General features: G+C 41.0%; 1 protein-coding gene and 1 long non-coding RNA gene across 4 annotated transcripts; one reads left to right on the top strand and one right to left on the bottom strand.

Moving 5' to 3' along the window:
- Positions 1-7,732: 7,732 nt before the first annotated feature.
- LOC132830110 (eyes absent homolog 3-like) lies at positions 7,733-82,349 on the bottom strand. 3 transcript variants are annotated; one of them, XM_060847595.1, is made up of 19 exons: positions 82,264-82,349; positions 44,028-44,087; positions 42,742-42,791; positions 40,424-40,539; positions 39,776-39,853; positions 37,983-38,049; positions 36,728-36,864; positions 35,890-36,012; positions 32,353-32,444; positions 32,089-32,269; positions 30,211-30,350; positions 29,337-29,420; positions 24,039-24,128; positions 23,364-23,422; positions 22,761-22,921; positions 22,534-22,648; positions 21,828-21,949; positions 13,526-13,626; positions 7,733-9,848 (listed from the first exon to the last, which is right to left on the bottom strand). In XM_060847595.1, the coding sequence occupies exons 1-19, from the start codon at positions 82,279-82,281 to the stop codon at positions 9,768-9,770; spliced, it is 1,875 nt and encodes a 624-aa protein (XP_060703578.1). In that variant the 5' UTR covers positions 82,282-82,349; the 3' UTR covers positions 7,733-9,767. The 3 variants fall into 3 exon arrangements, with proteins under 3 accessions (XP_060703578.1, XP_060703580.1, XP_060703579.1); XM_060847597.1 differs by having other exon boundaries at positions 40,475-40,539; XM_060847596.1 differs by having other exon boundaries at positions 82,088-82,348.
- LOC132830111 (uncharacterized) lies at positions 82,102-91,060 on the top strand. Its single transcript, XR_009646327.1, has 3 exons — positions 82,102-82,497; positions 89,175-89,230; positions 89,954-91,060. It is a non-coding gene; the product is annotated as an uncharacterized LOC132830111 (long non-coding RNA).
- Positions 91,061-128,231: the final 37,171 nt, after the last annotated feature.

The following is a 128,231-nucleotide window of genomic DNA, read 5'->3' as shown; positions in this document are numbered from 1 at the left end:
GCCCACTTCACTCATGATGTCACTTCCTCCCTGTGGACGCCACTATAAGTCCATCTGTCCCCTTTGTGAGCGTCACTTCCATTGGTGACGTCACTCCTGACCCTATAATCACACCCAATCAAGGAATTGTCTCCGCCTCCAGCTCCAATCCAGGTCCTAGCTGCCAGCCCTGTCACGTGTGCATCATTCCCCCAGACCTCCCCTTCACTGAGAATGAACGCTTAGTCCTCAGTAAAGGCCTCAACCTTCATTTCAAACTGCCACTGTGACATCGACCTCCTCAATCTGTCCACCCCCTTCACCCCCTCCAACCTCACGCTCTCAGAATGCGCATCCCTCCACTCCAACCCCAACCTCACCATCAAACCCGCAGACAAGGTGGGGGGGGGGGGGTGCAGTAGTAGCGTGGTGCACTGACCTCTATACTGCTGAAGCCAGATGCCAACTCGCACATACCTGCTCCTACTGCCCCCTTTGATCATGACCTCACCTCCCATCACCAAACCATCATCTTCCAGACCATCCACAACCTCATCACCACTAGGGATCTCCCATCCACAGCCTCCAACTTCATTGTCCGTGAACCCCACACTGCCCGATTCGACCTCCTTCCTAAGATTCACAAACCTGACTGCCCTGGTCAACTTACCAAACTCATCTCTTCCTACCTTGACACCATCCTATCCCACTTAGTCCAGGAACTACCCACCTATGTTTGTGACACCACCCACGCCCTTCACTCCTCCAAGATTTTCACTTCCCTGGCCCCCAACGCCTCATCTTTACTGTGGATATCCAGTCCTTGTACACATCAATCTGCCATGATGAAGGTGTCCAAGCCCTCCATTTCTTCCTCTAATACTGTCCCAACCAGTACCTTTCCACTGACACCCTCATCTGCCAGGCTGAACTGGTCCTCACCCTCAACAACTCCTTCCAATCCTCCCACTTCCTCCAAACCAAAGGGGTAGCCATGGGCACCCGCATGGGACCCAGCTATGCCTTCCTATTTGTCGGGTATGTGGAACAGTCCATCTTCTGCAGTTACACCGGCACCACCCCCAACCTGTTCCTCCGCTACATTGATGACTGTACCGGCACCACCTTGTGCTCCCACGAGGAGGTTGAACAGTTCATAAACTTTACCAACACCTTCCATCTCAACCTCAAATTCACCTGGACCATCTCGGACACCTCCCTTCCCCTTCTCCAGCTCCATCTCCAGCGACTGACTAACCACCGACACCTACTACAAGTCCGCCAACTCCCACAGCTACCTAGAATACACTTCCTCCATCCTACCTCTGTAAAAATGTACCTCTTGTTCCCAATTCCTCTATTTCTGCCACACCTGTTCCAGGATGACCAATTCAACCCGAGAACGTACCAAGTGGCCTCCTTCCAAGATGGCAACTTACCTTCCCACGTGGATGACGATGACCTCCAATGCATCTCCTCCACTTCATGCACCACTGCCCTTGAACCCCACTCCTCCATACACAACAAAGACAGACCCCCCCGACCTCACCTTCCACCCCACCAACCTCCACATACATCACATCATCTTCCACCAACTCTGCCACCTCCAAACGGACACCACCACCAAAGATATATTTCCCTCCCCACCCCTTTCAGCATTCTGGACAGACCATTCCCTCCGTGACTCTCTTGTCAGGTCCACGCACCTCCACCAGTCCACACTCCACTCCTGGCACTTTTCTCTGCCACCACAGGAGGTGCAAAACCTGTGCTCATACCACTCCCCTCACCTCTGTCTAAAGCCCCACGGGATCCTTCCACATCCATCAAAAATTACCTGTACCTCCACTATTGTCATCCGTTGCACCTGGTGTGGTGTCCTCTACATTGGGAAGACAGGACACCATCTTGCAGATAATTTCAGAGAAGATCTCTGGGACATCCGCACCCACCAACCCCACCGCCCTGTGGCTGAACATTTCAACTCCCCCTCTCACTCCATCAAGGACATGTAGGTCCTGGGCCACCTCCACTGCCAAACTGATACCACCCAATGCCTGAAAAAGGAACGTCTCATATTCCCCCCTCCCATTTATCTCTCAGCACCCAGCCACAAGCCTCATTCCTGATGAAGGGCTTATGCCCGCAATGTCGATTCTCCTGCTTTGCGGATGCTGCCTGACCTGCTGTGCTTTCCCAGCAACACACTCTCGACTCTGATCTCTAGCATCTGCCATCCTCACTTTCTCCAGGTTTAATTGAAAGTTTGGATTTCTGCACGACACAACACATAGCATGTCTGGCAAAAAGCAAGGCAATTTATATAATCCTGATCAATAAAAATGACAACATTTTAGCCTGTTTTCTTAATCTGCATATTACCTGCCATTGAAATTTCATGAGTCACTTGTAAAATCTCATTATAATACTCAGATGGAAATACTACTAGATGGACCACAACCCCAAAGGATCCTTCCACATCCATCAGAAATTTACCTGCATCTCCACCAATGTACTGCATCCATTGCACCCTATTTGGTCTCCTCTACAGATGTGCTGGTCAGGTGGACTGTTCCACAAATCTGCCATGCTGTACTCTTTCTCCCTTCTTTGTATATTCTCAGAAAGCATGTTCTGTTTCTATCCCTTCTACTATTTTAGTACCTATTATCTCATTTTCCAAAGTCCTCAGACTGTTTCTCCAGTTGGTCTTCCATTTAACTTCCAGCAATTTGATTTGGTATGTCCACTCTTATTACAATGAAGCATGTCCATTTATGGACGTAGGTTTGCTTGCTGAGCTGGAAGGCTCATTTTCAGACATTTTGTCACCGTACTAGGCAATATCTTCAGTGAGCTTCCGAATGAAGCACTAGTAGTGTAGCCTGCTTTCTGTTTATATGTTTGGGTTTCCTTGGGCTGGTGATGTCATTTCCTGTGGTGACATTTCCTATGGTGATGTCATTTCCTGTACTTTTTCTCAGACGGTGGTAAATGGGATCCAAGTCAATGTGTGTATTGATAGAGTTCCGGTTGGGATGCCATGCTTCTAGGAGTTCTCGTGCTACAAATCTTCTCAAAACTCACTAACAGCTATGGGCAAAATGTCTGAAAATGAACCTTCCAGCTCAGTGAGCAAACCTACATCCAGAAATGGACATGGTTCATTGTAAGAAGAGTGGAGGTACCAAATCAAATTGCTGTTATTGATGATAAAAACCTTGTGTCTGCCAACATTGTTATTGGTTCTCAGATAACTGAGCAGCTTGGGACTGAGGACAAGACAGAAATGCTTTGATCTCCACCAACACAAAAGCTGTCTCTGTTCTCTGCGGTCAAAACCCACTTTAAAGTTTAAGTAAACAGTTCCTCTTTTCTTCAGCAGTTGTTGTAAGCTGTGACTTTTAGCTCCTAAGTCAGAGACTTTTAATAAGTAGATCAGTCACCCGGTGTCCCCTACAAACTGGTGAAAGCACTGGAAGTCAGACAACTGAAAAACATTGACCAGCATTAAAATCATTTCAGCATGACAGCTGTGCTGAGGGAGGATATTCCTGGAAATACATCCGGGGAAGTTATTTGGGTGGAACTGAGAAATAAGAAAGGGATGATAACCTTATTGGGATTGTATTATAGAGCCCCCCCCCCCAATAGTCAGAGGAAAATTGAGAAACAAATTTGTAAGGAGATCTCAACTATCTGTAAGAATAATAGGGTGTTTATGGTAGAGGATTTTAACTTTCCAAACATAGACTGGGACTGCCATAGTGTTAAAGGTTTAGATGGAAAGGAATTTGTTAAGTGTGTACAAGACAATTTTCTGATTCAGTATGTGGATGTACCTGCCAGAGAAGGTGCAAAACTTGACCTACCCTTGGGAAATAAGGCAGGGCAGGTGACTGAGGTGTTAGTGGGGGGGAGCACGTTGGGGGTCAGCGATTATAATTCTATTAGATTTAAAATAATGGTGGAAAACGATAGACCAGATCTAAAAGTTGAAGTTCTAAATTGGAGAAAGGCCAATTTTGACGGTATTAGACAAGAACTTTCGAAAGCTGATTGGGAGCAGATGTTTGCAGGTAAAGGGACGGCTGGAAAATGGGAAGCCTTCAGAAACAAGATAACGAGAATCCAGAGAAAGTATATTCCTGTCAGGGTGAAAGGAAAGGCTGGTAGATATAGGGAATGCTGGATGACTAAAGAAATTGAGGGTTTGGTTAAGAAAAAGAAGGAAACATATGTAAGGTATAGACAGGATAGATCGAATGAATCCTTAGCAGAGTATGAAAGCATTAGGAGTATAATAAGAGGGAAATCAGGAGGGCAAAAAGGGGATATGAGATAGCTTCAGCAAATAGAATTAAGGAGAATCTAAAGAGTTTTTACAAATACATAAAGGCCAAAAGGGTAACTAGGGAGAGAATAGGGCCCCTGAAGAAGGGCTCATGCCTGAAACGTCGATTCTCCTGCTCCTTGGATGCTGCCAGACCTGCTGCGCTTTTCCAGCAACACATTTTCAGCTCTGATCTCCAGCATCTGCAGACCTCATTTTCTCCTAGAGATTAGGGCCCCTCAAACATCAGCAAGGCGGCCTTTGTGTGGAGCCGCAGAAAATGGGGGAAGATACTAAATGAGTATTTTGCATCAGTATTTACTGTGGAAAAGGATATACCAGATGTAGATTGTAGGGATTACATCTTGAAAAATGTCCATACTACAGAGGAGGAAGTGCTGGATGTCTTGAAACACATAAAAGTGGATAAATCCCCAGGACCTGATCAGGTGTACCCGAGAACTCTGTGGGAAGCTAGAGAAGTGATTGCTGGGCTTCTTAGTGAGATATTTGTATCATCGATAGTCACAGGTGAGGTGCCAGAAGACTGGAGGTTGGCTAATGTGGTTCCACTGTGTAAAGGTGGTAAGGAGAAGCCAGGAAACTATAGATCAGTGAGCCTGATGTCGGTGGTGGGCAAGTTGTTGGAGGGAATCCTGAGGGACTGGATGTATAGGTTTTTGGAAAGGCAAGGACTGATGAGGTATAGTCAACATGGTTTTGTGCGTGGGAAATCATGTCTCACAAACTTGATTGAGTTTTTTGAGGAAGTAACAAAGATTGATGAGGGCAGAACGGTAGATGTGATCTATATGGACTTCAGTAAGGCGTTTGACAAGGTTCCCCATGGGATACTGATTAGCAAGGTTAGATCTCATGCAATACAGGGAGAACTAGCCATTTGGATACAGAACTGACTCAAAGGTAGAAGACAGAGGGTGGTGGTGGTGGAAGGTTGTTTTTCAGACTGGAGGCCTGTGATCAGTGGAGTGCCACAAGGATCGGTGCTGGGTCCTCTACTTTTTGCCACTTACATAATTGATTTGGATGTTAACATAAGAGGTACAGTTAGTAAGTTTGCAGATGACACCAAAATTGGAGGTGTAGTGGACAGCAAAGAGGGTTACCTCAGATTACAACAGGATTTTGACCAGATGGGCCAATGGGCTGAGAAGTGGCAGATGGAGTTGAATTCTGATAAATGCGAGGTGCTGCATTTTGGGAAAGCTGGACCTATACACTTAATGGTAAGGTCCTAGGGAGTGTTGCTGAAGAGAGACCTTGGAGTAAAGTCATAAGTGGTTATGATAGTGAAGGCGGCGTTTGGTATGCTTTCCTTTATTGGTCAGAGTATGGAGTACAGGAGTTGGGAGGTCATGTTGTGGCTGTACAGGACATTGGTTAGGCCATTGTTGGAAAACTATGTGCAATTCTGGTCTCCTTCCTATCGGAAAGACGTGGTGAAACTTGAAAGTTCTTTGAAAGATTTTGAAAGATTTACAAGGATGTTGCCAGGGTTGGAGGATTTGAGCTATAGGGAGAAGCTGAACAGGCTGGGGCTGTTTTCCCTGGAGCATCGGAGGCTGAGGGGTGACCTTATAGAGGTTTACAAAATTGTGAGGGGCACGGATAGGGTAAATAGGCAAAGCCTTTTTCCTGGGGTGGGGGAGTCCAGAACTAGTGGGCATACGTTTAGGGTTAGAGGAGAAAGATGTAAAAGAGACCTATGGGGCAACGTTTTCACACAGAGGGTGGTACGTGTATGGAATGAGCTGCCAGAGGAAGTGGTGGAGTTTGGTAAATTGCAACATTTAAGAGGCATTTGAATGGGTATATGAATAGGAAGGGTTTGGAGGGATATGGGCCGGGTGCTGGCAGGTGGGACTAGATTGATTTGGGATATCTAGTCGGCATGGACAGGTTGGACTGAAGAGTCTGTTTCCATGCTGTACATTTCTATGACTAACCCATGAGCAGAAGCCACTGAACTGCCTCCCAGTTTCAGTCTACCCATAATCCACATTTCACCATTTATTTGTCCATGTGGGTCAGGAGTTTTTAGTAGGATTAAAGTTTTAATTTGTGCTATTGTATGCTAACAGTTTATAACTGTTTACTTGTTGTAATAAATAATGAGTTTTATTAAATACAGAATCCTGGTTTGCATTTTCTGGCAACCTGGATCTGAAAATCAGGTAAATGAGAGAACTTGTAAATTTTAAAATCTTCAACTTTTATGACAACTGCGAAAAAATTGCAAGGCTTGATTTCCAGTGCACTGCCCTAATGAGTCATGACAAGTTGAAGTATTTAATCCTTGTGATATTCTGCTGTTACTTCAACCTTTCATTTATCTACTAAATCCCTCATCTTAATCTTAGTCAAAGATTCAAAATAACCTACATCTTACACTGCCAAGAAAACTCTGGCCTCAATCTTGGGTTCATGTCACACTACAGGTGATCCCATTACACTACACTGTCTGTCACACACATACACACACACACACACACACCCTTTGACAGGTTTATACTATCTCACACACACTCTCACCCAATGTCTATGGGGTGAATTTGCATTTGCAGACACATTGTATTTGGCTCAAAAAGCATACAGGCGTTCAACCCATGTAACATTTCATAAATTCCTACTCTGGAAATAGAACCAGTCGGACTCAAGCCTGGGATACAGACAGACTCTAACCTCACACATTTTAATGCATTGTCTGTGTTGATGTGTCACTTATTTTTATTACATTTTCTAAAGAATGTGACTTAAAAGTAGTTCTGGGATATAAGTATTAATGAACTGAAACCTGCAACCCATTCAAAAAGATTAAATGTTTAATAGCAATCTACGTTTGTTCAATATATCGCTTTAGTTGCTTGACACCATGATCTTTTGCTAACATTCTGTGTCTTATGATCCTGCTCCATGGCTATTTGAAGGAGTAGCGCTCTGAAAGCTAGTGATTGCGAATAAACCTGTTGGACTATAACTTGGTGTTGTGTGATTTTTAACTTTGTCCACCCCAGTCCAACACCATCACTTTCACATTAAAAAAAACTCTTAGCAATCTTCAGAGCTACCTTCAAATATCATGTAATAAACTTGCTTATAATATAACTGCTTTACATCTCAAACCACTTCACAGTTCCTAAACCAAATATCCTAGACAATGATACCCGAGTAACGATGAACTAATAGCTCCAGTCATTATGGGGAAACCTAGTTGATGTTAGTAACAGAAAAGTCAGATCCCCAAAAGTAACCTGACTGGATAGATCATAATTTTGTTTTGTCACCAAAACAACCTTTTACTAAAATATAAGCATGCACTGTTGCAGTCTTTGTTCTAGTAATAAAACAAAAGTTTATTAACTGAAACAAACATAAACAAGAAATAATAACACTATTCCCATTTAACAGTGATTCAAAGTTTTTGTTTAAACACAGTAGAAATAACTCAAGCACTCTATAAATTGAACAGAAACAATAGCCTTGTAAATCAAGATACCTTTCTACATCGCATTTTGCAGTTCTAAGAACGTCTAGTGCTCTATCTAGTGCAAAGACCCATTCCAGCTCATTTCCAAGGAGAAGAGTTTTTTTTAAATACTCTAATGGACTTGAAGCAATTAAAATCTTAACTGATGGAATTCTAAATAGGTCTCAATTATTATGAAGCTCCTGACTTAGTATAGGACTGGAGAAAAGCTATCACTGTTGCAGCCTTAATTCCTTCTCTTTTTAACTACAAAAGCTTTACCTCATTTAATTTCCACTGACTGTATAGCAACATTGTGGTCTGGGATTAATGATAACTTGTCATAAAAAAAATTTCAATGCTTTAAACTCCTTTTAAGGAATGCTACTTCACAGATGTTTCTCCATCAAACATTTCTCAGCACTTTGGAACATGATCTTCTTTCAAACAACGTCCCAGCACACAGTAAACATGTAAGTCAGTCTGGAAAGTTTTCCCCCTAAACCCTTTGGGTAGTTCCTAGGAAATTTGGATTTATGGCCATTGTAGTTTTAAAAGCTAATGGTTAACTCCAAACACACAGGGGTAAACATATCTTTAATTCAAAAAACCCAAACTTTCAGTAAATCATATTAAAATACACATATATGAATCTTACAGTTTTACTACAATTATCCATAAAGGTTCTGGTTTGGTCCCACTGCATGCATTGAACTTAGGCTGCAGAATATGGATCACTCATCTCAGGAGTAGTCCCAAGATATGCAATTCTCTTCCTGAAAAAGGGCAGCATTGCAACTTCACACGTAATATTTGTGGTATTTAACATGACCTGATTTATCCTCAACTTGTGTTGCAGTTACTTTGAAATGTGAAATGCACAGAACACACATTGAATTGGACAGATAGACAATTCATTTTCAAAAACTTCAATTGCATTCTACAGTTTGGAATAAATAATTTGTAAACGTGTCATGAGAGTAGTAGGCACAGCCAACTATAGTTTTTCTTTGTCTCTTTATTCATTCAGAGATGAACTAATACACATTATTATCAGCATCTTAAATATCCAAATTACTCAAACCAGATATTTTCTACAGGGTGTTTGGCTATAAAAAGAGTAATAGCAAAGTCCACTTCTAAATATTGTAAAAATATTCCTGAAAAAACAATTAAGTGGAGTTGGTAACAACAGAAAATCACTAATATAGTGATTCTGTTGCTGATGCAAGAAAAATTAGAAAGAACTGACTTAATTTCTGAGGGACAGAGTAAGAGAAGGAGATAACGCAATACTGAGATCAGCACATTGTCTTCCTCTCTGACCATCAAGTGGTGTTAAACTGGAAAGGATCATGACTGTGTTTGACGAGGCTCCTTCTGGTACTGAATGGCCCTCCATCACCATGAAAACATTCAGAATTATCTTCAACCAAGGGTGTTTATTAAAAACAAACGATAGAAAATTACAATTAAAAAGACCCCCAACTGAAATCATGGTCCATTTGAAACAAAAAGATAAAACTTCTATTTATACTTCTTATCAAGTACCAATGTGTTTTTCAGCTGAACCTCCCAGTGTAACACACTGCTGGACTAGGGTTGATGGTGTAGGCAATGCTGACATATGTATATTCAGGAACATTTATACAGCGGAGTTTCCAAAAAATGTTTTACATAAAGCCTCAATATTAATGCCAGAGATTTCAGATATAATTTCTCTTTTACACAAAAGGGCAGTAGTTTAACTTCCTAGTGTTCCTGCAGATGTGTATATTTGTACATATTTGCTTTTAAATTAATACCTGACATTAAACAAGCAGATTGCTCACGTAGTTCGACTACCCACAGTCCTAACTGGTTTGGCCATGGTTAAACAAGAATTACAATGAATAAAACTAGTGGTCCAATCTCAAACAGTATGTAAGGCATCTATTGTAATAGCTTAGCTCGTTCCTTTCCAGTTGCTCACAGATAGTCCAATTCCAGAGCTTGATACAACGACATCAGATCACCATTATCCAATATTCTCCAAAATGGCATGTTGTGCTGGAATTAAGAGTATGCATTTAATTAAGTATGTGCAACAGGTAAATCCTAGCTCAAACAATTTTAGAAAATTTTTTAGATCAAATATTACAAATAGAAAAAAGTCCACTCTGAGAATGGATTAAAGTGCAGAACAAAATTACATGTGAAAATTGGCAAAACACATTATGTAAAACTGGAAATTCAACCTGTGTAATAAAACAAAGAACTACAGATGCTGGAAATGTGTAACAAAAACAAATTGCAGAAATCCAGTAGGTCTGGCAGCATTTGTGGAAAGAGAAACAGAGTTAACGTTGAGCCCAGCGATCCATGTTTGGAACACTGCCAGACCGAATGAATTTCTCCAGCAATTTCTGTTTTTGTTTCAACCTAATTTAGGATTGCAAAGCTCAGATACTCAGAGAGTCAGTCAGTCTTCAGACAGAGGGTTACATGTACTAAAGAAGGACATTTTAAACGGTAATATTACTCATGAGGTCACAGATTTGTCAAAGTGAGATACACAAGGGTTAGCTGCAGACACATTTCATAATAAATTAGAGGACACTGTACAAACTTTGTCAAAATGAAATTCTTATTCTTTATTGATAGTCCAGATGAATTAATTCAAGAGTCCTTTATCAATGGATGCGTGAGAGTTGTAACATGGATATCCACCATGTGTGTGTGGGGCAGGGGGGAGTCCAAGGATCGAGTGATCGTTAATGATCACGGAAACAGTTTTCAATAGTCATGACCAGCAAAAATACCAGACGCAAAAGAAAAAAACTGTATAGCAGATTTTTAGGTGCATAAAATGCAATAAGGAGAAGATTTTGAATATATCTCCACAGAAACAGATACCTACTCAGCTACTTAGTCATCAATAGGATATTTTTTTGCAATCCATTCAGAGTCACAGAGCTCAAACCCTCCAATCCTGCAGCGTCCTTGTAAATCTTTTCTGAACCCTTTCAACTTTCACAATAAGTTTAACAACTAAAGCTGGGAGACCAGAACTGAACACAATCTTCCAATAAAGGCCTAACCAATGTCTTGTTACAGCCGTAACACGACCGTCCTATACGTCCTAACACTCCTATACTCAATGCACTGACCAGCAAAGACAAGCATTCCAAACACCTTTACTATCTACCTGCAACCCCATTTTCAAGGAGCTATGAACCTGTACTCCAAGGTATCTATGTTCAGCAACACTCCACAGGTCCTTACCATTAAGTGTATATGTCCTGCCCTGACTTGCCTTTCCAAAATGCAGCACCTCACATTTATCTGCCACTCCTCTGCCCACTGGCCCATCTGATCAAGATCCCATTGTATTCTGGGGTAACCTTATTTGCCATCAACTATACCTCCAATTTTGGTGTCATCTACAAACTCAAGGCAAAATATCTATAGATGTATACAATATAACATCTGTGAGATCAAGCTATTTTCAACAACACAGAAAAGTGCATAATTACATTACAACAAAGTCCACTGTGTTTAACTTGGCAATAATTTCATTCCAATGTGCTTCTTCTGAAGGACTAGATTATGACCAGAGATATCGGCTTGGATTTTCTGATGATCAGAGTCATTCCTGCAGCTTAATTTGGAATTGCACACTGGGAACTGCCTGGGAAATTGAAGATCCTCATAGGCAACTCTGCCATGCTGGGAACCTTCAGAAAGTATCTAAGCCAGAGAATTCAGAGGGTTCTGCTGCATCTAATAGCTCCTCGGGAAATGTTGTTAAAAACAGTGTAACTGCTGAGAAACTATTAAACTTACCATACAATTCCACATCCATACCTCCCTTACACGCCTAGCTCGTGAACCAACAACACCCTCAGTTTCCAGCCCCCACACCATGGGGACCGGACAACCCTCCACCAGTAAAAAATGAGGTCTGCAGATGCTGGAGATCAGAGCTGAAAATGTGTTGCTGGTCAAAGCACAGCAGGCCAAGCAGCATCTCAGGAATAGAGAATTCGACGTTTCGAGCATAAGCCCTTCATCAGGAAATCTTCCCAACCATGCCCCATCCTGGACCAGACACCCACACCACTTCCAATACCTGGAATCAACACCTACCCCCCCCCACCTCCCACCTCCCCTACCACTGGATCCAACATCAGTTTCCATTGGACTCGATATCTTCCACCCCCAATCCCCCACCCACAACATAGACTCATTTAGCTGGCCTCCTTCCCACCTTGCCATCTGGTGCCCTAATGTTATACTTACATAATTATTCTCTCACAGAAGCTGTCAAAGTGGCTGTCTTTGATGACGGACACAAATCAAAGAATAAGGCAAGTGAAAAAGGGGGTGGCTTGCCTTCCACTAGCTATCCAGTACTGCCAGAACTGTAAGGCGTAAGGTTCTGTTCTGCATTTCTGAAAGAGCTCTGGTGGTCAGAATCTGTCAGAAATTTGAAGTTCTTTTCTAACTTAAAAAAAATTAGAATAAATGCAACTCCTTGGAAAATCCAGCCTACGTTTGCAATGCAAGTTGAAACATTGAAAGGAAACGTAAACAAAGATCACCTAGTAATAGATTTGGAAAGATATGTTCTTTTACTCTTTGAACTAGAACAACTTTCTCCAAGAAACATGAGACTTCGACACTAGTTTTTGTTTTACCATTCTTTGTGTTGTTTATGGCTTCTGGCTACGTGTGTACCTGGAACACTAAAGAGGTTTCAAGCGCTGTTGACAGAGAGGTCATCAATATGAATGGAAGTGTGTCCTTTTTCATCGATTGATGTATTCTAATAAAAATATATTCTAAGAAATTCAGCAAACTACCATCTTGTTTAAGAAATGCATCTTTGCTAATGTATCTCAGGGAAGAGAACCTTTTTTATAAAGCTTAAATTTCAAGCACACTTGTTAACATGCATGAAAACAGACAGGAACTCAACAATTTATACAAATGAAAGTAAGTAGCCAGAGAATGTAAAGGATAAGATTAAAAAATCTGTTTGAAAATGATAAGAAAATAAACAATACAATACAAGAAAATTGGGCTGAAAACTTGAATAACAACTGGTCTAATTTTGGAAAAAATAAATCCTGGAAAAAACTAAGAAACAAAGCAAAAAAAAAGATAAAATGCTTGATCAAGTTTCAGACTCCATTTCACAGGTCAATATGACAGTTTAGTGTGATCATTTCAGGTATGCAACGTACACTCCGATGTTAGCATTAAGCTCATACCTATTGCGCAACAATGAGGGGGTGATTGATTCAAGGAAGGTTATACAGCAAACTTCAGCTAAATTTCAAACGAAACAAATGAAGGAAGGTGAAACTAGGATTTTCAAGAAATGGATGTTTAAAATGCATTTTCCAGACAACTGGATTTGACCCTGTTTCAAGTATAAGAAAGCAGTTTACCCTGCATTGATCTGTTAGGCTCAAACCAATGCGAAAAAGTTAGTTATGCAATAATTATCAAAACTTAGAGAAATACCACTTTCTATAAAAAATATACATTATGACAATTTAAAACTATCATAGCTCATATTTTGCTAACCCTCAACCCTGATCAGCTACGCATCCTTTTGCAATTTTTGATACTTCACTTTAATTGTGCTGTTGCCCATCATGTCTGCTACTTTTGTATAAAACCTTTGCCAAATGTGCACAATTTATATTCACTGAAAACCATTTTAAAATTAAGCCTACCTGTTTGGCTGCGTATTCCTCATCCCGACCATCCCCAATGACTACATACGTAACTTTCTTCCCAAATCTGGACACAATCCGTTCAAAACAACTTTCTTTGCCTGAAAGAACAAAGAATTCATTGACTTTTGCAGCTTAGACAAGAGGAAGTTGTGCTTATTAAGGCTTTATGCACTTTTCCATGTCCCCTTAAAGGCCCGATAATAATGGCTAGCATCAAAACAAACTTTGCTGAAAAGACTCTCGGGAGCAAAGTGAAGTGTACTTCATGTAGCTTAAATGTTGTGATGTTAAATTAAGGCTCTTTCTCTATTCAGAAGGTTTTAAAAGATCTCCCCTTCACCCTCAGGATAACTTGATGAAAAGGAGGAAATTAACCATTAAGTATTTGTCTGTAAAGTGCATCCATAGAATAGAATCCCTACAGTGTAGAAACAGGACCTTCGGTGTCCACAAGTCTACACTGACCCTCTGAAGAGCAACCCACCCAGACCCAAACCCCTATCCCATTACTCCGACGAATGCACGTAATCTAAACTCCCTGAACACTGTGGGCAATTTTTTAGCTTGGCCAATCCACCTAGCCTGTACATATTTGGACTGTGGAAGGAAACCCACGAAGACACGGAGAGAATGTGCAAACTCCACGCCCGAGGCTGGAATCGAACCCGGGGTCCCTTGCACTGTGAAGCAGCAGTGCTAACCACTGAACCACTTTAAAAGTAGAATCACCAAAATCGGATGTGTGTCTGTGGGACTCAGTTGGAAATAAACAGCTACCTCATTTTCCCACCCCAGCCAAGATTAATCACTGAAAATCGAATAGTTTGACAACACAATGTTTCTTCTTCTCGAGAAATGATTTTTATATTAAACTACCTTCAGGTGGTGATTGCGCAGCTCTTTCAAGAAAATGTTCTAAGCAGCTGGAACCTGTACTGTGTCAGTCTAAACTGGCAAGCAGAAGAATAGATTGAATGAAGACATCAGCTGGAAGTCAACATTCAACACAGGCAGACTGTATATTGTTTAAAATCAACTAGTAAATAAAGGCTCACAATGCACTACACGAGCATAAAAGACATCTTTTCTTCAATGCGGCAAACTCATTCATATTTGGATACAATCCATATATATTTAAGAAAACAGTGTTGTGAAGTGGGCAGGTTCAAAGCTCCTTGAAAGGAGAATTGCTGGTAGATAAGATAGTGAAGGCGGCGTTTGGTATGCTTTCCTTTATTGGTCAGACCATTGAGTATAGGAGTTGGGAGATCATGTTGCATCGTTGGTGAGGCCACATTTGGAATATTGCGTGCAATTCTGGTCCCCTTCCTATCAGAAGGATGTTGTGAAACTTGAAAGGGTTCAGAAAAGATTTACAAGGATGTTGCCAGGTTTGGAGGATTTGAGCTATAGGGAGAGGCTGGGGCTGTTTTCCCTGGAGTGTCGAAGGCTGAGGGGTGACCTCAGGAGGTTTATAAAATCAGGAGGATTTTATAATGAAGTCTTTTCCCTGGGGTGGGGGAGTCCAGAACTAGAGCATGTAAGTTTAGGGTGACAGGGGAAAGATATAAGAGGAACCCAACAGGCAACTTTTTCACACAGAGGGTGGTGTGTGTATGGAATAAGTTGCCAGAAGAGGTGGAGGAGGCTGGTGCAATTGCAACATTTAAAAGGCATCTGGATGGGTATATGAATAGGAAGGGTTTAGAGAGATTATGAGCCAAGTGCTGGCAAATAGGACTAGATTAGATTGGGATATCTGGTCAGCATGGATGAGTTAGACCAAAGGGTCTATTTCTGTGCCGTACATCTCTATGACTCTGTGACTCTAGGTGGAAAAATCAATGATCCAAGGTGAGAACAAGAATACATTCATTTCTACCAGCCAACGCCAGCATGAAGTACAAATTGAATACTGAATATTGCTTCATTTACCATGATAACTAGTTTTAACAACTGTTTAATGTCCCCATTGCACAGAGTTCTATACTGTTGATGTTATTCAATGGTTAAATTGCACAAAAAAAACTGACACCAAACTTCATTTTAATTCAAAACCTGTTCATAATTACAGCCCAATCACAACTTTCTAGAATCCAGCATGCAGCACATTCTAAAAATGTGAACATGGAGATACAAATGCAGACACTTAAAAAAGCAGGAATAGGCCATTCAGCCCTTCAAGCCTGTTTGCCATTCAAATATGATCATGGCTGATCATTCAACTCATTACCCTGTCCCCACTTTTTCCACATCTGCAAACACGGAGACGTTACATTTACATTTAGTTCCTTCATCTAAATTGTTAATATACATCACAAATAGCTGGGGTACTAGCACTGACCGCTGAATACCCCACTAATCATTGCCACTTGGAAGACGACTGTCTGTATCAAATTTTTACTTCCTGCACGCCAACCAATTCTCTATCCATAGACGAAAGGATCCCAATGAAGGGCTCCTGCCCGTAACGCTGATTTTCCTGCTCCTTGGATGCTGCCCAACCTGCTGTGCATTTCCAGCACCAGTCTAATCTTGACTCAATTCTCTACCCATATCAATACACTAATCTGAATCCCAAGCACTTTAATTTTACATGTTAACCTCTTACGTGACATCTTACTGAAAGCTTTCTGGAAAGTCTAAGTAAATGATATCCACTCTTTTATAAACTCCACCAGCTACATCCTCAAAATTCCAGTCAGTTTGTCAAGCATGATTTCCCTTTCATAAATCCATGGCAACTCTGTACGATCCTATCACTATTATTCCAAGTTCTCTGCTACTTTAATAGATTCCAGCATTTTCCCCATTATAGTTGCCAGGCTAATAGATCTACAAATTCTCTTTTCTGCTTCCTTTAAATAGTGGGACTGCATTAAATAGCCATCAATCCAAAGGAACTGTTTCAAAATATATAGAATTTTGAAAGATTATGACAGATATAGATTATTGGGCTTTATTCCTAATTTTCCCCAGCACCTTTTTTCTATTAACAATATTATTCAGTTCCTCTCTCTTACCAGACCTCCTGTGTTACCAACATTTAGAGTCATAGAGATGACTCCTGTGTTACCAACATTTAGAGTCACAGACTCGGTCCAACCCGTCCATGCTGACCAGATATCCCAACCCAATCTAGTCCCAACTGCCAGCGCCCGGCCCATATCCCTCCAAACCCTTCCTATTCATATACCCATCCAAATGCTTCTTCAATATTGCAATTATATCAGCCTCCACCACTTCCTTTGGCAGCTCATTCCATACACGTACCACCCTCTGCGTGAAAACGTTGCCCCTTGGGTCTCTTTTATATCTTTCCCCTCTCACCCTAAACCTATGCCCTCTAGTTCTGGACTCCCCGACCTCAGAGAAAAGACTTTGTCTATTTATCCTATCCATGCCCCTCAATTTTTTAGGCATTATTTGTGCCCTACTTTGTTAAAACAGAACCAAAATAGGCATGTAATTCATCTGCTATCTTTTTGTCCCCCATTATAAGTGATTTTATTGAAATGCAGGCAAAACAATATTTACATTCTTGTTTCTGACTGACGGTCTATTTTTGTCATCAGTAATCTTTATTTTTGCCTTCATTTATAAAATATTTTACAAATCAGTTTGTATGTTCACCATAAGTTTACCTTCATATGTATTTCTCCCCCTCCTAATCAATCCCTTTGTTCTCCTTTGCTGAAATCCAAACTGCTCCCAATCCTCAAGTCTATGCTTTTATGGGCCAATTTGTATGCCACTTTCTTAGATGTAATATTATCCATAATAATCCTAGATGGACAAGATAGCCCAATCATGGCTATATTATTTTTTTGCCACAAAGGAATGAAGAATTGTTCCAATTCCTCCATGTGCTCTTTAAATGCTTGCCATTTCTTATCCACTGTAATGAAGTGGGAGATGGCACGGGGCAGGGTGACACTAGGCACACTGACACACAAGATGGCCGCTGAGCCATCAGTTGACCACTTGACACATAGCCGCCGGACCACAATATGGAGAGACAGACAACAGAGCAAATACTGACACTGCCTGGGGCCACCAGAATGCCAGCACAATGCTCTCTCAACTGAGTTGATTAGTTTAAAGCGGATGGGGGAGAGAATACACGAGTAGTGTATACTGCCTGCCGACGTGTCTGGGTCCAGCCAACACCTTTGATAGAAATACTAACAGTTTGATACGGACTCAATACAGAGTGATAATGGCCAGGGCTGCAGTAATTGTCCTTCTCAGGAAGAGTGATTAGCGCCATTCTTACAGCAACAGACTTCCACACAGATATTGAAACTGACAATGTCTGTGCTGAAACAGACAATGACCACGCTGAAACTGACAATGACTGCACCAAAACTATTAACGATTCTGCAATATTTACCATAAACAAATCTTATCACAAAGACAATAACCTCATCACTGGCCTATTATTACAAAACATATAAAAATATCTTCATTTGCTCCGGGTTGAGAGAAGAATCACAGCTGATCATTGAGTAGTTGGTGTCCGTCTCTCCCCGGAGCTCCAGTATTTCCTTGTAGAATAAGCTCTGTCATTGAACCCTGGCTCTGACTCAGAAGTTGGTGATTTTCCCCACAACAATAATCCCTTTAAGTAATGCTCCTGAATTTATCATAGCATCATAGTTTCCTTCATTTAGTCTTAGAACCAACTGTATAACATCATAATGAGAAATTCTGTCATATTAAGGTCACTCTCAAGACACCCTTAACCTCAATTATTGCTTCCTCATTATGCAATACTCAGTGCTGGTGGCCTGTTTCCTAATTTGTTTTTCAACTTATTGATCCAGCAAACCATCCCATATACACTCCAAAAATTCCTCCTCTATGTCACTGATTTGATTCGCCCAATATATATGCAGATTAAAATCACTCATATTTACAGATGTATCTTTGTTGCTTGTGTCTCTAATGAGATACACTATACCTGGCTACTGAATTAATGCCAATGCACCAGGAGATGTAATGTGCAATCCTCCAGTATCATGTATTGTACATGGTAGTGTGGAATAGTCTTCAATAATGAGTGGCGAAAATAGCCTATTTATTGAGCATCCGCAGTAGCACAATTTGAGGCGACAATAGAATCTGTAGTTTTTACAGTAGCCTCTTTATACACAGTTCTTACAGACATTAAAACATTTGGCATTATGATTGTACATAGTTGTATCTATTGTACACAAAGATTTGCATGGAATCTGTTCTGAAGAGGCAGGAGATGGTTTAAAGGGGGTAGCGGCCCTATTTAATGTGCATTTAGAAAGTACATGCTAGTGGAGGAAATTGTTTGACGTTCTGTAATCTATTCAGGTGCCAAGAGACTATTATTAAGGGCTGATTAATGTTATAATCTTTGTATAGTTTTGAGTGAGTTGTGGAGACATGCTGGTAAGGTGGGATTGTTCTGAGTAGGTTACAGTATTAACATTTATTCACGGGTAGCTTTTTTTAAATAAAGACAGGTCTAAACACTGTTTGCAGTTTGGGGGAGAAAAGAACTGGAAAGGCGTAAAGTAGTAGTAAAGGGTTAGAAGGGAGGTTTTAATTTGTCTTGTTATAGTAAAATCTCCTACTTCATTACAGTGGATAAGAAATTTATAAAAGCATGGTTTTATGCATGAATGAATGGAAACACAGTTTGGTAAATATAGTGCGCTTGCGAGTGAGTTGGTAAAAGAGAATACAATATCTCACAATCTGCACTTTGGCTTCCTCGGACACTTAAGACAATGGTGCATACAGAATTCATATGCACCTTGGAATCAGAGAACCAACTGCATGCACCCATGAGAATTTGATTGGCAGAATTACTAAGTAATTCACCTTAGCTTAGCTAATGTAAGGCATAATAATAGAAAACATTACCATGAATTCAAGCCCATATGAGGCCACATTAAGATTAGCCAAACTTACAATGCTGAGGTTTCTGGCAGCTGTCCAATGCAACCAATAGCTTGAACTAAAGTCATAACAGGCCCAGATGTGAACCGTGTTCTGATTGTCCTATTCAATGCAGTTCTCTCTGCTTATTTATTTAATATGCACAGAGTCTCATTTTAATGGTGAAATTTTGAACACAATACACTCGAAACAAACTGACATTGAAAATGTCAGTTGTGGCTTATTTAAATAATTATTTGCCTGCATTTTAATAAAATCACATTCCAATACACTCAAAACTTCAGAACTAACAATGACAAAAGCAGAGAAGGCTCCAATGATCAATATGTGCTGGAACTGCATCTGGATCTCATCAGAATTACCTGATGGAAAATTACATAAATCTATAATACTTTGGAACATTCAATACATAACAACAGATGAGAGAAAGTTAGGACTGCAGATGCTGGAGACCAGAGTTGACAGTGTGGTGCTGGAAAAGCACAGCAGGTCAGGCAGCATCTGAGGAGTAGGAGAATCAACATTTTAGGCATAAGCCCTGATGAAGGGTTGATGCCCGAAACATCGATTCTCCTATAACAACAGATGGTCAAAATGTGGGGCTATATGGAATATTACGATGGAATTCACTAATCATAGGATAAGGTACTGGGAAACAACGAAAAACACATTTTCAAACTTTGCTTTTTTTCCCTTCAAATCTACACTATTTTAGACAAATTATGTTTTCAGGTCTTTACCCAAATTACATGATGAGAAGTTGCAAGAATTTTCACAACAGCCTATTGCAATTCTCACCATTGCACAACAGTGAGAGAGGACCTAAAGACAGAGACCAGCACCAAACCAAGCAGGAGAGAAAAGAACCATGTCAGTCACCAGCACCTAAAAGAGCAAGAGGGGATGCAGACTTCAGATAAAATAACACTGAAGAGTCATGTGTAGGCCAGGCCAGGATGTCCCTGAAGGACATTACTGAGCCAGATGGATTTTTCAGACAATGGGTTCATGGTCATCAGTAGATTCTTAATTTCAGTTATTTTTTAATTCAATGTAAATTACACCATTTGCTGTGATGGCATTCAAACCCCAGATCCCCAATACACTAGCTGCATTTTTGGATTAACAGTATAGCGATAATACCACTAGGCCATGAAGAAAGATTGGAGAAGATGGCATTGTCTTCTCCTTTTCAAAGAAAACAAAGTAGTTTGGTGAAAGGTTTCAAAATAACAAGGAGGCTGGACAGAGTGGGCATGAAGAAACTGTTTCCACTCACAAATGGATCAGGAACAAGACGGCACAGTTTTTAAATGATTTGCAGAAGAAGCAACTGCAAGGCGAGAAAAACAAATGGACATAATGGGTAGTTGGGGTATGGAATTCACAGCTTGGGAAGTGTGGAGGAGAAAAATTCAAACATTTGAAAAGGCACTGTATGATTATGTAACAGAAAAAATAGAGAGTATTCAAGGTTCCAGGGAAAAAGGTAGGAAATTGGCATTAAATTAAATGCTCAGAGAACCAGTGCAGATGTGATTGACTAAATATTGTCCTTCATACACTAATCAGAAACACAAAATTGTTACAATCACAAAACATGAATTTCCACTTTACATTGACCAGGCTGATTTGTAATGCAATGTTAGAAGTTTGAAGACGACTACCCAATTAGTTGTGCCAATGAAGTGGTGTTTAATTATTCAAAGGAAACCATCCAAAGACAATAACTGAAAGCAAATTTGAGAAGATTTGTAGCTCAGGTTGAGGTTCTGGATGTAGGTTTGCTTGCTGAGTTAGAAGGATCGTTTTCAGATGTTTCACCACCATACTAGGTAATATCTTCAGTGAGCCTGCTGGTAGTGTAGCCCACTTTCTATTTACATGTTTGAGTTTCCTTGGATCAGTGATGTCATTTCCTGTTCTTTTTTTCCTCAGGGGTGGTAAATGGGATCCAAGTCAGTGTGTTTGTTGATAGAGTTCCAGTTGGAATACCATGCTTCTAGGAATTCTCATGCATGTCTCTGTTTGGCTTGTCCTAGAATGGATGTGTTGTCCCAGTCAAAATGGTGTCCTTCCTCATCCATATGTAAGGATATTAATGAGAGTGGGTCATGTCATTTTGTGGTGAGTTGATGTATCCTGGTGGCTAGTTTTCTTCCTGTTTGTCCAATGTAGTGTTTGTTACAGTTCTTGCAAGGTATTTTGTAAATGACATTAGTTTTGCTTGTTGTCTGTGTAGGGTCTTTCAAGTTCATTAGCTGTTGTTTTAGTGTGTTGATGGGTTTGTGGGCTACCATGATTCAGCAAGCAAACCTACATCCACAATAACTGAAAATAAATTTGAAACCAAATCCCTTACCTATTTTTGTGGCACTGTAAATATTTTCAATAGGGAAAATTTCTCCTAGCCCATACAGCAACACTTTAGCCAGAGCTGGAACAAGTTGTGTTGTTGTGACCAGAATGTTAACACAGTTTCTTCTGGAATTAAAAAAACAAGATTTCAAACAGTCTATTATTTTTCCAGATATTCATTATTTTCTTTTTCTTCCCATTCTTTTCCATTTAATTATTTATGAGATTACTAAACTGATGTTTGTCACTTTAGCTGTCAGCTTCAAAATCTCATACAACTTAGAATTCTTCCACTTTTCATATTAACCATCCTTAAGCTCTTTCCAAGCAAGATTATTTGTGCTTATGTGCAGTTTTATATAGGAGTCCACTGCCTCTAGCAGACTAGATTGAAAACTTCAATTTAACTTTACGTACAACGAACAGACGATTTCAAACATGGTTCAGTTAAAAAAATAGGAAAACAATACACAGCATGTACTCAAATTCATTATTTGCATTTGAGAGACAAGACTCCCAAGAATGTAAAGACATGAAATTGTAATTTAAAAAGTGCAACCACAAAGTTTGTACAAATCTTAACCAGAAAAGGCTTTTATTTGAAATACCAGAGCATTGTCTAGATGAAAATGCATTAGAATGATGAAATAAACAAATATTGTCAACAGAATCCAAAAACATACTTTTTATATAGTAGTGAATTCTGGTACCTTGACTGAATTAGCAACAGTGATTTCAATGCAGTTGCTAGCCAGGAGTCAGTTAAAACTTCAACATCAGCTCTTAACTGCTTTAAGGAATCCCTCTTGGCTGGACTGAGCAGCTCTGTTGTCAAAAGATGATACTTGTTAATTTTGCTTCGCCCTTTTACCAATAATGAATGGAAAAATAATTCTTAAAGTGGCCTACTTACAACTTTGCTATAAAAGAAGCTTACCCCCAACATTTGTACAGTATGTGTTGTATATTTCTTTTACACGCCGATATCGAAAGGCCAGCTTTCTCATCCAATCAATGCCTCCCTGTACACCACCACCTGTGCAAAGGCTCGATCCAGACACTGATCCATGAAATCCATCAGTAGTAAAGTTGTAGTTACTGAAATCAAAAATTAAAATATCTTCTTACAAGAGATTGTTCAAATGTAAAAGAAGTTGCTTTCATCAACAAAGCATAGACAAAGCTACATAAATGTGCAGGATCGGGTATAGGGCATTTAGCTCCTTGAGCCTGTTCCACCATTCATCTAGATCAAAACTCATTTGTATCTTAACTTCACTGACTTGCTTGGGTTCTTTAATTGTTAATATCCTTGCCAACAAACAAAAAAATGACTAGTTAAAGTTTCACTACAGTTATACACAAGGAGAGAGTTCCAGATTTCCAATATCGTGTGAAGAAGTTTTAAATAAAAGAAACACGTGTATAAAACAAAGAGACAAAATGCAAACAACCAATCTCTGACTTATCAATTTCAACCAGAACTTGTTTCATAGCACAATGAATTAAGAGTATAAGGCTTTGAAATTAAGATCATTACGTTAAGTCTTGTCCATTATCATCAGCTGCAACATCTTCCACATGAACTTGATCACACTCCTGTTGAGTAATCAAGGCAAAAATATGAATTAGGCATGTTCCAGCCACCATGTTAATATTAGAGACCTAACATAGGAACAGCGATACAATCATATGGACTGTGAATTACATAGCACCAACAATCCATGGGTTTCTGTATCAAACTTCATGATCATGCACATTTGTGCAGTTTGTCAGTGAATAATGTTCCATTTCAGCCTCCCAAGAACTAGATTATAGAGACAGACGAAAGAAAAAGCTAAATGATTACTGCTTAATGTTGAATTATCTGCAACACAGTAGATATCTCAGCCTACCAGTCCTGAAAATGGATGAAGTCTTGGTTTGAATTAACATTCAGTGTCCATTTTTTATCTGCTGTAAAAATGCAGTCTTTGTTCAGCAATACCTGAACAATAAAGATTTTTAAAGACCAATACCAATCCACAAACTACTGCTCTGTAGGAGGCATCAACACTTAACAGAACTGCAATTTGTTTTGCCTGAATAAAGTTAGGTTTTGATGTAATTAATGGTCAAGTATTGGTTCTAATGGTTACAGTGAGTTCAAAGCTTATATGGAGAATGTTAAATCTTTTGACATGCTAATACTTAGTCACTAATCAATGTTCATTACCTCCAAATCATTGAAGAACAGGTGTGTGTCAGCAAGATCAAAAATCATTTCCTCCATTTGCAGTCCTAGTGTCAATGCTGATGTTGGATCCTGTAAAATAATCACAAGTCAATAAAGTCAGTATACACATAATATAAAAGCTGAAAATGTGTTGCTGGAAAAGCGCAGCAGGTCAGGCAGCATCCAACGAATAGGAAATTCGACGTTTCGGGCATAAGCCCTTCATCAGGAATGCCCGAAACGTGGAATTTCCTGTTCCTTGGATGCTGCCTGACCTGCTGCGCTTTTCCAGCAACACATTTTCAGCTCTGATCTCCAGCATCTGCAGACCTCACTTTCTCCACATAATATAAAAGCCCTATTTTGAGAAACTTTTAAACAAAATGTATGGGCCAATTAGTAGACGTAGAGTCAACATATAATTTCAGAACCAAAGATAGCTTACTGAGAGTCTGGAGTGTAATAGAAGGACTGAAATGAAAGAAATAGATGCTTTAAAGCTTCCTTTCCTGATCAGCATCCACTGTCATTTGAACAGGAATGTGTTACGTAACATATAGAACAGTACAACACAGGAACAAGCCTTTCAGTCTGCCATGTCTGTGCCAAACATGATGCGATTCAAAACTAATCTCATTTGCCTTCGAATGATCCATAGCCCACTGTTCACCTCCTGTCCATGTGTCTGTTTAAATGTTTTTTTAAACATTGCTATTGTATCTGCTTTGAGCACCTTCCCTGGCAATTGTTCCAGGCACACAGCACTCTCTGCATAAAAGACTTACAGAATCATGGCTCAAGGATGGGCAGGACTGGCAGCTTAATGTCCCAGGATACAAATGCTACAGGAAGGATAGAAAGGGAGGCAAGAGAGGAGGGAGAGTGGCATTTTTGATAAGGGATAGCACTACAGCTGTGCTGAGGGAGGATATTCCCGGAAATACACGCAGGGAATTTATTGGGTGGAACTGAGAAATAAGAAAGGGATGATAACCTTATTGGGATTGTATAATAGACCCTCCAATAGTCAGAAGCAAATTGAGAAACAAACCTGTAAGGAGATCTCAGCTATCTGTAAGAATAATAGGGTAGTTATGGTAGGGGATTTTGACTTTCCAAACATCGACTGGGACTGCCATAGTGTCAAAGATTTAGATGGAGAGGAATTTCTTAAGTGTGTACAAGACAACTTTCTGACACAGTATGTGGATGTACCTTCTAGAGAAGGTGCAAAATTTGACCTACTCTTGGGAAAATAAGGCAGGGCAGGTGACTGACGTGCCAGTGGGGGAGCACTTTGGGACCAGCGACCATAATTCTATATGTTTTAAAATAGCGATGGAAAAGGATAGACCAGATCTAAAAGTTGAAGTCCTAAATTGAAGAAAGGCCAATTTTGACGGTATTAGGCAAGAACTTTCGAAAGCTGATTGGAGGCAGATGTTCACAGGTAAAGGGACGGCTGGAAAATGGGAAGCCTTCAGAAATGAGTTAACAAGAATCCAGAGAAAGTATATTCCTGTCAGGGTGAAAGGGAAAGCTGGTAGGTATAGGGAATGCTGGATGACTAGAGAAATTGAGGGTTTGGTTAAGGAAAAGAAGGAAGAATTGTCAGGTATAGACAGGATAGATCAAGTGAATCCTTAGAAGAGTATAAAGAAAGTAGGAGTATACTTAAAAGGGAAATCAGGAGGGCAAAACGGGGACATGAGATAGCTTTGGCAAATAGAATTAAGGAGAATCCAAAGGGTTTTTACAAATATATTAAGGACAAAGGGTAACTAGGGAGCGAATCGGGCCCTTCAAAGATCAGCAAGGCAGCCTTTGTGTGGAGCCACAGAAAATGGGGGAGATACGAAATGAGTATTTTGCATCAGTATTTACTGTGGAAAAGGATATGGAAGATATAGACTGTAGGGAAATAGATGGTGACATCTTGCAAAATGTCCAGATTACAGAGGAGGAAGTGCTGGATGTCTTGAAACGGTTAAAAGTGGATATATCTCCAGGACCTGATCAGGTGTACATGAGAACTCTGTGGGAAGCTAGAGAAGTGGTCGCTGACCCTCTTGCTGAGATATTTATATCATCGATAGTCACAGGTGAGGTGTCGGAAGACTGGAGGTTGGCAAACGTGGTGCCACTGTTTAAGGGCGGTAAAGACAAGCCAGGGAACCATAGACCGGTGAGCCTGACCTTGGTGGTGGGCAAGTTGTTGGAGGGAATCCTGAGGGAAAGGATGTACATGTATTTGGAAAGGCAAGGATTGATTCAGGTTTGTCAATATGGCTTTATGCGTGGGAAATCATGTCTCACAATCTTGATTTGAGTTTTTTGAAGAAGTAACAAAGAAGATTGATGAGTGCAGAGCAGTAGATGTGATCTATATGGACTTCAGTAAGGCATTCGACAATGTTCCCCATGGGAAACTGATTAGCAAGGTTAGATCTCATGCAATACAGGGAGAACTAGTCATTTGGATACAGGACTGACTCATAGGTAGAAGACAGAGGGTGGGAGTGAAGGTTTGTTTTTCAGACTGGAGGCCTGTGACCAGTGGGGTGCCACAGGATCGGTGCTGGGCCCTCTACTTTTTGTCATTTACATAAATGATTTGGATACGAGCATAAGAGGTACAGTTAGTAAATTTGCAGATAACACCAAAATTGGAGGTGTAGTGGACAGCGAAGAGGGTTATCTCAGATTACAACAGGATCTGGGCCAACGGGCTGAGAAGTGGCAGGTGGAGTTTAATTCAGATAAATGCGAGGTGCTGCATTTTGGAAAAGCAAATCTTAGCAGGACTTATACATTTTATGGTAAGGTCCTAGGGAGTGTTGCTGAACAAACAGACCTTGGAGTGCAGGTTCATAGCTCCTTGAAAGTGGAGTCGCAGGTAGATAGGACAGTGAAGAAGGTGTTTGGTATGCTTTCCTTTATTGGTCAGAGTATTGAATGCAGGAGTTGGGAGGTCTTGTTGCGGCTGTACAGGACACTGATTAGGCCACTGTTGGAATATTGCGTGCAATTCTGGTCTCCTTCCTATCGGAAGGATGTGAAACTTGAAAGGGTTCAGAAAAGATTTCCAAGAATGTTGCCAGAGTTGGAGGATCTGAGCTACAGGGAGAGGCTGTACAGGCTGGGGCTGTTTCTCCAGGAGCGTCAAAGGCTGAGGGGTGACCTTATAGAGGTTTACAAAATTATGAGGGGCAAGGATAGGATAAATAGACAAAGTCTTTTCCCTGGGTTGGGGAGTCCAGGACTAGAGGGCATAGGTTTAGGGTGAGAGGGAAAAGATATAAAAGAGACCTAAGGGGCAACTTTTTCACGCAGAGGGTGCAGTGTGTATGGAATGAATTGCCACAGGATGTGATGGAGGCTGATACAATTGCAACATTTAAGAGGCATTTGGATGGGTATATTAATAGGAAGGGTTTGGAGGGATATGGGCCAGGTGCTGGCAGGTGGCTCTAGATTGGGTTGGGATATTGGTTGGCATGGACGGGTTAGACCGAAGGGTGTTTCCATGCTGTACATCTCTATGACTCGCCCTCTGATAAACATACCTGACTCACCGTAAACTTTAGACCCCTACTATTTGACATTATCAGACTGTAGAAAAAAAACCTCTAACTATCCACCCTATACCTCATATTTCTATATAGTTCGATCAGGTCACCTCTCAGTCTCCAATGCTCTAATGAAAACAATCCAAGTTTGTCCAACCTCTCTTTATACCTAATACACTCCAATCCAGGCAACATCCTGGTAAATCTCTTCTTCCCCTTTCTAAACCCATCTCAGTGTGATAACCAGAACTACCTCAAATGTGGCCTAAGTATTAAACAGCTGAAATTTTATTTGACAACTTTTATACTCAGTGCCCAAATCAACGATGGTAAGTATACCATACACCTTCTTTACCATCTTATCCATCTCGAGAGTGTGGTGCTGAAAAAGCACAGCAGGTTAGGCAGCATCCGAGGAGCAGGAGAATCGATGTTTCGGGCAAAAGCCCTTCATCAGGAGTGGGTTTTAAATTTTAGATTTCATCATCTGCTGTGGTGAGATTTGAAGCCATCCACAAAACATTATCCAGGTATTTTATATTATTAGCCCAATGACACTGCTGTTATGCCACCATCTCCCCTTTTTTCCCCTCTCATTCCTGATGAAGGGCTTATGACCAAAATGTCGATTCCCTGCTCCTTGAATGCTGCCTGATCTGCTGTGCTTTTCCAGCACCACACTCTCAACTATGTTCTTCAGCATCTGCAGTCCTCAATTTCTCCCAGTTTATCCGTCAGTTTTACCACTTCCAGGGAGCTATGGAATTTCTGGTAAATGACCAATACTAAAACTTTATGAACATTGCATCTAGATTTATAAATAGTAAATAAATTGCCCCAGGTTTCCAAATAACATAAATTACAAAGCAAAACTACACAATTGTGCAAGGAGGAAGTTAGAGATGGCATTTTAAAAAAAAACTTGTGGAATGAGAAAATAGCGACATTCTGTAAAACCAAGAACAGCATCAGGTGCACTTTATAAGACCAGTGTTTAAACATGACACATGAATCATGTAAAAGGAAATTAACAGCTATAATAGACTACTGCATGCTTCTTTCTTACAGCCATTTTGAAGGTAACATGGCTTGAAAGAGCAATCATGTCTATTTTTGCTAATTAATACAATAGCTGGCAACTGGCACACGAATCAACAATTCTTAGCTATTATTAATTCAGTTCTGCTGCATTCTTTTAGTGCTGAGTGTTGAAATGACAGAGCTGAAAATTAGGACACTTACTAATTTCACCATCATTTTGTAAACTTCCAGTTCAGATTCTGATAAATTTATGAAAAAAATTATCAAACTAGAAGGTCACCTGGTGTCCTGATCACAGAATGTTAGAGGAAATTTTTTTAAACAGTTAGAAAGGAATATCACAAAGTATTATTTTACTGAAGTGTTTCTGTATATAAAACTTAATATGTACTCCAACAGTACAAGTTGCAATTGATCTGGCTTCATTTGATCAGTTGAAGGCTGTGAGACTAAAGGAATTCAGGTTAATTAGCAGTTTTTTTATTTAAAGGTTCATGCTGAAACCTGTACAAGTGTTTTGTGTTATTGAGTTAGCATGCATGTATTATGCAATTGCTTTTTTTATTTAAAGCAGCAAAAATTGTTATGCAGATTTGAAAAATAGATGTCTTAAAACTAATTCATTACTATTGTTCTGTTTCCAATTCTTTGCTCTACATGAGGCCTTTCAAATCATTGCTGTACCTACCTTTCCAAATTTTTGTGCATATGATCCAGTAAGTAGTGAATGAAAGATGATAATGGTTTCATCCAAGTCCCACACAAACACACGCTGTAAAGGAATACGTGGAAAGATTATTATACACAAGGGATAAGTTGCCTTTCCAAATCTTCCAAGCTATATGTGAAATACCAATTTTTTAAAAATCATTTCTTCACACTCAATGCAATTTTGTTGCATTAAACTTCTTGCTTTGCATTTTATCAGAGTGTTCAATAATTTCATTCTCAATGATCATTACTAAGACAAACAGCAAGTTCAAAGCAGGTGATGATAACAAAGATATATAAATCAGGAAGTTTAAATAAATGAAATTGGTAATGTCCAATTAACTCAGACTGTAGAGAATTAATTACAATATTTTTTGGTTAAAAAATGAACATATACCCAAGACAAAATACCTAATTTATTATCTCTTGTAGAATTCAAAATAATGCCCCTGGGTTTAAATGTCTGATTATTATCCAACCAAGCTGGCTGGGCTTTGAACAGCTCTCGATGTAAAACCTCAACATGACAGGAGGGAAAACAGTATTTAAATAAACTCAATACCTTAATAAGTTCCAAGGCCTATTTTATTATGGGTTCTGGCAAGATAACTGGTGTTCTATCTGGGGTTGGTTTTATCGCTTTGATGTCGCAGTAGTTTCTATACCTTATTATCATTGCAAAGATTTGATGATATATCAATGTTCGCTGACAGCAATGACATGGTGATGTCAACAGGCAAATTCACAAATCTTTCCACATTTCCAGTCAGTGGTAGGAGTTATAGTAAAGAGCTTGCCCATTCTAACCTCACCCTCCTACACAAGAAGTTTGATTAAAAGCTAAAACATACCTCCAGTTCATTATCAGGCAGTGGGGAAAAACAATTCCTCTTTCCTTTCCCCTTGGACTTGCCACTTGGAGTTTTACGAGATCGCTCCTCAAGTTCCTTCACTATTGTGCGTGTTAGACTTTGACTTGCACCAGAATCTCCTGAAGAAAAAAGGAAAATTAAGCCAGTGCTTTGAAGAGTGATTATTGAATTTTAACACACACTATATCTTGACATTTTGCATGACTGCAAAAACTAAAGTGATGTCTTTTAAGGTTTTTCTCTTTTAACCCATATTTATTTTTGTTCCAATTAAATTTCTGATCCACAGCCACCACATATACGGAGGAGCTGAAATTTTCCAAACATCACTTTTGACAGCTTTGTCCTCCTTTTATACTACCAACCATTTTTCAGCAGACAGAGCAACATAAATCCTTTTCTAGCTTATACTCTTCCACTGTCAGTTCTAAAGTCTACTTGTCAGTTTTCTACTACCTCAAATGAAATAACATCATCAAGATTTTGACAATGAACAATAACGTTCAGTATGGCAAAAATAGTGCAGCTTTTGATTTGGGAAAATATCAGTTTTCTGCTTTCTAAGTTGTTTCTCTACTTTTTGTATAATTTATTTATCTGCCACTGTAGGATCTGCAGCAAGAGTAATGCATCTAGTTCTGGGCCCAGCACTTTTGAAATAATGTGGAGGCACTGGGTTCTGCATTCGAATGCAGAAAAGATTCATAAGAATTGTTCCAAGGAGGAGGAATGCTGGCTAGGCTGGAGAGGTTATGACAGTTTTCCTTGGAAAAAAGGAAAAGAGATCTGATGTCAGTATTCAAAATCACGAGGGGCTAAAAAGAATAGATAAACTGCTCCCATGCTCGAAAATAGTGAGAAAGATTTAAAACAATTGCAAAGGAAACAAAAGGTGACATGAGAATAATAGTTTTCACACATAAAAGTGGCTAATGTTTGGAATTTACTGAGGGTCTGGCTGTGGCAAATTCAATCGAGGCATTCAGGAGGGATTTAAACCATCACAATAGGCAGTGTGCAGCGGAATGGAGAGAAAGCAGGGGAATGGCACCGCATGGACTGCTCATCAAAGAAATGATGGATCAAATAGTCTCCTCCTGCACTGTTACAATTCTGAGAAGTCAACCTTTGAACGATGACTTCTGTCAACTGTGAAGTACTAGCATGGTAACTATATCAGTGCCCTTCTGTCCTTGTTTCACTCTGAATGAATTTTCTAATATATTATGAAACAAAATCCTCACGATATTATGTAAAGTTGATTCAGGTCATTGTGAAATTCCAAACTGTACTTCTTCCCTTTGTCTGCTAAAAATTGGGAATGCAGATACAGTATTCAAGATTTCCCATATGACATAAATACATGGCCTGCCTTAACCTTTTAAGGGTCTTACTGTTATTAAACGTGAGAGGAAAATCATTTTTCAACTAGTTCATTACTCCATAGTCAATAAAAAAAGCAAAAAATCAATTGCAATATTAATTAACGGAGTCATTAAAATTGGCTTTAAAAGGTACCAACATATGCTAATAATTTATTTAATAGAAACTTTACTTTTAGCAGGAGGGCATGACACCGGAGTAAAGGAAAGGCTGATCTTAATGCAAGTGTCCCCTGGGTTTCAACAGCAGTTTTCTTCAGAGAAGCCAGAAGTGTTCAATACTTAATCTTATTTACCTTATCATCAGACTGAGATTTAACATGTCCCTGGATTACTTAGTGCAGTGACTTTTCTTTGTCCGTATCGCTTTGCGTTACACTATCACAAACCTCAATATAAAAAGCATCATTGTTCCATGGCAATACAGATTTTCATCAGGCTAGTTCATAAACAGAATGCTACGAAAATGCATTACCAGATTGGTAGTCCTGGTTTGATGAACTGGAAATATTTGTTTGCATTTTACGCATCTGGAAAGTAACAGTTGTTGAGGTGTTACTGGCAGGCAGAGAGTTTGGAGTTGTGGTTCCATAATTTGAATTGGGAACATATGGCACAAACTGGCTTTGTCCAAGAGATGTATAGGAAGGATAATCCTATGGAAACAAATGGTGGTTAATAATATTACATAAATAAAGTGGTTTCATATATGACACGAAAAAGATTACATATTATCTACCTGATTAGAACTGCTGAGGCTTGCAGCACTGGTGACAACAAAAGCAGCAGCAGTTCCGCCAGAGTAACTACTGGCTCTTGGGAAACAGGTACCTGTCAAAAATAAAAGCCAAAGCATTTTCAAAAATAAACAAAATGTTTATATGCACACAACATGACCGACAGGCGTTTCTGCAGTTGTCAGTGAAACATCAGGATGGTTGTTGCTTCCCTGGTGCCAGGGTCAAGGATGTCTTGGAGCGGATGCAGAATATTATGATGTGACCAGCATTGGTACCAACAACATAGGTAAGGAAAGGTATGAGGTTCTGCAGAGAGAACATAAGAAGCTAGGCAGGAGGTTAAAAAGCAGGCCTCAAGGACAGTAATAGCTGGACTACTACCAGTGCCATGAGATAGTGAGAGTAGGAATAAGAGGATACGGTAGATGCATGCGAAGTTGAGGAGCTGGTACAGGGGCAAGGATTCACCTTGTTGGATGATTGGGATTTCTTCGGGATAGACATTATCTGTGTAAGGGGAACCAGATCCTCAGCTAGTGTTATGCAGAAAGCTTTAGATTAGTTTTTGTTGGGGGGTGGGGGGGAGAATTGTCAGAAAACAGGAAAGACTGAGACTGCGACAGTGGGTAAGGGGAGCAAGTCTAATAATCAAGACAGACAAGAGCTTGGCAGAAAACAAAGAAAGACTGATAAATTAAACTGCATTTACTTCAATGCAAGAGGTCTGACAGATAAGGTAGATGAACTCAGGGCATGGTTAGGAACATGGGACTGGGATATCATAGTTATTACAATAACCATGGCTTAGGGATGGTCAGGACTGGTAGCAAATGTTCTGGGGTGCAGATGCTACAGGAGGGATAGAAAGGAAGGCGAGAGGATGGGGAATGTCATTTTTGATTAGGGAGAACATTACAGCTGTACTTAGGGAGGATATTCCTGGGAGATCACAAGGTGAAGTTCTATGGGTGGAACTTAAAAATAGAAATGAGAAGATGACTTTACTGGGATTTTGTTATAGGTCACCCAAGAGTTACAAAGTCATAGAAATGTACGGCACAATTGAGAAGCAAATTTGTAAGACGATCTCAGATATCTGCAAGAAAAATAGGTTTGTAATGGTATGGGATTTTAACTTTCCAAACATAGACTGGGACTGTCATAGTGTTAAGGGCTTGGATGGGAGGAATTTGTTAACTGCGTATAAGAAAACTTTCTTATTCATGTTGTGGATGCATTAGAGAAAGAGCAATACTTGACCTTCTGTTAAGAAACAAGGTGGGGAGGGGGCAAGTGACTGAGGTGTCAGTGGGAGAGCACTTTAGGGCAAGTGATCATAATTGTATTCATTTTAAAATAGTTATGGAAAAGGATGGAACTAATCAAAAAGTAAAATCAGAGTAAGGCCTATTGTGACAGTATTGGACAGGAACTTTCAGAAGTTTATTGGGAGTGGCTATTCACAGGTCAAGGAACAATTCGGAAATGGGAGGCCTTTAATTTTGAGATAGTGCGTGTTCAGAGACAGTATGTTCCTGTTTGTGTGAAGGACAAAGCTGGAAGGTGTAAGGAATGCTGGATGACTAGAGAATTGAGGCGCTGGTGAAGAAAATGGGGACATTTATCAGATATAAATAGCTGGAACTGAGTCAATCCCTAGAAGAATATAAGGGCAGTAGGAACATGCTTAAGAGAGAAGTCAGGAAGGCAAAGGAGTACATGAAACAGCTTCAGCAAATGGAGTTAGCTTCAGCAAAGAGATTCTATAAATACATAAAGGGCAAAACAGTAACTAAGAGGAGAATAGGGCCCCTTAAAGATCAACATCTATGTGTGGAACAACAGGAGATAAATTAGATACTCAACAAATGTTTTGTGTTATACTTACCATAGAGGAGGGTATGGAAGTTATACAACTTGGGGAAATAAATAGTGATATTTTGAAAAGCATCCATTTATTGAAGGTGGTGCTGGAGGTCTTCAAGTACATAAAGTTAGATTAATCCCAGGATCTGATCAGGTGCTTCCCAGAATGGAGATTGCTGGGTCCCTTGATTTTTGTATCATCAACAGCCATGGGTGAGGTTCCGGAATACTGGCTGATATGGGGCCATTATTTAAGAAAGGCTGTAAGGAGAAGCTGGGAAATACAGACCGGTGACCATCAGTGGTGGGCAAGTTGTTGGAGGGGATTCCGAGGCTCAGGATTAACATGTATTTGGAAAAGCAAGTTGATGAAGGATAATCAACATGGCTTTTTACGTGGAGATTGTGTCTAACTTGATTGAGGTGAAAAAGATTGATGAAGACAGAGCATAAGATATTGTTCATATGGACTTCAAGTAACGTATTTGACAAGGTTCCTCATGGTCGACTGTGTAGTAAAGTTAGATCACATGAGATCGAGGGGAAGGTAGCCAACTGGATACAAAAATAGCTTGAAGGTAGGAGACAGAGGCTGTTGGTGGAGGGATGTTTTTCAAACTGGAGGCCTGTGATCAGTGGTGTGCCACAAGGATCACTGCTGTGGGTCAATTATTTTTCGCTTTATATATATTTGGATGTGAATATAGAAGGTATGGTTAGTAAGTGTTCAGATGTGAAAAATAGCTGGTGAAGTAGACAATGAAGAAAGTTATCTCAGAGTAAAACAGGTCGGTGATCAATGCATTGAGGAATGGCAGAAGGAGTTTAATTTAGAAAAATTTGAGATGTTGCATTTTGGTAAGGCAAATCAGGGTATGATGTATACAGTAAATGATGGGACACTGGAGACCTAGGGGTGCAGATGGATAATTCTTTGAAAATGGATCATAGGTAGACAGGGTAGCAAAGATGGCTTTTAGCATACTTGCCTTTATTGGTTATAACACTGATGATAGGAGTTGGGATGTCTTATTGCACCTGTACAGGACATTGGCACGGCCACTTTGGGAATACTGTTTACAATTCTGGTTGCCCTTCTTTAGGAAGAATGTTGTTAAACTTGAGAAAATATTTAGAAGGACATTGCCAGGAATGGAGAGTTTGAGATATAAAAATAAGCTGGAAAAACTGGGACATTTTTCCCTGGAGCATAGGAGGTTGATGGGTGACCTTTTTAAGATTTATAAAATCATGAGGAGCATAGATAAGGTAAATGATAAGGATCTTTCCCCTATGGTGGGGAAATTCAAAACTAGGGACATATTTTTAGGTGAGAGGAGAAAGATTTAAAAAGGTCACGAAGGGCAACTTTAAAACAAAATGGAATGGTGTGTATTTGCAATGAATTGCCAGAGAAAGTGTGGGATGCAGGTACAGTTACAACGTTTAAATAACATTTGGGTAATTTCATGAATAGGAAAGGTTTTTGAGGGATATGTGCCAAGTGCAGGCAGGTGGGACAAGATTCGTTTGGGAACTTGGTTGGCCTGAACTGACTGGACGAAAGGGTCTGTTTCCATGCAGTATGACTATGACATGCACAATGTGGAGGGGAGCACAGTGGCAGGTTCAAATGGGGGTTAATATTGAGGCCCATGTTATAAATTTACCTTGTGCTGGATATGTGTAATGTGCTGGGCTGGTTTGATTTGAGCTAAACCCTGTATCATAACTGAGGTATCCAGGCTGACTGGGTGATCCACATTCTGTTTTCACACCAGGCCACAATGCACCTGTGATAAAAATAATTATTAATTAATGGCACTTTTACATAACCAGATGATCAAAACCAAATTGCAAGAATGGAAATATTGGATGCAAACTTATTTTTCTCTCAAACTATTAAGGAGGCTGTTCTGCAACAGATTAAGGTTTAATTGCATCACAGTATCATTAAAACAAATCAAACATTTGTATACCATTGAATCAGGAGAATTTGTATACATCAAAAGGTGTTTTTTTTTCCAAGTTGAAATATGCAACATATTGAACAGCTACCACTTATTACTTCTTCAGGAAAGGACTATTATGGGAATGGAGACAAGGATAAGCGAGAATTTGAGACCTGGTTGTAAAACTAGAGCAGGTGGAGAGGATGCAAGTTTCCTCTTCGCCTTTTCCCTAAAAGGATAAAACCAAATGACTCTCAGTTATCAATCTGCTGACTGCCTGATTGTTCAAAGAAAGATGCCAAACATAATCAACTGTCATTTTATCCAAGCAAATTGCAGCTTTGCTGAGAAATGCATGATAACTGATGTTCACTGATCCACTCTTAACTTTTGCCCCCACAGTCTTTTTTAAAACTTTGTAGCTAGGAGGATCTTTAAGCTTAGTGCAGGCCATGTCAAGACCTAATAAAGCAATTTCAAGAAAAGCCAATAAATTAAGCACTTTGAAAAATTATTTGATCTATTTATACACAAGGAAAATGTAAAATAAGCTCACCAAAAGGAGGTAGTCCATAAGGCTGATTTGGTTCTGGGTATGACGTGTAAGATGCGGATGGCTGCGCTGCTGGGTATCGAGCCTGTTCGGAATAAGCAGCTTGAACTATTGGCGGAGAAAATAAATGTGGATATGGCCTATGAAAAGAGGATGAAAACAAATTAGTCTAAAGCGTCTTTAAGTAAATTTAAAAGATGTTTTTACTAAAACCCAAGATGATCGGATTCTCATGACATGTTGATAAGCTGCAGTAATTTCTAGTTAAACAGAATGGGGTAAATGCTGGAGCATTACCACAACAACTAAGCAAAGGACCAGCAATTCATGAATTCTCATCTGTGAAGAAACAACATATATGATGTAGCTATCAAGTGCAGTGAATGCAAGGTATAATACTGGCATCGATACCAACAGATGATAGATCACCAAGACATAGAAAACTTTCTATTAGTATTTCAGAGTTCAAAAATTTGCAAGAACTTACAATATGATGAACATATATGAAAAGAACTCTGCCCATTAATGTGCCATAAGTGTAAAGCAAGTGCGCTTTCCAAAATAATAAATTTATTGAAATAATTCACATAGAAAAATACACTGGGGATCACAAAGCCAAAGAAAAAAGGTGGTCCACCATCCATGATACAAGTATAAATGAATAAATGACAAACCAACTGGAGTGCAAATTATTGTGCAATTAGTTAAAAAATGCTTTTCTAAACAAAACACAAACTAGCAAGTGCTTTTTTTTTTGCCTTGTGCAGGTACTAATTTGCCTAATTTTCCATTCTCTGTTAAACTTGCTGCATCCATGCTCAATCATGTTTTTTAAATGAGCTGTGTAACTATAGAAACTACTACTCCTTATTCGATTCAACAAAAGAAACTTATCTGGTCCAATTATTCAATACAGGACAGGGCTCATGTAAACGGCATAAATTTATACATAGCAAAAGGAAAATCTAATGAAAAATTTCAAGCAGCAAAAGTCATATGCAATAAGTTGCCAGGAAAGGCCTCTGAAATAGACAGAATGAATGGATTTGAAAGACAAGAGACAGGGAGGATAGAGTGAGTGAAATGGGAAAAAGAAAATGCTGGTGAGATGGCTTGATCTATGTGTCTACTGGTCTTCTCTATTACTTAAAAAAAATTTACATATTCTTTGTCTCCACAATCTTAAAAATATTGTTTCATCTACTTGAAAGATTGATTGTAACCTAAAACCAATATCATTCAAACAGCTGGAACTTACTTTGTAGGAAACATTACCAAGTTATCTTGATTTGGCATACGTGGACTAGAACCTGTGCAGGTTATAACTGTAAAAAGAAACAGGAGGAGATTTTCATTTCAATCACCTGGAAATCGAAACCGAACAGGCAAAAATCATTTTGTCCTACTTGACAAGATTAAAATTGTTCATGTATATTTGCAAGGCCATACCACCAGTCCTTCACCTGGAGGCTCACTGATGATGTTACCTAGTATGGTGATGAAACATCTGAAAATGAACCTTCCAGCTCAGCGAGCAAACCTACATCTACTGACATCTCAGCATAGCCCCATTCTGCCCTCTTGATTCCCAATTTTAAACCATTCCACCACACGTAGCTGTCTTCAGCTGCTAGGCCATAAGCTATAAAATTCTCTTTCTGAACATCTTGACCTCCGTTAAGAGGCTTTTTAAATCTTAACCCTTTAGTCAAACTTGTCATCTGTCTTAATACTGGCCTATGAGATTCAGTGGTTTGATCATGCTCCTGTCACATGTCTTGTGATGTTTTACTGGAAAAGAGTTCTATATAAACACAAGCTGTTGCTTGCACTGGCAGTAGGTTTTGGCAAATCACATGGTATACTGGCCAGGATTTCCAAGTTGGCATTTAATCCATCATCATCTAAGCCTTGATCTGCTAGAGTATACTTCTTCTGATCTAGGGCTCATTACAGGATGGGAGTGTTTGTTTGAATGGATGGTATGTGCTCTTGTGGGGTCAGAGGTTTCAGTTTGATAGTTAGAGCAGATGTTAATTCCTTCAACGTTTCCTGGCTAACCATTAAGCAAGTCTGAATATTTCATAGTCTCCACCTCAGAACTAGGGACATTTTGATACATTCTAGATCATAGATAGTTGCCGATTGGAAGTCTCAAATTCCCTGGTAATTGCCAGTCAACTGCATGAGGAATTCTGCATGATCCTGACAACTCTAGTTTAAGCTTCAGCAACAATAATTGTCCTGTTAAAAAAAAATCAAGATCTATATCTTTTCTCAAATCCCCATTTAGCTGCAGATTTCTTCCTCCACCTCACTTCCATTTGTGTGGTCTGTAGGTTGTAAATGTGATGGGTTCCGGATTATCTTTTATCACTATCCATATGGATTCTATTTGTGTCTTTCAGAAAGTTGTCCTTGTTCTATTGCAATATGTTATCCTAAATTAGTATAGCTGCTCCATTGTTCATCTTCCCTCTATCTTTTTATTATACCTTGTAATATTTAACTTCTAGTCCTGCTTTCTCAGCAATCCATGTCTCATCTCTCCTAAAACATGACTGCTTCCAACTCCTGATTTATGACACAGAGACTTTTGCATTGTTGCAAAGATGTATTAACTGAATTTTACTAGGACTTCCTCTATGATTCTCATTTCAGTTTTCTGATTTCCTCGATAATTGTCATTCAAGTCTTCTGGTTCTGTAATGAAATTCATCTCCTTACCAAAGTCCTCCCTATGCTTTCTTGCCCTGGTTACACTTAGACTGCTTACATTTCTTGTAATGTTGTTCTCCTGACTGCTTACTGACTTTGCCCTCTCCCTGTTTATCTTCTCCAATAGGCCATACCTTAGTTTGGATGAAACCAATCACACTGGTATGAATCATTTTTGGCTCAAAACTCATGCCAATATCCCAAGATCTGCAAAAGATCTTGTGTTAATCATCTTCCTTGGGTCCAATCCATAAATTGTTTTAACTTCTTTGGCAAAGTAAACACTGTAAACAAGGCAACGGAAAATAGCGATATCCACTTCTAAGATTTTACCTGAACTTGGATATGCACGAGCAGATCTTTTCCTTGTCAGAGTTTCAGAGTCACTGCTTTGTATCATTTCATTTTTAACTATGGAAAGATTGAAGATTAAAAATAAAGAATGGTTCCATGTTCTAATACATAAAAGCCTTGTTCTAAAATGGAGAAATAATTCACAAGTAGTGAGACTGCAAACTACAGATGAAAAAGAAACTAAGAAAATAAAACCTGCAAGAATTAACAAAGGTAAGAGAAGAGTTTTGATAAATACAGCACATTAAAGAAAAGTAAATGGCAAATGACGAGTTACTTGCCACAGAATTCGTTAGCCTCTGACCTGCCCTTGCAGTCAGTAGCAGTATTTCTACAGCTGCCCCAGTTCAGTTTCTTTGACCTCCTATCAAAATGCTGACTGTGGGAGACTCAGTGTCGGCAATGCCATTGAGTGTCAAGGGTAGATAGTTATAATCACTCTCGCTGGCAATGGTCATCTTTGAGAACATAGAACATTACAGCGCAGTACAGGCCCTTCGGTCCTCGATGTTGCGTCGACCTGTCATACCAATCTGAAGCCCATCCCACCTACACTATTGGATTAACTGATATTGAACTTCGTAGCAATGCTCCTCAGTGGTCAACGTAGCCATGAATTTAACTCACCTTCTGCTTCATTCAGCACAGTTAAGTTACTAGACAGACAGTCAGACCTACACTTTTGCTCATCATTTCTGTTTGTTTGACTCTGCAGTTGGATTATATTGTGCAGTTCCTCAGTCCTGGGGAAATAAGAGAGAGGAGAATTTAATTTTCTTAAGGATTGTCATTATTCAATCATAAAATATTAATTGAAGTGCAGTTGATGAAATCCTCTTTCTATCAACTAGATCACTTTAAGAGGAAGAATAGTGGACTGTATCTGATGTCCACTCCTAGCATTCACATAATTGAAAGCAGGGTGATGCAGCCAATGAAATTTAACCGAACCTTCCAAATACTAGTTTACATTAGGCAGCAGTGCGTATTTTCCCAATTTTGTCTAAATGTAGGTGAAAATGGAAAAGAGAGATTTGAAAATTACCTTTCTGATAAAATTTCTAATACTAAAAACAAACTCAGCATTTATAAAGGCGGATTGAGAGATAGAAGGATTAATTGTCCCTATCAATACATGAACATGGTGTTCTTCTTTGAACCATCAGTTGTTTTATTTTTCATCAGTGACCTCTGAACAATATATTCTATTTGACTACGCTTCTACTGCAAAAATGCTTTTATTAAAATGTTCAGTAGTTTTTGTCCATTTTGGCTATATTGTATTTGCTCAACTCAGATCACTCTGCAGATTCACATTACTGTATTAATCAAACTTGCCCACAACAGGAGTTTTTAAAAAATCGCATGCAAATTAATAGTGTAAAGTGCACATTGGAGCCCATCAATTTTTCCCAACTAAAATCACTGTTGATTGCTTGGGTCTTTCAAGTTTTTCATAAGCCACAACTGTATGAAATGTTCTCTGAGCAATGATTTACCTTAATGCCCACAGATGAGAGGCAACCCAATTCTTCCAAAATTTCCTATCCCCCAGAGTGCTCTGGGTTGTCTCTGTAGCAATGACTCTTTATTTGTAAGGATTCCCCCACACAACCCAGATCGCTCAGTTGGTAGATGATAGGACTCAATAACAGGGTCATGTTGCAAGCCCCATATTAGGTGATTTTAATATTTTCAAGAAATGTTTGTTTTAATTAGATTTTTAAATCGGATTAAATCAGAAAGTACAAGGAAGGAAGGTTAACCACAAGTAGGACCATAATGTATTACGTGCATAAAAAAAATCCAAAAGTACAATTTGGAATGTTTGGAAAATTCGCAATAAGGGAGATGAACTAACATCGCAAATATTTTTAAATGCATACAATATGATTACAATGTGATTGCAATCTGAAAAGCACAGCTGCTAAATGATCCAAGCCTGTGAACGGAACAAAAAAAGTTGGTGTCATTACTGAAAAGTGAGATCAGTACATTTACAGCAAATTTCATACTAATATTTAAAAATGGTGGAAGGGAGAAAAAGCTGGAGTTTATTAAAAAGTATGAGATAAGGGGACATTTACGTAATACTGTTGGTATTTTCTAAAGTCACAATGGGCTTAGAAAAGGGAAATCACTTTTGATAAATTTACTGGAGCTTTTTTTAAAAGGACATAGCTCGCAAAATAGATGAGCAAGTGTGAATCGATGGAATTAAGAGTGGTGAGGAAGATGTAAATGGTCTTTGAGCAGGTTTTGCGAAGTTGTGAGTGGGCAAATGCAAAGCAGGTACATAGATAAGCACAAAGTTAGCCATTTCAGTTGGAAAAACTGAAGGGTCCTAGGTTTTCTTGTACACTGGTCACTGAAAGCAAGCACGTTATTGCAGCAAACAGTTCAAAAGGGTAAATAAAAGTGCATGGGGCGAGATCGGCACTATCACAGAGGATAAAGATCAATCATGATCATGCTAAATGCCAGAGCGGACTTGACAGGCTGAATCGCCCCCTCCTGCTCCTATTTTCTATATTGTCAGAGCACCAACTGTTAACATCTGGAGAGTGTATCAGATCGACTGGGTTTTCCAGCACTTTGAATTTATTGCTTTATTTAATAATTTAAAAGCCTTCATCTTGAGTGAAACTCTCCATCATAAACAAAACTCCAAAATATACTGATAGAATGCAGTTAATAAGGAAACACATTTACGTTTGTCCACTGACAGTGTGCCTGCATTGGAAGTGCGCCCTCTAATGCACCAATAAATGTAACTTCATTTGTTGTACATTCATTCATTCAGAAGTTTCTGGTTAATATTATAATCTCAACTTAGTGGCTCAGTATTGGAAGGTCACAAGATAGGTGAAGACAAGCTGTGAATTTTCTTCCTGTCTTATATAAAAAAAACTAAAGATTTCAATTACATAACAATACCGACAAACCTTAAAGCTTGCTCATCTGTGGAATCTAAATCACGGCGTGATTTCTTTGCCTGCCAAGGAAAGATATTAACATTTTAATCTTTAAAAATAACAGAATTTCAAAACTTAAGCAAGCTAATTAAAGATTTTTAAAAAGGTTTGGGAATGACCCAGGCTGCAGTTTGTAATTCAAGCAACAAACAGATGTATCTTGCTAGACATCTCTATTATACACAATCTTAGCATGGATCAAAAGAAAGTTAATCCTGAAAATTTCAGCAGTCCATCCCATATTCCGATGAGTGTAGATGGTACAAAACAATACATTGACAAAGAAAATGGACAAAGTATCAACTATTGACACTGGGGGAGCTTTACTACAATAACAAGGATTAGAGAGTTGTACATTGCTATATTAGCAGCTCAAGGTTTTAAGCAGGACGGAGGAAAGAGGAAGGTTGTGAAAGGGGCAAATGCAAAAAGTGGGTGGGTGAAATAAAAGCACTGGGATGGATACGAGAATGTTCAGAAATGTTTGTAAAGTCATTACAACGAAGGAGCATAGAACTGCATGCAGAGGGAGAGGTGAGGTCAGGATTGAGGGAGAACGATGTTGCCAGGCTTGGAGACTTTGACCTATAGCTGGGGCTGTTTTCCCTGGAGCAGCAGAGGCTGAGGGGTGACATTAATAAAATCATGAGGGGCACAGATAGGAGAAATAGACAAGGTTTTTTCCCTGGGGTAGGGGTGTCCAGAACTAGAGGGCAAATGTTTAGTGAGACAGGGGAAAAATTTAAAAGGGACCTAAGGAGGAACTTTTTCCTGCACAGGGTGGTGCGTGCATGGAATGAGCTGCCAGAGGAAGTGGTGGAGGCTGGTACAATTACAACAGGTCAGGTATATGAATAGAAAGGGTTTAGAGGGATATGGGCCTAGTGCTGGCAAATGGGACTAGATTAGGTTAGGATATGTAGTCAGCATGGATGAGTTGGACCAAAGGGTCTTTTTCCGTGCTGTACATCTCCATGACTATGACTCCATAACTGGAGGTTGGTTAGATGGAGGGAGACAAGGGAGGGAGGCAGGCACGGTGGAAGAGAAACGATGTCAGAGAGAGAGTGGGAGATGAAGCTGGAGAGGAAATGCTTCTGTAGCATCTTCACCTCTACAACAGAGCTGAAACTACATGGAAATATCTGCTCCACATTCAGATCAAAAGTACTTCAGTGAAAACCATGATTTAATATTACAGAAAAATACACAGTAAAATTCTTATTTTTATCTGAAGTGAGCATCATATAACTTACAACTTGCTCCCGAGAGTCCTGTGGATCTTCCATGGATGTGAAGTGTTGTGGTTCTCTCCCCTTTGAGGAATGGAACAATGATGATTGTTTACCTTCAAAGGCAATAATGTCTAAAAGAGTTTTCTCAGCCTTATATACTCTAATCATAATAGACTGCCTGATGTCAAACGCTCTCAAGTAACTGATTTATTTCAATGTGACACGAAACCCGACCTGCAGCAAGACAACTGTGATAAATGAAAATATGAAGTACACCTGCACTCTTAATCTCAAACAGATCAATTAGCTGGTCATAAAGGATAAAATGTTCAACACACAAGGACACCATGCAGAATTATCAGGGCAACAGCCACGTGTAGTTGCTATCCTACCAGGTGAAAGACATACTCACATGGATTTGCCAACGAGGGGTCAAGTAATCTAAAATCCAATTGGTAGAAGAATACTCTTTTCTGAATGCATGTGAGCTACAAGAATGGTGTCCTTAGAGAGCTTTTGTTGCAAACAAATATAGAATCACAAATTCACCGCAGGAGGTTGGACAAATGCAGTGTCACACATATACAGGCTAATCTCATTATGGCATACTGTACAGTGCAGCCCAGGAAATGTTACCAAACTCATCCAATTCAGCCACTTTTTAAATTCTGATACCAATATGTTTTGAAAAAAATATTTTTGTTGCAGTATTCAAATTATCTGCAAAGACGTAACATTTACAGAAAATATCAGAAATCTGTTGAATTGTTGAAATGTGTTAAATTTGACGCTCCCCCAACAAACTTCCATTTGAAAATCCAAGGTGTAAATGAAGGACAATCACAGCAAGGAGCAGTCATCCATATTTGAAGTCATAGTTTTGTTAAGTACTAAATATTGTTATTACAAATATTAACTGTGTTGAATTTTTCAAAATATTTTTCCACTGCATTATCTATTATATAAACACAAAAATTAAAATAAAATTCAGAGCTTGACTCTTCTATCTTTTAGCAATGTGAAACCACCAATATCAGAAATTATGCACTAAAAGCTTCAATAAATTAGATTTTCTTTGGCTGCGGAAATTTCCACAGAGAATACAATGGCCATTTTGAAAATAAGGATAACAGCAAAAATAAAGACAGTTGATGTCACAGTTAAATGGATCCATGATCAGATGAAGTACAAACAAGACAAATCTGGCACACTAAGTTTATTCACAGAAAATAGCATTATAGATCTCTGCCTAACAACTAACCCCATGTCACAGCACATGTACTTCATGGCATATAAAGATCTTTTCCAATCAACTTGCTCAGAGATGTTATTGCACATCTTTGGAGCAAATGGAACTTGAATCCAGGCATTCTGGCCCAGGCACGCTACCATGCCACCATCATGTGCTCTCAATCCTTAATTAATGTCTATCAACTGTGCTTCTATAACAGTCATCCAATCATGAATAAATTACCCTTTCTTTAAATAATTGCTTTATAATAAATTTGATCAAAACCTTTGCAATCAAAAGATGAAATGAGAGTTTACCATATTTTTTGCATTTCATTAAAACAGGGCCTCTCACTTCCAGATCTCCAATAATTACTTGGAGTAAACATTCCTCTTTACAAGAGGGTTTGGTAACTAGTGATTTCAAATGACCTATTTTCTTTTTTTAAAAAAAAAGACCCCTTCCCTTTCAAAGCCTTCCTTTACATTAAAATATAACAATCCTCAACCTTCTTGCAGTGACCTTTGTTAAATTATTATCCAAGCAATGGATGTTCATATCTTCAACAGCTCTATTGATGACTCCCTCCATCATAATATCAGACGTGGAGATTTTGCTGATGATTGCAAAATGGTCAGCACCATTTGCAACCCCACAAATACTGAAGCAGTCCATGTTCAAATTCAGCAAGACTTGGACAATATCCAGTTTTGGGTTGACAAAGTGCCAAGTAACATCGTGCCATACAAGTATGCAACAATGACGATCTCCAGTCCCCCACTATCAACATCCTGGGGGTTACCACTGAAGAGAAGCTCGACTGGACTAGCCAGATAAATACTGGCGAGGATTCCTACAGCAAATAATTTACCTCCTGACGACCAAAGCCTGTCCACCATCTACAAAGCACAAGTCAGGAGTGGGGTAGGATGGAATAATCACTACCTGCACGGATGAGTGTAGTTTGACAAAGCCAATTGGTACCACATCAACAAACAGTGACCCCCACATTAATGACCAATGTCAGTAGCAATAGCCTATTCCATATCCAACATGCACTGCAAAAATTCACCAAGGCTCCTTATACAGCACATTCCAAACCCACAACAACTACCATTTAGAAGGTCAAGGGAGCAAACACACCAGCACCTGCAAGCTCTCCTCCAACCCATTCACCATCCATACTTGGGGAATATATCGCTGTTCCTTCACTGTCGCCAGATCAAAATTCTGGAATTCTGACGAACACATCGCAAGTTTACCTAGAACAAATGGATTCCAGTGATTCAAACCAGCAGCTCAGCACAACCTTCTCAAGTTCAAGCAGGGATGGAAAATTAATGCTAGCCTAGACAATGATCCTTATATCCCATGAATGAGAATCCTTAGAGGAGTATAGGAAGTACAGGGTGAGGTTAAAAAAAGGAAATTTAGGAGAATAAATAATTGAGAAGATATGAAAAATAAAATTAATGCAAATCCAAAAATGTTTTATCTGAAAGTGTACACTAAGAGCAAGAGAGTGATTAAGGAATGGGGAAGGTCTATCAGCTATATAAGGACAACTTTTGCATGAATGCAGGAGGGAAAAAGTGGATACTCTGAGGAACATTTTGATTAAAACCTCACTAGATACAGACAAGATTTCCATAGGGCTGGAGTTCTGCAAACACTTTACCATTAGTCAAAATGCATGCAAGAAATTGGCCAAATAATTATAGGCTGGTCAATCTGACCTTGCGAGTGAACAAATTACTTGAATCAATATGGAGAGACGATTAACCATTACTTAGAAAGTGGCAGATAACATCAGGAATAGTCAGAGTGGTTTTACGTGAAGATCATGTCTTACTAATAACTAAAATTTGAGGAAATAAGAAGGATTGATGAAAGGTGATATAGTGCATTTTGTGTATTTGGATTTTACTAAGGCCAAAGATTCCACATGGCAAACTGATCAGAAAAAAATAAAGACCATGAGATACAAGGTAATAAGGTAAGTCGGACCCAAAATTGGCAGGAGGAAATCGATGACATTTTTTCTTCAACTGAGAAGCTTTTCAGAGAGGTTTTACACAGGACTGGGTTAGATCCTTGACGTTTGCAATGATATTAATTTAAACTTAAATGTAGAAGGCATGAATGGGAACTTTGTAGACAACACAAAATTTGGCCATGTTGTTGACAGTAAAGATAATAGCTGTCAACTGAAGGATGATATTAATGGTTTGGTTAAGTGGAAAAGTGACAACTGAAGATCAAATCTGCAAAAGTGCAAAGTTATGCTCTTTGGAAGACAAACACTGCAATGGAACATACATGAAACAGGTAATGTTCTGAGAGGGCACTCAGAGATGTCTCAATTCCTCCACCCGGGTCCACAGCTGGAATTGTACACCATTCTGGTCTCCACATTAGAGGAAGGATATAATTGCTCTCGATAGTGAGCAGACATTTTCAATAAATTTTCCAGGCATTGAAAATCATAAGTATGAGGAAACGTTGGGTAGGCCAGTCCTGTTTTTCTGAGAAGAAGCAGCTGAGAGATGACTTAATTGAGTTGTACAAAACAATGAGGTTAAAAGTCACATAATACCAAATTATAATCCAACAGATTTAATTGGAGGCACTAGCTTTCGGAGCGCTGCTCCTTCATCAGGTGGTTGTAACCACTTGATGAAGGTGCAGCACTCCGAAAGGTGGTGCTTCGAATTAAACCTTTTGGATTATAACCTAGTGTTGTGTGATTTTTAACTTTGTACACCCCAGTCCAACACTGGCATCTCCAAATAAAAACAATGAGGGGCTTTGATAGAGTGGATAAGGAAGATATTGAAGAGCTAAATTACCAGCAGACAGAGATTTAAAACAAATTGCAGAAGTATTGTAAGGAACATAAGAAAAATGGTGGAAGTATGGAATTCAATGTCGGTTTGATGGTCGAAATAGAAGCATTCAGCTGATCAAAAGAACTGGCAAATAGATGTATAGCAAGGGAAAAATGTGAAATTTTGCATCTTGGCAGGAGAACAGAAAGAAGCATTTTAGCCAAATCTGCAGATCTCTGAGATGCACAGGGATTTGGGTTTCCTGGCACATGAAGTGCAAAAGATTAATGTGCAGGTACAACAAGTAGTTAGGAAATCTAACAGATGTTATTGTTTACTTCAAGGTGTCTGAATATAGAGGAAGAAGGTTATGCTTTAATCATACAGAAAACTGGTGAAACTACATTCAGAGTAGCATACAGTATCAATCTACTTATTTAAGGAAGCACGTTGGAAACAGTTTAGCGGAGGTTTACTGCACTAACATTTGGAATAGACAGATCAACTTATGAGAAAATGTTGAAGAGACTAAGCTTGAATCCTCTGGAGTCCAGAGAATCGGAAGAAACTTGAATGAAACATTATGCAAGGTCTTGACAAGGTAGATGTGGAAATGGCATTTCCTCTTGTCGAATAATGAAAGACCAGGGATCATTGTTGGAACAGCCCACTTATGACAGAGATAAGACAAAAATATTTCTGTTTTGAATTGTTAGAACACTCCTCCTCAAAGGAACTGAAATTGATGTACTTGAATATGCAAGTAAAATGGTAAGTAGTAAGTAAATATTTTAAATAAACCCACTCTGCTTTCCAATACAGGTGGATCATGAAAGGTAAGTGGGAAGCAAATGGGTGAAAGTGTTTGGAAATATGGAGCAAGTCAGATTAGCCATGATCTTACTGAATGCCACAGTCAATTAGAGAGGTCCAGCTGTCTAATCCAGCGCCATGTTGTAGGAGCAATGCAGAATGTTCCAAAACCTTCTCATTGCTCAGATTCTGTAAGTTTGCAATCCTAATTAATTGGGATTAATGTAATCTAATATCTTTACTAGGCCACTGGACAATAATTTTATTTTCATCAAACCCTATTGCTTCACCTGGACCTTCCACACTTTGACTGTTTTAAGGTATACTAAATCCCAAGATTAAAGTTTATCTCTAAATGTCCGATATAATTTCAAAAAACTTGACAAATTTGAGAGACTTTTGCCTCGATGAGTGCCCCTCTCGCTGCATGCAGAGGATTCAAATGTGCAGAAATCATGCATATCACTGCAGTCCATTTTGAGACCACGGAATGATCACACATCACCAAACGCAATTTTGAATTTGCCCAAGACAGAGTCACACAGCCTTATGTTCTGATATGAACTCTTCAATTGTAATGCCCAGACAGACTTTAGCTTTCAATTTGTTTATTCAACTCAGATCTAAGGAGCACCTCTTTCATAGTGCCATGATTTATTTTCATGTAGCCCAATTGACTTTCATCCGTAGTATTTGTCACTAGAAGGTTTATATATTTGCACATATAAATTCATCATTAGCAATTTGAACTTAGCTAGTGCTCCCATCCCAGTTCCTGCACTTTGCCAAGGTTTTATATACAATCACTTTTACCTTTTCCATGTATTACCGGAAAGACTGAATTTGTCATGTCTTTGAAATGTGGATTGAAAAGGTTTCAGATCTTGTCCTACATCTTTAATGAAATAGTAGCAATGGGTTTAAAATCTTGTGCTGATGGGAGATTAGCAATAGGCCATCACATATCCTTGAATACTTTTTAATCAAACAGTACATGGATGTACCTACAACAGAAGGTGCAAATCTTGACCTACTCTTGGGAAATAAGGCAGGGCAGGTCACTGAGGTGTCAGTGGGGGAGCACTTTGGGGCCAGCGACCATAATTCGATTAGATTTAAAATAGTGATGGAAAAGGATAGACCAGATCTAAAAGTGGAAGTTCTAAACTGAAGAAAGGCCATTTTCGATATATTAGGCAAGAACTTTCAAAATTGAAAATGTGTTGCTGGTTAAAGCACAGCAGGTTAGGAAGCATCCAAGGAACAGGAAATTCGACGTTTCGGGCATAAGCCCTTCATCAGGAATGAGGAGAGAGTGCAAAGCAGGCTAAGATAAAAGGTAGGGAGGAGGGACTTGGGGGAAGGGCGATGGAGATGTGATAGGTGGAAGGAGGTCAAGGTGAGGGTGATAGGCCGGAGTGGGGTGGGGGCGGAGAGGTCAGGAAGAAGATTGCAGGTTAGGAGGGCGGTGCTGAGTTGAGGGAACCGATTGAGACAAGGTGGGGGGAGGGGAAATGAGGAAACTGGAGAAATCTGAGTTCATCCCTTGTGGTTGGAGGATTCCCAGGCGGAAAATGAGGCGCTCCTCCTCCAGCCGTCGTGTTGTTATGTTCTGCCAGTGGAGGAGTCCAAGGACCTGCATGTCCTTGGTGGAGTGGGAGGGAGAGTTAAAGTGTTGAGCCATGGGGTGGTTGGGTTGTTTGGTCCGGGCGTCCCTGAGGTGTTCTCTGAAGCGTTCTGCAAGTAAGCGGCCCGTCTCCCCAATATAGAGGAGGCCACATCGGGTGCAGCGGATGCAATAGATGATGTGTGTGGAGGTACAGGTGAACTTGTGGCGGATATGGAAGGATCCCTTGGGGCCTTGGAGGGAAGTGAGGGAGGAGGCGTGGGCGCAAGTTTTACATTTCCTGCGGTTGCAGGGGAAGGTGCCAGGAGTGGAGGTTGGGTTGGTGGGGGGTGTGGACCTGATGAGGGAGTCAGGAAGGGACTGGTCTTTGCGGAACACTGATAGGGGAGGGGAGGGAAATATATCCCTGGTGGTGGGGTCCGTTTGGAGGTGGCGGAAATGACGGCGGATGATACGCTGTATACGGAGGTTGGTGGGGTGGTAGGTGAGAACCAGTGGGGTTCTGTCTTGGTGGCGGTTGGAGGAGCGGGGCTCAAGGGCGGAGGAGCGGGAAGTGGAGGAGATGCGGTGGAGGGCATCGTCGATCACGTTTGGGGGGAATCTGCGGTCCTTGAAGAAGGAGGCCATCTGGGCTGTGCGGTGTTGGAACTGGTCCTCCTGGGAGCAGATGTGGCGGAGATGAAGGAATTGGGAATATGGGATGGAGTTTTTACAGGGGGCAGGGTGGGAGGAGGTGTAGTCCAGATAGCTGTGGGAGTCAGTCGGTTTATTGTAGATGTCTGTGTTGAGTCGGTCGCCTGAGATAGAAATGGAAAGGTCTAGGAAGGGGAGGGAGGAGTCTGAGACAGTCCAGGTGAATTTGAGGTCGGGATGGAAGGTGTTAGTAAAGTTGATGAACTGTTCAACCTCCTCGTGGGAGCACGAGGCAGCGCCGATACAGTCATCGATGTAGCGGAGGAAAAGGTGGGGGGTGGTGCCAGTGTAGTTGCGGAAGATGGACTGTTCCACATATCCTACGAAGAGACAGGCATAGCTGGGGCCCATGCGGGTGCCCATGGCAACTCCTTTAGTTTGGAGGAAGTGGGAGGATTGAAAAGAGAAGTTATTCAGGATGAGGACCAGTTCAGTCAGTCAAAGGAGGGTGTCAGTGGAAGGGTACTGGTTGGTGCGACGGGAAAGGAAGAAGCGGAGGGCTTTGAGTCCTTCGTGATGGGGGATGGAGGTGTACAGGGACTGGATGTCCATCGTGAAAATAAGGCGTTGGGGACCAGGGAAGCGAAAATCCTGGAGGAGGTGGAGGGCGTGGGTGGTGTCCCGAACGTAGGTGGGGAGTTCTTGGACTAAAGGGGACAGAACCGTGTCAAGGTATGCGGAGATGAGTTCGGTGGGGCAGGAGCAGGCTGAGACAATGGGTCGGCCGGGGCATTCAGGTTTGTGGATTTTGGGCAGGAGGTAGAAATGGGCGGTGCGGGGTTGTGGGACTATGAGGTTGGAGGCGGTGGATGGGAGATCCCCTGAGGTGATGTTGGAGGCGTTGGATGGGAGATCCCCTGAGGTGATGTTGGAGGCGGTGGATGGGAGATCCCCTGAGGTGATGGAGGCGGTGGATGGGAGCATCTGCAGACCTCATTTTTTACCCGAAGAACTTTCAAAAGCTGATTGGGGGCAGATGTTCACAGGTAAAGGGACGGCTGGAAAATGGGAAGCCTTCTGAAATGAGATAACGAGAATCCAGAGAAAGTATATTCCTGTTAGAGTGAAAGGAAAGGCTTGTAGGGAATGCTGGATGACTAAAGAAATTGAGGTAAAAAGCAATGACTGCAGGAAACCAGATTCTGGATTAGTGGTGCTGGAAGAGCACAGCAGTTCAGGCAGCACCTGAGGAGCTGTAAAATTGACGTTTCGGGCTTTTTCCAAAATGTCAATTTTACTGCCCCTCAGATGCTGCCTGAACTGCTGTGCCCTTCCAGCACCACTAATCCAGAATAAAGAAATTGAGGGTTTGGTTAAGAAAAAGAAAGAAGCACATGTCTGGTAAAGACAGGATAGATTGAGTGAATCCTTAGAAGAGTATAAAGGCATTCGGAGTATACTTAAGAGGGAAGTCAGAAGGGCAAAAAGGAGACATGAGATAGCTTTAGCCAATAGAATTAAGGAGAATCCAAAGGGTTTTTACAAATACATTAAGGACAAAAGGTTAACTAGGGAGAGAATAGGGCGCCCTCAAAGATCAGCAAGGCAGCCTTTGTGTAGAGTTGCAGAAAATGAGGGAGATACTAAACAAATATTTTGCATCAGTACTTATTGTGGAAAAGGATATGAAAGACATTGAAAGTAGCTAAATACATGGTGACACTTTGCAAAATGTCCACGTTACAGAGGAGGAAGTGCTGAATGTCTTGAAACACAAAGGTGGATAAATCCCCAGGACTTGACCAGGTGTACCCTAGAACCCTGTGTGAAGCTAGAGAAGTGATTGCTGGGCCTCTTGTTGAGAGATTTGCATCATCGATAGTCACAGGTGAGGTGCTGGAAGACCGGAGGTTGGCTAATGTGGTGCCACTGTTTAAGAAGGGTAGTAAGGACAAGCCAGGGAACTATAGACCAGTGAGCCTGACAGCGACGGTGGGCAAGTTGTTGGAGGGAATCCTGAGGGACAGGTTTTTTTTAGATTAGATTACTTACAGTGTGAAAACAGGCCCTTCGGCCCAACATGTCCACACCGACCCGCCGAAGCGCAACCCACCCATACCCCTACATATACCCCTTACCTAACACTACGGACAATTTAGCATGGCCAATTCACCTGACCCGCACATCTTTTGACTGTGGGAGGAAACCGGAGCACCCGGAGGAAACCCACGCAGACACGGGGAGAACGTGCAAACTCCACACAGTCAGTCGCCTGAGGTGGGAATTGAACCCAGGTCCCTGGCGCTGTGAGGCAGCAGTGCTAACCACTGTACCACCGTGCCGCCCTTGTACGTGTATTTGGAAAGGCAAGGACTGATTAGGGATAGTCAACATGGCTTTGTACGTGGGAAATCATGTCTCACAAACTTGATTAATCGAGTTTTTGAAGAAGTAACAAAGAGGATTGATCAGGGCAGAGCAGTAGATGTGATCCACATGGACTCCACTAAGGCGTGCGACAAGGTTCTCCATGGGAGACTAGTTAGCAAAGTTAGGTCTCACGGAATACAGGGAGAACTAGCCATTTGGATACAGAACTGGCTCAAAGGTAGAAGACAGAGGGTAGTGGTGGAGGGCTGTTTTTCAGACTCCAGGCCTGTGAACAGTGAAGTGCCACAAGGATCGGTGCTGGGCCCTCTACTTTTTGTCATTTACATGAATGATTTGGATGCGAGCATAAGAGGTACAGTTAGTAAGTTAGCAAATGACACCAAAATTGGAGGTGTCGTGGACAGCGAAGAAGATTACCTCAGATTACAACAGGATCTTGATCAGCTGGGCCAATGGGATGAGAAGAGTTAGATGGAGTTTAATTCGGATAAATGCAAGGTGCTACATTTTGGGAAAACAAATCTTAGCAGGAGTTATACACTTAATGGTAAGGTCCTAGAGAGTGCTGCTGAACAAAGAGACCTTGGAGTGCAGGTTCATAGCTCCTTGAAAGTGGAGTCGCAGGTAGATGGGATAGTGAAGGCAGCGTTTGGAATGCTTTCCTTTATTGGTCAGAGTATTGAGTACATGAGTTGGGAGGTCATGTTGCGGCTGTACAGAGCATTGGTTAGACCACTGTTGGAATATTGCGTACAAATTCTGATCTCCTTCCTATCGGAAGGATGTTGTGAAACTTGAAAGGGTTCAGAAAAGATTTACAAGGATGTTGGAGGATTTGAGCTATAAGGAGAGGCTGAACAGGCTGGGGCTGTTTTCCCTGGAGCATCGGAGGCTGACAGGTCACCTTATAGAGGTTTACAAAATTATGAGGGGCATGGTTAGGATAAATAGACAAAGTCTTTTTCCTGGGGTGGGGGGAGTCCAGAATTAGAGGACATAGGGTGAGAGGGGAAAGACATAAAAGGGACCTAAGAGGCAACCTTTTCACGCAGAGGGTGGTGCATGTATGGAATGAGCTGCCAAAGGAAGTGGTGGAGGCTAGTACAATTGCAACATTTAAAAGGCATTTGGATGGGTATATGAATAGGAAGGGTTTGGAGGAATATGGGCCGGGTGCTGGCAGGTGGGATTAGATTGGGTTGGGATATCTGGTTGGCATGGACGGGTTAGACCAAAGGGTGTGTTTCTGTGCTGTACATCTCTATGACTCATAACATATTTCAGTAATTCCTTCAATAAGCTTTACAAGTTCATTACTATTAACTAACCTTGTAACCTTTAGTAGGATTTTAAATCTATGATGAGAAATGAACAAATTGTTAGTGCCATTTTCAGACAAAATTCTTTTCTTTTTTCAGGTTCCTATCACCTGGTACCATTCAAACTTTACATTCTGATGACAAATGCCAGAGTTTACTGAAGGGATGCAATCATATCCTGATTGTGTAAATTGCAGACATGCTGATTTTGCACAAATAACTACTTTACCAAGTCTTACGTCCAATTTAGTTTGTGCCTTTTCCAGGAATGGCTTGCTCTTAAAGAAAGGGATTTACATTTGCACTAAGTGGCGATTTATCCCAGCTAATCAGTAGGAATCACCACACCATATAGTAAGCTCAAAAAGGTATCCCTGAACCTGAAGCACACCTTCCACCTTTGTTAGCCTTACTTTGATCCTGACTACTGATTCTAAATGACATTTCAATTATTCCATCCCATATACTGAGGACATGTAAACAGTCAAAAATGGCACAATTAAATAAATCCACTCATTATGTATTACTGCAGAGCCATTTCTTGTGACCATACAATTTTCTCAGACTGATGAACATTGCTCCTTTTCACTTTTGAACCTCCAATGTCATGCATCACCATGAAAACCTTGGTATTATTTCAGTAATATTTTTTTCCAAAATAGAACTAGTCATATTTGGAAACACAATTCCCATAAGTTCTTCCAGCTCTACAAAAACAAATAAAAGGTCATCACCCTTATTCCTCTTGACTATAATTCTTTAATGTTCTTGACACCTATGCCCCATATCTGACCCATGCCCCAGGCCAGAACCCCTCAAAAGATTATGGTAGTCCAGACCCTCACCTTTTTTTAGTTTAAAGGCAGGTGTGGTGTGGATATTTCAGGAGCTGGTTAAACCACTCAGCTTTAAGCAAAACAGAACTAACAAAACACTACGATTGAAACATGAACAAAAGAGTACAGAATTTAGAACAACAGCTTGTTTGAAAACCCAACCAACTCAATATCACAATAACGAAGGAGCTGTTCCAATCCCCACAACATCTTGCAAACACACCCTTCAGGAAAAGGTAAAATCAAATACAGGCTCTTATGAGCAGGAGATGTTTCAGAGAGAAAGTTCAGGCAAGAAACATCTGCTGAAGCATGAAACCTCTGTTCACTGTAGTCAGTTCTCTTGGTCACCAGCAGTTTCTGCCTGCCTGTTAAAGCTAAACCAAACTAGAAAAAACATGAACTGAGAACTAGACATCCCCTTTCATTGACAACTGATTTAACAAAAACCTAAAGGCCTCCTCTGACTGTTGATTTAGGCAGTTTCTATTCGCCATTTCAGTACCACTGTCTTTACAACCCCTCTTGAAAAATCCAAAGACAAAATAATCTTCTTAAAATGACTATCACCTGATGAAGGAGCATCGCTCTGAAAGCTAGTGTGCTTCCAATTAAACCTGTTGGACTATAACCTGGTGTTGTGTGATTTTTAACTTTAAAAGGACAGCATCGTCATATTGCGCACTGAATTGGGAAAAGGACTACAATTCAACATAGGACTGGGGAAGGAGTTGCTGCACTTCTAAATAACCAATGACTGAAACTAAGTGTGTGTGATGTTTACATTGCTGTTTTGGTCATGCAATGGCAGAAACATTTCTAAACTGGCCAGCTGCAGGGACCGGTGTACAAAAATGAAACCAGAGTACAAAATGAGACCGGGGTGACAACAGGTTGTGCAGATGTGACTAGTTGCGAATACCAAAGGGCATCAGCACATCAAAACTGTCTGACTGGTTCATAGGTAGCTAAGCAGCTTGTAGTCATGAACCATACAGTAAAAAGACCTCAGACCTCTGGAAGGAGAGGTGATGACTCCCTCCAGTAAAACACTGGAAGTCAAAAAAAAAAGTCCATTGCTTACTTCCCACCAGTCGCTATGAGTTATTGTTTTTAACCAGCAAGTCGGATTTTATATTTTGTGATGTTCCCAATGATAAGGGAGTCCAGAACAAGGGGTCACAATTTAAGGATCTGGGGTAGACCATTTAGAACTGAGATGAGGAGAGATTTATTATTTAAACCAGAGAGTGGTGAGCTGGTGTCTTGTTTCTGTCACAGAAAGCACTTGAAACCAGAACACTAAATATTTGAGGAATTATATGCAACTTTTAAGGCTAAAGGGATCAATGGTGATAGGGAGAAAGTGGGAACAAAACACTGAAGTGGATGATCATCCATGATCATATTGAACAGCAGGTTCAAAATGGCTGAATGATCTACTTTTACTCCTATGTAAACCAATCACTTTGTGCCACTGGTTAAATGAAAGGAAATGAAGTAAATGATAGGGAAAGGAAGGATTGGGGGAAAAAAAGCAACACTCGATCAAATTCTGAGAACTCATGATTTGAATCACAAGTTTTTTTTTCATTCCCTCTACCCATAATGTCCACATTCTTCTGTCTGTGAGAGAGGGGATTTTAGACTGGGATTAGAGTTTTAACTATATTAGAGTTGTATGCCACAACTCAGTTGTTTACCTGTAGTTAGATTTTATTTGTAATAATCAAGGAATCTTAAGGACAGAACCATTGACTGAGGTTACAAAATACATGGACGATCAGTCAATGGGGACATTGCATACTGTGAAAAACATTTTTAACTCTAATGACTCCAGGAATAGCAGGGCTTGACTTCCAACACATTATCCCAATAAGGCATAGCCAAATATTAAATGAATTCAAGCCATATGGTAAGAAGTACAAAACACTGGTCTTTTCCTTTATAGCAAGTTTATTCACACTAGATCTCTGCCTCCTCACTATAAATCCAGTGTACGAGTATGATATGAAAGAGTTAATTTGCTCTGCTGACCTGCAGGAAATTGGATGTCCCAATGCTAGGATGGGATGCCTCTGACTTACAGGTAAGTTATAAGAAATTACCTTATCTATTATCCAGAGCTTTTTACATGGCCATTTCCTTGCCAATCAAAAGCCTATTTACATTTTCATCCCCTATTCAGAAATCAATAAGAATATTATAATTGGAATTCTGACTATTCCCTGTAGTTTAAAAAAAATACAATTTACTTACACCAGATCTGGCCATTAAGGGATGAAAAGAAATTACAATATTTCTGGAGATGAAGTGGTCACTGCATTGTGTTTTGAGTAGTATGTGACTGTGAGGGAGCAGCTGGGGGTTATCTTGTGAGCATTATTAATTATGATGTAAAGATTTTGTATAAAGGAAGTACTGGTTCCCTTGTTCAGAGAGAGCTTTTGCTACGACCTCGTAAGCCCTGCGAGGTATGTGTTAAAGGTTCCTCCAGAAAGCTTGTAACTGTGCTGTATTTAATAAATTTAGTTGTTGTTCACAGAAGTTGGTGTCTGCAGTTGCATCAATGTAAGAATCTCAGGATAAAAAGAACCTAATACCAGCTGACATTTTCACACAGGTAGCCCTTGATCAACACAGCAGTTAGGTTCCTGAAAATCACTGTGATAAGCAAAACTGCATTATTTGAAACATATTCTCACAGAACCTCATGCACATGTTCCCAGAACATCATATTAAGTATAACTTTAGTACAAAATAGCAAAACAAACTTAATACATAAAAAGAACACATGTATCTCACTTTATATACAAGATTTCTTATCCAGAGGTGGAAGGCTATGGACATATCCAGCATTAGTGGAGGCAGACAATCAGCAAAATGAGCTGAGTGAACAGGAACCTACCCATAAATGTGGAATTTTGGCGTGCATTTATTCCTCTGCACTGCTGGATGTTGGGCAAGAAATATATTATTGTAAATCAGGGACATTTATTTGAATCATAGGTAGAAAATATTGTGGTACCAAATTTAACAACAACATTGAAAATGAAATTAAGTAAATAATTATGAAGGAAAAGATTGCTGGCTACAGGACAGGAACGGAGTGGAATAAATTGTTTGCCTCCAACAAACTGACATGAGGGCTAAATGGTCTTGTATGCTTTACCACTAACATTTTATTCATGAAGGGTTTCCATATGTGCTTATTGATGGAATATTGCCAGATTAAAAATTTATCAAAAAATTATCACAGTACAATTGTTATTGAATTTTTAAAAATTGCATGTTTTTCAAACTTTCACTACCATACAGGGAAGTTTGATACTTGACATTATATTTAATGCGATCTTTGAGAAGATTGTAGCTCAGGTTGAGGTTCAGGTTGTAAGTTTGCTCGCTGACATCTTCTCAGACCTTTTGTCACCATGCTAGGTAACATCATCAGCGAGCCTCCAGTGAAGTGCTGGTGTTCTGTCCTGCTTTCTATTTGTGTGTCTTGGTTGGTTGTGGTGGGTGATATCAGTTTTGGTTCTTTTTCTTAGGGGTTGGTAAATGGGGTCCAAATCGATGTGTTTATTAATGGAGTTCTGGTCTGAATGCTAGGCATCTAGGAATTCCCGTGCGTGTCTCTGTTTAGCCTGTCCTAGGATAGATGCGTTATCCCAGTCAAAGTGGTTTCCTTCTTCATCTATATGTAAGTGTACTAGTGATAGTGGCTCATGTCTTTTGGTGGCTAGTTGGTGTTAGTGAATCCTGGTGGCCAGTTTCCTGCCTGTTTGATGTAGGGTATTTTGTATATGACATGCTTTTTGCTGACTGTTGATACATGGTTCTTTGGGTTCATAAGTAGCTGTTTCAGCATGTTAGTAGGTTTGTGGACTACCATGACATCAAGGGGTCAGAGTAATCTGGTAGTCATCTCCAAGATATCTTTGATGTATGTTAGTGTGACTAGAGTGTCTGGACATATTGTGTCTTCTTCTTTGGGTTTGTTGTTTGAGAATCAGTGGACTGTGCTCATCGGCTACCTGCTGTTCTTGAATATGCTGTATCGGTATTTTTCTTTTGCTGCTCATAGTTCCTGGGTGATGCAGTGTGTTGAGGTCCACTTAAATGATGTCCTGATGCAACTCCACTTGTGGGTGTTGGGATGATTGCTCCTGAAGTGAAGTATCTGGTCAATGAGTGTTGCTTACCTGCAGTCGCTGATCTGCAGTTCTCCATTGACTGTTAGTTCCACTGTGACATTTAGGAAGGCGAGTCTTGTTGTTCGCTTCCTCTTTAATGAAATTTATGCCAGTAAGGATGTTGTTGATGATATTGTAGTTTCCTCTAATTTGTTCCATTTCATGATGACAAAGGTGTCATCCATATAGAGAAGTGGGGTGTGTTGGATCCATCAGGTTTAATTCTTTGGGGATTTCTTGTTAATTTCACCTGATTTATGGAGTTTCTTCAGTGTTGTTGTGATACAGCTTTCTAGCTGTGGAGTTGGATCTATCGCCACCTGTTGGTACATGTCGGTGAGTATGGAGTTTGCCTTTTCAATGTACTGTGCTCTGTTTAAGATGATGGCCTTGTGCCCTTTGTCTGCAGGTAGGGCTTTCCTTTCCTGTGTGTTGAGGGTGTTTCCATCTTTCTTCCTGCTTAGTGTTGATGCTACTGTTTGTTGGATGGTCTGATGGTCTGCTTGGTTTCTTCCGTGAGTCCATTATCTTTCAGGATTGATTCCAATGCTGCTAGGAAGTCCTTTTTGTCTACGTCTAAGTAGTTGTAGTTCATCCCTCTTACTAGGATGGCTTTCTCAGTGTCTGTTAGTGGACCGATTGTTAAAACAACAAACCGAAACAAGTAGACACAACATGCTCAGAGATCCTAGCCACATGACCATACATCAAAATCTTCTCGGAGATGACAACCAAACTACTCCAACCCTTTGGCATCAAGGTAGCCCACATATCTACCAACACACAAACAGCTACTGATGAACCTAAAAGGACCCTGTACCAACAACTAGCAAAACAAATGTCATATACAAAATAGTCTGCAAGGTGTAACAAAAACTACATTGGACAGACAGGTGAGAACCTGGCCACCAGGACACATGAATACCAACCAGCCACCTTACTAGTATCCTTACACCAATAACAAAAGAATGATACCACTTCGACTGGGACAACACTTTCATCCTAGGACAGGCTAAACAGAGACATGCACAGGAATTCCTAGAGACCCTGCATTCAAACCGAAACTCCATCAATAAACACATGGGGTCCGGACCCCATTTACCAACCTCTGAGAAAAAGAACTGGAGTTAATATCATCCACCTTAACAGACCAAGACACACACATAGCAAGCGGGACAGAACACCAGCACTTGTCCGGAGGCTCATTGATGATGTTACCTAGCATGAATTAAATTGAATCGAATTGACTTTATTGTCACATGCACCGAGGCATCGATAAGTGCACAATAAGTAAACAGCAACGAAAACAAAAACACAGGTACATGTGAATGTTAAGAGTTTGAGAGTCCATTCAGTATTCTAACAACAGTAGGGTAGAAACTGTTGCGAAACCAGCTTGTGCATGTGTTCAGCTTTCTGTATCTTCTCCCCGATGGTAGAAGTTGCAGAAAAATATTGCTAGGGTGGGATGGATCTTTAAGAATTTTGGCAGCCTTTCCTTGACAGGGGGCCTGGTAGATGGATTCTATAGATAGGAGGTTGGCCTTTGTGATCGTCCAGGCCGAGTTCACCACTCTCTGTCACCATCTCCGATCTTGGATGGTACAGTTGCCATACCAGGTAGTGATACATCCAGATTGAATGCTCTCTATGGCGCACCCACAAAAGTTGGCAAGGGTATTCGCCGTCATGCCAAAAATCCTCAGCTGCCTGAGGAAGAAGAACTGTTGTTGGGTCTTTGTAACCAGTGCGTCCACATGAAGAGTCCAAGAAAGCTTGTTGTGGATGACCACTCCCAGGAGCTTGACACTCTTCACTCGTTCCAACTCTGTGCTGTTAATGTGTAGGAGGATGAGTCACATCCCGCCAAAAGTCAATAATGAGTTCCTTGGTTTTGCTGGCATGAAGAGCTAGGTTATTCTCAGTGCACGATTTTTCCAGGTGTTGCATCTCCCTTCTCCAGGTTTTTTCATCGCCATCTGAGATTCGGCCAACTATGATGGCATGGTGATGAAACATCTGAGAATTAAACCTACCAGCTCAGCAAGCAAACTTACATTTCAGCAAGATAATAACACCTTGAAACTATAGTAAGATTAACGCCTTTTAGTCAACTGGCATCAATTTAAATCAAAAATAGTAACTAAATATTCTGACAGCAATGTGTCAAAAATAGCAGTGTTACTATTTTTCATAAGTCTGATAATGGCAAACTGCATAGACATGACAACTGGAAAAATGGGACCATAAGTTGTAGGAGCTGGAGGACATTTGACCTATCAGGTCTGCTCCACCATTCAATATTCTGATAATCCTTAACTTCAGTTTCCTGATATTTATCTGTAATACTTTATTTATAAAAATACTTAATGATCCATCCTGTACAACCACCTCAATGTCAGAGATGTTACAGCACAGAAACATACCCTTCGGTTCAACTCTTCCATGCTTACCAGATATCCCAACCCAATCTAGCATCCGACCCATATCCCTCCAAACCCTTCCCATTCATATACCCATCCAAATGCCTTTTGAAATTCTGCAGTTGTACCAGCCTCCACCACTTCCTCTGGCAGCCCATTCCACACATGTACCATCCTCTGCGTGAAAAAGTTGCCTCTTAAGTCTCTTTTATATCTTCCCCTCTTACCCTAAACCTATACCCTCTAGTTCTGGACTCATGGATCCTATCCATGCCCCTCATGATTTTATAAACCTCTATAAGGTCACCTCTCAGCCTCTGACGCTCCAGGGAAAACAGCCCCAGCCTATTCAAACTTTCCATATAGCTCAAATCCTCCAACCCTGGCAACATCCTTGTAAATCTTTTCTGAACCCTTTCAAGTTTCACAACATCATTCCGATAGGAAGGAGACCAGAACTGCATACAATATTCCAAAAGTGGCCTAAGCAATGCTCTGTACAGTGCAACATGACCTCCCAATACTCTGACCAATAAAGGAAAGCATGCCAAATACCTTCTTCACTATCCTATCTACCTGCGACTCCACTTTCAAGGAGCTATGAACCTGCACTCCAAGGTCGCTTTGTTCAGCAACATTCTCTAGGACATTACCATTAAGTGTATAACTCCTGCTAAGATTTGCTTTCCCAAAATGCAGCACCTCATATTTATCTAATTTAAACTCCATCTGCTACTCCTCAGCCCATTGGCCCACCTGATCAAGATCCTGTTGTAATCTGAGGTACCCTTCTTTGCTGTCCACTACACCTCCAATTTTGGTGTCATCTGCAAACTTACTAACTATACCTCTTATGCTCACATCCAAATCATTTTTATAAATGATGAAAAGTAGTGGACCCAGCACCGAACCTTGTGGCACTCCACAAGGCCTCCAGTCTAAAAAACAAACCTCCACCACCACCCGCTGTCTTTTACCTTTCAGCCAGTTCTGTATCCAAATGGCTAGTTCTCCCTGTATTCCGTGAGATCTAACCTTGCTCACCAGTCTCCCATGGGGAACCTTGTTGAACGCCTTACTGGAATCCATATAGATCACATCTACCACTCTGCCCTCATCTATCTTCTTTGTTACTTCTTCAAAAAACTCGATTAATCAAGTTTGTGAGACATGATTTCCCATGCACAAAGCCATGTCGACTATCCCCAATCAGTCCTTGCCTTTCCAAATACATGTGCATCCTGTCCCTCAGGATTCCCACCAACATCAGGGCCACTGGTCTATAGTTCCCTGGCTTGTCCTCACCACCCTTTTTAAACAGTGGTGCCACATTAGCCAACATCCAGTCTTCCGCACCTTACCTATGACTATCAATGATGCAAATATCTCAGCAAGAGGCCCATCAATCACTTCCCTAGCTTCCCACAGAATTCTAGGGTACACCTAATCAGGTCCTGGGGATTCATCCACCTTTATGCATTTCAAGACATTCAGCACTACTTCCTGTGTAATGTGGACATTTTTCACGATGTCACCATCTATTTCCCCTACATTCTATATCTTCCACATCCTTTTTGATGGGGGTACAAGCGAATGAAGAGAGAATAAGAACATAAAACTGCTTGCAGCTATTGAACAAACATATTGAAGAAATGTTAAAATGCTCCAAAGCTGAAATTTAGGGCTCTTTCTGATGCATAGTACCCTCATCCCTCCATAAACAGGCTATTTCAAGATCAGTATCATTGTAATGCTGAAGCTAAGATATATAACCTGCTTTGAAATGCAATTCACAAAACCGGTCGAAAAGTTTCTGTATTTGGGCATCCTATGATGTATGCCACTTGTTATGGTCTCCACTGTACAGCTCAAAAAATATTTTCACACTGAGTTGCTTCAAATGCAAGGATTTAATTGCACTACAAGGGCAAAAGGGACATCTGGAATTTTGGGAATACAAGTCCAGCTCCTTCACCAAACTTTAAGATTAAGAAATAAATAGGGAGCATGGAGAAGAAAATTAAATTGTGTTAAATCAAATACAGACAAATAATGAGAGGAAAAAACTCTGGATTAAGAAAATGCAAAAGAAAATTAATATGTTTTAAAAATCTCCACAGAACTTCACAAAAAGGATTTAGATTATTCGCTGAGTCAGGGAGGGTGACTTGCATGATCAGCTACAAGACTGAACATTATCTATTGAGTTTAATGGGCAATTAATGTAATTGCAGCTACTTTATACAATTAAAGATATTAAATTGAGAGATGCTGCTTTCATAAGATTGACATGCAGTGCCCAACAAGGATTTTCAATTCATAGGCCATCTGTTCATTACAGATAGATGCTGAGTGATTTGTAGGTAAAATCAATGACTGCAGATGCTGGAAATGAGATTGTGGATTAGAGGTACTAGAAAAGCACAGCAGTTCAGACAACATCCAGAAGCTGAGTGATTTGTGCAATGATAACTGAAAGCTTCATTCACAAGTTAAAACAGAAATAAACATTGAGGGAGATTTAAAATGCTTTCAAGAAGATTTGAATAGAATTCGCAGATGGCAAGAACATAGATGGAACATGATGTGGAAAAATTAGAGATTATCAACTTTGGTAGGAAAAGCAGGAGATTTCTTAAATGGTGAGAGATCAGAGAGGACAGGTGCATAAACGGATTAAGCTGTCCTTATCGATAAGTCACTGATGGCTGATAAGCAGGTGCAGCAAGCTATCAGAAAGGCTAATAGTCCATTAGTCTTTATTGCAAGAGGATTTGAAAACAGGAGTAATGAAGCTTTGCTTCAATTGTACATGAATTTGGTTAGACCACACCTGGAGTACTTTGTGCTATTTTGATCTCCTTATATTGGGAAAGGTATGATGGTTATTGAGGGTAGGCAACAAGGGTTCACCAGATTTTGTTCCTGGGATGTGCTATATGTAGGCAGCGTCTTTTTTGGGCTGAATTTGTACTTGCAGACTTACATTGTATTTTGCTCAAAAACTGCATGAATCCATGTAAGACTCCGCTAAATCATTTTTAAAAATTAGAATCAGTCTAAATATTATGGCACAGACAACAGCACACAGGGGGCGAACACCTTCAACATATTATCTGGCTGACACCAATTGTTAAGGTTAACCTAAGAATGTAACTTTTAAAAAAGGTTTTGCGACTTACATACGAAAGAAGTGAAACTAACATGGTCATTCTAACAGATGAGAGACTTAACAAACAATCAAGGTATTTTTCAATGTATAATTTCAGTTACATCACACTGTAAACTTTTGATATAAATTCTGTGTCTTACAGCTGTGTACTCCACAACCACCTGATGAAGGAGCAGCGTTCCAAAAGCTCGTGCTTCCAATTAAACCTGGTGCTGTGTGATTTTTAACTTTGTACACCCCAGTCCAACACCGGCATCTCCAAAGCATATACACGAGTAATAGTCGATCTCATGCAAAAGTTTACCCCCTACTTTTGGCCAATTAACCTGGAATTTTCCAGGTATCTCACGAAACGTCAACCCTATTTTTTCACAGATAACAAATCAACTTCTGAGTCAGTGTGCCGGCCATCATGTCCCGCTCCAGCTTTCCAGTCTGCCAATTGATCTGCTCCACTGCTGGTCTTCCAATCCACTGGCTATTTTGTTCTGCTCTGGGTTTTCAGAATTACCATAATTCTTTTTTGTAAACTTTATTCCTTTAAAGATCAATTGGGCTTCTGCTAATGATATGGTATGAATTTTGGCTGGCATGAATTTCAGCCCCTCAAAAGTAGTATCCATCTAATAGTCAATCCCATATATTTAAACTTAAAAAGTAGTCAAAAAACTTTGACTATTACTCGAGTATATATGGTAGCTGTCCTGATCATTTCTTTAAAGTTAATAAAATTTTGACTCCTCTGCTGAAACTGTAAATATTTATGCTCCTGACCTGGTCTCCTTCTAGTGCCATATTTTCCTTGCAGAAACTAATTTTTAAACTTCTCTCCACCAGCTATGTCCCAACTCTAGTCTGGGACAAATAATATCAACCTTTTATTCCAAGATCACTTCATTATTTTAAACTTCTCAGGAACGCTACTTAGCACATGTTACTCTTTCAAAAAACTGCTCAGCACTGGAACTTGACACATGCTTCTCTTTTGAATGGCTTCCCAGACCAGACTGAATCAATTTGGAAAATACTCCCCTTGCCCCTCTGCACAATTCCCTGGGTAATTCTGGAATTCTGGGTAATTTCTTTGTGCTTGGAATTATGGGTTACTACGTTGCTGACTTAGTGCACTGGAAGGAAACTACCACTGCCATAGCTACAACTCTGTGAAGTTTTTAAAGTTTAAAACAAAGACATTTTTTCCAACTATATCCCAACTCTGTGATTATTAATAAATTTCATTGCTTTAAACTCCTTTTTCTTAGCAATACTGTTGTGCACATGTTTCTGTATCGAAAGAACTCTCAGCACTTGAGCTTTGTACATCTCTTCGCAAGCAACTTCCTCAGTCTGGAATGAATCAGTCTTTAAAATTGTTGCCATATGACTTTTGTAATTCCCTCAGAATTTTGGGCAACTTCCTCATTTGGAATTAGAGATATTATAGTTTTTAATTGTTAACCCCATTGACACAGACAAACCCATTTGCTTAAACTTCGAATTCCATGACCCAAGCTTGCAGTAAAAAATATTAAAATACAGTGTCCTAGGCCCAACCAAGCTATTTTGACAATGGCTTTTCCTATATCATGGGGTCAGAAATAGAGATATGTGTGGATGATTGCACAATGGTCAGCACCATTCATGACTCGGACACTAAAGCATTTCAGGCCCAAATGGTTTGGTTCCAAGACAGCTGCAGAGTACCAGCACAGTGTTCAAGCTCCTGAGCTCTTTCTTTCTTTTTCCCCTTTGTTTAACAGATTTTCTTCAGTACAGCAAGGTGACAGTCCCTGCCTGACCATGATACAGGAAATGCTGATCACAGGCTGCAAACATACTTTGTCCGAGCATGTTTCAGGATCTGGCAATTGGAGACTGTGGAAGGGCCCTGCCCGAGCATATTCCAGGCCCTGGTTGCGACACCAATAGTTATAGAATCAGAGGTGATAGCCTAGGCTTGGCCTGGGTGCCTGTCTGGAGATAAGACTTAAATAAGACTTTATTACCTGGATATTTCTTATTCATTTTGGCTTTTTTTCCTTTATTTTGGTTTGTTTTATTCCAGTTTTGTAATCAAGACAGTGCTGACTATGTCAGTGGAGGTGAGACGGCACTGAAGAGTGCAGACTTTCATTACAACTGGAGTGACATGGTGAAGGGGAGTCATGCCTGGCCATAAGGCCATGACCCACAACAGAGCACTCAATAAGGATTGTAAAGTTGGACATTATTTCTTAATTCTTCTTCTTTTATATTCTGTGTTATGGTTTATTTTTCTGTGTTTTAAGATGGTGTTGGAAATATTAATATTATGCAACATTTTTTACTGCATTTTGTAATAAGATACACGTGAGAACAAATCAAATCAAATCAAATGCAGTAAAGACTTTGACAATATCCAGATTTTGGCTGATATGGGGTAACATTTGTACCACGAAGTGCCAGATGATGGTCACCTCCAACAAGAAAGAATCTAAACATCAGCCCTTGACATACAATGTCGTCGTCATCGCTGAATCCCCCATTATCAATATCACTGGGGTTACCACTGCCCAAGAAAATAAATTGCACTGGTCATACAAATGTACGTGCTCAACAATCGCAACTCTAGGATACTGCAGTCACTGATAACTCCTGATTCCCCAAAGATTGCTCACCAACTGTAAAGCACAAGTCAGAAATGTGGTGGATTTTGCCCTTGCTGTCTTGATAAGTGCAGCTCCAACAAAACAAAAAATACCTTGCTACCATCCAGGACAAAGCAATCATGTGATTGGCACCACATCCTCAAATACCCACTCCCTCCACCACCATATACTGAGTAGCAGTGATGTGTACCATTCAAAGTTCCTTAGATAGCACCTTCCAAATCCACGATGTCTACCCTCAAGAAGGGTGGTAGCAGCAGATGTACAAGAGCACCTGCTTTTCCTGCAAGCGAGTCACCATTTTGACCCAGAAATATTTCGCTGTTTCTTGTGTCTTTGGATCAAAACATTGGAGCTCTCTCTCGAACAGCACTCTACTTACAGGAATGGACTGTGGTGGTTCAAGCAAGCTGCTCCAACCGCCTTCTCAAAAACAACTAAGGTTGGGCAATTAATCCTGGCCCATGCAGAGACACAATATCCTATGTATGAAATTTTTAAAAATCCAGTATTTCTCAGTCACACTGAAATACCTTGTGGACTTCCTTCATGTGCAAGCTGTAATGCTGCATCTGCTTAACAGGAAATGAATTCCTTGCTGATATTAAGATCTAAGTCGGTTATTAGGATGCTAAAGGTAACAAAGCAAACAGATGCTGTGAACTAATTTCATACATTTTTAATACAATTAACTAAAAAGGAGAGTCAGTCAGAGGAGAAATGTTTTATGCTGTGTGGTTGGTTGAAATAAAACTAATTGAAAAATGTATGCCTGAACACTCGAGAACTTGGTAGGCGGCACGGTGGCACAGTGGTTAGCTGAGACCCGGGTTCAATTCCCAACTCAGGCGACTGACTGTGTGGAGTTTGCACGTTCTCCCCGTGTCTGTGTGGGTTTCCTCCGGGTGCTCCAGTTTCCTCCGATAGTCCAAAAATATGCAGGTTAGGTGAATTGGCCATGCTAAATTGCCTGTAGTGTTAGGTGAAGGAGTAAATGTAGGGGAATGGGTGGGTTGCTCTTTGAAGGGTTGGTGTGGACTTGTTGGGCCGAAGGACCTGTTTCCATACCGTAAGTGCGGGTCAGGTGAATTGGCCATGCTAAATTGCCCGTAGTGTTAGGTATGGGGTAAATGTAGGGGTATGGGTGGGTTGCGCTTCGGCGGGTTGGTGTGGACTTGTTGGGCACACACTAAGTCTAATCTAATCTAAACTTATCGTGGACAATACTGCTCGCAGAGGATGATTCAATCAAAATGCAAAGTTTTAGGGAATGATTATCTAGCCATGTTTTCTAAATGTGCACCTTATTTCTTGCGGAACAACAGAAAGTGCTCACATGGACCTAGGTTACACTACCAAAGAGATGTCGACAAATGCCTTCACTACCATCATCGAAACAGGACCATTTGTTAGCGCTAATTTTTGTGGATAACATTTCCTGGCCCAGATCCTGGGCCTCCTCCACCACCAAACCCTAACCATCTAATGTCTGGAGGAGAGGTAATGTTAAAAGAGTAAATTGGACTATCTCTCTGCACATTAGTGTAATATTAAAGGGTAAATTATACTGTCTTCCTCCAGAAGCTAAACAGTCTGGAAGTGGGTGGGGATGACATTCATGCAGGAATGCAAGTGACTCCCACTTCATTTAGATAGTCATTTACTACAACTACTCTCCTACCAATATCAAAATTAAACTCTCATTCAGCCCCTTCCATTAGAAATGCTTTCATAAGCATCCTCAGTCAATCAAATTCATTTGCGCAATCATCCCACGATACTGAAGCATATCACAACTACATTGTCTGGGGAAGTAGCGGAGCCAGAAGCCATTTGCAGGGCCACCCCGAAGCTAGAACATATCACACCTACATTGTCTTGGTGAATCATGGAGTCTGGAAACCTTTTGCATATGATTCCCTGAGATTAGGGCATTTACATTTACATTATCTCCAAGGATGACCTCATCCCACCATTGTACCTGGGGTAACATGGGGGAAGTGGCCAGAATAGCTGGAAGCAATACCAACTGACCTGTATAAAGGGGATGTGTTTTCTTTGTTCGGGCCTCGACTTTGCACACCCGATGAAGAGTGTCAGAGGGGTCACCTGGCTTGTACAAGCTTAAATAAACTTTAACTGTTTGCAGAAGTTAGTGTGTGCGAATTGCATCTCATGTGTGAAACCTCGGGAATAGAACCTAACAGAGGAATGCCTCATCATCCGCCTTGGGACTCTTCAACCACACAAGATCAATGTGAATTTCACCAGTTTCCTCATTTCCCCTCCACCACCTTATCCCAGATCCAACTTTCCAATTCATTACTGACCTCCTGAACTATCCTACCCATCCATCTTCCTTCCCACATATCCATTCCACCTTCCTCTCTAACCCATCACCATCACCCCCACCTTCATCTACCTATTGCAATCCCAGCTACCTTCCACCCAGTCCTACTCTCCATTTATCTCTCAGCCCCCTTGGGCCACAAGGTTCATTCCTGATGAAGGGCTTATGCTCAAAACATCAATTTTCCTGCTCCTCGGATGCTGTCTGACCAGGTGTGCTTTTCCATCACCACAGTCTTCGACTCTGATCTCTAGCATGTGCAGTCCTCACTTTCTTCCAGATAAAATTTATCAAAAACACGTACTAGCTGCTTATGTAGCATGGTCAGATTTGGACAAGTTTAGAAAGAGTTAAGAGTTAAGAGCCTTAGTATTAAGGGCTTAGATGGAGTGGAATTTGTTAAGTACGTTCAGGAATATTTCCTCAAGCAGTATAGAGAGGATCCTACTTAGAAAGGGGCAAAACTCGACATACTCTTGGGAAATAGGGCAGGACAGGTGACCGAGATGACAGTGGGGGAAGCACTTTGGGGCCAGCGACCATAGTTCTATTAATTTTAAAATAGGTATGGAGAAGATCAAGTGCTAAAATGTGGCAAGACAAAATTTTGATAGAAATTAGACAGGAGCTTGCAGGTGCTGATTGGAGTAATTTGTTTGCAGGCAAAGGGATCTCCAGCAAGTGAAATAGCTGGAGTTCAAGGTCGATGTGCTCCTGTGAGGGTGAAAGGCAAGGTAAACAGCAATAGGGAACCCTGGATGACAAGAGATAGTGGTTTTCATCAGAAAAAAAGGAGATTTGCACAGGTACAAGTAGCGGGATTAAGGGAATTCCTGAAGGTATATAGCGGATACATGAATTTACTGGAGGAGGAAATCGGGAGGGCAAAAACACGGCATGAGATAGCTTTGGCTGAGAAGATTACGGTGAACCCAAAGAGGTTCTTTGAGTATATGAAAAAGGAGAAAGAATAACGAGAGAGAGATTAGGACCTGTCAAGGACCAAAGTGGACGTGTGTGCGCATAGACCCACAAGAGATGGTCGAGGTCCTCAATAAATATTTCTCCTGTGTTTACCGTGGAGAAAGACAAAGACTTGGGAAAGTTAGTAGTCATATTCTGGGGTCAGTCCATATCACATTAGGGGTGGTGTAAGACATATTAGAATGTATGAAGATGGATAAATCTCCTGGTCCTGACCAGATATATCCAAGAACACTGCAAGAGCCTAAAAAAAATGTGGGACCCTGGCTAATATTTCTGCATCATTGTTAGCCACAGGTGAGGTCCCAGAAGACTGGAGAGTAGTGAATGTTGTGCTATTATTCAAGAAGGGCAGCAAAGGAAAAGCTGGGGACTATAGACCAGTAAGCCTTACCTCTGTGGTAGGTAAGTTACTAGATAAGATTCTGAGAGATGTGATATACATGCATTTACAAAGGTAGGGTTTGATTAGGAGTAGTCAGCACGACTTTGTGTATGGGATATTATGCCTCACAAATTTGTTAAGAGTTCTTTGATGAAGTAACTAGGAAGTTTTATGAGGGCAGGACAGTAGACGTGGTCTGTATGGATTTCAGTAAGGACTTTGATAGGATTTCACATGGTAGGCTGCTCTGGAAGGTTAGATTACATGGAACCCAGGAGGAGCTGGCAAACTAGATACACAATTGGCTTGATGGTAGGAAGCAGAGGGTAATAGTGCAAGGATACATGCCAGACTGGAGGCCTTTGACTAGTGGACTACCTCAGGGGTTGGTGCTGGACACATTGATATAATTAACAACTAGCAATGATTTGGATGAGAATGTACAAGGCATAATTAGGAAGTTCGCAGATGGCATATGTGGTATCATGGACGGCAAGGAAAGTCATCAGAAAATGCAGCAGGACCTTGATCAGTTGGCAAGTGGGCGAGAAATGGCCGTTGGAGTTTTAACATGGATAAGTGCACGGTCTTGCAGTTTGGAAAGTCAAATCAAGGTAGGAGTTTCTTGGTGAATGGTAGAGTCTTAAGGACTGTAATGAAATAGGGGGACCAAGGCGTTCAGTTACATGGTTCTCAAAATGGAATCACAGGTAGACAGGGCAATGCAGGTAGCTTCTGGCACACTGGCCTTCATCAGTCAGGGCACTGAGCATAGAAGTTGGGAAGATATGTTGCAGTTGTACAGGGCATTGGTGAAGCCGCACTTGGAATATTGTGTTCAGTTTTGGTCACCTTGCTATAGGAAGTAAGTTATTAAACTGGAAAGAGTTCAGTAGGAATTTAAAAGGATGACGCCAGGACTCAATAGTCTGAGTTACAGGGAGAGATTGAACAAGCTAGGACTTTTTCTTTCAAGCTTCAGAGAATGAGGGGGGATTTTATGATCTTATACACTTCTATAATAGGCATGGATAGGGTCAATGTACTGTCCTTTTCCCAGGGTTCTGGGCTACCAGCGAAAGTGGTTGAAGTGGGTACATTAACAACATTTAAAAGGCATTTGGACAAATACATGGATAGGAAAGATTTAGAAGGATATGGGCTAAATGCAGGGAAATGAGGTTAGAGTGGTTGGCATGGATCAGTTTGGGCCGAGGGGCCTGTCTATATGACTCTGAGTTCATAAGAAAGTACATAATGGGAATTCAGTAGATTGTATGCAAGACTGCAAACATTTCACACTGTGCTGGCATTTCAGTTGTTAGACAGTGCTAAAATATTGAATACGGACAGACTTCTATACTTGAAAAGAGTAACATTTAAAATGCGCACACACTGCTAAAACAAATGGCAGAAACACTAAAAAAAACCTCTGAAAGTATTTCTTTCCAGCAATGTTCAGGTGCAAAGGGTACAATCAGCAATATGACAGAAAATATAGGCCACAATGTCAATGAACTTGTGAAACCATTGAGATACAGGCTGCAGGCAATAGTACAGAAGGACAATCTTTAAAATCAAGAAATATTTGGGTTTTACAGTAAGAGAATGAATCCTGGAAACACCAAGGATCTGGTGAATCAATCATTCAGATGCATTCAAAATAACATTATGCCACAAGGGAACAAAAGTCAATTTCAAATACAGAACTAAAGCAATATTTGTACCTTTTCAATCCTACACCAGGTAAATTAAGCTCATATCCAAAACCAAGCCATGTTCCCTCAGGATTGTAGATGAATGCAATCTTGTCCTTGAGTTTGACCATTTTTTTTCAACATTTTTCTGGTCTGTAGTTATCGTAGTTCGTTAATTGACTTCTTTCACATAATTTTCATTCCCACTATCATATTAAATAAAGCACCTAACATTCCTTCACGATTCATGTGCTCATAGTAGCCTAATAGAGAACATAGGAGCTCTTAATTTTCTTAATATTCTGATTACCAACTTAAATCATACCCACTATGAATAATGTTGTCAAATTTAGGCAACCAGTCAACTATCTCCCAGAATGCAGTCACCTCTTTATAATGTCACCATCAATAAAAGGACACAGCATCAGGCTCATACAATGTGAGGCCATAATTTAGCCACCTTTCATTAGTAGCATATAAATCTGTTTACATTCCAGGAAATTCATCAGGGCCACATTTCAGATAAAACAATGCCTTCAGGCAGTATTAGCCTAACTGAAACATTGCCACTGCTCAAAGGGCTGCTGCCCTTCACATACCAATTGACTTCTCAAACACTAAATAATCAAGTCAATTGCTATAACGTTTGGCAAAACCAGTATTTTGTTGTGCCTTTCAAAAAGAAGAAAAAAATCTGAGAAAGTGAAATCATGATTTTGTCATACACAGATTATGGAAAAGTTTAAAAGTGAGATACAGGCATAGATGTTCAAGCTCCTTGAATCACAAGTCATGGATCAAATCTATTCCAAGCATAGTGGGTACTTCCAAGACCTCAAATATTAAGACATGCAGGATTCAGATGCAGCATGAAATGTCTACAAACTCAAAGATGATTTCATTCTACAAAAGAATTCCTTACCATTTGCAAGCATGGCAAAAACTCAAAGACATGACGGAGAACAATGTTAACACATTACCAAAATACCTTGTTTAAATTTCAATTGAAGCCAGTTGTTGAGAAGTACTGGCATGTTTACATTTAATGTTTTAGGAAATCCATAAAAAGATGTGTTTTAACAAACAATTTGGAAATACAGTATTTAGCTGTCATCCCCTTTTCCACTTATTCCACAGGGTGGCAATTAGTTTTTCGATAATGCTTAAATATACAGATGATAAAGTTTCTTTTAACATTAATACTATACAAACAGGACCACAGAATAGCTATGAATAAAATATGCACTTGGCATTTCCTACACAAATTAATAAACTGGAAGGTTGTGAACAACTAGTCTCATGAATGAAAATATTTGACTTCCCAATAGCTCATCATTGTAACACCTTTTCCATTCTGAAGTTCCATTTTTGCCCTACTACATGATTTCAAATCAACTTTCAGCAACAACACATCGACCATCTCCTGTATCTGGTACAGCCCTCCCTCAAAACAGTGATTTCACCAAATACAGATCTGACCTTGACTACAAGTGCTGAAAACGTGTTGCTGAAAAAGCGCAGCAGGTCAGGCAGCATCCAGGGAACAGGAGATTCGACGTTTCGGGTATAAGCCCTTCTTCAGGAATGACTACAGGTGACAAGGTTACATAGTTACAATTGTCATCATGAGGGGATGGGGAGATGGGTGCCTGCACTCGGGGTGTTGAGTATCCTTATCCTCCTTGGCATATTGACAAATCCACGGTTCACAGCATTTTGCTTTAATTTCTGATTAAGTCACCAGACTCTATATGTTAACTCTGCTTTCTTCTCACAGATGCTGCCAGCCCTGCTGAGTTTCATCAGGAACTTCTGTTTTGGTTTTTACAATGTTATTGAGGAAATTTGCAGTTATCATCCAGTATACCCTAATTAGACCGTAAGTCACAGAAGCAAAAATTACGCCATTCAGCCCATCAAGTCTGCTCCACCATTCAATCATGGTTGATAGATTTCTCAACCCCATTCTCCTGCTTTCTCCCCATAACCCTTAATCTCTTTGACAATGAAGAATCTATCTATCTCCGTCTTAAATATACTCAATGTCCTGGCTTCTACAGCCTTCTGTGGCAGTGAATTCCATAGACTAACCACTCTATGGCTGAAGAAATTTCTCTATCTCCATTCTACAAGTATTTCCCTTTACTCTAAGGCCTCAGGTCCTAGATTCTCCTCCCAATGGAAACATCTTCCCAACATCCACACTGTCCAGGCCATTTAGTATTCTGTAAATTTCAATTAGATCCTCCACTCATCCTTCTAAATTCCATCGAGTACAGTCCCAGTGTCCTCAAATGTCCATATATGTTAAGCAGTTCATTCCTGGGACCATTTTTATGAACATCCTCTGAACATGCTCCAAAGCCAGTACATCTTTCCTGAGGCCTCCGTTTTGACAGTGCGGCGAGGAGAGGAGAAGGATTGAAGCGAGGGCTGATGGGAAGGATAAGTTTTCCCGCTTAAAAAGGCACTTACCTCGGGAGTCAGACCTCCATTTTGACAGTGTGGCGAGGTGAGGAGGAGTGAAGCGAGGGCTGCCGGGAATGTACGGGCTTAATTTATAATTGGGCAATGGCTAAACCAGAGATACTACATGTGTAGTACCTCCCTCCCTCCTGCACCCCCCCACCCCCCAACCGGAAGAAAAAGACTCAGTAAGATAAGACTTTTATTTTTTCTTTATCTTTCTTTTTCATATATTTAAGTGCATTGCTTGGTTTTAGTTAGTTCATATAAACTAAGTTTACAATGGCAGGTGACCTCAGACCCGTGGCATGTGCCTCTTGCTTGATTTGGGAGCTTAGAAACATGTCTTACGTTCCTGACTCTTACACTTGCAAGAAGTATGTTTAGCTGCAGCTCTTGTTTGACCGCATGATGGCTCTGGAGCTGTGGAAGGACTCACCGTGGAGCATTCGCAATGCTGAGGTGGTCATGGGTAGCATGTTTAGTGAACTGGTCACACCGCAGGTTAGAATTGTTGTGGTTCTGTTCGCTGAGCTGGGAATTTGTGTTGCAAATGTTTCGTCCCCTGTCTAGGTGACATCCTCAGTGCTTGGGAGCCTCCTGTGAAGCGCTTGTGTGGTCTTTCCTCCGGCATTTGTAGTGGTTTGAATCTGCCGCTTCTGGTTGTCAGTTCCAGCTGTCTGCTGCAGTGGTCAGTATATTGGGTCCAGATCGATGTGCTTATTAATTGAATCTGTGGATGAGTGCCATGCCTCTAGGAATTCCCTGGCTGTTCTCTGTTTGGCTTGCCCTATAATAGTAGTGTTGCCCCAGTCGAATTCATGTTACTTGTTATCTGCATGTGTGGCTACTAAGGATAGCTGGTCGTGTCGTTTCGTGGCTAGTTGGTGTTCATGGATGCAGATCATTAGCTGTCTTCATGTTTGTCCTATGTAGTGTTTTGTGAAGTCCTTGCATGGGATTTTGTACACTACATTGGTTTTGCTCATGCTGGGTATCGGGTTCTTCGTTCTGGTGAGTTGTTGTCTGAGAGTGGCTGTTGGTTTGTGTGCTGTTATGAGTCCTAGTGGTCACATTAGTATTATATAACACTATTATAACACTACTATTATAGGGCAAGCCAAACAAAGAACAGCCAGGGAATTCCTAGAGGCATTCTAGCGCTTCACAGGAGGCTCCCAAGCACTGAGGATGTCACCTAGACAGGGGACGAACGTTTGCAACACAAATTCCCAGCTCGGTGAACAGAACCACAACAACGAGCACCCAAGCTACAAATCTTCTCCCAAACTTTGAACACCTACAGGTTAGAATTGCTGAGGGAGACAGTGAATGGGTGACCAAAAGACAGAAAAAGAGTAGGAAGGCAGTGCAGGTGTCCCCTGCGGTCATCTTTCTCCAAAACAGGTATACCATGCTGTTCAGAAGAACGGGAAAAAGACTCGTAGGGCCATAGTTATAGGGGATTCTATTGTGAGGGGAGTAGATAGGCAGTTCTATGGTCGAAAATGGGACTCCCGGATGGTATGTTGCCTCCCAGGTGCTCGGGTCAGGGATGTCACCGACCGGAAGGGTGAACAGCCAATTGCCTTGGTGCATATAGGCACCAACGACATAAATAGAAAACGAGATGAGAAAGAAGAATTCAGGGAGCTAGGAGAGAAGTTAAAGAGGAGGACCTCAAAGGTAGTGATCTTGGGATTACTACCAGCACCACGTGCTAGCCAACATGGAAATGAAAACATAGGCAGGATGAACACGTGGCTTGAGAGATGGTGTAGGAGGGAGTGATTCAGATTTGTTGGACATTGGGACCGGTTCTGGGGAAGGTGGGGCTATTATAAAATGGACGGTCTACATCTGAACCAGACTGGAACCAATGTCCTTGGGGGAGTTTTTGCTACTGCTGTTGGGGATGTTTTAAATTAATGTTGCAGGGGACTGGGAACCAGAAGAGAAAACAAATAGGCAGCGAGGTTGAGACTGTAAGAATTATGAAGATAGCATTAATAAAGGGAAGAGTAGGCAGAGAGCAGATGAAGGCAAAAGAACTGGTGGCTTGAAATGCATCTACTTTAATGCAAGGAGTATAGTGTGTATAAAGCAGATGAACTTAGGTCTTGGATTGGTGCCTGGGAGTATGACATTATTGCAATCACAGAGACTTGGTTGAAGGAAAGGCATGATGATTGGCAACTAAATGTTCCAGAATATAAACGCTTCGGACAGGACAGGGAGGGAAGTAAAAGGGGGGTGGTGTTGCATTGCTGGTCAGGGACGATATCGTGGCTGTGCTAAAGGAGCACACTATGGAGATCTTGGGTAGTGAAGCTGAGAAATAAGAAGGGTGCAGTTACATTGTTGGGCTGTATGACAGGCCTCCCAATAGTGAGCGTGAGGTAGAAGAACAAATAGGTGAACAGATTATGGAAAGATGTAGAGACAATAGGGTAGTGGTGATGGGAGATTTTAATTTTCCCAACATTGACTGGGATACACTTAGCGTCAGAGGTCTGGATGGGGTAGAATTTGTAAGAAGCATCCAGGAGAGTTTTCTAGAGCAGTATGTCAATAGTCCGGCAAGCAAAGGGGCCATATTGGACCTGGTACTGGGGAACGAGCCAAGACAGGTGGTAGAAGTTGCATTGGGGGATTTCTTTGGGAACAGTGACCACAATTCTGTAAGTTTTAGAATACTCGTAGATAAAGAAGAGAGTGGTCGTAAGGGAACAGTACTAAACTGGGCCAAGGCCAATTATATCAAAGTTAGGCAGGAGCTCAGATATGTGAATTGGACAAAGCTATTTGAAGGAAAGTTGACATTTGAGATGTGGGAGGCTTTCAAAGATAGGTTAAAGATAGTGCAGGATAGACATGTCCCATTGAAGGCAAAGGATAGGAAGGGCAAGATTTGTGAACCATGGATGACAGGAGAAATTATACGACTAGCCAAGAGGAAAAGGGAAGCGTACATAAGGTCTAGGCAGCAAAGAACAGAACGGGTCCTGGAGGAATATCGGAAGAGTAGGCCAAGTCTTTAACGAGGAATCAAGTGGACTAAAAGGTGTCAAGAAATAGCTTTAGCGAGCAGAATTAAGGAGAACCCAAAGCATTTTATTCTTATATAAGAAGCAAGCGGGTTCCTAGAGAAAGAATTGGTCCACTAAAGGATAACGAAGGAAGGCTGTGTGTCGAACCTGAGCGAATGGGTGAGATTCTGGGTGATTACTTTGCATCAGAGTTCACTGAGGAGAGGAACATGATGAATGTTGAGATTAGAGATAGAAGTTTGATTAGTCTGGATCACATTGACATAAGTAGGGAAGATGTGTTGGGTAGGCTAGAGATTATTAAGGTGGACAAATCCCCAGGTTTGGCCGCACTTAGAATACTGTGTACAGTTCTGTTTGCCACATTACCAAAAGGACGTGGACATTTTGGAGAGAGTGCACAGAAGGTTTATGAGGATGTTGCCTGGTAATGGAAGGTGCTAGCTACGAAGAAAGGTCGAGTAGGTTAGGTTTATTTTTATTAGAAAAAAGGAGATGGGGGGGGGGGACCTGATTGAGATTTACAAAATCATGAAGGGTATAGAAAAGGTGGATACAGGCAAGCTTTTTCCCAGGGTGAAGCATTCAATAACGAGAGGTCACTCTTTCAAGGTGAGAGGTGGAAAATTTAAGGGAGATACACGCGGCAAGTACTTCACACAGAGGGTGGTGGACATTTAGAACGTGTTGCCAGCAGACGTGGTAGAGGCAGGCACGGCAGATTTATTTAAGATGCGTCTGGAGAGATGCACGAGTAGGTGGGGAGCAGAGGGATACAGATGCTTAGGAACTGGACGACAGGTTTAGACAGTTGATACAGATTAGCTCAGGCTTGGAGGGTGGAAGGACCTGTTCCTGGGTTGTAAATTTTCTTTGTTATATCAGGCCCAAAACTGCATATAATACTCAAAATGTGGTTTGATCAGAGCCTTATAGAGACTCAGAAGTACGTCCCTGCTTCTATATTCAAGTCGTCTCAAAATAAATACCACCATTGCATTTGCCTTCCTAATGACTGACCCAACCTGCGAATTTACCTTGAGAGAATTCTGGACTAGAACTCCCAAGTCTCTTTGCACTTCAGACTTCTGAATTTTCTCCCCATTTGGAAAACAGTCCGTGCTTCTACTCTTCTTACCAAAGTGCATGACCTCACACATTCCCATGTTGTTCTTCATCTGCCTCTTCTATGCCCACTCTCCTAACCTGTCCAAATTGTTCTGCAGCCTGCCTGCCTCCTCAATACTAACTGTCCTTCTACCTATCTTTGTATCACCTGCAAACCTCGCCAGAATGCCCTCAGATTCTTCATCGAAATCATTAATGTATAGTGAAAAGCTGTGGTCCCAATACAGACCCTCACGAACACGACTTGTCAGCAGCTGCCATCCTGAAAAAAACCCTTTTTATCCCCACTCTCTGGCTGTTTTCTGCCAGAAAATCTTCTATCCATGCTGGCACCTTGCCTCTAACACTATGGACCCTTATCTTACTCAGCAGCCTCCTGTGTGGCACATTGTTAAATGCTTTTTTGAAGTCCAGATAGATAACATCCATTGGCACTCCTTGCTCTTACCTGCTTGTTTCTTACTCAAAGAATTCTAGCAGATTTGTCAGGCATGACCTCTCCTTGATGATTGCAAACTGGTCTGCACCATTCACAACTCCTAAGATACTGAAGTGGTCAATGTCCAAATGCAGCAAGGCTCAGACAACATCCAGGCATATAAATGGCAAGTAACATGCATGCCATAGTTATTGCCTGGCAATAACTGTCTTCAATAAGAGATAGTTGGAGATATGGTCATCATTACTGATATTAGTGACTTACTTTGCTCCATATTTCTTTAATAATCTATCCCTTGACACTCAATTGCACTACCATCACTGAATCTGCTATCAACATCCTGGGGTTAGCGCTGACCAGAAAGTGAACTAGCCCTATAAATGCAATGCCACAAGAGCAGGTCAGAGGCTAGGAGTACTGCATTTCCTGACTCCCTAAAGCCTGTCCACCATCTACAAGGCAGAAGTGAAGTTTTTGATGGAATACTCCCCACTTGTCTGGATGAGTGCAGATCCAAAAACACTCAAGGGCATCAGAATATATGGGAACACCACCACCAAATTCCTGTCCAAATCAAACATCATCCTGACATTGCCATTCTTTCATTGTTGGTGGACCAAAATCCTGGACTCCTTCTCTAATGACAAGGTTCACAGCCATTGAGTGATTTTTTTAAAAAAAATGACACTACAGCGACAATGTGATTGATTCTTGAATACTTTCAAATTGTATCAAAAGCCATTCACCAGTGTTCAAGAAGGCAGTTCATCACCAGCTTCACAAGGGCAATCACTGATGGGTAATAAACTGTGTGCCAGAAATGCCTGTATGCCACAAATCAAGAAGAACACTATCCAAACATGATGTGGAGGTACCGGTGTTGGACTGAGGTGGACAAATTAAAATTCACACAACACTAAGTTATAGCCCAACAGGTTTATTTGGAAGTACTAGCTTTAGGAGAGCTGCTTTTTCATTAAGTAGCTATGGAACAGGATCATCAGCTGTTCCACAGCTACCTGATGAAAGAGCAGCGCTCTGAAAGCTAGTACCATGTACTTCCAAATAAACTTGCAAGACTATCCAAACAATTTACCTTTAAAGAATGTTAAATCCAAAATCAGGTTGTAGTTATTGTGCCAGTGCTTTGACATAGTTCTTCCTTAAGCAGAAAATGTTAAAACCAACTAATACAAGTTCTGAACTGTATAATGAACAAAACTTTCACGTTAAATTTATCTAAATTACAAACGTTTTTGCCATTGCAATCAGATAAATTTCAAATTGTAGTATGGACATTAAACATATAAGAAGAAAGGTAATAACTAGAGTTTATCCTATTCCTAAACGTTGTTGAGCTGTAGGAGTTAACTTCACTCCAGCTTACTATGCAGAGGCACACAACTTTGCAGGAAGTGTACACTGAGCTCACGAGCATGCGCGGCCGATCTTGTCACTGAATACTCACTATTTGGCAGAGGACACTCGGGGCCTGAGTCCTGGCTGCCCCATCGAACCTACTTCCTCCGGAACGCGCACAACAGTGAACTGTACCAAAGCACTAACTAATCGGCATAGGAAAATACTAGGCGACAAATCTTCAGCTACAAACCGGGCAGCATCGATTTCACAAAGCTGACTTGCCCCAATGTCCGCTTTCATCGCCCTTGTTCAGTCGCTATGAGTTAACGGCCACCATTGCAGGACCACATTGCACGCTGGGATTCCGTGATGCCCGCCCCTCCAGCGGTCACATGACCTGAACAGTACTCCTTCCCGCCAGTGGGGTGTGTGCAATCCACTGAAAGGCGCCATGTGTGGATGGGTGAGATTGCTCCAGGGGTCAACAATTCTCAGTGTCATCAAACCAAGACAAAGGTGCCCTATGAAGTATTCCTTTGTTTTAAGAGAGGTGTAGTTACTTTAAACCTGTTAGCTGTTGACTAAAGTAAACTTATGCCTTTAAATGTTGTTTTCTTTTCAAATCCCTCCAGTTTAGAACAAGAGGGACCTTATTGAAACATGCGTAGTGTAACATTATTTATCTCTAAATATAATTTATTTAGAGTTTGGATGTTGGACTCGTGGCATGAAAGCTTAAGTCAGTGTGTATGAGGGGTTTGATGATTCACTTCACTGTATTTTTGAAACTTCTCCAACTATTATGAGACATTCTTCAATGTTAGTGTGAATTTGTTTGTATTGGGAGACTTTTGCCTGCAGATAGACTAAACATTGAAAAGCTTTAAAATGTGTTGCTGGAAAAGTGCAGCAGGTCAGGCAGCATCAAAGGAACAGGAGAATCAACATTTCGGGCATAAGCCCTTCTTCAGGAATGAGGAGGGTGTGCCAAACAGGCTAAGATAAAAGGTAGGGAGGAGGAACTTGGGGGAGGGGTGTTGGGAATACAATAGGTGGAAGGAGGTTAAGGTGAGGGTGATGGGCCAGAGAGGGGGTGGGGGCGGAGTGGTTGGGAAGAAGATTGCAGGTCAAAAAGGCGGTGCTGAGTCTGAGGGTTGGAACTGAGAAAAGGTGGGGAGAAGGGAAATGAGAAAGCTGGGCAAATCTACATTCTTTCCTTGTGTTTGAAGGGTTCCCAGGCGGAAGATGAGGCACTCTTCCTCCAGGCATCGTGTTGCCATGGTCTGGCGATGGAGGCGGCCAGGGACCTGCATGTCCTTGGCAGAGTGGGAGGGGGGAGTTAAAGTATTCAGCCACAGGGCGGTTGGGTTGGTTGGTGTGGGTGTCCCAGAGGTGTTCTCTGAAATGTTCCGCAAGTAGGCGGTCTGTCTCCCCAATGTATAGGAGGCCACATCGGGTGTAGCGGATGTGTGTGGAGGTGCAGGTGAATTTCTGACAGATATGGAAGGATCCCCTGGGGCCTGGAGGGAAGTGAGGGGGGAGGTGTGGGCACATGTTTTGCATTTCTTGCAGTTGCAGGGGAAGGTGCCGGGAGTGGAGGTTGGGTTGGTGGGGTGTGTGGATCTGACGAGGGAGTCGCAGAGACAGTGGTCTTTCCGGAACGCTGATAGGGGTGGGGAGGGAAATATATCCTTGGTGGTGGGGCCTGTTTGGAGGTGGCGGAAATGACAAAGGATGATACGATGTATCTGGAGGTTGGTGGGGTGGTAGGTGAGGACCAGTGGGGTTCCGTCCTGGTGGCGATTGGAGAGACGGGGTTCAAGGGCGGAGGAGCGGGAAGTGGAGGAGTTGCGGTGGAGAGCATAGTCAACCTCGTCTGAGGGGAAATTGCAGTCTTTGAAGAAAGAGGCCATCTGGGTTGTTCGGTATTGGAATTGGTCCTCCTGGGAGCAGATGCTGCAAAGGAATTAGGAATATGGGATGGCGTTTTTACAGGGGGCAGGGTGGGAGGAGGTGTATCTAGGTAGCTGTGGGAGTCAGATAATTTGCTTTTCTGATGTTGATTGAAGGATAAATATTTGCTAGGACACTGGGGAAAACTGCAATACTCTTGTACAAAATAGTGTCATGTTTTGTTCAAGTTCAGTTGTCAGCATGGTTCTGGAATTGCTTTTCCTACTTTTAGTATGAGATCATTAAAGAGTTATCTAATTTCTAGATTGAAAAGCTTGAACGTCTCTCGTCTATCATCAAAACTAAGTTCGCTCATCACTCGTCTTTGCGCCACCATGTCAGTTTCACCATGCACCTCTATTCGCTGGAGAAACCTTTTTATATATCTCAACTAGATTTGGATGCAATGCTCATGGAATGGCCTGGCCAGAATCTCTCTACACCTCAGCATGCCTCCAGCTTGCATTTTACTATTTTGAGTACAGTGTATATTTTCTCTCCTGTCTTCATCAACTATTGGTATTGGCCTTTTCAAGTAAAGTTCCCAGAAAGTGAATGTCCACTCGAAAATGTCACTGCATCATTTCTGTCGTAGAGTCCTACAGTGTAGAGACAGGTCCTTTGGCCCAAACTGGTCCATGCTGACCAAAATGTCCATCTACGCTAACCCCATTTCCCTGCAGTTGGCCCATGTCCTTCTAAACCTTTCCTATCTGTGTGTTTGTCCAAATGCCTTTTAAATGTTAACGTACCTGCCTCAACCATATCTGCTGGCAGCTTATTCGATATGCTTACCACCTTCTGTTTTTTAAAAGTAAAAAGTTGCCCCTCAGGTTCCCTTTTATTCTTTCCCCTTTAACCTAAAAATGATGCCCTCTAGTCCTCAATTCCCCATCCTGGGAAAAAAGACTGAGTGCATTCACCCTATCCATGCCTCTCATGATCTTCAAAACTTCTATAAAATCCCTCTCTGTCTCCTATGCCCTAAAGAAAAAAGTCCTAGCTTTTCCAACTTCTACCTATAACTCAAACCCTTGAGGCCTGGCACCATCCTTGTAAATTTCTTTCGTCTTTCTTTGGAACTTTTGGGTAAAGAATCTAACTATCCAAAATGTAATATGAAGCACCAAATATTAAGCATAAATAATACACCAGTTGAATGTAATGAAATGCAATCCAGAAAAATATGACATAAAATTGATTCAAATGTGAGAAGGAACCTCATTTTGAATAAGCTCAATAATTTCTGGTTCTTTGCGTTCTATCTTCAATGGGCTCCATTCAGTATCAATGCAGATGGGTTCTGAATGTTGTATTAGGCATAAGTTGTTCTGAAGAAGGAGCACTGGATTCAAAGTGTTAATTCTACTTTCTCTTCACTAATTCTACCACATCTGCTGAGTTTCTCCAACAATTTGTTTTTGTTTCAGATTTCCAGCATCTGTCTTTTTTTGTTTTCTTATGTAAGTTGTCAGACAAAAAACCTACAGAATGGCCATGGTTGATCTATCTTGGAGTTGTTTTTCTTTTTGGAATCTCCTCTAAAACTACTAAAGAAAACCTAAAGCATAAACAGAAAGTGCAGGAAATCTCAGCAATGCTTACTGCGATCTCTTCCATTCTGAGAAAAGGTTATGAGACTCGAAAGGTTAACTCTGATTTCTCTCCACAGATGCAACCAGATCTGCAGAGAGCTTCCAGATATTTCTGTTTTTGTTTCTGATTTACACATCTTTAGTTCTTTTGGTTTTTTTACTTAAAAAAAAAGACACTTTGCTTGATTCCTCCTTTAGAATCTGTTCCAACTGAAACTCTATTTCAATTTCAAATGTTTTGTCCCACTTGAATTCCAGGAGTTAAGCACCTGTAAACATATATATGCAGTGTTTTGACCTGCGTTCTTCCCCATTCATGGAATGTTAGTGACCGGTGCACGTGCAAAGCATATTTGTTGAAAGCAAGGTGAGGTAGGGATACTACCACTGTGCCAGAAGAACCCCATAACAGATAGACAAGTTAGGCTGGGCCAAATCATCTTGCAAGTATTGTGAAGCAACCTGTACAGATATGTTGAGACAATCAATGCATTGGTGGGACCTAAACCCAGACTTTCTTGCCCAGAGGCAGTAACCCTAACATTATGCCAAAATAGTCATCTAAGTTTTCATGGACATTGCATTTCTGAGGGGCAGCTGTGTTGTTGAAAGTGCCATTTCATCATTACAAAGTTAGTCTAAATTTCCTTTTGAAGTTAGTGCAAGAAATCCAATTTAAAGAGCAAGGATTCTTGATCAAAAAACAACTTCAAAATCATTCATCTCAACTACTATTTGTGGAATCCTGCAGTGCACATTTTCTTACATAACAACAGAGACTCAATTTCATTGAGTAGTTTGTTGCAAAGAACTCTGAGATGGGCTGGAAATGCGCCAAGAGGCAAAAATAAATGTAAGCTGCTCTTGTCTCCATGTCTGGCAGATTGGAATTGAAATAACTCCACAGTATGCTGTCACCGAGTCAACATATGAACAGTCCTTGACTGTAAGAATTCCTAGAATCATAGAATCCTGACAGTGTGGAAGTAGGCCATTTGACCCATCAAGTCCACAGCGATCCTCCAAAAAGCATCTGTCCCAGACCCATTTCCCCCAACCCTATAACCCTGCACTAATCCACACATCTGTAGACGCTAGGCAGTTTAGCATATTGCTTGTAATCTGTACATCTTAAGACTGGGAGGATAGCCACTGCTGATACAGGAAGCTAGTGCAAACTCCACACAGACAGTTGCCTGAAGGCGGGATCAAACCTAGTTACTTGGCACTGCAAGGCAGCAGTGCTAACCACTGAGCCACTTTGCTGCTTCATTCATAATACTGTCTGGTTCAGAGTCAGGTGCTAGAGTGTTAGTATCTCTGACACTCATCCTTTTTATACATTGGGGCTTCCTGAATGGACCAGGTTAACAGTCTCAGTCAGGAAATCATATTCCATGAGGTTCAACTGACTGACCTCATTATAATGATACATCCCTCTTATTCTGAGTCAGGGATAGAGGCCAGTCCTTTTTCTTGGAGAGCCCCCGTGGGCTTTATTAGCACTGGGTCAGGTTCCTCTCACTCGTCATCCTATGTGCCTCTGAGGACTTGCTGCTGATTGCTCAACTACCCACCCCTTCACTGCCCACTCTGCAACTGCCCCCCTTCCTACAAACATTCGCAATTTATTTTTTACTTCTATTTCTGGCCTCTTCTTAGCCACTATTTTAATTGCTCCACCTTTTGTCATAGTGCCTTGACCCTGAAATCTGAATTCCTTCAGAAAACGTATCCACTTCCCTGTCCCTCACTCTCTCTTTCTCACTCTTATTCTGTCATTCTTTAAATTTCTCCTTAAAACTCCCTCTGACAAATTTTGGTCACCTGATCTGATGTCTCCTTCCTTGGTTTAGTGGCAAATTCTCCTTCACAATGCCTTTGTGAAACACCGTAGGATATTCTGTGATGTTAAAAGTTGGCTATAACTGTAAATTGTTGTTACTGTTCCTTTGTGATCTGATTTCTGTTCTGATTTTTTTTCTTTTGCCATTTATCCTGCCTATAAACTAAGTCTGTGCTGGAGTTGTTGTTCTTTTAGGAACTGCCTCTTAAACTGTTTAAGAAAATGTTGTCACATTCCTGGATTCCTCTTTAATGTATCTATTACAACTACAATACAATGAAACATCAAACTCTTTGACCCATTTCAGTTCCAGGAGCTTGGTTCCTGTAAACTTTATGAAGTTAGTCTTGCAGTATTTGTCTTGTGTTCTCCCCCATTTATGGAATGTTAGTAACCAGTGCACATGCCAATCATATTTTACTGGAACCAAGGTGCAGGATTTCTCTCTGTTTGATGTACTCCCAATGATCTTAATAGAAGACTGAGCTCTGTATGCAGTGGCTCATCATGCTAAGAGCTCTCTGGTATTACTATGCATCAACACTGCCCCCAGCAAACCCCCCCCCCCCCCTCAGATACCTTTCCCTGCAACCAGAAGAACCATTCCCTTTGACAGTCCTTGGTTTGTACCACTCCACTCCCCCCACCCCCCCCAAGGTAACTTCCCCAGCAACTGGAAAATATGCATATCCTGCTGGAATGCTACCCACCTCATTTGCCCTAACAGTCCTTCCAGGTAGACAGAGTTTCACCTGCCTCGCTTTCAACATAGTTTACTGCATCAGGTGCTCCTGATGTGGTCTTCTCTAATTTGGGGAGACCAAACGTAAACTTGGGGAATGGTTCGCCGAGTATCTCAGCTGGGCCCGCAGAGGCCAGCCAGACTTCCCAGTCACAGCCCATTTTAAATACCCTTCCTACTCCCTTTTCGACGTGACCATTTTCGGCATCCTCTGTTGCCACAACAAATCAAACTGCAAATTGGAGGGCCAACACCTCATCTTCCACCTAGTCAATCTGCAGCTGGAGGACTCAAAATTGAGTTCTACAATTTCAAATAACCTCCTTTCACAATCCCTGACTCCCCGGCCCCTCCAACCTCCTTCCACTCCTCCCTGCCACTAGATTCATTCCTCCCATTGGCCAATCAGGTCATACCCTCTACCTGTCTTCACCTATCCCTACTTCACCACCCTGCCCCTAACACACCCTTTATCTGCAGCTCCCCCTATACCTACCCCTAGTCCTGAAGAAGGGTTACCCAAAACATTGACTTCTCAACCCCTTGATGCTGCCTGGGTTGCTGTGTTCTGCCAGCCTCCTGCCTGTCTACTCTAGCATTCTGTCAGCAGTTGGAAATAGAACATATGGCTCCAGCAAGTTTAACGTCAGAGTGAAACTGAAGCTTGCAAGTTTTGATTGTTGCCATGGAGAACATTGCTTTCAGTTGTTTGGCAACTACATGTATGATTCATTTGTTATTTTTGAACCATTTTGGGGTGCTTCTTTGTAATTCTCCTAATTGTCAATGATTCTTTAACCCAAATTCTACTCTGGTAGAGGCAGCACTTACTTGCTATGCAGATGACCTTCATAATCACACTTCTGCACAACAGTTCGTCATATTATGCAGTGATTCCAATCTCTACACCCAGGCTTTTGCAGCTATCGTGTGAAAGCAAACTCAACTGTGAACTTTAAAGTCTCAATTAAATTGGCAGAAATGCTTTGCAGTTTGAATGGAATTAGACATTGTTGTTCAATCAAAACCTTTTGTTTCTCTTTTATTGATCTGACAGATTTTTTTGCTGTGGAATAAAATGGAAATTGCTGAAACACACAGCAGAGAGAAAAGGTGAGTTTAAATATCAGCAAGAAATCACATTTTACTCTGCAGCTGATTGGATTTTCGACTTCTTACGAGCATACATACAGATTAGGAGCAGGAATATGGTCTGATAACTAACAAACACCAATTTAGTGGGTTTTGAGAAGATTTGTAGCTCAGGTTAAGGTTCTGGGTGTAGGTTTGCTTGCTGAGCTGGAAGGTTCATTTTCAGATGTTTTGTCACCGTATTGTGCAACATCTTCAGTGAGCCTCGGATAAAGCACTGTTTTGTCCAGAGGTTCACTGAAGATGTTACCTAACATGGTGACGAAATGTCAGAAAATGAACCTTCCAGCTCAGCGAGCAAACCTACATCCAGAACCCCCCTTCAACTTCAGAAAGACCTCAGACTGTGGTCTTCCCCCACAGCAGCTGCCCTAAGCTTTAGTGCATACCTCAGCATATATATTGGACCTTGAATTGTGCCAGTCTGCAAGGCTTAGTCAACATCAGTTCAACAGGATGAGGCTCAACAAAAACCACCGCATCTGTCTCCAGACTTGCTTTGGAGGTGGTGCAGACCAATGAGGTGTACGTTAAACATCTCACAGGTCATGCCCTTCTCATCACCAGTCAAGTGATGTCTTGGTGCTTGTTGGAAAGTTCTGGTGATATGGCATTCTGCCAATGACTTTGACAGTCCCCTCAAGAGATAACCTAACTGACTCCATTCTCTCCTTTTCCCTCTAGGTCTCAAGGATACTATGTGCTGACTACTTCCTGATGAACTTGCAAGTTTCTGCACGAAGGACAGGTCATATGGAACAGTCCAAGTACCTGGAGCATTCAGTGGCAACAAGGCCAGTTCCATTCTTTATAACACCAGGGATAGGTAAACCCTCAGTATGTAGCGAGACTTGATGTTTGCATACCAAGGGTCTACTCGCAGTTTGATGCAGGTGTACACAAAGGTGGCCATCAGGATGAGGGCAGTGTTAGGTACGTTCTTATCCAGAGTTTTGTATGTGGCCGTGCAGTTCATCTTCAACCTCCCAGATGAAGTGGAATGTGCCTTGAGTGACTACGACGGCACTGTTTTGGTAATGAGCAATACCTGTGCCACATACAACAACAGAGAGTGCCTCACAATTGATGACCAGGTTTTCACCCATGATGGAGACCCAGCAGTGTTCCCAAAAGACCAGTTTCTGCTTTACCTTGGCAATGCGTTCCTCCCAAGATTTTGTGCACGCCCGAGCCACTCCGATTCCTATTCCCAACACCTTCAAGTAATCTGTCCTGACGGTGAAGAGGATAAAGGATCGGTAAGCCCAATTTCCAAAGCTCACGACCTCACTTTTGTCTTGATTTACATTGGCTCCTGTGGCCAGTTCAAACTGGTCGCAGATCCTTGTGAATCTGCTCACTGACAGCGGATCTGAGCAGAAAATGGCAATGTTATCCATGTTCAGGGAGGCTTTGACTTGCAGGCTTCTGCTGCCTGGAATAGTCACCACTGTCAGGCTTGCCTTCTTCCCTAGGGATTCAGCAAAGGACTGTATACAACACACAAACAAGGCAGGAGAGAATGGCAGCCGTTCCTGACTCCAGGTCAGATCAGGAAGCTTTCTGATTACTACCCATTGATTGAGACTGTACTAGGAATGTTGATGTAGAGCAATTGGATCCAATTGCAAATTCCATCCCTAAAGCATGTTCAACATGAAGGTGTGCAATATCCTGTCAAAGGCCTTCTCCTGATTGAGGCTGATGAGGCAAGTGTCCATGCCTTTGCCCTGCATGTAAGCAATCATATCTCTGATCGCCTACATGCAGGATAGGAGCATGAAGCTCTGAGTATAGCACTGTCATGTGGGCAAAAGTTCATCTCTGCACCACCTTTACCTTCTGATTCAGAGAATCTCATAGATTTCCCTTTCTCTTTTAAATTAGGTCAGGTTGTTATTCCTCATTGTAGCCCATTTCAAATAGTTGGTCTATAGTAGACAGGGAAAGGTGTCATATGCTCATAAGTTCAATCTGATTTTGGGGCCAAAATCCGATCGAACGCCTGGTCCTTTCTGCATGCTTTATGTACTGGCAGGTGGTGGAGTATGAATTCCATAAAAGTCTGGAATTAAGAACCAAGTGATAACCATGATATAATTGTTGGTTCTCAGGAAAAAAAACCCATCTGGTTCATGGATATCCTTTAGAGAAGTAAACTGCCCTGCTTTCCTTGTCTGGCCTCGGTGTGACTCCAGACCCAGAACAATGTAGTTGCTCTAGGCAATTACGGATGGGCAATACATGGTGTTCTAGTCAGCGATGCCCTCCACCTGTGAATACATTTTTTAAAGTGTTACTTTGTGCCTAAAAAGGTGGTTGACAGAAAATCCTTTAGCTTTCCAAGTGTTTCTGAGCACCGATCCTTAACAAGTTCAGGCTATCATGGCCATTCATTGTTGTCATTTGCAGCTAGATGGAGAGAGAATTCTGGATTAGTGGTACTGGAAGAGCACAGCAGTTCAGGCAGCATCTGAGGAGCAATAAATTCGATGTTTCAGGCAAAAGCCAAAAGAGAGAGAATTCTATTTCATTGAAGGTACATCAGCAATGTCTGAGCAGTTGCCTGTCACTGGGGACTATCCCATCCTTCAGTTTCTGCTTTTCATCAAATTGTGAGCTTGCTTTCCCTGAGTATGAGTATTTGTGAGGACTTGTCTAAAGAGTGGAACAAATTTGAGGACTGGGACAGAGAGCTATGGGTGCGAGAAGGTAGTAGGTCAAGGGTATTGGTGCTGGAATGCAGATGTGAGGTACCAGGAGAGAAGGTGTTGTGGAGCTGCAAGGTGTGTCATCCTGTAAAGTGCTGTGTAGAACGAATGCTGAGAGAGGCAGTGTCTTGGCACTGGGCATTGTTCAGCCATCACCTGTCTTGCAACGTGAGGTGCTTGCTCCTTAGCCCCAATAATGCTGTGTTTCTTCAGTTAGCAATTCTCCCCTCACCAGAATGGATGTCCTCTCTTACCAACCCGCCCTAACTGAAGAACCCAGAGGCTGGATACTGATGAAAAGAGCCTCAGCTAATCTCACCAATCATTAAAGCCAAGCTCTAGCCCTGGAAATAATTCAAGCATTCGAACAGGGATAGATTAGGGACACTTGCTCCATATTCCTGTATTAGCCAAATTTAGACATAATGGCCAATTGAGTATTCCTATTGTGGTTTCCTTAGTGACAGAATGAAATATATAAGAAGCAATTTGGAGAAGTTCACATGTCCAATCCTGGAATGAGAACTTTAGGAAAAGTTGAGTCTATACTTATTGCTATCTTGAAGAATAATAGGTGAACTGTAACATGTTTCTTATCCTAAATCTATAAACACTGGATGGCTGAACTCCTCTTATAAATATGCAGTTTATATCTAGAGATCTATATTTCACCTATGTACATCAACCAACTCAAGGGAATCATGTTGACATCTTGATATTAAATTCTTTAGCCAGTTCTCCACATACCCCTACGCACAAAATCTAATCGAGATGTACTTTCATTCAGATTACCATTTGGAGAGCATGAGGGTCACAAGCAGTAGCTGCTTGGAGCAAAACGTGTCAACTCGATCTTTCTGAATAAATATCTAATGTTGTCAAATACACCAACTCTTCCCCATTAATTGGCATTTCAATACTAGATCCAGTTTTGTCATTGAACTGATCAGGCATGCTGGAACCAATCCACCAGGGGATGAATCATTCTTACAGTCTCTAGTGCAGTATTCTTAATTCCTTTCAAATTGATCCCCATCCTAATGCTTTAGCCTAATGTTATGCAAGCCAAGTTGCACTTTCCAAAAGTAATTGGGTGTTCAAGAAAGTACGTGCTTATCATTATACGTTGTACGAACATTGGTAACAATACTGAGTCAATGCATCATCAGGTCACAGTTATTTTCTTCACCACAGTGGTACAACTGAAAACTAGGCTTCATAAGGCAACTACAACACGTGGCTGTCAAATTCAGTGCTGTCAGGATTATAAAAACAGATATTCACTAAGCTTCTAAGATATGTACCTAACATTTTAAATATTGCTCTATCTCATCTTAAATGTGCACAAGGAATCCTTTTGTTTAAACATATTAAAATAAGGAGAAGTTAAATGTAATCTTCTAAATATGATAGAAATAGCAAGATAATAGTTATTTGAGTCTTTTTAGTGACTGAATAGTCTAAACTCCTAATTGCAGTCTCATCAGTCAGTGATATGCCAGCAGATTGTGTTAGTATTACTGCCACATCCCACAAGGGCTATCACATGAACCTCTCCCCATTGCACCACAACCGCTTTCACACCCCACTGTTCAGGCAATTTCAAAGTTGTTTGCTATCCCCTGTCATCCTTACAATTCTTCATTCAAAATATTCCCCACCAGCCACCTCTCCAGAACTAATTTCTTGCCACTCCTAGAGCCTCACAAATTGAAGAACTCGAAAACCAACTTCTCCCTTGCCTTTCAAAATCTCTCCTTCCTCCAATATCCATTTGGCCATTAAAACATAACCCAGTTTGCATTTATTGAATCCATTTTCTTTCGACATGGTGTTGTCTTGCTGTCTTGGAGTTGAAACAAAACTTGATTCACATTATGATGTAATGAGAAATTTAGAGAATTGGGAATAATTTGGTACAGAGTGTCCTCTAAACTGAAGCAGAAGTAACTTTATTAAATTTGGTGCAGAAAAACTAACTATAGTCTTCAATGGATCAAAGAATAATATCGAACAAAACTGTCAGAAATCAAAACAACTGCAGATGCTGGAAATCAGAAATAAAATCACAAATTGCTGTCAAAATTCAGCAGATCTGGCAGCATCTGCGGAGAGCAAGCTGCATAAATGTTTCGGGTGCACTGACCATTCAGAACTGATTGTAGCTGGGCAAATGTTGGTAACTACATTGATGACAGGATGGCGAGAGAGGGCAAGAGTAAACAAAAGATGGAGATGAATCCCAGGGGAGAGAACAGCAGCTGGGCAGGCAAATCAATTGGAATGGTCAGCCTGGCAGAATCAATAGCTCTAAAGAATTTGCAGCTGACTACACTTTCGTTGTGATAGCAGCCCATGTGATGACAAGGGCTAATGTATGGATGTTGGTGAAAGAGATCCCCTGCAGTCTTCAGGAATCAATATAGAGTTCAATAACTTTAGGTCCTGAGCACCATCTTCTATGTCTGCTGTTCAATACAATTGATCTTTCTAAAACATCGAACAAAGTCTTCAGTCATATCTTCAATGTCTCCTAATGTCTGTCTAAAATGGTATTATGCATTCTAATGGAAATAAAGGACTTGCAAAGGCTTGGATCTGCTGATGTACTTTTTTTGTTGCAAATAGTCCTGACTGTATTGTCATTAATTACTTTAGTGAAAGACTCAACTGAAAATTTGTCAGTTCTTGTGTGGAATTAAAGACATTTTCCTGTCAGTAGATGGTAATCTTGTGGATTGAATTCAGTGTGGAGAAATACCATTTTCCTAAACTGTTTTGGCAAATGAGTTTTGCAAACCATTTGAGAAGTAGGGACAGGTTTTCTCCTAACTTTTCCTTCATTCAAAGAAAAACGTATCGCCATTTCAGGATGATAAAGCTTTGTTAATGGAATGTTTAGTATGTTTCACTGCTTGGACAGAGGTCATCTGCTGACCAAAGTGTTGCTGGAAAAGTGCAGCAGGTCATTCCTGAAGAAGGGCTCATGCCCGAAACATCAATTCTCCTGCTCCTTTGATGCTGCCTGACCTGCTGCACTTTTCCAGTAACACTTTTTTTCAGCTCTGATCTCCAGCATTTGCAGTCCTCACTTTCTCCCAGAGATCAGCTCTGAGCAACTCTGAAGAATGCACCCCTTAGCCTTGACATATTTCAGATTGACAGTTACCTACAAAGCCCCCTTGCGTAGAGTGTTGCCCAACTGAAAAGGAAAGATTGAGTGCGCACAAAGTTTATACGTTATCAAACTTTGAAGAGCAGATTTGACTGGATTCATCAATGGATCCTGAAGTTGCAATAGGAAGATACTTACTCCGACAGAGAAGCTCTTCAACAAAGGAGATTCTGAGAGGACAGCTCTCATGCTGTAAGGTGCACAATGTGTGGAAGGTTGAAACTGGTTGTTATGTAAATTCTGGGTCAAAGTGTTGAACATCACTGGGTCCAATGTATGAAAAATGAATGGAAATATAGTAATGTTAAGATGGATTTTATATTTATCAGTTAGAAGGACAGTCACAATAAATATTGTGTGATTAAGCTCAGCATTTATGCAGTTAGTCTCAGCACATTCCTATGGAATCCTTTCAATAGTTATTTAAGGTTAATGTTAACCCATTTAAATGACATAGATTGCAATCATTTTAGATTAACAAAGAAGGTTTGCATTGAAACGTATCAAAATGTTTCTAAGCAAGTCACCAGAAGTGTCTAATATTAAGACATTTACCCTATATTAAACATTAAACCCTGATAAATCATGCAAATTGGGGTATCGGCAAGAGCAAGGGCCAAGTGAAGCCACAAGCCATCCATGAAAGCCTGGGATGTAATTTACCAAGCTAACAACTGACATGATGGAAAGTGGGTTAGAGAGAGAACCTTTTAAAATGTTAAGGGCAATGATCCAGGGTGGTGTCAGTGGTGGCATCAATAACTGACACGCTAGGGTCATTCAGTGGAGCTGATGGGAGCTCTCACCCAGTGGCTGAAGAACCAGCCAAAGTTTATTTGGCAAAAAGACCAGCTGCTTTTAATGCTGGCTGTTAATTGCACAGTGACAGACCTTCTCCAGGACCAAGGACCATTGGAGAAGACATCCTGTCCTCTAAGAAATGAGCTGCAGGTCAATCAGAGGTCAGCAAAGCTACCAAAGAATATCATGTTTCGACAAGGTCTCCTCTCATTCCTCTAATCTCCAATAAATACAAGCCTAACCTACTCAATCTCTCCTTATAAGAAAATCCCAGCAGCATCACTTGATGCCAGTCCTGTCTAAGCTCCTCTGCTGCTGAAACTCTCAGCCCATTCTAGGTTTAGTGATTCCAGTGGATGCCTGACAGGTCTCCCATCTTTCACTCGACATCAATTTGTATTCATCCAAAACTTCGCTGCCTGTGTTTTAACTCGTGTCATGTTCTGTTCATGTGTCACCTGTAAACTTGTTGGTCTAAAGTGCCTTCCAGTCTGGTAAAATAACAATTCTCAAATGCCTCCGTAGGCTTGCCTTTAATTGCTCTCCTAGCCACCCCTCTCCTTTCCAATACCAAGTAAATTACAATGTCAAGGATAATAGCAATGAAACAGCAAAGTAGTTTATGGGTAGGCACATAAACAGCAAAAGAGAAATCAGAACATCAACAAAGACCCTCGGGGAAAAAAAATCGCATCTCATCTCGGTGTTCAATGGAGGACTCTGCGATTGTCCCAGGAAGGAAACATCCTCCCACCATCCAATCTGCCAAGTCCCTCAGAGTTTAATATTGTTCAATTAAATTGCATCTTATCCTTCTGAACTCCAGTGGATTAACACAAAAACTTGTTAGACATTTGAATTTTTCCTTCTGAGAGCTGATTGAAAACTTGTTGTAATGTTTGCATTCCAAACACTGACTTGGCTCAAAAGAAATATCAGTGTATAACAGTTTACAGCTGAGAATTAACAGTCTCCTGTGCTTTTTCAGAGGAGTCCCAAGTTGCAGTTTGGTTGTGTACAACAACATATGGTGAAAACTTTGACTTGCAGGTCTCCGCAACGTGGAATAGTCATGGCTGCCAGGGAACCATATGACAGGAACCACTCTCTCCTTTCCCCTCAGGGTCTCAGTAAAATTATGTGCCGTCCACTTCCTGATGGACTTTTGGTCAAAGGTGGGTTTTTTTCTACGTTTCTCCATGAAGGAGCAGTGATTCGGAACGGTCCAATCACCTCGAGTGTTCTGCAGCAAAGAGGCCAGTCCCATACTCCACAACAAAAGGACAGGTAGTACCTCAGATGTAGTGACACTAGTTAGCACGGTGGCTCAGTGGTTAGCACTGCTGCCTCACAGTAACACGGACCCAGGTTTGATTCTAGCCCTTTGTGACTGTCTGTGTGAAGTTTGCACGTTCTCCCTGTGTCTGCATGGGTTTCCTCCTGCTGTTCTGTTTTTTTTTCCCCACAATCCAAAGAAGTGCAAGTTAGGTGAATTGGCCGTGCTAAGTTGCCCATAGTAGAATATAGAACACCTTTGGCCCATGATGTTGTACCAAGCGTTTATCTTAAACTGATCTTAGATTAAGATACATAGTGTTCAGGTATTTGTAAGTTAGGTGCATTCATCGGGGTAAATATGGTGTAATAGGGCAGGGGAATGGGTCTGGATGGGTTACTCTTTGGAAGGTCAGTGTAGACTTGTTGGGCCAAATGGCCTGTTTCCACACTATAGTGACACTGGTGTTTACTTACCAAGAGTCTACGCACAACTTCATGCAGCCACACATAAAGATGGCCATCAGGATGGGGGTGGCATTGGGCACATTCTTACCCCATCTTATCCAGAGTTTTGCCCACTGTATCCTGTGGCAAAATCTTAAATCTCCAGATGAAGTAGAACATGGCTCAGGTGCTTGCAGTGGCATGGTTTAGCAGATGGGCCACACCTGTGCCATATACAGTAATAAAGAAAGTGCCTCACATCTAATCACCAGACTTTTACCCACAAAGACCGGTTTCTACCTCACCTTCATGATGTGCGCCTCCCAAAGTTTTTCACACACCACAGCCCCTCCAAACTATATTCCTTACACCGTCAGGTAATCTGTCAGGATTGATTGGTCTAGTTCCCAAAGAACATGGAATAACTCTCCTCGATTTACCTTGGCTCTCGAACAGGTTTGAACAGGTCACGGATGCTCAAGAGTTTGCCCATTGATAGTGGATCCAAGCAGAAATGGTGATGTCATCCATGTATAGGGCCGCTTTGACTTGCAGGCTTCCACAGCCTGGAATACTCACCACTCTCAGGCTTGCCTCCTTCCTGATGGGCTCAGCAAAGGACTCTGTACAACACACAAGCAAGGCAGGAGAGAATGGCAGCCCTGCTTGACTCCAGGTCAGATCAGGAAGTTGTCTGATTCTAGCCAGTGATTGAGACTGCACTAACGATGCTGGTGTAGAGCAATCGGATCCAATTGCGAATTGCCCAAAGCTCAATTTGGAGAGCATGTCCCACATGTACCGGTGTAATATCCTGTCAAAAGCCTTCTGGTTGAGACTGATGATGTAGGCATCCACTCCCCTGTCCTGCATGTAGGCAATTATATCTCTGAGCAGCATGAAACTTCTGTCACTCTGTCAGTTCGCACTGCAGAGCTCCGCATCACAGCACATTTTCAATTTCTAAGTTAGGATGTACCAAAGGATGGGTGGGATATTTATTCCCTTTTTTTAAAGAGAAATGTTTTTTATTCATATTAATATTCAATGGGGTGTTTATTCTTTTCCGATTGTATTTGCAGTGCGGCTCTAGCTGGGAGAAGTGAAGGTGGTTGTGATGGTTAGATGTCACTCTGCCCTGTCCCTCAAATCTGAATTCCTTCAGACAACCTCTCCACTTCTCTCTCCCTCAGACTCTCTCTCTTTCTCGCTCTTTGTCTATCATGGTTTGGAATGCTCCTGAAGGAATATCCAAGATGGCGGCAATCTGAGAAGTTTGCACTGCAGAGCTCCACATCACAGCACAAGCAGAATGATCTTTAACTTGCCCAAACCAGGCCATCGCGATATCTTGGGACTCTGGAAAGATTGTGGAGCCCCAAGAAACTTCTAAAAATTAACTTACCCGTGTTTTCAGCTGTCCAGAGATGCCTAAAAAGGGAGGAGGAGCATCCGAGGCTGGGTCTGCAGCTCAGCCTGCAGCAGCCTTGGAGCCGATTACTCTCCAGACCCTGGTGAACCAGCTCTCGAAATCTCGTAAGATGCTGGGGAAACAGGTTTGAAGAGAACCTGGCACCAGTCTCATGCTGAAGAAGCATGAGCAGCAGCTGGGAGACCTGGAGAAGTGGACAGATGAGAGGAAGCACAGGGTCACAGTGGTGGAAGCTGATGCCAGTTCATCCAAGAATAGGATCCAAGCCCTGGGGACACACGTCCGCAATTTGCGTGGCCAAGTGGATGATCTTGAGAACAGGGGCAGGAGAAAAAAACATTTGGATCATCTCTCTGCCTGATGGTAAGGAAGGTGAGTGGCCTGCGGAATTTGTTGAGGACTGGCTGCTGAAATTCCTTGATGTGGAGGCTGGCATGGGAGGATTGAAAATAGGCTCATTGGGTCACTGTGCGGAGATCGGTTCTGGGTCAACGTCCTTGTCCTCTCCTGGTGCGGTTCCATCATTACCAGGATAAGGAGGGAGTCATGGAGGCTTCTAGAGTCCAGGGGAAGGATCTGAAGGCCCTAATTTACGAGGACTATAAGTTCATGTTCTTTCAGGACTTCTCAGTGGTGGTGATCCAGAAACTAAAATCTTACAACAGTGTCAAGTGAAGACTGAGGGAGCTTGGGATTCAGTACTCCCTGAGGTATCTGGCGGTGCTATGGTAAACCCTACGTGGATCCACACATCTCTTTGACATGTCGGAGAAGGCAAGAGATTTTGCGGACAAACTAACCTAATTTGAACAATGTGTTAGTATGTATAAATAGTGTTGTTTGAGTATGTATATTATTCTGTAAAAGAAATGGAGGAAGTCCGGTTGGAGCTTTATTTTTCTTTTCCTCTCTATTGATGATAATTTGGTTTAAACTATGTTTGGCAGCGGTTAAGATGTACATTTTCAATTTCTAAGTTAGGATATACCAAAGGGTGGGTGGGGTATTTATTCCTTTTTTTTAAAGAAAAATGTTTTTTATTCATATTGATATTCGATGGCGTGTTTATTCTTTTCTGATTGTGTTTGCAGTGCGGCTCTAGCTGGGAGAAGTGAAGGTGATTGTGATGGTTAGATGCCTACTTATGGGCAGCTTGGGATGGGTGGTTGCCCCCTCTGGGTAGGGGTAATTTCCCCTACTCACTGCTGTTGGCACTTTATATGTTGGGTTTTATTTTGATATTTATTTATTCTCAATCGTTTTGCAGGTTTGTTAAATGTAGTGGTTTTAGTTTATGTAGTTTTTATATTTGGTGAATCATGTGACACTAAGGCTCAGCGATTTGTGGTTCGGGTTCCTCCTCTGGAATTTAAATGTTATTGCAGAAGATGATCGTTAATGATCTGATTAAATGGTGTACCTGGAATATCAAGGGAAGTTACTCACCAATTAAAAGGAAGAAGGTACTCTTGAGTCTTGGAAAGGAGAATGTAGATATTGTTTTGCTACAGGAGACATATTTGGATGACAAGGAGCATCTGAAAATCCAGCAGAATGGCCTTGACTGAGTTTATTTTTCATCGTTTAATACCAGAAGTAGGGGAGTGGCTATATTGGTTAGGAAGGAACTCCCATTTAAGTTGTTGGAGTGTGTTAAAGACACATATGGGAGGTTTGTAATTCTTAAAGCCTTGATAAATGGGGAAGAATATTGTCTTAAATGTTTATTGTCCCCCAGCTCATCCCCTTAAATATTTGGTAGATGCTTTTTTTAAACTGATAATCTTCGAGTCCCGGCACATCATTATAGGGGGAGATTTTAACTGTCTCATGGATTCCACAGTAGACAGGTTGCCCAAAGGTCCCTCAATACAAACTAAATAGTTTGTGGGTCCGTGTGGGGGATTAGAGTTGGTGGACATCTAGAGGTGTCTCCACCCTACAAGTAGGAATTTTATGTTTTTCTCCAATCCACACAGATGTCACACCAGGATTGAATTTTTTTTCTGACCCCTGCGGTAACCCTGGATTTGGTGGCATCTTGTACAATTGGTAATATTACCATCTCTGATCATGCTCCAGTGTACCTTGTGGTTAAGATTAAGGACGTTACAGTGGGTTCGAGGTACTGGTGAATGGGTCCCTTTATCCTCAAGGATTATAAGTTTGTGGAGTATTTCTCTTGGGAATTTTGGGCATTCCTGGACATCAGCATAGGCTTTGGCAGATTCCCAAAGGACAGATGAGCTACCAACCGAGCCTATGCTAGGGTGTTAGTTATTTCATATTCTGCCAGTAGGAAGCGGCAGAAGCATGGTTGAAGGCAGCCAAGAAGGCCTACTTTAACAGACCCTCATTGGTCCAACTACAGAGGATGATGGCGCTGCAGTCCGCATTAAATTCCGTATTCATGCAGACGGCAAAGAAGGAGCTGGCTTTTGCAAAGCAAAGGTTATACGAGCATGATGACAAGCCAGGCAAGTACTTAGCATACCTTGCCAGAAGGAGGAGTGCTCTACAAGCCATTACAGCAATTCGGGAGGGGTCTGGGAACCTAATGTGATTCTAAAACGATTCATGTGACTTTCCAGAGATTTTACTCTAAGTTATCCCAATCTGAGGGTTGTGAGGAGGGGCAGGCCAAAATGGAATCCTTTTTTTTAGGGATCTGAAGCTCCCGGGTGTGACTCCCAAACAACAGTCCTTTATCAATGCCCTGTTATCAGAGCAAGAAGTGCAGGAAGCTGTGAGGCAGCTTCAGAGTGGAAGGTGGCCGGTCCTGATGAACTTCCCAGTGAATTCTGTAAGGAATTTATAAGTATACTGTCAGTCCCGATACTCAATATGTTTAATGACTCATACAGTCATGATTGTCTTCCACCAGCTCTGAGAGAGGCCAATATTTCACTTATCCTTAAAAAAGGGAAAGACCTGGAAGGCTGTGCTTCGTACAGGCCCTTCTTGCTTTTAAATGTGCACTTTAAAATCCTTTTTAAGACTCGCGTTAAAGCTGGAGACTGCGTTACCTTCTATTATTAAAGAGGATCAGATGGGCTTTATAAAGGATTGCAGATCTTCCAATAATGTTAGGAGGCTGCTTAATGTAATTCAAGCATGCCAACAGCAGTCAATACAGGGATTGGTGATTTCTCTAGATGTAGATAAGGCATTTGACCGAGTTGAGTGGCCGTACCTTTTCTATACTCGAACGGTTTGGTTTGGGTGAAGTATTTATAAGATGGGTAAAGGTTCTCTACAGTGGCCTTCTTGCAGCGATTATCACCAACAGGGAATGGTCAAGCAATTTTAATATTTTTAGGGGCAGCCGATAGGGCTGTCCCCTTTCACCATTGCTTTTTACGTTGGTGATTGAACCATTGGCAGAGGCCATTCGTGGGGATCCCAATATATCAGCTCCAGAAGTGAGGTCAAAATTACATAAGATTTATTGTATGCAGACGATGTCCTAATACTTTTGACAAATCCAGCAGATTCAGTGCCTGATACAATGTATTCGTGCATTTGGCGCTTTTTCGGGATACAAGATTAATTTTGCTAAATCAGAGGCTATGCCTATGGGTGGTCTTATGAAGGAGCTGGCTCTTGAGGGCGGCTATAGATTCCCATTTAGGTGGTCACAGGAGGGTTTTGTGTTTTGGGGCATATTAGATTACATTAGATTATTTAGTGTGGAAACGGGCCCTTCGGCCCAACAAGTCCACACCGATCCGCAACCCACCCAGACCCATTCCCCTACATTTATCCCTCATTACTCCAGTTCTGGATCGGTTGTTCAAAGCCAATTTTGTCCAATTAATTGGAAAAATTAAACAAAATCTTCAAAGATGGGAGGCACTTCCAGTCTCGTGGTTGGGTCAGATAGCACTTATTAAGATGAACATTCTCCTTCATTTGCTGTACCCAGATGCTCCCCCTGATTTTCAATGAGCAAATATTCAGGCGGCTGAACAGCTGATTCAACTCCTTTATTGGGCATCATAAGCGGCCCCTCATTAAATTAGCCAAACTGCAACTGCGTCAGAGACGGGGGGGGGGGGTGAACCTTCCAGACATGAAAAATTACCAATTAAACTTGCTTTTGTCCTACGTGTATGATTGGGTTTGTGGAGATCCTCTTTCAATATAGCTACATATTGAAGCCTCCCAGGCAAGACGCTCCCTCGCCAGTTTGCTGTTTTTGGACAAAATGAGGACAGTTAGGAAATATTGCCATAACCCAATAGTCATCAGTACTGTTAAAGCATGAAGGGCAATTCAGCAGAGGGGAGGCAATATTGGCAAAACATCTTTGTTTACACCTTCAGTAGGTATGCCAGGTTTTCAACCGGTGATGATTAATCAGGATTTAAACGTTGGGCAGCTGGGGGTGTGTCTTGCATGGGTGATTTATTTGAGGGAAATGTAATTATGTCCTTCAATCAGTTAGTACAGCAGTACGAGTTATCTAATAGATACCCCTTTCGTTTTTTTCAAGTTAGGGATTTTATTCAAAAAAGACCACACTTATGACTGATCCATGCAAATCCAAAGAGGGGAGTGCTTAGTGCTGAGTACACTTTCTGTCAGTACTTTATATCATCAATTGGGGGGGTGCTCCCTCAGGTGAGTTTGATAGACTCTGCAGGATGTGGGCAAGAGAGCTGGGTGTTGAAGTCACCTCAGAGATTTGGGAGGATATTTGGGAGAATGCAAGGAAGATATCAATTTGCAATAGGACCCATGCTTTACAGTTGAAGATTCTCCACAGGGTCCACTTGGCTCTGGACCGTTTGTCAAAATTTAAACCAGGGATATCTTCAGTATGTCTAAAGTACAAGGTCTGCACGGGCACTCTTACCCATTGTCTTTGGTCTTGTGATAGGCTTCAAACATATTGGAGTGCTATGGCGGGTACAATCGAGAGGATTTTGGGTGCAAGGGTGGAGAAGAACCCTATCTCTCTTCTTTTGGGCGTGCCCACTATTTTCTGCAGACGTGCAAAGGAAAAATCCTTTCAATATTCTGACATTCTGTGCAAAAAAGAATATCTTGCTAGGTTGGATATCCGAAACTCTGCTGCCCCCCCCCCACAGAGGTCGGGTTGGTGGAAGGTTGTTATGGAGCATATTCCCCTTGGTTTTCTCACACAAAACTGAGAAATTTTTACAAGACATGGCAGCCCTTTTTGGAATACCTTGACACAGATTTATCTGCCACACTAACAATGGTTTTATATAGCCGTAGCGATTGTGTTTTGAGCGTCCAATATCCAGGGAGGAGGAACTGTGAACATATGAGTTATTTAGCTGGGCTGAGTTATTACTATTTGTTAGTTTGTTGTTGGTTATTTATTTATTTAATTAAAATAATTCTTTAATTCTCTTTTTGTGTATATGTTTATACATTTGTACATGAGGGTGGGTTGGGGATTTTATTTTACTTGGGTCGTTTTTTGTACTGTTTTGAATTGTATTGTTTTGTGTTTATAATATTTAAAAATCTATTTTTTCAATAAAAATACATTTTTTAAAAATGCTCTTTAAACCACACTTTGACTAAGATTTTAAGCAACTGACCTGATATCTACTTCCGTGGTTCAGCATCAAATTTTCCTTGACAATGTCCATATGAAACACTTTTGGACATTGTGCTGTGCTAAAGTTGCACTACAAATGTAAATTGTTGTTGTTATTGCTGTATCCCTGAATGACCTCATTTCTGTTGTGGTTTTTCTTTGGTCATTTTTGTGCTGCCCATAAATTACTTTGCTGCTTCATTGTTATAATCCTTCACATTGTAATTGAAGTTGTGAAAATTCTATGCCTGCTACTTCATTAAGGGTACCAATGTGTTCATTCTGGCAGGTTTAAACAGTGGACAGAAGAAATTTAAAGAATGGATTGTATAAATTTACATAAAATCTGTAGCACTGGCTCATGTTTGATTCAAGCTGGAGTTGTTGCTCTTTTAGGATCTTTCTCCAAACCTATTCAAGAAAACTTTGTCATTTTCTTGGCTTCCTCCTTAATTTATCTCCTGAGTATCTCTGGAGGGTCAGTGTGGAGTTGTTGGGCCGAAGGGCCTGTTTCCACACTGTAGGGAATCTAATCTAATCTAATCATATCACTCAATGAAGTTTCAAACCCTTTGCCCCATTCAAATTCCAGAAGTTATTCATACAATGTTTTATCCTGTGTTCTCCCCATTTATGCAATGTCAGTAACCAGAGCACATGCAAATCACACTTTATTGGAACCAAGGTGCAGCAATTCTTTCTCTTCGGTGTATTCCCAATGATTTTAATGGAAGGGCTGAGGTGTGTCGTGCTAAGAGCTCTCTGGTGTAGTTATGCAGCAACATTGCCCTCTGGTGTCCTGAAGAAGTTCAAAACATTGACTTCACCTCATGATGCAGAATTTATAGCAAAAGATTAGTGTCATACAACTGAAACAGTAATCATTTGCTGTAAATTCTGTCTTCTGATCCTCACCATAGTTTCCTGATGAAGGAGCAGCGCTCCGAAAGCTACTACTTCCAAATAAACCTGATGAATTATAACCTGGTGTTGTGTGATTTTCAACTTTAGGATATTACTATGGAGGATATTGCTTTCAATTGCACAGCAACAGTGACTGCATATGGCGATTCACTTGTTATTTTTTGCATGGTTTGTGGTTCTTGAACATTCTGTAAATTTTTAATCAGCCTTTTTAACAAGCTATACAGATTTTGACATACTTATGCTGAGATGGGACTTGATTGATAGGCAGAGGAACTTTATAATTACACATGCACACACTAGTTCCTGATATTATGCAGTGTGATCCCGATCCCCACACCCAGGCTTTTGCAGATGTCGTGTCAAAACAGACTCAACTGTAAACTTTGAAGTCTGAACCCTCCGTAAAATGCCAGAAATGCTTTGCAATTTAAATGGAATTTGACTTTGTTGTTCAGTGGTAAGCATGGACAAGGTCTGCCTTTTATTGACCTGGTCAAAATTAACACAACATTTGTTTTGTGAGCAATACAGGCAGATCACATAGTTAAGTAGCATAGATAGTAACATCCAGCTGCTGAAAAGTACATCCTCTCTGTGAGAAACAGAATTAGAAATAAGAATGAATCCCATTTAAGGCAGAGATGTGGAGATTTTTGTCTCAGATGCTTGAGTGTGGAATTTACTTTGAGACCAGGGCGGCCCGGTGGCTCAGTGGTTAGCTCTGCTGCCTCACAGCAGCAGGGTCCCAGGTTCAATTCCAGCTTGCACATTCTCCCCGTGTCTGCGTGGGTTTCCTCGGGGTGCTCTGGTTTCCTCCCACAGTCCAAAGCTATGTACGGCAGGTGAATTGGCCATGCTAAATTGCCCCATAGTGTTAGGTGAACATGTTGGCCCGAAGGGCCTGTTTCCACACTGTAGGGAATCTAATCTAATTAGCTAGATTCTTCATTGATAAGGGGCATGCCAAAGGATATCCACCAGGAGTAGACAGTAGAAATTTGAGATCGGATCAGTAACGATCCTAGTGAAAGAGAGAACAAGCTCAAGGATATCAGAGTCAAAAAGTATGGCACTGGAAAAGCACGGCAGGTCAGGCAGCATCTGAGGAGCAGGAGAGTGTGTGTGGAGTGGGGCTGCGGGTTGGGGGGAGCAGAGAGAGGCGGGTATAAAGGGGGGCTGAGAGATAATGGATGACTTCAACTCCTCCTCACACTCTACCAAGGACATGCAAGTCCTGGACCTTCTCCACTGCCTAATTCTAGCTACCTGGCGACTGGAGGAAGAACACTTCATCTTCCTCCTTGGCACCCTCCAACCACGTGGCAGCAAGATCAATTTCACCAGTTTTCTCATCTCCCCTCCCCCCACCTCATTCCAGATCCAACCCTCCAAATCGGGGCCCTCCTCGTGAACTGACCCATCTCTCCATCTTCCTTCCCACGTATTCACTCCACCCTCCTCTCTGACCTATAACTATACCCTCCACCTGCATCTATCTATCACCTTCCCCGCTATCTTTTCCCCTTCTCCACCCTTACCCTCCTATTTACCTTTGAACCCCCTTCATCCCCACTACATTCCTGATGATGGGATTATGCCTGAAATGTCAACTCTCCTGCTCCTCGGAAGCTGCCTGACCTGCTGTGCTTTCCCAGTGCCACACTTTACTTCTCTGATCTCCAGCATCTGCAGTCCTCACTTTCTCCTTCAAGGATATCAGAGTCTCCACCTGCCCTCATATTCAAGATTTGATTTCATAAAGGAATAAAAGGACAAAGACATTGAGAGAAAAGTGGAACATGCTTGTTAATCCTTGTTGCTGGAAGAATCCATTTTATTGGTTCAATCACAATTTGTCCATTATAAACCATGACATGGGATTAGAAATAAATGTTCAATTCTCAAGTCAATAAACACTGAGATGGCTGATCTTGTCTTGTAAATATGTAATATATCTGGAGATCTATATTTCACATCATGTACCTCAATCAAGTAAAGAATACACATTAATGTCTTTATGTACTAAATTCTTAGACTAGTCCTCCACAATCCATGTTTTCTAAAACTTAGCGAGATGAACTTTCATTCAAATTAATTATTACAAAAGCAGGGAAATCAGAAACAAATTAGCTACATGGAGCAGAAATTGTAAACTCATTCCTTCTGAATACATTTGAACATCTCTATAGGCCAACTCTTCCCCATTAACTAGCACTACAATAGTACATCCAGTTTTGCCACTAAGCTGATGAAGCTTGCTGGAACCAATTCGCCATGGAGAAAATAGTTCTCACAATTTACAATCTAGTGCAATATTCTTCATTCATCTAAAATCCATCCTGATGATAATAATTTACCCTAATATTATGCAAGTCAAGTTGCTATTTCCAAAAGCAACCAGGTATTCAAGACATTGCATGTACATCATTGTACATTGTAAGCATGTTAGTGACAATAGTCAACTCATTATTGGATCACATCTATCTTTACCACAGTGATTCAACATTAAGACTTGGCTTCACAAGGCAGCTATAGCACTTGACTGCCAAATTCAGTATTGCAAGAATTAAAAAATGAAAATCAATATTTACTGCATTTCAAAGATATGAACCAGATGTTGTAAGTACTGCAGTGTCTCACCTCAACTGGTTCTGAGCGGTCCTTTGTCAGATTTAGATTGAGTGCTTTGTCACACGTGCTCAAGTACAGTGAAAAGTATACAAAGTCACCATCCCTGGTGGCATCTTGGTTACAAAACCAGAATCTCAAAAACAGCAAAAATAAAAGTCTATGCCTACATTTACAACCTGCATAAATAAAAAATAAATGCAGTCTTACAAATATGAAAGGAATATCAAGATAGCAGTATTTACTGAATAGTTACTTCCAATTTGCAACCTCATCAGTGTGTGATACAACACCAGACTGAGCTAGCATTGCTGCCACATCACACACGACTGATCAAATATTGGATTGTTGAGTGAACCTCCACCAGCTGTATCACAAACACCTTCACAAACCCAACAATTTAATAATCATTTTAGAATTTGATCACTATCCCACGTCATCATTTTGATTCTTCATACCAAAGGTTTCCTATCAGCCCCCTCACCAAAACTGATTTCATGCCACATCCTGAAAATTGTCTCCTCCCCTGCCATTCATAATCTATCCTTCGTCCCATAGCCATCTGGCTTTTAAACCTAACCCAATTAGGTTGATTGAATCCATTTTCTTGAGCCTTAATGTTATCCTGCTGGCACTGCATCTAGCCTTCTTAAAGTTAAAATAAAATCTTAAAGGTTAATTCACATTATGGTGCAGTGACAAATCCAGAGAATTGGGAACAATTTGGTACAGAGTGTTCATCCAAACTGAAGGGCATGTAACTGCATTAAATTGTAAATTAAACTGCAAATATCAAGGAAACACACAAACATTGGAGTTTGACTATATTAAACAAACAAAGACATATCTTACTTGTTCAAGCCTATACGTGCATGCAGTTCAGACACCAGGAAGGTCTGATAACCGAACAGACCCCCATTTAACTTAAGCAGAAAAAGCTCAGGCAGTGGTTTTTCTCCACTGTGCCTTGGCTGCAGCTGCCCCAAGGTTGAGTGTTTCCCTTAGCACGTAGTCCTGCATCTTGGAATGTGTCAGTCTGCAGCACTTGGTCAGGATCAACTTGTTGCCCATCAAGACCACCAGGTTTTTGCCAGACCAAAATTGATGGTCCTCGAGGCACTGTCGATAATTGTCTTGAGTGTGCATCCCAGGAAACAGACTGCAGAGCACAGACTCCTGTGCTGTTGAGCTGCTCAGGACGAACCTCAACAAAAATCATTTAATTTTTCTCCAGACTTTCTTTGAAAAGGCACGTTCCAGTAGGAGATCTATGATAATCATTCCCCCACCACCCCACCCCGTAGCTGCTTGGAGAGCATCATGCAGTAGCACAGACTGACCAGGCTTGTTTCATGCACTCACCATGTGAATGAATCGTGTCCTTTTCAAGTTTTATTGTCGCTCGTCGATGTAAGTGTACCCCTATCTAGCCAACCACAGCCAGATGATCTTAAAGGGAATGGGATAAAATATTGTAAGTCAGAATTACCGATAAAGAGAGGAGTGAGCTGGGTTTTTTGACCGTTAGGTTATATTCCTGCTCATCATTTGTTGTGTATTTAGTGCACTTTAATTATAATACAACCATATTACCCACCACCCTTAATTAGTGAATTAAAATAGTTTACTTTTATTACTAAAACATTAAAATACTAAGTAAAATTTAACATATAATCCGAGCTAAAATTGATCTAAGATTAAACATTTAAAAATTCTAAAAAGTTATTAAATTATGTCAAATAGAGATTCCTAAGAGTCCATAAAAATCCTTAAAAGCTCAAGAGTCAAAGATAAAACCAGATTCGTGATGTTTTGGGCAAAGGTCTTATATTTCTCGATTCCGAGGTCTTTCATTAACTCATTGTTCTTCTCAAACCATTTTCCTCGGGATCCCATCACAAATCCATAAAAGGATACCATTGTTCTTTTTGTGAGAGCCATAATTTCCCTCTCTAGACGTTTATATTTGTCTTTCTTTTCCTCCCAAGCCTGATCAAGTGAGTTAGATTAAGTGTCCATTCTGATTGTCACATCTACCACTAATACGCGATTTTCCTTTTTAAAGATTAAGTCTGGGATCCATAATTTCCCAGTTTTATCTTTAATGCCTGGTTCTACGTAGGTCATCCATCCTTTTATCTTAATAAACTTTGTTAATTCTTCTACTATTCTATTGTGTCTCTTAATCCCTCATATTTTTTTACATAGGGACACCAACCCGAAATATTCATGATCGTTTCTGAAGTCTCATTACATCACCGACAATTTTTAATGTTAAATGGCCTTCCATAAGTTAACGACGCCCTTGTAGGATATAAATTTTTTCGTAATAAAATCAAATTTATTACTTTGGCCGTCTTCATATGCTGAACCTTTGTTCACCAATTATTGGAGAAACTATCGTTCCTGAAATAATTGATGCCTGCTCCTTGACAGGGCAAGGCCATCCATTTCTGTAGTTCTACATTCTTCCAGGTGGTATAATTTTTATTATTAAATTCTTCTACACTATTGTTCTCCTCATTGGTATTATTCATTTCTTCCAATTGCCCATTTATGTTTGGATTCCAGATTTCCTTTAATGCATTCAATTTACTAAATTTCTGCATTTTTGTCTTTATACTAGTACTCTTGAATGAAAATGAGGCATGTAAAATTTCATCTGCATGTCTGTATAACATTTCATATTTTCTTAAAATGGCAATTGGAATAAATGTTAATAATTTATTCAGTAGACTTGATAATATAATTAAAAGTGCGGTCAAAGAATTATTACATCTCCCGCAATCTATAAAAACCCATCTGCGATAGATTGCGGGAGATATAATAATTCTTTGACCGCACTTTTAATTATATTATCAAGTCTGTTTAAATAATTTTGTGATGCCTCTGATAAAATTAAATAATAATAAAGCCTAGGGATAAAATATACTTTTAAGAGTTCCAATTTTTGTATGGGTTTTAAAAGAGATTTTTTAAAGTTTATCTATCCAGTTTCCTAGCTGGTCCTCCCAACACGATTGGCTTACCCCAATCTATGGATCAATTTTTGCACCTAGATATTTATTGGTGCTTCCTGGATAAACTGTATCTCTTCCTGATTAAATTTCCAATTGGCCCTATTATTATAAATAAATGTTTTATTTTTATAAGCAAAGTAAAATGCTTTTGTTTTTCTCACATTAACTTCCATATCAGTATTATTGCAAAATCTTTCTGAGAGTTTTAAATTGTATGCCATTCCTTCATAGGATTAGCTGATCAATGCTATAACATCAGCAAAAAGCTAGGGTTGCATGATGGTGACTGTTCCTAACCTGACCTAAAAATGTTCCTTTTTTACCCTCTTCAATTGTGTTTATGAGGGGGTCCATAACTATATTAAAAAGAATCGGTGACAAGGAGTCACCCTGTTTAACCCTTTTAAAATTTTGATCAAATTTGTTTTACAATTAAAACCTTCAACCCTTGTAAAATTATTATTGTATAAACTTATAATTAATTTAATAAAAACTGGGGGAAGTTGAATTCTTTCGAGGGCATTAATTATCAATTTGTGCCCCACGGTATCAAAAGCTTTAGCCAGGTCGACAAATTCCACAGCTAAGTCGATTTTCTTTTTCTTAGCTCCATTAATAATGTTCTCAACTATTTTGATGTTCTCTTCACAACCAACGACTCCTGCCAAAAAACCTTTTTGCTGCTCATTTAGATTTATTACCTTACTTAACCTATTTGCAATAATTTTTGTGAAAAGTCTCAATAAAATTGGGCCTATTGTGATGGGTCTCCAATTATTAATATCTTTTTAACCGACCTCATCATTGACTTTAGGGATTAATACTGTTCTGCTTATCTTTAATACGTCTGGGATACTGCCTATTTTAAGCCAAATAGTATAAATTCTAGGGATTACCGTATTCTTTATTAAATATTCTAATTACGTCTCTGAGATTCATCTGATCCGGTCCCGCTGTGGTTTTAACATCCATTGCCTTTAAGGCCTGATTGACGTCTTCCACCGTGACAGGGCCGGTCAGCACAGGGACCCCTCAGTTTCACCTTTATATTTGGCAAAGCCTCCTAAATTACTTTTATCATTAGGAGTAGACAACCTGTTTCTAAAATATTCTTCCAGCTCCTCCTTACTGAGTGGACACATACACTTGGATGGAGCTCCCATCACAGATCTTGCTAAGTACTGTATTTTATTTTTATATAAAACCTGTATCTCTTTAAATTTTCCCTTTTTCTTATTATGTCTTCTCTTAGCGTTATTTAATCTCGTATTATATCTTTGTCTATTATCCTTATGCTTAGTAGTTAGATCCTTTTTGCATTTCTTTTTATCCAATTTATTACTATCATTATTACTTCCTAACTTACCAATTACCATGTTCATAATGTTATCATTTATTGTTGTAAGTTTGCTTTTACTTATTTTGTCCTCCATCATGTCTAATAATTCTATTAGTGGCCTATTTATAGATTCTGAACTCCCATTAATATTAATATTTTCTTGCTGATTATTCCCTTCTATTACTACATCTTCCATTGGAGAATCTAAATCAATGTCACTAATCTCCTCATTTCTATTATTATTAATGGGGACTATTTCTTGACTAATGCCCACTTCTTTATCGCTGGTCCTATTTTGTTTTATTAATAATCTTCTTTTATCAGAGATTTGCTTTGGTGTTTTAGTTTTTAGCTTTTCTGCGATGTTTATTAATATTTTTACAGCCTATAAATTCCTGTTCTAACAGTTTTAACATTTCTATTTAGGAGTTGGACCAGACTCCTCTTCTACCTTTTTCAACCTTTTCCAAATGATCTTTTTTATCTTTATTTCTTTTAGTGTTCCTTAAATTTGGTGCACGTGCCTCTCGTGCTGCCCTAAACCTATGGCTGTTGTAAACCTGAGTGGGCAAACTTCACACTGGAACAATTTATCTACATCATTATTTCTTTCATTACTATTGCATTTAGGATAGTGACACGCGACTGAGTGGGAGCTACCCTCCCAGCTGCATTTGCTACATTTTACTCTTACTGATTTTATCCCTTTACACTGGTTTAGATGTTTTCTATACTGCCTGTCGTCTTATAAATGTTATTACAAAATTTATCTATGAAATTATCTATTGGGTACTTTATTATTATTTCTGCTTTATCTTTCTCTGTAACAATTGGAGGAATAACCCTACTCTCACATCTCTCTCTATCGCTCTCTGACTCTCTATTATGACTAAAATCGAATGGCCCTTTAAAATTTGAATTAAAAATTGTCTGGATATCGAGCGGACAAGATTCAAGAAGGGCCTTCTCTTCGGATCCTTCAACTTGATTCAGTCTTGTCTTGTCCCAACCTTATAAGCTGTTCCCTCATGCCTGCCTGAGGGTAACCTTGTCGGGACGATCATGTGTGGAAACAAATGGCCAAGTCCATATTTGGCTAATACATTTGGCGCACAGTGCCACCAATAGCAACCGTGCGGGGCCGTTATTTTCCAGTCTCCCACCCAACCAGAAATTTTGGAGCTCAACATAATGGCCAGTTTGTTAATAGATTGACCGAAAGGTCACCAGCCGTATCATATTCTTGCTCTGGTCGTATTAGGCTGACCTGATAAGAGTAATGCTCTTGCAATGGAAAGAGTAAATTAAAACCACCAGTGGCCACACAGCGCCGGATAAAACCAAAGGTAAAATCAACAATAAAACCAATGATTAAAACCTATGCCAGTAAAACCACCTCAAGCAAGCTAAAATCACTCTTCCGTTATCGAGCTTCCTCTTTCAGGCCGTTTTCAGGGGGAACCACGTGGAGATTCGACCAACTTTACAACCGGTAAAAATACGTAAGAATGATTGTAAAGGTACAATTGGGAGACCAACCAAACTATCAATCTGTAGTCACATCCCCTCATGAAGGAACTCACAGGTAGTGCCCTTGCCACCACCAGCCAAGTGATGTCTTGGTGCTTGACATTCTGCTCAGGGAACTATGCAATGGGATCTAGCCTGTCCGTTTCCCACAGGGTCTCAAGCTGACATCATGCTGACCGCTTCCAGTTGGACTTGTGGTCAAAGGTTTTTTTTGTCAGTTTATCCACAAAGTGCTAGTGATGCAGAATGGTGTAACTACTTGGAGTGTTCAGTGGAAATGAGACCAGTCTCATCCTTCACAACACCAGGGATAGGTAGAACCTCCGGATGTAGTGACACTTGATGTTTGCATACTGTGGGACTACGTACAGCTTGATGTAGCTACACATAAAGGTGGCCGTCAAAATGGGGGTGGTGTTGGGAACATTCTTACCCCTTGTTCAATGTTTTGTGTGACATTGCCGCTCCTTTAACAAAGTTATTTGATTAAAATAGATTCCTTACAGTGTGGAAACAGGCCTTTTGGCCCAACCAGTCCACACTGACCCTCCGAAGAGTAACACCACCACCACCCCCCCCCCCCCCCCCCCCCGACTAATGCACCTAACACTATGGGCAATTTAGTGTGACCAGTTCACCTGACCTGCACATCTTTGGACTGTGGGAGGTAACTGGAGCACCCGGAGGAACCCCACGTAGACACAGAGAGGATGTGCAAACTCCACACAGTCAGTCGCCCAAGGCTGAAATCGAACCTGGGACCCTGGTGCTGTGAGGCAGCAGTGTCATGTTGTCCTTGTTTTTTTTTCAGAGGAGTTGCCAAGGCAGGCATTCTGCTATGTCTGGAAGTATCAACTTGCAAAAGCTTTGAAGTGATTTTTTTAAAAAACACTTGTACAATGAAAGGGGTGTCGGCAGTTATCCCAGTTCAGGGATTGGTTTGGTTTGGTTTGAGCAAGCTATTTTTGTTTACAACTGCTTACCAAGTTTTATCTGGGAACCCAAAGAAGCAGTTCCATGCTGATCCTCTCTCTTTGCTATCTCTCTCCAACGAACCTATGTTTGATTTTTCTTTCCTTAGGGGGTGTTTATGGGGATGTTGCAGGAATTTGGAACAGCACCATTAATTTGCGATAGAGTCAATTGGGTTTTCAGGTTATTCGTAATTCTACATTCGGTTCATTTTTGTGGGACGCCTTCTTGAAATGTTTTAAGGAGGTCTGGCCTGGTCCAGAACATTTATACATGGTGTCTCTGTGGACTCAGTTCATGCTAGACCTCCAGATGAGGTGGAACATGGCTCGGGTGACCACAATGGCACAGTTTTGGGGAATGGATCAGAACTGCACCTTATATAACAACAAAGAGTGTCAAACACCTGATGACCAGATTTTTACCCACAATAACAATAGAATGGTGTTCCCAAAAGACCAGTTTCAGGTAATTTGTCCTGATGGTGATGGAGTTAAACAATGTGTTGGCCCAGTTCCCAAAGTACATGGCGTCGCTCTTGCCTCGATTTACCTTGGCTCCCGAGGCCAGTTGGAACTGGTCGCAGATGCTCATGAGTCTGTCCACTGACAGCGGATCTGAGCAGAAAACAGCGAGGTCATCCATGTATTCTGCCTGGGATAGTCATCGCTCTCAGGCTTGCATTCTTCCTGATGGGCTCAGCAAAGGACACATTATATCACACACAAACACGGCAGGAGACAGTGGGCAACCGTGCCTGAGTCCGGATCTGATCAGGAAGCTTTCTGATTCTTACACTTCAATTGAGACTGCACTCACAATGCTCGTGTAATGCAATGAGATCCAATTGTCAATTCCCTCCCCACATCCCAATTGGAGAGCATGTTCCACATGTAGATGTGTGATATCCTGCTTGAAGGCATTCGCCTGGTCCAGGCTGATCAGGCAGCATTCCCCAATGACCTGCTTGCAGGTGATCATATCTCTGAGCAGTGTGAAGGTCTCAGAGTACAGCACCATCACGTGGGTAAGAGATCGTCTCTGCATGACATTTACCTCCTGATTCAGGGAATCTCACAGATTTCTCTTTTGAATTGGGTCAGGTTTTTATCCCTCATTTTCAAATCATTTGGTCACTGTTAGACTGGGGACAGGTGGCATTAGGTCAAATCTTCAATCTGATTTTGACCCCACTGTCATTTCTGCATGTTTTATGTATTGGCAGATGGTGGAATTTGAATTGAATATAAATTTGAAATTCAAAGCCTAGTCATAACCATGATGCAAATGTTGGTTGTGCTACAACGTGGGGTAAACACATCTGCTAATTTGAACCAGACCCATTGAAACGCTCACCTCACCTCATAATCTGTTAAAGTATGAATGACAAAAAACCAGCAAAATCCCTCTTTGTCAAGAAAAAAAAACAATTTATTCTTTAAGTCCAAAAAACACAAGAACATTAAACAACAACTATCTCCACAGCAATCTTCCTTTGTCTGATCAATTTACCTGTTTTCCACTCTACAACAATATACTGATCCGATTAAAACGGCCCGATTAAGTTTAACAAAAAAAATTCAAATTGCAAACCCAGCCAGTTGTCGCTGTTCCCTTGGCATCCTCATCTATACTTTCCTGGGACTTTTCTTCGGTTTTCTGCTTAACAAATTTTATATGAAAAGCTAGCATTCAGGGAGCGATTCTACAGACCATCAGTGTTTGTTGGTGCCCTTTACTGCTCTTGCTAACTGTTCAAAATACCTGATTTTATATCCCCCAAAATATCATTGATTTGATGTCATCAAAACATTAAAATTCAAATTCACTTGGTTGTTGGTATTTTGGGCATAATTTAAATGGACTGACCAAATTTGAATTTGTTGTGTGCCATGACAACACAGCTGTAGCTATTTGTTTCACAACCAAATGGTACATTTTTTTGGTTTTTTGGCACTCTAGGTCCGTGCCAGCTTCCACTCTCTCTTAAAGGAACAGTACACACCTACACCTTTATATCATTGTCAGGAAAAACCCATCCGGTTCTCTAAATTCGGTTAGAGAAATAAACGGCCTTGCTTACCTGGTCTGGTCTGTACTTAACTCCAGACCCATAGCAATGTGGTTGTCCTGGGCAATTTGGGATCAGCAATAACTATTATTCTAGTCAGTGATGCTCTGAACATGTGAATGCCTTTTTAAAAAATGTTTGTCTTGTGCCTGAACACACAGTTGACAGAAAACCCTTCAGCTTTCCAAGGATGTCTGAGCACCAATCTTTCAGGAGGTTCAGGTTATCATGGCTGCTCATGGTGCACATTTACAGCCTGATGCAAAGAGCATTTGATTTCCTCGCTCAGACATCAGCAATGTCTGAGCAGGTGCCTATCACTGGAGGACCATCCCAACCTCCAGTTTCTGCTTCTCATTGAGTTGTGTGCTCCCTTTCCCTGAATGTGGGTGTGAGAAGGTAATAGGTCAAGGGTGTCATTGCTGAGATCAAATGTGAGGCCCTAGGAGAGCGCGGGGGCTGTGGAGCTGCAAGGGGTGTCTTCATCCTGCAGTGCTGTGCAGAGGAATGCTGAAAGAGGCAGTATCCAGGGGATGGCACCCATCAGTGTTCAGCCATCACCTGTCTTGTAGCCGGAGCTCATTGCTCCTTAGCCCTTGTAATGATGTAGCTCTTCAATTAACAATTCTCCCTTCACTGGAATGGACATACTCTCTTGTCCATCCTCACTGATTGGTTGAAGAACCCAGAAGCTGGGTGCTAATGAAAGAGCCTCAGCTAATCTCTAACATATTTCTAATCCTAAATCAATAAATACTGAGATGGCTGAACTCCTCTTACAAATATGCAATATATACTGAGAGATCTATATTTCACATACGTACCTCAACCAACTTAAGGAATACACATTAATGTCTTTACATACTAAATTCTTAAACCAGTTCTCCACAAACCCATGTGCACAAAATCTAATATAGATGGGCATTCATTCAGATTAGCCATTTGGAGAGCATGAGGGTCACAAAAGCAGTACGTGCTTGTGGCAAAAATTGCAGACTCATTCTTTCTAAGTATATTTCTAATGTCTCCTCACAGGCCAACTCTTCCCCATTAATTTTCACTCCAATACTAGACCCAATTTTTTCATGCAATTGGTAGAACATGCTGAACTAATACACCAGGGGAAAATTATCCTTACGATGTATAATCTAGTGCAGTATTCTTAATTCCTTTCAAATTGATCCCAATGCTACTGTTGTGCACGCCAGGTTGCATTTTCCACAAACAATTGGGTTTTCAAGAAATGACACGTTTCTCCACTTTCAGAATGCTGGTGACAGTACGGAGTCAAAACATCATTAGATCACTGCTATTATCTGTACCACAATGGCCAACTGAAAGCTAGGCTTCAAAAGCACATTTCTGTCAAATTCAATGCCATTAGAATTATAACAGTAAATATTTGCTGAGTTTCTAAGAAATGTAACACAGCATGTTAGATACTGCTCTATCTCATCTCAAATGTTTGCAAGGAATCCTTTGGTTTACAATGTGTGAAACTAAGGAGAAATTCAACATAATCTTCCAAATAGAACAGAAGTCGCAAGACAACAGTTGTTTAAGTGTTTTTAGTGACTGAATAGTCTAACTTCCAAATTGCTACTTCATCAGTGATACGCCAGCAGACTGTTATCATTCCTGCCACATCCCACGAGGACTATGTAGTGAACCTCTTCCCCCACTTCAAGCCCCACTCTTTAGCAGTGAATTTAGAATTTGATTGCTATTCCCCGTCATCCTTATGATTGTTCATACACAATGTTCCCCACCAGCCTCCTCTCCAAAACTAATGTCTTTCCTCCAATTTAAGAACTCCTAAACCAGCTTCTGCCCTGCATTTCAAAATCTCTTCTTCCTCTTATATTCCTCTGGCTTTAAAACATAACCCAGTTTGGATTTACTGAATCCACTTTCTTTAGGTTTGGTATTGTCTTGCTGGTCCTTTATCTAGTCCTGGAGTTAAAACAAAGGTTGATTCGCATTATGATGTAATGAGAAATTTTGAGAATTGGGAACAATTTGGTATAGAGTGTCATCTAAACTGAAGGGCAAGTAAGTGGATTAAATTTGGTGCAGAAATACTAACTTTGTGTTCAATGGATCAAAAAGTAACATGGAATAAGCCTGTATGAAATCAAAACAACTACAGACAATGGAAATCAGAAACAAAATCAAAAATTACTGTCAAGACTCAGCAGATCTGATAGCACGTGTGGAGAGCAAGCGTAATTAATGTTTTAGATCCAGTAATTCTTCTTCAAAAGTGATTGTAGGTGGGCAAAGGTTGGTAAATACGCTGACGACAGGGTGGGGAGAGAGGGCAAGAGTAAACAAAAGATGGAGATGAAACCCAGAGAGAGAGAACAGCAGCTGGGCAGACAAATCAATTGAAATGGTCAGCCTGGCAGAGTCAATAGCTGTAAACTGGGACCATTTGCTAACCAACGGGACCAATCACCAACAATAGGTTTGTTGTGCTAGCAGCCCATGTACTGACATGGCCTAATGCATGTGATTTGGAGAAAGGGATCCTCTGCAACCGTCAGGAATCAATATAGAATTCAATAACTTTAGGGCCTGAACACCATCTTCCATGTCTCCTGTTCAATACAATTGATCTTTCTAAAACATTAAACAAAGACTTCAGTCATTGCAATACCAACAATATCTTCAATGTCTCCGAACTTCTGTCTAAAATGGTATGATACATTCTTGTGGAAATAAAGGACTTGCAACCTCTTAGATCTGCTGGTGTACTTTTCTTGTTGCAAATAGTCCTGACTGTATTGTCATTAATTACTTCAGTGAAAGACCCGACTAACATTTTGTCAGTTCTTGTGTAGAATATAGGACGTTTTCCAATCAGTTGATGGGAATCTTGTGGATTGAATTGAATGAGGAGAAATACCATTTTCTTTAAAACCCTTTTCACAAATGATAGTGGCATTTCCTTCAAACAAGGGAAGTACGGTCAGGTTTTCTCCAAATTCTTCCTGAATCCAAAGTCAAAAGTATCACTATTACAGGACTCAGTTCGATAAAGCTTTGTTAGTGGAATGTTTAGTACATTTCGCTGCTTGGGTAGAGGTCATCCACTATGAGTAACTCTACAGAATGCACCCCTTAGCCATGACATATTTCAAGTTGACAGTCATCTCCTGATCCCACTTTGGTAGAGTGTTGCCCACCTGAAAGGGAACATCGAGTGCGCACAAAGTTTATACATTGTCAAAATTTGAAGAGCAGAGTTGACAAGATCCGTTGATGAATCCTGAAGTCTGCAATAGGAAGATACTTCCTCTGACAGAGAAACTCTTCATCAAAGGAGATTCTGAGAGGACAGCTGTCATGATGTAAGGTGCACAATGTGCGGAAGGTCTCTACCTCGATTGGTTCTTTGCTATTTAAAATAGCAAAGTGGGCGGCACAGTGGTTAGCACTGCTGCCTCACAGCGCCTGAGACCCGGGTTCAATTCCTGACTCAGGCGACTGTCTGTGTGGAGTTTGCACGTTCTCCCCGTGTCAGCGTGGGTTTCCTCCGGGTATTCCGGTTTCCTCCCACAGTCCAAAGATGTGCGGGTCAGGTGAATTGGCCATGCTAAATTGCCCGTAGTGTTAGGTAAGGGGTAAATGTAGGGGTATGGGTGGGTTTCGCTTCGGCGGGTCGGTGTGGACTTGTTGGGCCGAAGGGCCTGTTTCCACACTGTAAATCTAATCTAATCTAATCTAATCTAATCTAATCTAAAACACAAGAGCATTATAGTCCACCTGGTTTATTATAGCTTGGTATAATCTCCAGGAGGAGCACAGGAGAATCAAGTGAAAGCTTCAGCACCCCTCCAGAGCTGGCTGTAATCGGAAAACCTTGACACAGGTGTGCAACTGAGGTTGGAACAGGTTGTTGGGTAAATTCTGGGTCAAAGTGTTGAAGGTCAGTGGGTCCAAACTGTGAAAGAGGAAAATAAATGACGTAATATTAAGATAGATTTTTTGTTTATCGGTCAGAAGGACAGACACAATAAATATTGTGTGATTAAGCTCTGAGCATTTGTGCAGTCAGTCTCAGCACATTCCTATGGAATCCTTTCAATGGTTATTCAGTCCTGTCTGAGCTCATTTGCTGATGAAACGCTCAGCCATTCGAGATTTAGTGATTCTAGTGGATGTCTGGCAGTCTCCCACCTTTTATTCAACATCGATTTGTGTTCATCCAAAACTCCGCTGTCTATATTTTAACTCAGGTCATGTTCTGTTCACATGTCACCCTTAAACTTGTTGGTGTAAATTGCCTTCCAATCTGGGAAAATACCAATTCTGAAATGCCTCCACGGACTTGCCCCAAGTGCTCCCCCAGCCCCCCACCCAGGCTGCAACTTCCTCTTGTCCTACAAATCTTCCAAATTTCTTTTTTATTTTTGACATCTTCTCAACCATGATTTTAATTGTTGCACCTTTTGTCACTCTGCCTTGGCCCTCCAATCTGAACCCTTTAGAAAACCTCTCCACTTCCCTCTTCCTCAGTCTCTCTCTCTCTCTCTCTCTCACTCACTCTGCCTTTTTCTGTCATTCTTTAAAACGCTCCTTAAACCTCCCTGGTTGACCAAGATTTTAATTACATGACCTGATGTCTCATCTGGTTCAGTGCAAACTTTCCTTGACAATGTTTTAATGAAACACTTTGTGACATTCTGCTGTGTTAAAGGTGCACTATAAATGTAAGTTGTTGTTGTTATTGCTCTCTCCTTAAGTGACCTCATTGCTGGTTTGTTCTGGTTTTCTTTCTGCCGTTTCGGCGCCTACCCATAAACTGCTTTGCTGTTTCATTGCTATTAACCTTGACACTGTAATTTACTTGGTATTATTGGAAATTCTATGTCTAATAGTTAATTGACGGTATTAATGTATTCATTCTGGGAGGTTTAAACAGTGGACAAAAGGAATTTAACAGAATGGATTGTATAAATGTACAGAAAACCTGCAGCACTGTCCCATATTTGATCCAAGCTGGAGTAGTTGGTCTTTGAGGCATCTCCTCCAAAACTGGTCACTTTCCTCGCTCCCTCCTTAAGGCATCTCTTTGTACCATCATTCATTGAAATTTCAAACTCTTGGTCCCATTTGAATTCCAGAGATTGGGCTGGTCTAAACTTTACGAAGTTATTCATGCAGTGTTTTGTCCTGTGTTCTCCCCCATTAATGGAATGTTAATTCACCACACTTTACAGGTTGTGACATATCTCCAGGCAGGACTTGATTATTACTAAGTGGAACCTCACAATCACACATTCCCACAACAGTTCCTGATATTATGCAGCGTGATTCCGGTCCTTATACCTAGGCTTTTGCGGAAACCACATGAAAGCAGATCCAATTTAGGACTGTGAAGTTTACACATGAAGGATAATGTCAGAAATGCTTTGCAATTTAAATGGAATTTGACTTTTTTGTTCAGTAGTAACCATGGACAAAGTCTGTCTTTTATTGTTCTGACATGTGCTGTACTTTGTTTGTGTGGACTGAAAAGAGATTGCTGAAAGACACAGCAGAAAGAAAAGGCAAATTTAAAAATCATGAAGAATTCATGTTTTACTCTGCATGTAATTGGTTTCTGACTCCTCACTGACAAACATGCTCACAGGTTAGGAACAGGAATGGGTCATTCAGCAACACACCTGTTGTGCCATTTCGTGAGACAACGATGATTTTAGTGTACGCTGGACGGTACATTCACACTTAATCCCAATAATCTTTCACCCCTTTGCTTGTGAAAAATCTAATTATCTCTGCCTTCAGAATATTCAGACCTACTTCCAGCAACTTTTGAGTCACAGCGATGCCAAGATTCATGGCCTGCTGAGGGGAAAAGATGCATCTCATCTCAGTGTTCATTGGAGGATTCTGAGATTGTCCCAGGATGGACACATCCTCCCACCATCCAGCCCCTCAGAGTTTAATATTGTTCAATCAAGTTGCATCTTCTCATTCTAAACTCTAGTAGATAAACACATAAACTTGTTAGACATTTGGATTTCTCCTTCTGAGAGCTGATTGAAAACTTGTTTTAATGTTAGCATTCCAAATGTTGATTTGGCTCAAACCCTGTCAGTGCATACCAGTTTACAGCTGAGAATTAACAGTCTCCTGTGTTTGTTAGAGGAGTCCCAAGTTGCAGTTTGGTTCTGTACAACAGCAAATGGTAAAAACAAGCAAACGTTAGAGTTTGACTCGGACAACAAGCAAACCTAATATTTCTCTCACTAATATTTCAAAAATATCCTTTATCATAAAAATGCCTTTATGTATTCACATGGTCACAAACACAGTTCAGTTCTGTACTGTAGCATATCAAGGAAACAAGCAAACATTGGAGTTTGACACTATCCAACAAACAAGCCAAAGGCACCGCTTACTCGTACAAGACTATACCTGCATACACTTGAGGCACCAGTAGGGTCTGATAACTAAAAGGACCCTCATTTACCTTCAGCAGATAAAGGTCAGACAGCGGTGTTTCCCCACTGTGGCTTGGCAGAAGTTGCCCCAATCTTTAGTGCATCCCTCAGCACTTCGTCCTGGACCTTGGAATATGCCAGTCACAATACTTGGTCAGGGTCAACTGTTTACTTTGGAAGACCGGCAGGTTTTGGACAGACCAAACAGCATCTTTCGCTGAGTGTGTGGTCCTCAGGGTACACTGGATGTTTGTCTCGGTGTGCGTACTGGGGAAAAGACCAGGGAGAATAGAGTCCTGTGTAACAGAGCTGCTTCAGACGGGCTTCGACAAAAATCACTGCATTTTTCTCCAGACTTCCTTTGAAAAGGCACATTCCAGAAGGAGATGTGTTACACTCTCTACCCAAACTGCAGCTCCTTTGCAGGAAGCATGTGGTGGCAGAGTCCAACCGAGAGTGCAGAAAGGATCTCACAGGTAGCGCCCTTTTCACCACTAGCCAAGTGTCATCTTGGCGCTGGCTGGAAAGTTCTGGTGATGGGGCGTTCAGCCAAATGACTATGACAGTCTGCTCAGGGAACCATGCGACAGGAACCAACGTCTCCTTTTCCCTCGGGGTCTGAAGGAAACGATGTAACACTGGTGTTTGCTTACCGAGATTCTACACACAACTTGATGCAGCCACACATAAAGGTGGCCATCAGGTTGGGGGTGGCGTTGGGTGCATTCTTCCCTCATCTTATTCAGAGTTTTGCACAGAGTGTCCCTGCAGACATAGACCTCTAGATGAAGTGGAACATGGCTTAGATGATTGCAGTGGCACGGTTTAGGGGATGGGCCACACCTACGGCATATACAATAATAACGAAAGTGCCTCACAGCTGATGACCAAATTTTACCCACAATGAAAAAGGAGCGATATTCCCAAAGGACCAGTTTCTACCTCACCTTCATGGCATGCTCCTCCCAAGGTCTTGCACACTCCACAGTCCCTCCAAGCCATATTCCCTACACCCTCAGGTAATCCATTAAGATTGGTTGGTCCAGTTCCAAAAGAACTCTTTCCTCGATTTGCTCTCGAGTCCGGTTTGAACAGGTCAACAACGCTCAAGAGTCTGCTCATTGATAGCGGATCCGAGCAGAAATGGTGATGTCATCCATGTACAGGGACGCTTTGACTTGCAGGCTTCCACTGCCTGGAATAGTCACCACTGACAGGCATACCTCCTTCCTGAAGGACTGTATACAACACACAAACAAGGCAGCAGAGAATGGTAGTCCTGCCTGACTCCAGGTCAGATTAGGAAGCTTTTTGATTCCAGCCAGTGATTGAGACTACACTAATGAAGCTGGTGTAGAGCAATCTGATCCAACTGCAAATTCCCAAAACCCAACTTGCACAGCATGTCCCACATGTACCGATAATATCCTGTCAAAGGCCTTCTCCTGGTCATGGCTGATGATGCAGGCATCCACTCCCCTGTCCTGCCTGTTGTCGATCATATCTCTGAGCAGAATTAAGCTTTTGTCACTCTGCCCTGGCCGTCAAATCTGAATTCCTTCATAGAACCTCTCCATTCTCTCTCCTCAGACTCTCTCTCTTTCTTGCTCTTTGTCTGTTATGATATAAAAGACTCCTTAAACCACACTCTTTGACTAAGAGTTTAAGCAATTGACCTGATATCTCCTTCTGTGGTTCAGCATCAAATTTTCCTTGAAAATTCCCATATGAAACACCTTTGGACATTCTGTTGTGCTAAAGGTGCACTATAAATGTAAATTGTTGTTATTGCTGTATCACTGAATGACCTCATTTCTGTTGTGGTTTCTCTTTGATCATTTTTGTGCTGCCCATAAATTACTTTGCTACTTCATTGTTATAATCCTTCACATTGTAATTGAAGTTGTGGAAATTCTATGCCTGCTACTTCATTAAGGGTACCAATGTGTTCCTTCTGGGAGGTTTAAACAGTGGACAAAAGAAATTTAACAGAATGGATTGTATAAATTTACAGAAAATCTGTAGCACTGGCTCATGTTTGATTCAAGCTGGAGTTGTTGCTCTTGTAGGAACCTTCTCCAAAACTATTCAAGAAAGCCTTGCCATTTTCCTAGCTTCCTCCTTAATGTATCTCTGAGTATATCACTCAATGAAGTTTCAAAGCCTTTGTCCCATTCGAATTCCAGACGTTATTCATACAATGTTTGATCCTGTGTTCTCCCCATTTATGCAATGTCAGTAACCAGTGCACATGCAAATCACACTTTATTGGAACCAAGGTGCAGCAATTCTTTCTCTTCGATGTATTCCCAATGATTTTAATGGAAGGGCTGAGGTCTGTCATGCTCATGGTGCTGAGAGCTCTCTGGTGTAGTTATGCAGCAACACTGCCCTCTGATGTCGCGAAGAAGGGTTACATCTGAAACATCGACTGCTCTCCCTCCTGATGCTGCCTGGGCTCGCTGTGTTCTTCCAGCCTCCTGCCTGTTTATTTTGGATTCCAGCACCTGCAGTTTTTTTTTTGGCTCTAGTGTTGTATCAGCAACTGGAAATAAAAGTGTGGCTCCAGCAATTTCAAAGTCAGAGTGAATCTTAACCTTTCCAGTCTGACATCTGCTCAAATTTAGGATGATGTGGAGGTGCTGGTATTGGACTGGAGTGGACAAAGTTTAAAAAAAATCACTCAACACCATGTTATAGTCCAACAGGTTTATTTGGAAGTACTAGCTTTCAGAGCGCTGCTCCTTTATCGTGAGCTTTGGAGCAGGATCAGAAGACACAGAATTTATAGCAAAAGATTATAGTGTCACACAACTGAAACTGTAATCATTTGCTGTAAATTCTGTATCTTGTGATCCTGCTCCACCTTAGATACAGAATTTATAAGAAAAAGATCAAAGGGTCATACAACTCATGCGAATGAATTGAACACACCAAAAATGTCTCTTAATACTTTAATCAGTTTGAATGGAGGTGCAGGTTTCAATTGATTAATATGCAAATCCCAGAATTTCTTTCAAGCCACTGCCCTGAGATAATTTAGGGCATTATCAATAAAACGCAGGTGACACCTTCTTTCAGACAGACAATGTACTGGAGGCATGAGGTCTCGATTTGAGTGGTGCTGGAAAAGCACAATAGTTCAGGCAGCATCCAAGGAACAGTAAAAGTGATGTTTCGGGTTTCTGCCCGAAACGCGATTTTACGGCTCCTCAGATGCTGCCTGACCTACTGTGCTTTTCCAGCATCACTCTAATCTAGACTCTGGTTTCCAGCATCTGCAGTCATTGTTTTTACCTGGCATGAGGTCTTGTTTGGAGTCATTAATTTATTTCCAAAGTAGGAGTTTATAAAATGCACATTGACTGACTGTCTACAATTTGTATGCTTTTTGAACAAAATACAATATATCTGCAAACACAAATCTACAAATGCAAATTCGCCCCATGGATTTATATGTGCATGTGAGAGAAGGGGAAAGTGTGCGTGTGTGTGTGTGTGTGTTTCAGAGAGAGTGCGCGCGATTGTGAGGGAGCCTGTGCATCTGAGAGAGTATATGTTTGTTTGAGAAATACTATGTGTCTGTTTGAGAGAGTGTGTGCACAAGTGTGAGGGAGTACAGTAGAATCTCGGATTCGGTTTCCACGGTTTCAGTTCTCCACAGTTTACCGCAGCCCGAAAATCTTATATGGAACATTCCAGAAATAAATGAGAGGGGGCTGCCGGGAAGGTAAATTTCCTATTTAAATGATAGGGTTCGCTACTATCCACGATTTCGGGTGTCCCTGTTAGGTCTTGGAACGTATGACCCGCGGGTACAGGAGGATACCTGAATATGCATCAACACAGAATGTGCATCTGTGTGTGTGTTTGTGTGTGAGAGAGAGTGTGTGTGTATGAGAGAGGGTCTGTATGAGTGTGTTTGTGTGAGAGAGTGTGCATGTATATGTACCTATATGTGTGTTTGTGTGAGAGTATACAGCATGGTGGGGTCACACGTAGTGAGACACGAAACTAAGGTCCCGGTTGAGGCCGTCCTCATGGGTACCGAACTTGTGCATTATATTTCATTGAAGGTGCCTCAGCAATGTCTGAGCAGACGCCTGTCACTGGAGGGTTATCCCAACCTCCAGTTTCTGCTTCTCATCAAGTTGTGTGCCTGCTTTCCTTGAATGTGAGTGAGTATTTGTGAAGACTTGCCTGAAGAGAATGGAATAAACTTTGAGGATGGAGACAGAGAGACATGTGTGTGAGAAGGTAATAAGGAAAGGAATTTGCTGCTGGAATGTAGATGTGAGATTCCAGGAGAGAGGGTGGTGTGGAGCTGCAAGGTGTGTCATCCTGCAGAGTGTTTTAGATTAGATTAGACTTACAGTGTGGAAACAGGCCCTTCGGCCCAACAAGTCCACACCAACCCGCCGAAGCGCAACCCACCCATACCCCTACATTTACCCCTTACCTAACACTACGGGCAATTTTAGCTTGGCCAATTCACCTGACCCGCACATCTTTGGACTGTGGGAGGAAACCGGAGCACCCGGAGGAAACCCACGCAGACACGGGGAGAACGTGCAAACTCCACACAGTCAGTAGCCTGAGTCGGGAAT

The sequence above is a fragment of the Hemiscyllium ocellatum genome, chromosome 30 (genome assembly GCF_020745735.1).
Source record: "Hemiscyllium ocellatum isolate sHemOce1 chromosome 30, sHemOce1.pat.X.cur, whole genome shotgun sequence".
In the NCBI taxonomy this organism is placed as follows: Eukaryota; Metazoa; Chordata; class Chondrichthyes; order Orectolobiformes; family Hemiscylliidae; genus Hemiscyllium; species Hemiscyllium ocellatum.
This window is presented reverse-complemented; position numbering and strand designations above follow the sequence as displayed.

Bases quoted from the DNA above. Each gene is read 5' to 3' on its own strand.
- LOC132830110 (XM_060847595.1), bottom strand. The intron at 38,050-39,775 runs GTAAAATCTTAG...TTCTTTTTACAG, and splicing joins TCGTGCATATCCAAGTTCAG to TTATAACCTGCACAGGTTCT. The intron at 23,423-24,038 runs GTAATGAACATT...ATTACTCAACAG, and splicing joins TGTTCTTCAATGATTTGGAG to GAGTGTGATCAAGTTCATGT.